General features: G+C 31.8%; 18 protein-coding genes across 32 annotated transcripts in view; 9 read left to right on the top strand and 9 right to left on the bottom strand.

Moving 5' to 3' along the window:
• Positions 1 to 3,071, bottom strand: part of LOC137814971 (ARM repeat superfamily protein) — a 4,059-nt gene extending 988 nt beyond the window's left edge. The window contains exons 1-2 of the mRNA XM_068617950.2: positions 2,581 to 3,071; positions 1 to 163 (exon numbers count right to left, since the gene is read on the bottom strand). The exon at positions 1 to 163 is cut by the window's left edge and continues 988 nt beyond it. Of these exons, the coding sequence (XP_068474051.2) occupies positions 1 to 163; positions 2,581 to 2,891 (474 nt within the window). The 5' untranslated portion in view covers positions 2,892 to 3,071. The remainder of the gene's footprint in view (positions 164 to 2,580) is intronic.
• Positions 3,072 to 12,220: 9,149 nt separating this feature from the next.
• Positions 12,221 to 14,399, bottom strand: RSL1 (RHD SIX-LIKE 1). Its single transcript, XM_068619331.2, has 5 exons — positions 13,717 to 14,399; positions 13,178 to 13,279; positions 13,000 to 13,065; positions 12,854 to 12,919; positions 12,221 to 12,721 (listed from the first exon to the last, which is right to left on the bottom strand). Exons 1-5 carry the CDS (start codon positions 14,353 to 14,355, stop codon positions 12,605 to 12,607), a joined length of 990 nt encoding a protein of 329 aa, XP_068475432.1. The 5' UTR covers positions 14,356 to 14,399; the 3' UTR covers positions 12,221 to 12,604.
• A 4,120-nt stretch (positions 14,400 to 18,519) lies between these two features.
• On the bottom strand, positions 18,520 to 21,106 carry LOC137816252 (uncharacterized). The gene is given in 8 exon segments (XM_090296953.1): positions 18,520 to 18,672; positions 19,059 to 19,258; positions 19,337 to 19,531; positions 19,626 to 19,839; positions 19,962 to 20,018; positions 20,170 to 20,304; positions 20,307 to 20,441; positions 21,044 to 21,106. Coding segments are annotated over 7 exon segments (897 nt in total). The 5' UTR covers positions 20,346 to 20,441; positions 21,044 to 21,106; the 3' UTR covers positions 18,520 to 18,615.
• Positions 21,107 to 23,436: 2,330 nt separating this feature from the next.
• On the top strand, positions 23,437 to 25,249 carry LOC137814970 (pentatricopeptide repeat-containing protein At3g61360). The gene has a single exon (XM_068617949.2). It carries the CDS (start codon positions 23,505 to 23,507, stop codon positions 24,972 to 24,974), a length of 1,470 nt encoding a protein of 489 aa, XP_068474050.1. The 5' UTR covers positions 23,437 to 23,504; the 3' UTR covers positions 24,975 to 25,249.
• Positions 25,250 to 37,328: 12,079 nt separating this feature from the next.
• Positions 37,329 to 40,503, top strand: LOC137814969 (putative serine/threonine-protein kinase PBL7). The gene is made up of 6 exons (XM_068617948.2): positions 37,329 to 38,145; positions 38,499 to 38,756; positions 38,837 to 39,000; positions 39,108 to 39,187; positions 39,303 to 39,450; positions 39,915 to 40,503. Exons 1-6 carry the CDS (start codon positions 37,605 to 37,607, stop codon positions 40,266 to 40,268), a joined length of 1,545 nt encoding a protein of 514 aa, XP_068474049.1. The 5' UTR covers positions 37,329 to 37,604; the 3' UTR covers positions 40,269 to 40,503.
• Positions 40,504 to 40,956: 453 nt separating this feature from the next.
• LOC137816251 (Calcium-binding EF-hand family protein) lies at positions 40,957 to 41,541 on the bottom strand. Its single transcript, XM_068619329.2, has one exon. The coding sequence runs from the start codon at positions 41,539 to 41,541 to the stop codon at positions 41,284 to 41,286; it is 258 nt and encodes an 85-aa protein (XP_068475430.1). The 3' UTR covers positions 40,957 to 41,283.
• A 4,441-nt stretch (positions 41,542 to 45,982) lies between these two features.
• On the top strand, positions 45,983 to 48,264 carry LOC137814968 (putative calcium-binding protein CML18). Its single transcript, XM_068617947.1, has 2 exons — positions 45,983 to 46,576; positions 48,050 to 48,264. Exon 1 carries the CDS (start codon positions 46,153 to 46,155, stop codon positions 46,570 to 46,572), a length of 420 nt encoding a protein of 139 aa, XP_068474048.1. The 5' UTR covers positions 45,983 to 46,152; the 3' UTR covers positions 46,573 to 46,576; positions 48,050 to 48,264.
• On the bottom strand, positions 47,863 to 51,758 carry LOC137814967 (uncharacterized). Of its 2 annotated transcripts, none has more exons than XM_068617945.2 (5): positions 51,630 to 51,758; positions 50,139 to 50,207; positions 49,915 to 50,032; positions 49,685 to 49,840; positions 47,863 to 48,184 (listed from the first exon to the last, which is right to left on the bottom strand). In XM_068617945.2, exons 2-5 carry the CDS (start codon positions 50,144 to 50,146, stop codon positions 47,999 to 48,001), a joined length of 468 nt encoding a protein of 155 aa, XP_068474046.1. In that variant the 5' UTR covers positions 50,147 to 50,207; positions 51,630 to 51,758; the 3' UTR covers positions 47,863 to 47,998. The 2 variants fall into 2 exon arrangements, with proteins under 2 accessions (XP_068474046.1, XP_068474047.1); XM_068617946.2 differs by having other exon boundaries at positions 49,685 to 49,837.
• A 4,495-nt stretch (positions 51,759 to 56,253) lies between these two features.
• LOC137814966 (protein C2-DOMAIN ABA-RELATED 1) lies at positions 56,254 to 58,641 on the top strand. Its single transcript, XM_068617944.2, has 3 exons — positions 56,254 to 56,559; positions 57,608 to 57,703; positions 58,029 to 58,641. The coding sequence occupies exons 1-3, from the start codon at positions 56,377 to 56,379 to the stop codon at positions 58,317 to 58,319; spliced, it is 570 nt and encodes a 189-aa protein (XP_068474045.2). The 5' UTR covers positions 56,254 to 56,376; the 3' UTR covers positions 58,320 to 58,641.
• Positions 58,642 to 59,256: 615 nt separating this feature from the next.
• LOC137814965 (PROTEIN TARGETING TO STARCH (PTST)) lies at positions 59,257 to 65,429 on the top strand. Of its 4 annotated transcripts, none has more exons than XM_068617943.2 (9): positions 59,257 to 59,595; positions 60,982 to 61,023; positions 61,264 to 61,567; positions 62,637 to 62,726; positions 63,454 to 63,522; positions 64,267 to 64,372; positions 64,549 to 64,637; positions 64,993 to 65,105; positions 65,198 to 65,429. In XM_068617943.2, the coding sequence occupies exons 2-9, from the start codon at positions 61,004 to 61,006 to the stop codon at positions 65,298 to 65,300; spliced, it is 894 nt and encodes a 297-aa protein (XP_068474044.1). In that variant the 5' UTR covers positions 59,257 to 59,595; positions 60,982 to 61,003; the 3' UTR covers positions 65,301 to 65,429. The 4 variants fall into 4 exon arrangements, 1 of the variants encoding a protein (XP_068474044.1); XR_016514927.1 differs by having other exon boundaries at positions 59,268 to 59,595; positions 64,855 to 65,105; XR_016514928.1 differs by having other exon boundaries at positions 59,268 to 59,595; positions 64,198 to 64,372.
• Positions 65,430 to 69,850: 4,421 nt separating this feature from the next.
• On the top strand, positions 69,851 to 71,705 carry LOC137814964 (uncharacterized protein At4g22758). Its single transcript, XM_068617942.2, has 2 exons — positions 69,851 to 70,474; positions 71,413 to 71,705. The coding sequence occupies exons 1-2, from the start codon at positions 70,207 to 70,209 to the stop codon at positions 71,586 to 71,588; spliced, it is 444 nt and encodes a 147-aa protein (XP_068474043.1). The 5' UTR covers positions 69,851 to 70,206; the 3' UTR covers positions 71,589 to 71,705.
• Positions 71,706 to 86,257: 14,552 nt separating this feature from the next.
• On the bottom strand, positions 86,258 to 89,122 carry LOC137814963 (DELLA protein 1). The gene has a single exon (XM_068617940.2). The coding sequence runs from the start codon at positions 88,382 to 88,384 to the stop codon at positions 86,594 to 86,596; it is 1,791 nt and encodes a 596-aa protein (XP_068474041.1). The 5' UTR covers positions 88,385 to 89,122; the 3' UTR covers positions 86,258 to 86,593.
• Positions 89,123 to 93,934: 4,812 nt separating this feature from the next.
• On the bottom strand, positions 93,935 to 99,364 carry LOC150029692 (uncharacterized). Its single transcript, XM_090296951.1, has one exon. It carries the CDS (start codon positions 99,362 to 99,364, stop codon positions 93,935 to 93,937), a length of 5,430 nt encoding a protein of 1,809 aa, XP_090153077.1.
• An 11,332-nt stretch (positions 99,365 to 110,696) lies between these two features.
• Positions 110,697 to 116,238, top strand: LOC137814961 (glutathione S-transferase DHAR3, chloroplastic). Its single transcript, XM_068617938.1, has 6 exons — positions 110,697 to 111,054; positions 111,909 to 111,999; positions 112,145 to 112,288; positions 112,533 to 112,650; positions 115,249 to 115,389; positions 115,987 to 116,238. The coding sequence occupies exons 1-6, from the start codon at positions 110,847 to 110,849 to the stop codon at positions 116,071 to 116,073; spliced, it is 789 nt and encodes a 262-aa protein (XP_068474039.1). The 5' UTR covers positions 110,697 to 110,846; the 3' UTR covers positions 116,074 to 116,238.
• Positions 116,239 to 117,848: 1,610 nt separating this feature from the next.
• LOC137814962 (HMG-Y-related protein A) lies at positions 117,849 to 118,798 on the top strand. The gene is made up of 2 exons (XM_068617939.2): positions 117,849 to 118,024; positions 118,142 to 118,798. The coding sequence occupies exons 1-2, from the start codon at positions 117,971 to 117,973 to the stop codon at positions 118,625 to 118,627; spliced, it is 540 nt and encodes a 179-aa protein (XP_068474040.1). The 5' UTR covers positions 117,849 to 117,970; the 3' UTR covers positions 118,628 to 118,798.
• Positions 118,799 to 121,524: 2,726 nt separating this feature from the next.
• Positions 121,525 to 128,186, top strand: ALY4 (ALWAYS EARLY 4). Of its 2 annotated transcripts, none has more exons than XM_068617937.2 (7): positions 121,525 to 121,872; positions 122,486 to 122,792; positions 123,621 to 123,764; positions 123,861 to 123,929; positions 124,131 to 124,318; positions 126,723 to 126,773; positions 127,762 to 128,186. In XM_068617937.2, exons 2-7 carry the CDS (start codon positions 122,538 to 122,540, stop codon positions 127,952 to 127,954), a joined length of 900 nt encoding a protein of 299 aa, XP_068474038.2. In that variant the 5' UTR covers positions 121,525 to 121,872; positions 122,486 to 122,537; the 3' UTR covers positions 127,955 to 128,186. The 2 variants fall into 2 exon arrangements, with proteins under 2 accessions (XP_068474038.2, XP_090150195.1); XM_090294069.1 differs by having other exon boundaries at positions 121,644 to 121,872; positions 122,486 to 123,477.
• A 324-nt stretch (positions 128,187 to 128,510) lies between these two features.
• Positions 128,511 to 132,662, bottom strand: LOC137814958 (alpha/beta-Hydrolases superfamily protein). Of its 10 annotated transcripts, none has more exons than XR_016514923.1 (5): positions 131,626 to 132,659; positions 130,535 to 130,593; positions 130,232 to 130,407; positions 129,210 to 129,345; positions 128,511 to 128,974 (listed from the first exon to the last, which is right to left on the bottom strand). XR_016514923.1 is itself a non-coding variant. In XM_068617936.1 (5 exons), exons 1-5 carry the CDS (start codon positions 132,328 to 132,330, stop codon positions 128,687 to 128,689), a joined length of 1,317 nt encoding a protein of 438 aa, XP_068474037.1. In that variant the 5' UTR covers positions 132,331 to 132,659; the 3' UTR covers positions 128,511 to 128,686. The 10 variants fall into 10 exon arrangements, 4 of the variants coding, with proteins under 4 accessions (XP_068474037.1, XP_090150186.1, XP_090150189.1 ...); XR_016514922.1 differs by having other exon boundaries at positions 129,210 to 129,349; positions 130,260 to 130,407; XR_016514920.1 differs by having other exon boundaries at positions 129,210 to 129,349; positions 130,232 to 130,388.
• A 2,944-nt stretch (positions 132,663 to 135,606) lies between these two features.
• On the bottom strand, positions 135,607 to 138,844 carry LOC137814957 (glucan endo-1,3-beta-glucosidase 2). The gene is made up of 4 exons (XM_068617935.2): positions 138,447 to 138,844; positions 136,224 to 137,477; positions 136,108 to 136,135; positions 135,607 to 136,021 (listed from the first exon to the last, which is right to left on the bottom strand). The coding sequence occupies exons 1-4, from the start codon at positions 138,502 to 138,504 to the stop codon at positions 135,865 to 135,867; spliced, it is 1,497 nt and encodes a 498-aa protein (XP_068474036.2). The 5' UTR covers positions 138,505 to 138,844; the 3' UTR covers positions 135,607 to 135,864.
• Positions 138,845 to 143,084: the final 4,240 nt, after the last annotated feature.

Raw genomic sequence — 143,084 nt, 5'->3', positions numbered from 1 at the left:
AAGAGGAATGGCACCACAAGAACTGATAATTGGTTTGTTGGTAGAAGAGGCAGATAGTGTGAGCAATGATGCAGTTGCAGACTCCTGCAGATTTAGATTTTGAGACTTGAGGAAACTAACTATCGGTTCTAATGCACCAGCCTCCACAATACTGATTTTGTTCCTGCAATTCCAATTGAAGTAATGAATACGATTGAATTATGACTAAAAAAATTATCTAGCAACAAGTTTAAGCATCTAATACTTGTATAATGGTAACGCAACAAAATAAAATGCACAGGGTACAGAAAACAAGCCAATGTTTAGTTCACGATGAACTGCTATAACTTCATCCAGCTATATAATGTAACATCAGATCTGCCAGACAAAAGAAATTGAAATCCTGATATATTTTAGTAATTGGAGTTCACTCTTAAGTTAATGCATTATATTCAATCACAGCCTGGAACATACCCAATCTTGTCTTAGATGCAGAAGACTAATGAATGATGTCATGGTACAATGTGGAAACAATAAAACTACTAATGTAAGCAAGAGTAGAATAAGATCTGATTCCCTTTGTTGAACCCTCTTGTGGTGGTTAGATATTAGGTCATTTACTTCTTGCTATGCACATACTTGTTCATGATGCTGGCTCAAAACACCTACCTAAATGTCCCAGAAAAGAGAAAGAAACAAGAGAGAAAGGGAGGGAGGGAATGGATAAAGATAAACACAAAAGAAGTACCGGTTTCTCTTCTCAAAAGGATCTAGATTGACAATAATCGTGTAATAAAACATGAGCCAAAACAAGAAATTTTAGGTGTGCTTGTTTTGTATAGGTGGAAGATGCGAAAGTAGGAATTTGGAATGAAAATCACTTCACAATTGTTTGGTATAGCAAAAATAGAGGTAGGTTGAAAAAGGAGTGCAACTCGATTACGCTCCACCCCACAAATTTTGGTCACTCCTGGAGCATGAAAGTGATTTTTTACCCTCTATCCAAGCAACAATGGGTAAAAATAAAAACCTTCTACCCCATCCTTTGGTCCCTCTTTTACCTTCCCATTTTCAACCTCACTAGACAAAAGCAATGAGGAGAGGAGTAGGCAAAAAGTCATTTGAACATCACGTTCAATGCAGAGATCTGAACCATCTCTATGAAAATTAAGCACACAGTTGTTAAATCACTAATTTAAAAGCATTGAAGAAAAATAAGATAACAAAGAAAATAGAATTCTCCCATTTCTATATTCTAAAAGTGATTAATGCATGTTGAATAGCTTTCCCTTTTAACCCGTTTGGTAATTTAATCATTTTCCGTATATGATAAACAAATATGGCATAATTATTCATGTAGATGACCATAATCGGAGTAAGCACACCGTTCTCTAATATTTTAACCCTTTATGCAAATATTTAGTTTCCAACTAGAAGCGAAAGCAAAATAAAGGAATTAAAACTGTTCCTTTAGCTAGAAGGTGAAATTTGACTCTAAGCAACGAGCACTAAATGATATAAAGACCACTTCCGCAATAAGACATGATCGAAAAAGGAAAAGAAACAAAAGTAAAAAAGAAAGAGCACCATGTGAAACAAAGGAAATCCACCTCGCAATCGGATAAGTTTCAACAACAAAAAGCATCCAATTCTTTCTTGTGTGATATAGCATTAGCATGCATGCATTTCAGCCATCAAAAGCAATTATCATTCACAAAGCAACGTACTCGATATTCTAGAATTCGCAAGATAACACACCTCTCACCACAACACGCAAAATAAATACTAACAACATTATTATAATTAATTAATTAATAATTATATAATTATTATAATAATAATAATAATCAATAAGAATAATAATAAAAGGTAAATACCAATTTGATGGTTTATTTTCTAATTTCAAGAAACAAAATATTGTGTAGAGTCCAATCAACCAAAAAGAAATATGTAACTCTTGCATTTCAAGGCATGATAAAGTGGTTTTTGCTTATTTTCTATCAAAGATGGAAACTAACTACCCCTCCCTCCTCCCAAGAGAAAAGTGAGGTATACCATGAATCACCCATCATCATCATCTTTTCTAACAAACATCTAGGTACTATAAAAACGAAAACTCAACTATCCCGCTCAAAAAAATATAAATAAAGAAAAGGAAACTAGTACACAGAATAAAGAGCAGGCAGAATCAGAATCACCGTATATGCTATACAATACTATACTATTGTTATGATTATGAAATACATCAAATCCCAATTGACAATATTTAATTCCAAATTTTATATGGAATCCCAACTCGATGGCTTCAAGGTATCGCATATGTTTCATAAAGCGCAAATTTCCAGAATAAAAAAAAAGTGCGTCAAACAACAACCAACATAGAATTGATCATAAAACCGTATAAATTAAAGAAAAAAATTAAACCCACTACAAATAAATTAATCACACCAGAGAAAAAAAAAAGCTAATTAGTCAAGTATTTAAGGGTTTCCTTAATTTTTCATAAAAAAAAAACACAATTAGTCAGAATTTTGCACTGTTTTTAATTGTGGGGAGATTAGAAAGGGGGGAAAGGGAAATAAAGGAAGGGTAGTACGGTACTTTTCGTCTTTGACGGCGAGGTTGAGCAAGGCGAGAAGAGCGGATTCGTGTGACTCGGGCGAGTCGACTCGGAGCATAGAAACGAGTGGACCGACAGCCTGAGACAGTTGGCGTCGACAGCGCTGGGACGTCTTGGTGAGTCGGCGGATGTCACGAGCGGCCTGGAGGCAGAGATGGGGCTCGCCGGAGTTGATGAGGTGCAACGCGCGGCGTACGGCGAGCGGCGTCCGTGGCTCCTCCGTGTCGAAAGTGACACCGTCGGAGGAATAAGAGGAGGATGATGAGGGAGAGAGGGAATGGGGACTCTCCATTAAGGTGGTAGCGAGAAAAAGTAGAGAGAGAAAGAGAGAAAATATCTGTTTGGTTTGAAGGGAAGAGAGTGAGAAACGCAAAGTGTGTGGTTTTGGTGTGGAGGCTCCTGGGAGAGGCGTTAAGCAACAGTTATTTGTAACATACAGAGAGAGAGAGGTGTTGGTTTGGTAGTTTGGTAAAACATTAGAAAAACTTCCGTATATTTATTATTTGTTTTTTATTTATATTATATTATATAATTACACCATTAACTATTATTTCATGGGTTTATTTTAACAACAGGATTATATCCTTTGAAAATAGATTGAAGTTTCAATGTTATTAACTAATTTGAACAAGAAACCTTAACCGATCAACTTATTCACCTACATTAATAAAGTGATATAATAAATCACAATTTAGTTAAAAATACCGTATTATATCAACAAGTATAATAAATAAGAACATGTATATATAGAAATATTTTTATTATTATTATTATATTACTTATTATTCTTATATTGTTGTTTAGGCTCTGTTCTTATGTTGGTCTAGTCTTCAATGGACGTGTTAGACTATTTTTTGTGGGCCTTGGTTAGGGTACATTATTATTTTTTAGATTTGTGCATACTTGAAAATGGCAAAAATATCCCTTCCACATGTTTTAAATTGGTTTTTAATATTTTGAAGGGAAAATTGATTTGGGTGTGATTGAAAATTGGAAAAGGATAGGATAGGATTATTTATGAGGAGCAGAATATGTGTAATAACATAAAAGGACATAGAATATATTCTTTTATACCGTTCTCCACAGTGGTAGCTTTGTTCAATTTCAAACAAATGAATATTCAGTACATAACAAAAATGAATATTCAAGTGGGGAAATTATAAATCATACCGTTGTCCAATTTCTTTTTTTCTTCATTCTAAAACAAATAAAACTTTATTTGTTAAACCATATCGCTTTAAAAACAATTAATTTTCTTCTTCTTTTATTGATGTTTTCTTTGACTTTCAGAAGTTGGATCTTCTATATAAACTTTAGTGTATATGGGTCTAGGCTGATTCTTGATTATTGGATATGGATTATTATTAAGGTACTTGATCAAGTTACACTTTTAGATCTTACGTTTAAAATTGTTCTATAAATATAAATATGTGTATCTGTTAGATATTCCGATAATATATACACTAAAAATTTATATTTAGGGAGCATTGTTACTAGTGTGGGTGAATAGAGAACATTAGTGTGAAACATGAAAATCATGAATGTCACCTTAAAAATATGCTTAAGGTACGGAAAGAGACACCTAATTGGAGGATGGAAACTCTGTATTTCTATGCACTTTTTCCACATGCAATGGGTGAGTGAGAGTGTTCTTAGAATACAAGTTTTGTATTTACAAAAGCAAGAACATTTCAATATTAATGTTCCTTCCTTCACCTTCAAGTCATTTTTCCACAAGGTAACCATTTCTTTTTTATTTTTTTCTCCCTTTTCTTGGGTTTTTAATTAAACAATTGAAGTCTTTTTAAGGGGCTGATTAAGAGTGATTTGTTTTTGACAAAAAAATTCAGTACTATTTCTTCAAAATTCGTGTACTTGAACTAAAAGCAGAACAAAAGAGAAAGAAGAAAATAGTAGCAATCGCCATAGTTTTTGAGTAATTATTTTCCAGATCATGTCATGATGTACCTAAGTTGCAGGTTTCCGAAAATTGCGATTCTCTGCTCTAGATTATTATTCCATTATTTGTGAGGCTTTTATTGTGTCGGTGACTTTCTTTTTCTCTTTCTTTATATTGTTATGTACTTCTTTAATGGTCTTTTTCACCTATGCACCCCTGCGTATTCTTAGAGAGCTGTTAAATATTTATTTTAATTAATTCAAATTTTGAAAGTGATATTTTTATTGTAATTAGTTTATATTGAATTTAATGATATTTGTATTTATTTTCTATAATTTTTCTTTCCTTTTTTAAACTCTTCATTTTTTTATTTACTTTCTTTACAATAATTTTCTTTTCTTTTTATCCTACTACTCCCATCTCATATATATATATATATATATATATATTAAAATTCATATGAAAATTAATATCTTTTTATAATGCTCTGTGAATAATCTATATAACTATGGATGTGATAATATTAAAAACTGTAGTTATATCTTGAAAACATAAACCATAACTTTAATGGTTTAGATATTCATTTACAAAAAGTATTATTTTTATAAAAAAAATCTCTTAACTTTCTTCATATTTACTCTAGTCTTTTTAAATTTATTTTGGTCATTTTTTTCAACTAGATTCCAACGAGACGATGAAGTTACGATCATTTATAGCCAATCAAAAATTAGTTGGAAAAAAGTTTATATTTTCAAACTTTGTGTCTATTTTTCTTTTTTATTATACAAGTGAGTGTTTTGGGGTTTTGTCTCTTTTTTCTTTAATTATTATTGCTTCGCAGATAAGTAACATGAAAGAAAAATTAAGAATTTCTAAAATTTGAGTTTTTTAACCGTGGTTTACTAAATTTGAACAATTTACCCATTGAATTTTGACTATGAATGGTTGGATTTCAATTGAGTATTTTTATATATTTTTTATAGTTTGAGTGTTGATAGGACAAATTCAAAATAAGTGGCACAAAAAGCTTGTTTCCATATTGTAGTTGTGTATCAAACTATTTAAATTTGTTTTTCTTTTTATGTTTTGGATATATTGTTTAAATGTTATTTTCGTGATTCTTGCACGGTTAAGTATAAAACATAATCAGTTAAGTGTTCAATTGATTGGTTAAATAATAAGTTACTCACTCAATTTGCGAATTGAAGTTTTAATTATTTATTATTGAACTTTTATTACTAAAGTGACAAGTGTTTGGTCATGGGACGAAAAATCAATAATTTGAGATAGTTTATTTGGTATAGCAAGAAAGAGAGACTCAATGTTGATTCTTTTAATTAAAAATATATTCTTCAAACAATAGTAGTGTCTTTGAAATAATGTAAGATGTTATTGAAGTAATATAGTGATTAATTATATTTTTATTTAAATTAATTATTTAATAATTTTGTATAGTGTGATATATATATATATTAATATTATTTTTGTTTTGTTTTATTTTATATATATTTTTAACATATAAAATATGAGTTTGGAGAAATAGTATGAAGTTGTATCTTTATATTTTAGTTAAAATTATATATTTGGAAATGTTGCATGTTACCTTTAAACACTTAAAAATGCAACGGTAATACTTTTATTTTGATGTTAATTTATTTATTTGATCTCCATAATTGAATAAATATTACTTTTTAGTCATTATTTAAAAATTATTATTTTTAATCTAGACATAATATTTTAATCTGCTGTGAGTTTAAACAATAAAGGTTAAAAGAATTTTTAAATTATATTTAAATACATTTAAAATTATTTAAATAATATATATATATCTTAAAAATGACGATTTTTAAATATAGAAATAATTTACGAATTTAACGTGTTTAAATAAGTTTTTAATTTCTGCCAGAGTTGCTTATGAATGATTTAAAATTGAAGGTAATTTATTATATAAATAATTCTTTTAAATATACATTAAGCAAATTGAATATTGTATTTAGATTTGTGATGATGATAATGATTAGTAGAAGGTTTAACGGAAGAATTTGGAGCCTGAAAGTGCTCTCATTTTAAATTTGTCTTTATGTTGGTGCGATGTGAAGTGATGCAAATAAACGATCAGAAAAGAGACACGTCATATTTTGAGGCCAACACATCGAATGCGCATATCACGTCATATGGATTTCTTGTCTTTTTTTTTTCCTTTTTTTAAAACTAATTTTTTTTCCTTTCTCTGAAAGGATGTTTTTTTTTTACAATTTTTTAGTGTTTTTGTTTAATTATTTTAGTTTTTTTATATATTTAAATTATAATTTTGATCAAACACTCAATTTTTTTTAATTAATTAAATTATTAGGGCATCTTAAATGGACATGCTAGAGTTGGGACTTTAAGAAGCAAATAGAAATACTAAAAAATTTAATAAAAAAATAATTTTTTTTAAAAAATATAAAATTATAATTATGTAATAATATATTCAACAAATATCCAAAATTCATTTATATAATTAATCATTTTATGTCATTTTACAATCAACTAGTTTATGAACTATTTTATCAAACTCGTTTAGTCCAATAAACTAGTTTATATCAGTTTGAAAGTTATAAACTAAAAGTTTATATTTTATATTTATAACATAATAACAAATTTAATATGAAAATGAATTAAACATTTGGGTTCAGTGATTACATCGTAATCAGAACTTTCGAAGCTTTTAAAGGCAAAAAGAAAATGGTGAAGCTTTTATAAATGGAAACCAATTATTAGGTGTGAAGCTGGATCAGTGTCCATCATGGTGAAGATAAGACAGGAACAGTAGCCAATGGTGTTTGCATTTGCATCCATAAATGGAGCTATTATCCACTAATTGTTGCGTATGAATGAGGCCAATAACACTTTTCTTAGCCAATTTAGGTTCATAAAAATAAATTAATAACACCTAGAATAGAAAATTGTAACTCTATAGTTTTAACTATTAGATTTAATAATAATAAATCTAGCGGCTATTTGAACTCATTAATCATAAATTACTTAATATCCCAAACTACCTATGTCTTAATACACTTCCATTAAAATACTTCTCAATTAAAAATTTTAGGATAAAAATTTCTATATTTATCAAACTTATATAGACACGTATATAAAACATCATAATCACGTTTATATATGATACCGTTTGACTAAGTGAAGAAATAATATATAAATTATTTTTTATTTCGACTTCTAAATAATGTGGACGGTATTGGTGTACCAAAACAAATTTGAGACATATTTTCGTTTCTACTAAACAATATTACTGTTGAAAACTCAAATCTAAAAAATAATATTGTTCTTATGAATTGATCATCGATATTTATCGGAGTATCATCGTAGGAAAAAGTCTTCACATTCTCTAAAGACTAAATCACTAAAACTCAAAAGAAAAAGACTATAAAAAAACTTATCCGAATTTTAACCTAGTACTAGTCAGAAAAACAAATATTAAAAAGATGAATTACCACATTCAAATAGACAATAATAAGATTAGTATAAGGATTAATTAGTCATAGTTGGTTTTGAAGCTTTTCACTATGTATTGTTGGTCTCTCTATTAGCAATAAAGCAGTGAAGGTGTTCCATGAGAAATTTGTTTTGATTAATCTTTGATGGTTTTGACATTAATTAGTAATATTGAGATAAGATATGAAAGATGACATTCCAAATAAGCTAAAACCCTATTGTCTGAAATTATGACGCTATCTTTTTCCTCATCAATCATTGAAAGGAACGTAAAGCCACACGTGCCACCCAACTCTCAAATTGCTTCCTCCTCGATTATCGTGCCATCCCGGTAAATGGGCCACGTGTATATGTGAGATGTCCCATGAAAATTATATAAAATTATATATAATAAATTATTGTTGCACATTTAACACCAATTGTTATGCTTTTACACTTTATTTATTATCACCCCACGTTGCTGTGAATTTGAATAGTTAATTTTGTTATTTTAAATTTCAAGCTTTAAAATTTGTGACAGAATAATGATGTTTACCAAACTATGAATTTGGAAATCTATTTGTGAACCACCGCATTACATCATAGAAAGAGAGCTATGTCTCTGAAAAATATGACATGCTCATTAATCATAATTCAGTTCTGATTTATCTTTTCACATAACAAATAAATTATAACTTAATTACCACTTTTTCTTTGCCGTTCTTCAAGTCAAGTTCAGATTTGGCACTACACATGCAAATATTATTTAAAATTTGAAGAATACACTTGCCAATTTCTTCATATTCTCCTTACAAAACTTTTGGTGATTGATTAAGTTAATTAATTAATTATTAGTATGTTATTCTAATGTTGGGGTCAACTGTGGTTAATCTACTTGTTTATTTGCTCAATTATTGAACTCTGCAGTCCTTGGCATTCCAAAACTGGAAAATTTTAAAATTATAAAAATTGAAAATAATAATTTTAGGGAAAAAAATGACTGGACAAAACCGTAGTTGTCCAACTTAAGTTGCCCCTTTCCCCCTTTGTCTAGTTTCGTATCTTCGAAGACGTGATATACTTAAACATATTCAGCAAATGACATCTACTTCTTCATTAATCTATTATAACTCAATTTTATAAAATTAATATTCTCATATTAAATTAAAACGTAAATTTTAATTTAATTTTATAAAATCAATTTATAAATTGAAATTTATACTGTCTTAATTTTTTTAGTTGATGTAGAGTCTATAACTTTTTTATATATTTTTTTAATGTTTTATCATTAAAATTAATTCATTTAATTATTTAAAAATATAATTATCAGAAGTTGTTTATTATAATATAATCAATTCTGTATTAAATTATAACTGAACACAGTGTAGAGTTAAATATTGTGATTTCAACGTAATTATTTTATTATTATCTTTGTACAGAATTGATTATATCAAAGCAATTATGTATTATATTTTTTCCAAATTATTGTTACAAAGTGTGGAAAGTTTAACCTTAAATGTCCTTTTTATTTTTTATATATATTTTTTATTTTCAATTTCTTTAAATTTGCGGAAGGTTGGGTTCTTAAAAGCACAGGTTATCGCTAATAATATTAATCAAAAGTGTGAAAGCACTGTAAAATAAAAACTCTACACTGTGTTCAGTTATAATATATAGGTAAGAAACAATTATTGTTTACAAATAAGGTTTTAGAGTTAAATCTAACTCCAAAAATATTCAGATTCAGAAGATATGAAGTTTGGCAAAATAGTTCCAAAAACCAATGCATTGAATCTCTCCTTATCTAATCACGAGGCTCTAATCTTCTTTAGACTAGGTAGATTGAACTCTTCAAACTTAAGCTTCTCTAATTAACATCACTCATTTCATGCTTCTGGAGTTTTTTTTTTTTTCTATGTGGGTAAACTTTTCTTTTAGAAGGATTATCATGATTGTGATTCTTTAATTAGTGATAGAGTTTCATGATCACTTGTGTTCTAAATTATTGAATTTTGAGATTATCTGAAGGAATTAGAACCCTTCATTTTTATCAAGAAATTCATCACCTTTTTATGTTATGACATAATCACATTATTACAATTTACATGTTTAAATTTTTGACATATAAGAACAAAATACTATTATATATTTTAGAAATCTTTCATAACTTAAATATATAATTAAAATGAAGAATATAAGTAATACTTAAACCTAACCATGTGTATATATAATGAATCTTCAAAAGTATATTATTAGCTTAATTATAAGACTATATTTACTCATATTAATTTAATAATATTTTTAAGTAGAGATAAGTGAATTTTATGAATACACTATGATGAATAAATATATTTTTTTGACATTAAAAAATAGACAAAATGGAATGCCAAATGGGAATATATGAAAACACATAACTAACAATTATTTTTGTGGAGAAGAAGATGACATTTGGAAAGTAGTTATGAAGGGTGATGATGTTAGGAAAATTTGTTACAACTTACAAGTGTGTCTGATACACCAATCTCTGTCATGCCCTAACATCACTATATATGTTGATAGACTTACAAGTTTGGGATGGATTCTAAAATAAAATGTGTTTAGTTTGAGGACACTTGATGATTGCATTCGACTTTTTTATAAATAAGTTTGGTTTGCTAGAATATAGGTTTTTTTTTTTTAATTTACATGAGTTTTTGTTCGTCTCTCCATCGCTTTTATTTTTTTAATACAATTTTATTCTGTAAAAAAATTTTATCTGAAAAATATATATATTTGTTGAAATATAAGGTATGGTATTTTCATAATAATACTTTTTAGAGTGATGTTTTTTACCAATCGGATCTGTACGACCGATTTGAAACTAAGTATCCGATCAAGACCGACTGAGACCATTACACCCAACCAGAAGGTTAATAAGACTAATTAAAGATCAAACATTAAGTAGTATATTCTTAATAATGAATTAAATCCTTAATAAGGTCCAATAACAAAGAATCCATAGTAATTATATAAATAAACACAAATTTCAAAAGTTACGTCATCATCCCGTACTAATTGCACTGAGTGTCGAACACGAAGATCTTACTTAAACGTCAGAGTGCATTTTGTAGGTACTATCCAAATCCGGAATTCATGGAGATGAGGAGTAGAGAAGTGAGAGAAATGCAAAGAGTTTTGTACCGGTCGGCCCCGAACGACCGAAGGTTGCACATTAAATAAATAAATAGACACGATACTATGTGACAAATAAGCAGTTATAACTACCGTTGAATGAGTAAAAAACACTTCGTGAAGCACTTCCTTAATATCAGGAAACCACCATACACGATCCAAATACCACTAAGCATGTCTTTAGCAATCAGTTACTTGGCCCACACGAGCCAAGACCCAAGTCAACCTACAAAAGGAACTTCTGAAAGGGGAAATGTACGTTTTTATAATATCAGATAAACTTAACTAAACACTAGCACTGACTTCAGCGTCAGAGTGTAATCGCAGGTACCCTGCCGACCGGACAAACGCGCGTATGAAGAAGAATGACTAGAAGAATCAGAGAGCTGCAGGCACGACAACAATTGTGTATCGACGTGGATCAATATTAGTTAGACCCTGACATCCACACAGGTACAAGTTAATTCGAAGGGAGAGAAGAGCAGACCGACCGACCACCAAAAAGAAAGACAATCGTTTTCTTGGTTCCAACACTTTGGAGAATAATTTTTAATAATAATAAAAAAAAATAAGAAGAATGTAGTTACTACTGCATGTCACTTAATTTTCTTGGCTTTCTCATTGTGACTTTTCCGAGTAATAATGTAATGATTCAATGAAGATGAAATCTAGTTTCTTTATGAAGCATTAAAGGTTTCTGCTTTATATATAGAAAGCCTGAAATTATGGAGAAGATGATAACATGAGGTGGTCCCAATATCAATGGCCGAAGCTGAATGCCACATGTTTGATATCAGACCAAGGAACGCGGCTTCTTATTTTATTTTTACTTTTCATTGCTATATCTACAAACTACACTATTTATCTGTATAAGAGACGATGACAAATCTAACGGAAAACTCAGATGGGTTCAGTAATTAAACAAAAAGTTTTGAAACTGATTAATTTGCAACACCGTGAAAAACTATTATCTAGTCCCAAATCATCATATTAGTTATGGTTCATATTTTTTCACAGATGAACAATTTATGATAATCTTAGGTAGCAGGCTAACAGTTCATTCTGATATTGTCAAATTCAGAGAAAAGTCAAAGTTCAGTTTATGATTTTATTGCATTGTTCTTGGCAGCAATTGGTATTGAGACAAATTCACGTGATTGATGTCCTCTTGAATGCTAATAAATATGCATGCAGAACGTAAGCTAATATAGTATGCATAATCGTTAATAAAGAAGGAAAATACTCTAGATCTAGTTGTACAACACTTCATTGTAACTAATACACTGTAGAGATATAGATATTTTCATTATTTTGCTAATTAAATTCTAGGGAAAGATAGAGGCACTGGCACACACTGCAAGATATTGGTTTAGAAATCTGAATTTGTAGAATGCCAAGCTAAAAACTCTCAGAGCAAGGATTTTCTTGTTCTGAAATTCTGTGCTTGAATTCTTGTGACATTAGTTTAAACTTCTCTCTCTTTGTGATGAACGAATGACATCGATGACTTCCTTTACTTGAGAAATATCAGGAGGTTTTCCACCTTGCGCAGGCCAAAATTCATCAGTTGCCAACACCTGCACCATTAACAATGAGAGAACAAAGATGTTACCATTATGTTTCAATTCAGAGCATTATATAGTTTAGAGCAAAACGAAGTTATTGTTCACATAAAAAAACTATATATCAAAAGTGTTTGAAGTACTCACTTTCACTTGAAGTTGAAGAAACTTTACATAGCTAATTGCTTTCTCCAGCATAGTAACCATATCAACCTGCAAATTTCATCATCAATATCATTCTGTTCTTGTAGTATTGCTACAAATGAAGTGAAAGAGAAAGAAAAGAAAAGCACCTTGGAACCGTTGGGCACTAGTTCTTGTAGTATCTTCAATCGTTCACTTATCCTCTCTCTTCGATTCTGCGAGACAAACATTCTATATGAACATTGAATTCTGGTTTTGCTTAGTTAGCAATCAAAACTTTGTACTTATATCTATAACATAATAAATTGACTTAGGATAGAAGCAAACCTTGGCGGCCACACTTTGAGGATCCTTGGATGGGATTGACTTATGTTTTGGCGTTTTGCTCCCACTTGAGCATTGCTTCTTGGCAGCTTTCATGCTCTCTCCCTGCAAATTCAAACCCAAATATATGACTTCCAACTCTTATATATGACACAACAGAACAATATCCATCATCGAACTCCTTTCAGTATACCTAAATCTTACTATACTAAAAAACAAACTATAAAAAGAAACTTTACAAAAACTCACTTAATTGAAAAAATACAAGTACAATGATCAATGCATTACTCAGAATAAGTAAAGCAGTCAAAAACAGATTTAGAAGTTACCCAGCACCAAATCTTTAACTGGATTAAGGTGAACAATTTTCGAATCATAATCACTCCATTTTTTAAATAGATAGTTAGTTATGAATATGTTTTTTATGTGCGATAATGACAGCAACGTTGAAACTAAAAAGCTGGTGCATGTTAAGGCTTCTATTACTAGACTGATCCTAGTAGGGATGAATATGGTTTTGGTATGATATAACAAAGGAATACCATTGAAGGGCGCTTTTGCAGCACAACCTCTCGTGCTCCTAACTCGTGGAGGCTCCTATGATTAGGGATAGTTGGTGCTGAGTAGAGCCACCCTGATGAACCTTCTCCATGTTGATTCTCTTTTGCATTATCGACTATGGAGCTATAGCCACTAGCAGTTTGAAAGCAATTGAAATCCTGCACTAGGCGCATGTCTTTAGTGCTTCTTGGACTAGTCTGATTCCAATGGTTATGGCTTTGATGCAAATTATTCTCCCAAACAGAGTACTCTTTCTGAATATTATCTTTCAAATAACAGTTGTCAGGGACCAACCTGTTGTGCTGAAAGCTAAGCAAAGATTCACCAGCTTGCATGAGATTACTGTACCCTTTGAAATTTATCAGCGATTCTTCTTCATCAAGCTGGTAATTTGTGTCCTTATGAGTATACCCTTTGTCACAATGCGTTATACCTGAATCATTGCTGAGACCATGCGTAGTTTGGGAGCCATCTTCCTCTTCTAAAGCCGATTTGTGGTACTCATTGACTCTATGAACAGTGACGGAGGTAGTCTCCACAGTCTCACTGAAAACACAGTTTGGAACCTTGGTGCTCATGTTTGAATTATGTGGAATTTTTTGGTGTTTGGCCAGTGCCATTAGAGAGATAAAGGAAGGTTTGTTTGGTCAAGAAGGAATAGTGATGGAGGCTTATTTGTAGATGTCAAACATTAAACTCAAATGTTATTTTATATAATAATGGAGATGGGAATAGTGTGTGTGTGACAGAAATATTAAGTATGGGGAAACAAGAAATCAAAATGTAATAGTATAATACTAAAGGATGCTATGAGTTTCCATGATGTGAGATTAATTGATGTTCATATTGGGATTGTTAGCTGGCAGAAGTTAATGCATTGAAATGAGAGAAGATAAAAACATTGCAAAGTAGCACAAGGGTCGCCGGTTCCTTCGCACAGATCCAACTCTCTCCTTGAACAAGAAGCTGGAGCTTCTTCAGGTTGCTTCTTACATGTTTCCTTTCACTCACCATCACCACGTGGAGTTCTGTTTTATTTTATACTTTATGTTAACATTCTGTGTTGCTGTCTACAAATACTTATTCAATAGGTAACAACACTCATTGGCATCAAGATTTTGCATTTGTTCCATTTATGTACTTTTGATTCTGAACTCTTTTTGGATGTAGTGAAATTACAAATAAAGGAGGGGATATGTATGGGTTTTTTTTAAAGATATGGATTTTTTTTTATCGGCAAAAAGAAAGTAAATGTGACCTACTTAAGGAGGGGTGGTCCATCACTAATACAACACTAACTAGAAATTTCCTTAACACACAAGGCTACCACAACAGCTAATTCTCCTCAAAGAAACTAAAAAATATCTAATCAACCTAAACCCTTCAACCGTTTTTAATCGAATGCATACCAGGAGTTCTAGACACCAATCCGAGAAAGAAAAATCCACATAAGACAACTTTGATGTGATTCAATACCAAACATTTAATTGTGCCAAAGAGAAAAATTTCAGAATGGTTAATTATTTCACCTTTAAAAATAAAATTATTCATATGTCTCCAAATCTCGCTCACCAACGCAATTCACGTAGACAAGTTTAACCATTATATTTCTCTTTCAATTTATTTTTAATGATTTACTTCTCTAATATGCCATCAAGGAGAAATTATCCTTTCACACTCATATTATTCAATTTAAATTTTAACTAAATATCTTAATTTAATACTTAGTTGTTTTTGCTTTTGTCCATTCTAAAAAGGGAGAAAAGTCAACACTGCATGTACAAATATAGAAAGTACATCTAAAGAAGAATAAAGAAAGAAATTGAAATTGAGGTCAGAAGGTTACGAGGAAGCACACATGTGACAACTAAGTAAATTGAAAGCCTGAATTAGAATAATGTTAATATTGGCTAAACAGTACATACAAAATATGCTAACTAGTTATTATGCAAAGCCATTAAAAAAAACATAAACTTCAAAGAAACAAGTCATCATTATATGAAATTTTACATGCACAAAAAATATTATATTTCTTTTAATAAATAAATTAAAAGAATACTTAATAATATTTCAACTCTTATACAAGAATCAAGAAAACCTCATCACTAATCACTAAAATACATTAGATTTAGGCTTCTTTAACATTCAACCTCATCTAAACATAACTATTCTATACCAATTACTACACAACTAAGCTCTTCTAAATTATAAAACTACTTTTTGCCTTATTTTAAAAAAAAAATCTCAAGTCCTTCTACACTTGAAAAAACAAAAAAGAAAAGGGAACCCAAGTATCTATGGTATAAGAGAAGGTGTTTACTGCAGATTTATTTACATACAGACACTCTGTTGAGTCAAACACAGAACAACTAAAACCATCTAATCTTAAAAAAAAAACAATCAATGAAGCGTGAAGGTATTTTTTTATAAATTTTTTTTAAAAAGAACATTTAAAGATGTTCCAATCTTATTAAAAAATGTTATCAAGCGTAAAGTAACATTCATTACATTCTTTTGTCAAACATGCATTCATTTAAATTTTAAGCCTTTGGTCTTGATTTAATGACAGGCTCACTTGCAAATATATAAATGCAAATAGACTGAAACATTATATATTATTAATTAATGCTAAAATGCAAAAATATATATGAAATGGCAATGACTTTTTGAGTCTAGCATGCCACAGTTTCCTACACTAACCTAATGTACTAAGTTAAGAACAATTAGTCTATGATTAACCACTCTAGTTAATTAATGATTAACTACGCGCAATGAACTATTTGGCTATCCCATCCAACTTTAATACCTTATGATAATGCAAGTTTTTCCCATATTTATAAATCATTGGTTAGAAAAGGTTTTAGAGTTTGACTTGTTCATAATTGCATGCACACTTTTAATACATGTGGAGATGTCTATAGCTTTGTCAAGAACAATTATAAGGTTGAGTTACAGCTAAGCATAAATGAAATAAAGCTTCTAAACAGATTATTCTAAGTAGTTATTAGTGTTGTATTACAGTTTTGGAGGAACTTTTGTGATAATGTTAATTGTGATAATGTTAATTTTAGGACACAAAAAGTAGTAGTTCTCTTGGATCTTGTTAGAAAAATGGAAGATCTTCTTAATTATTGAATCTTATTTTTATATAAAGTTGAAAAAAAGCAATTATTTGCAGGCATTTTAATTCTAAATAGATAGAAGTCAAAGAACTACATTAAGTGTATATATAAATTTAGGATGAGAGAGATTATACATAATTGATGAGAAAGAAAACCTTCATACCTAGAATATTTATATAAGAATTTACATTTACTTTAGAATGTTTATATAAGAATTTACATTTACTTTAAAATATTTATATAAGATTTTATATTTACTTTATCACAAGAATAAATGAGAGATAAATGACTTGATTATATAGAGGAGAGTATTTACATAAGAATTTACATTTACTTTATCATAAGAATTAATGAATTTACATTTACTTTATCATAAGAATGATGGGGAGATAAATGACTTGAGTAGATAGAGTATAAATAGAAGTGTCATATTTTTTTTAGATTTACTAATGAGAAAGATCTAATGTGACCCAATCTTTTGAATATAAAAAATTTAAAGGAGAACTCGACCCATTTTATTTGTTGGTATTTTGCAAATGTTTCTCACAAGAATCATGGCCTCAGAGTTATCTAAAGAAATTCATAACTATTCGAAAGGAGAATATGAAATAAATGAGAAAATTCCAAACATAAAATAATATTCACGTTAACGTAAAAATGCTGAGTTTTATGAAACCACATAAAAGAAGTGTAAATATTATGATAATTTTGAAATATGCTTAATATAATAATAGAAAAGTCACCTATAAACTTTATTAAATAGTAAAGTCATACAACTTTTATTTTTAATAACCTTACAGTACCATATTGTACTACTTTCTCAATTGAAGCATCAAAACCCAAATCAAAATATTTATATAATGTGATTGATAAGAAAATTTTATATATTAATTCATTTTTATAAAGAAAACATAAAATGTTTTATTACACAATATATGAACTAAAATATACATTCATTTTCTCCTAAAAATAGAATATTACTTAATAAGATACAAATAGCTGGTAGTTATATGTAAGTATATGTAGCTAATTAAGATATATATTTTACAGATATGAAAATCTTAACTAAATACGATATGATAATTACAATCTATTTTAGCGGCGGAATAAAGAAAAATCCTACACTTCGTTTCGCTTCAAATATTGGTACATATAAATTCCATATATTCAACTTAACAAGGTATTTTAAGAATACTTTATTGAAAAATATCTTTCTTAGAAAATGTACTATATTCATACTTTTTTCATATCTTATCAATTTTTGATTTCATTACTAAATAAGAATAATGTTTTTTCTGAAATTTTTATTTTTTTTATATAACTACTAATTATAATGATTTAAGAATGCTGATAAAAAAATAATAATAATGATTTAAGAATATGAAATCTAAATCAACACGTTAATTTTTAAATATTATATTATTATAATAAATTTGTGAAGTAATTGTAAGATTAATCAATGACCATCATCACACTAACCATAAGGGAAAATTACTTTTGACAACCCAACAAGGATGCCATAACTTAGAAACAACTTGCAAAATGAAAGTTAACAAGAACAAGATTGGCCATATCAAAATAAGTAATAAACAATACCAAAAACAACAATTTGTCGTCCGATGATTCAAATGCATAAGAGAAATTTCAAAATCCAAAGCATCTCAAATTAAACTTAATATAAAAACATGTCCAAAAGCATCTCAAAACAACTAAAAATATGTCCCAAAAGCATTCAATATAAAAGTAAAAGCCTCCCAGCTATATATCATGCTCATGATGCTCAGCCTCTGCTAAAACAAAATGCCTATTCTCAATCTGCAAATTCCAACAACAAAGCATTCATCAGTTAATAAGAATTAATAAGTCTACAACTAAACCTAAAGTTTACATACATATATAGCTTCATATCTTTAGTTACATATATAGCCACTAAAGCAAGCATATCCACCTCACTCCAATATATTTACAAACTTATTTTACACAGAAATACCAACAATGGCTCATCTTAAACATGCATGGTTGAATTAAGGTATATTTAGAATAATGAGAAGCATCCACGAACCAGAACAAAATCAAATGACACCATGACTCCTTCTCTTTTACTATTCATGGGCTCATTTCAAAATTATAGGACACATAAGGAATGCATTGAGAATATAGTATGAAATTTTGTAAAAAAATGAGAAATGAATAAACTTAACTGATTCCAATCGCGTCCTCTTGCTACGCTTGGACCTGATATTTGTCCTCCTTTTTGAACCTGAACTACCATCACCAGTAGACAGTTCCCATGAACCAGAAGTAGCAGTAGACTGTTCTTGACTTGGAAGGAGATTCAGTTGTGGAATCTCAGCGACAGTGGTTTGAACGGGTGACATATTTTCAGGCACCTGAGATGGAACTGCAACAACAAATGGTACATTTTTAGACATCATAGACTGTGGAGAAGTCGCAGGAAGTGAAATTTTTGGTCCATTACCATGAGCAGCTACAACAACTGCAGCCTCCTTATTCTTATGACTCAGTGAAACATAGGTATTTTCCCTACTTGTCATGGCGGCTGAAATGGAATTGGTTGCACCAATTCCAAGGGGTTCAATTGGTTTGATTGCACCAGGAAGTCTGTATTTTGCCTTCATTGTCTCGTAAAGTAATCCTGAGGTACAACCATCTGCTATAAACATTCAATTCAATTAGTCATTCACTAACAAAAGGGAAAAAAAAGCTAAAATGATTTAATAAAGCACTGTTAGTAAAGAATACAGTACCTAGCATTGTCACTATAGCATGATATGCTGCCAACTGCTCAGCAGTTTTTTTGTTTTTGGCAGTAGTGCCAGTGTAGTGTGTACCATTGAACCTCACAGATGATACAAAATGAAGAGGATGTGGTCCTTCTAGTTGAACAATGTTGTATTCAGGCTTTTCCAAATTCAGTTTACCAGCATAATCATGCAAGATAGCTTTGGAAAATGTGATATTCTGGAAAACAAAAATAAAAAAAAGGTAGAATTGTTTCCACATTAGCAACACATTCATTTTTTAATATGGTAATTTGATAAAAAAAATTGTCACTATTCAACATCTTTTGTGTAAAAACAAACAGTTGCTAATACAGAAAACAATATCCATAATGCATGGTACAATTCAATTTCAAATGCCTGAATCAAATAGCACCAAACAAATTACTCAAGGAAAACCATTGTATAACACATGTAGTAAAAGATGAGGTATTATGAACACTTAATCTATCTTTGCTTAAAATTAGTTATCAATTCTGAAACTTGACATAAAAATTAAATTATAGAATACCTCATGAACCACAGGGGGCTCATCATCTTCACGATGTTCTTGCAGGCTTAAGAGTGCAATTCTAGCTGCATCCTGCTCAGCAGGCTTTCGTTGAGAGAAAAGGTTGGGGGAAGTGTAGCTCATTCCGTCCACCGTCACTGTTGACCTAAACCTCGGATCATGCTGAGCCCACTCATTCACAGTCACATACATGGGAAGTTGTTTGTTTGACCTTTGAGTGAATGTTTGCAAACGATTCTTGTAGGTCTCTTCCAATTTCAAAGGCATGTTTGCTGAGATCAAATCACAAGAATACAAATCTTTTGTATCAATTTACATTCAGACCAAAAAGACTACAAAACAACCCTAGTAAGCATGCAATAAAAGTAGACCACAGAAAACCAGTTTACTGAACATAATCTAACTACAGAATGTGCTCAAAGTATAATGAACGTTTCAAGCTCTATTAACTTTTCTAAACAATATTTTTAAGAAACTCCGAAAGGATAAACACCATCAGTTGCTTAGGCCACACTACAGTTTACTCACAGTTCGCAACATTGGCTTTGAAAGGATTTTCTTTAAGATATCAAAATTAAATCTCTCACAATGAAACACGTTCCACTGGCCAAATACATCAACTTCTTCACATTGGACTAATTTTTGACTTTTAAAAGGAACTCATATGATCATACATGAGGTCCATAAAAAAACTACATGTAAACTCATGAAAAGTCCATTTTATTCATACAACAAACACATAGCTGCAAGAAGTTTCATTCACACACAGATCTTAACAAAATTGAAAAGCTAGAATAAAAGACGATCCAATGAAAAAAAAAGGTACAAACTTTGGTGTTGTGTTCTTGAGAATGTAGAGAAATGGTATGCTTACTCTGTGAGAAAAGAGAAGAAGATGATGAGGGAGAAGGAGAATGAGGTTGTGGGGGTAGCAAAGATGGGAAATGATAGTTGGTGAGGTAAAGATGAAGGCAAATGAACGTTAGGAGTTTCCATGAAATGACGGAAAAAATTTAAGTTTGAAGTGAAGACAAAGATTTGAGTCAACTAAAGAAACAGTTTCACATAAACGTTTCACTGGTAAAATGATGATTTTTTTTTCTTCATTATTATTAATCTATACCAATTAATGAAAACTGCCACTTCCTTTTTAATATTTTATTTCAAAATTAATATTTTTCATTAATTACCTTTAGTAAACTTACACCGTTTTAGTTGAACTTTTATTTAAAAATAAAAATTTAATATTTCATTTCTTATTTCCTTCCGTTATAGATTAGCTCTTATTCACAAATAAATGTATTATGTAAAATATTTAATTTTTAATTATAAAGTCTTAATATTCCTATACTATATTTTTTTTATATCATGTTTAGACATTATTATGAAACTTGACATCTCAGCAACTTGACATCTCACTTAGGCTGATCACTCAAATAACAACTACATAAAAAAATTATTATTAAAGAAAAAAGAAAAGAAATACAAGTAAATATGGAGAATTATACCAAAACTCATATACTAACAAAATTGATACATAGGTAGCATATATTTATAAAGAACTTTAAGAAAAGATTTGATGGAAACCTATTATACCGATGAAATTGTTTTCTATAAATAAATCCTAAATTAGTAAACTTATCAGCACAGACATTTCCTTCACGGAAGATATTATAAATCTTAAACCTGGTTTTTCCATCATAATTAAGACAACATATTTCACCTATTACAAAACATCAAAGGAACATTAGTTTTAACAGTAAAAATACAAACCAATGTAGAATGACATTCAAGTCATAAATTAGTAAGACAAATCTTTTAAATTTTTTCAATAATATATATAATTTCATAAAACTCAACCACCAAAGCAATTTGAACATCAAGAAAAATAATATTTTACCAAAAATAAAAGTTTAAAAATGATGATTTTTTTATTTTAAAAATAATTCTTTTAATTTTAGGTGAAACAAATTGATTAACTTACTAATTGGCGGTGAGGCAGAACATATCAATTATGATTAAATTTCCATAGCACACATGACTATAAAGTTTCTTTGAGAATGGAAGTTTCGTGACAATCTAATCACAAATAAAAAGTTAGAGAATATTATGTACTAAGCTTTCAATATGTTGTTTCGTCAAATGAGAAACTGAAGAAGTGCTTAAACAAAATGATGACTTGTTTGTTTATGTTATCACATCTAAAACATAGAAGCCTAAGTGCTTAAACAAGATGTCTAAAGTAAAAATTAAAGACAAATAAATAAATAAAATCTATTAAATTTAAGAAAAAATAAATTAAATAAAACACAAATTTATTAATTTAAACCCTGAAATTATTTTTAATTTTTATATTTTTTTTACAAACGATACAAATTTATCGAAAGTGTTAATACTTTAATTTTCAACTTGTATTTTTCTACAATTTTAAAAGAAAGAAAAGTTTTGTTTACATTATATAAACAATAAAAAAACACACATTTGATACTATGTAAAATAATATAATAATATTTTTAATTAAAATAAAATATTAATTTATTAAGGTGTAAAGTATATGTAACATCATTTCAAATAATTAGTTCATATTTTATTTGAATTTTTTTAATATAAATAAAGAATATATGAATTATTTTTAAAAATTTACGAAACTTTACTATTAAAAAATTAAGTGTTAATGTTTAAGAGAATATAAAATATAAAAATTGAATCCAAAACGTGTAAAATGAAAATGTTGAATTACAAATGTTAGTGTGTAAATAAAACTAAATTAAATTTTTTAGAGGATAAATAATCAAACTGAATAAAATTATAAAAGATAAATAATTTTTTAATTACTTAATTAATAATAATATATAAAGTAATTAATTTGTTTTTTTATATTATTTCTTGATTTTGTTAAATTAATCTTGATGAAAGTTTTAATCAAATTCTTCAGTTTTAAAAAACTACCTAAACAGTTAATCTTATACAAAATCAAATTTTAATTATCATTATTATCATCCATGAAAATACTGAAAAACAAGAAAAATAACATTGTAATTTTCGTGGAACAGAAACTCGTTCTTTTAGGACCATTTCGACATTAATAATTTTTTTAAAGATAAAACATTCATAATCTTAAACTTTGAAAACACTAAATAAATAAAAATCAAAATTCAACACTTCAAAGGAATTTCAAAGGAAAAGAGTATAAAGCAAAAAGAAAACAAAAAATTAATTATAATAATAATACCATAAACAAAACTCAGAAAAATACAATAAAGAAGAAAGAACATTAGAATTTTGTTCTTAACCGTGGAAGTGTGTTGGTTGATTTTTCTTTTTAGGGTTTCGCCATGGAAGAAAGCCCTCGAGCTCGAAGAAAGCGAAGGCACCCTTTTTCTTCTTCTCCCCCTTCTCCTCCACTTTCCAAGCGCCCCAATTTCCCTTCCTTCCAAGACATTCCCAACCTTCCTTCCAACGTCAAATCTCTCTGTCACCTCATCGCCACCACCTCCGCCGCTGCCATCGAGCACGCCCTCCAATGCGCCGATGCCGCCATTACCCCTCAAGACGTCGAGGAAGTCCTCAAACTCTCCTACGGCTTTCCAGGCCAGGCCGTCAAATTCTTCCGGTGGAGCGGCCGCCACCTCCGCGACAACCACACGCCCTATTCCTGGAACCTCGTGGTCGACATCTTGGGCAAGAATCGCTTCTTCGACGCGATGTGGGATGCTATTAAGTCAATGCAGAAAGAAGGGTTACTCTCACTGGCCACTTTCGCCTCTGTCTTCGGGAGCTATGTCATCGCCAACAGAACCCGGGAAGCGATTGTGGCGTTTGAGGTTATGGAGAATTACGGTTGTGTGAGGGACGTGATTGCTTTGAACTCATTGTTCAGTGCAATTTGTAGGGATGGTAGGACAGTTGATGCTTGTGATTACTTGCAGATTGCTAAGAAATTTGTCCGGCCGGATGCCGATTCTTACGCGATTTTGATGGAAGGATGGGAGGGAGAAGGAGACAAGGGTGTGGTTGGTGCGAAGGAGACTTTTGCTGAGATGGTGATTGAGATTGGATGGGATCCTGCCAATGTGCCTGCTTATGAATCATTCCTGTGTGCCCTTGTTAGAGGGCCTGATGGATTGCTTGAAGCTATTAAGTTTGTTGATTCCATGAGGGACAGGAGGTGTTACCCTGGTGTGAGGTTCTTGAAGGTTGCATTAGATGAGTGTATCAAGTATCATGATGTTAGGACTGCTCAGTTTTTCTGGGAGGTGTTGGTGGAGGTGGGGAGGGTGTTGCAGCCCTCCACGGAGATGTACAATTTGATGATTGCTTTGCTTTGTTATTGTGGTGATACTGATGCTGCGAGGAGGATGCTTGATGAGATGGTTTACCGAGGGGCATTTCCTGATGTGGTGACTTATAATTTGCTGTTCAAGTTCTTGATCAAGGGGAGGAAGTTGAGGGAGGCATCTGCAGTGTTTTCTGAGATGGTGAAGAACGAGTTTGTACCGGATCAGGATAACTGTGATGCGGCGGTTAAGGCTTATGTGGATGGTGGGGAGCCTCTTTTGGCGATGAAGGTTTGGAAGTGTTTGGTTGAGAATTATCAGAATGATTTGGAACGGACAGCGAATTTTCTGGTTGTGGGGCTTTGTGATTTGAATAGGGTTCCGGAGGCGGTTAAGTACGCTGAGGATATGATTGGAAGAGGAATCAGGTTGTCCTCTTCAGCCCTGTCAAAACTGAGACAAACCCTTGTCAAGGAAAGAAAGGAATTTGTGTATGAAGAACTTTTGAGAAAGTGCAAATCTCAATAAGTGGTTTGGAATTTGCTAAACTTGTGTAGCTTAATATTAGTATCAAAGTTGACTGTTTAGCTTTATCTGCTAGAGAGGGGGAAATTTTGAAGTAGTTATTGTTTAAGGTGATGCTATGATTATGCTGAGCAAGTTGTAGGCTATGGCATGTATCATCTTTGTATATTGTTACTGCAAAAGATCCTTGTAGAATTGCTTTATAAGGTTAAAGTGGATGAAGTTCATATAGATTTATTGTTTCTGGTAAATATTATAAAAGAAAAAGGATTTATCTATTTTTACCGATCTCAATTTCTTATTTAATTTGTTTCTGATTTGATCTAAATAAAAAAAAAATATTACTTGATATACAGTGGATTAGCATTTTATTCCAAAATTTTATAGACCTTTAGTTTCTATACATGATTCTATCTAGAGGTTTCAACGAGCACTCCTTAAGTCTGAGTTCTGGTCTATGGAGGTATCTGGTGTCTGCACTTGTTTGTAAGCAAGGGTAAGGGTCATCAATTATTCAGTGTATTTAGAATTAGCCGAGTTTGAAAGATCTTTAACTCGCTAAGAAGTAGTTTATTTTTAGATTTAACTCAAGTTTCTTCTTAGCAATCCTGCTTGAAAACTTGAGATCTACCCGTTGTTAATTATTAGACAATTGGTGTAATTTTGTTTACTATTTTATCTCAGATTATAATCACAGCATCTATATGCCAAAGCTGATAGTAGTAAATTGGAAGTGATATGTGGTCTAATGGTACCTTTAGTTCGATCGTTTATATGAAATCAAGCTAGTTGAAGGCTATATACCAAAATTGATGGTAGTAAATTGGAAGTGATATGTGGTCTAATCGCACATTTACTTTGTTAAGAGGTGTTTGGTATCTAAGTACCATTATTTTGAATAGATATGAGTACATGCTTTGGCCTTATTTTGATTAGACATCTCACTACATGACTAGGCCTTAAAGCCTTGAGGTTCTTGTATTTAATAAACTAGTTTGTTTGGTTGAATTCTCTTCTATGCTTAAATTCCAACAATTTAATTTAAGTTTTTCATTGAAAGTTGAGTTACAAGAAAGAGTTGTAGGTTGTATTAAGTTGCAAATAGAATACTGATAGAGGAGTGAAAAAAGTATTATCAGTATATTAGTGTTGATAAAGTAAAGTAGCAGGGGGAAGTCGAGGCTAACAATGTTTGGAATTTCATATTGAGTATGAATTACTTGATATGATATACTTTGAAGCTTTCCTACCTAATAGACTAGTCTTTTGAATTACACTTTTCTCAAGTACTGACAATTGGTGTTTTCTCTGAGATTTGAGTTAAGTAAGGTGCAATTGAATTAAGGAGCAAACCAAATACTGATATATGAGTGAGTTATGTCAATGAACCCTAAACAAAGTGAAATCATTTTGCACGTTTGTGTTTAAAAAGGTTTCAATACTAAGAATATTACATTCAATAAAATGAAGTAGCTGATATAATATTTCAACCATGATATTCTGCTATATAATAGACTAGGTTTTGGGTTGAGGAGTTAAACCCCTTGTATTAATTTTAACAAAAAAATTAGAGTATGATTTTTGCAGTAGCATTATATCTACATATCATTTACCACATTCTCGTCCTCGAGGCATGAATATACCATACATAAGACATTTCTTCTCTAACAATTTGTCCAACATCTCCCTTCATCTTACAAGCTCGTGAATTCTAAATGCAATTGTAGAATGAATGTGTAAAATTACCCCAATAACTCACATTATCATCTCAATACATTCTTAATTAATTGATGGTACTATTTTATCTCAATTTAATAAATTAAAATTTTAATTTCATTGATAAAGGTTTAAAAGTAAACTGTGACATAATCTAGCAACTTACTGGATATTTTTTACTACTAAAATATTTGAATGGTTCTTAAGAATCATTTTAACTATTAGATACAACTTTTTAGACGTAATTGACCATTTTATGGAAGAAACCTGTTAATTAATTAAGAATTTTGGAGCACGTTAGAGCCCAGAATATTACAACAATTAAAACCTTTAACAACATTTTTAAACGAGGGGATTTTCATGGTTGAGAACAGGTTTTAATGAATGGTTGCTGATCTATCTTTTCTGCAGAAATATTATGTTAGGTTGGCTAAAGCTAAAGCCTAACACCAGCTAAAATATGACCTCAAATATAACTATATGTAAGTGTATACAGCTTGGAGTCTCTTAGCAGAGATTAGGGGTTGATTTGACTCTTCACCATATAACTGCAACTCCCTCACAAACAGACTTTCATAAGAAATAACAATTAAGTTTTAGTTAAGATTTGCATTTCAATTTTAGACATCATTTCAAATTCATATCACTGAATCACATAGAAGAATAGACTTCATCTACATTATATTCACTGAATCAAAAGTTGGATACACAATGTAAAATTGGTGAAAAACACAAAGTCTAATCTCACAAATTTTCTAGAGTTCACTTGCAGCATGAACATGAGGTTGAAAATGAATATTCTAAGAAACATTGTTGAGATGGTTTGACATGATAATGTTAATGGAATTCCAGCTAATTCCGGCTCATAAACACTGTATTGGATTGGATATATGGGGTTGTGTATTATTGAAAACCTTCTTTAGGCAACATTATTGCATAACAGCAAAAGCCTGGTTCAACATGACATTTTTTTACTATGACCACCTAATCAATGTCCAAATGTTACACCTAATAAATTTAATTGATGGTTTTGGATGCACTTTTAAAAGCATTTATAAAGGGATTTAAGTTTTATAGGACTGAGTTGGAAATATTGTTACTGTACCTAAAATCGAAAAACAAATTTAAATTTCATTATTTTTTATTATATTTAGATAGACTATTTTGTCTTCTGTTTTCGGTCTTCACGACCTCCAGGCGCGATGGTCTCTGCTTGGTTCTTCCTTTCGCCGAATGAGTGGGGGGAATCTACAAAGACACTCCGACGATCAAGTTAGTCATAGTACAATGTGCAAGTGAGTCTAGAGAAAAAAATTACCTCTATCGCTTGACTTTCTCTGTTATTTATACCTTTTGAATGGACCTCAGCCGTCATGGACCTACTCGTGGGTCCAAAAAAGATTCCAATCGTGTCTTGATCACCATTTACAACTAAACTGGTTTAATTATGGTTAATTGTGAATTTACAAACGGTGTTTGGATTAAGAAAGTCATTCTGCCTTCTCAGTTATCCTGTAGTACAATAGTCATCTTACTCATACCCGGTTTATGTTGGTATAATTTTGTATTTTCATAATTTATTTTTAGGGGAGGGGTTGTTGTAGTAATTATTATTTGTACTAATTAGTTTGTTGAAACATCTAAAATTATGTTTGTATACGGTAGTACACATTGACATTATATTTACAAGATTTTCTTAACCTCAGAAGAGTAAGGAAAATGAAACATTACCAAACCTAAATTGTTTGCTTCGTAAGATATATAATATAAGTGTCCTTCACAAAATAAACCCCGACAATAAGAAAGATAATAACTAACTTACTTTCATTGTAAGAAGACAAAGAGAACCAAAATGACTCGGTCACTGTAGTGCTTGCATATCATTTCATAAACATCTGTTTCCAAATTATTCAAACTTTCATGAATTTGGCTATACTGTGATTAACAATTATTGGTTCTTAAAAACATGTTGAAGGTCAAATGCACATTACATTTTCTTAAAAAAGGGGAAAGAAATATAAAAATAGTTCGCAGAGTTTTTTTCTTTTTCCTTTTTTAAATTTATTTATTTTTATAACTTTATTAGGAATAAAGTGATATTTTTCTTCAGATTGTTTTTTCTTTTATATACTTTTGACTACGAAGATGTATTTTCTAGATAAAATATGCAAGTGTAATCTGTTTTTTATTTCATATTTTATTTCCCTTTCTATTTTTTATTACTATTTAAATGTTATAATATTGATTTAATTTTTTTGAAAATTAAGATTTTTTACTAACTTTTATCAATTAAATATATTATATATATGATATATAATTAAACATTTTAATGCTATAGTTTTTTTAAAAATTATATATTTTGATTTAGTGAATTTTCCACATTCATTTCTTTGGATAGATGTGGTGAATTTTTGGAACATAATTGATATAGGTCTTTCGTAACAAATTATGATTATCATAATATAGTTACGAATATTAGTAACAAATGAAACTAATGTAATCTTATTTTAAAAGAATACTGTTCAATTTATCCCCTATAATATATAATTATGAAAATATTAATTTATTGTATGTATAATAATTAGATAAATTTTATTTTTTTCTGGTTCTGTCCCTGTTCACTTGTACACTACTAATAGAATTAATGCTCTTTTTTAGATGATAAATTATAGTATGCAAAAATTGAGAGAGTATACACAAAAATGTGCTATGATCTTATTTATGTGAAAGCTATGAACTATATGCAATGTGACAAACGCATTAATAACAAAAAAAATGGTGCGTGCCACTAATAAGAGTAAACTAAAATTTAGATTAGTGTTAACAAAACTCTTTATGTATCTACGTCTATCAAACAAACCTGATATAATGTTTTAGGAAAGACATTTTAAGTTGATTGTTTGTGAATTCTACAATGTAGGCATTTTTTTAATGAGTTTATTCATAAATACTTACAAATAAAAAAGTGAAAATAAATAATAATAATTTTGTATTGCTTAAGATTATTTTATGCATAAGTTAGTTTATAGTATTTTTTTTATATAATTTCTTTAAATTTTTATTTTCAAATTATGTATAAGATAGTTTTAGTTTAAAAAAAAATATGACATTTCCTTCTATCTTGTATTTTTTTTATCAATAAAAAATAATAAATAAATATGAATCACTTAAGGGGTGATCCAATCTTTATATATAATAGAAAAAGAAAGAGGTAGGATGGCATACCTTTACCTATCCCAAACATCCAGTATATGCAACCTGCTATGTTCCAAAAAGAGACCAAAAAACCAACACCTACAATCCCTTACCCAAAATCAGAAGAGCCAATGAAGTCCACCCTTAACATAAGTTGAAGGGAATATATACACCAAAAAACATATAAAACCACCTGATTGAGGACAACTTTAAAAACCCCCTTTACATTTATCTCTAGACATGAATTCACCACATACTCAATTATGCATAAGAATCACTTTGTCACTTAGCTCTTACCGTTTGCATTCCCTCTAACAATATGCCTAAGCTTTAGACGCTGCTTCTCCTTAGATCCACTTTATTCTAAAGTATGTACATATGCTCCTGCCTGCTTACATCCCTAACCTGCAAATCACACAACTTCTTCCTTCAGAAAGCAAGGAGTTAGCTATACAAAGCCAATATAAATGAAACACTACTATTTAACATATTTCATACAAACCATTGGTTTCATGCACCATTTAGAATAATTTTTGGGTTCTACATGTTTTTCTTTACAAGTAATCTATGTCCAAAGTTTTCTTTGTGCCATTGCAAAAATCTCTATATAATCAACTATTCCATTCTTAAAAACACACTTATTTCTATGTTTCCAAATTTCACTCACAATTGCAATCCCCCCTCCCCCCAAATTCTGGACAACAAAACATTCACATATCAAGGACAAAACAACATGAAGTGTACCTTAGCATCATAGCGATTCGCTGACAAACAACCCAGTTACCAAGATTACTCCTCGCCTCATCAGATTATCCTTTGTTGTTATACTATTTTGCAATACCCTTCAAGTTGTAACTTGTAGAAATGGGAGGGTCTTTATCTTCTAAAACCTCTAAAAAAGGTCCAATCTCCACCTCGTACATCTTTCTTTAAAGAATTATATGCATATTTCACATTAAAATCAAGTTGTTCGTCATCCCTTCAAAACCATTTATCCACTACGCGTTCCCCCTTCCCAACTAACTTCTTTATCATCCAAAAGAATATTAATTAATTCTACACTAACCTAATTTTATCTTGTATAAGTATTATAAATGATCATATTAATGCATAAAATAAAATTTAAGTTTGATTTAATTGACATAGAAATTTCAATAGTATTTTAATTATGTTTTTGTGTTAGTTTGAAGTTAATGTATAAAATTTACATATCATCTAAAAATTTCTCTTTTACATATCACCAAACACACTTAGAAGAGTTGTAAGTCATCCTAAATATTCATCATAACGAAAATAAATTTGTACTTCAGATGATTTGCGTGCTCATTCGTGGAATAGTTAATGCAAAAGTATTTTCAATTAAAATTATGCGTGTAAGGAGACCAGGCAGCACATTACGTTCAAGAACATGATTTTTTGTTACATTCTCGTATATGTTAGAACACTACATTTGACATTTATCACCAATTCAAAGAAAAATATAGACAGAAAAGGTAACCTAAAAAATGTACACAACATTTCAAAAGTGGGTCATGTGTTCCTCCAAAAATGGCAAGCCCTACCTAATGATTTCCAACCTCAAATTTAGAGAGCATGTCAGGTAAACAACTCTGTATTACTAATTAATATTCTTTTAATTATCCAATTTTTCTCTTAATTAATGCTTACATTATATTGCCTCTTATTCACGTAGAATTTAAAGACATGCATGGTGAATTAATTAATATTGATCTTTTTAAAAGAAAAAAAAAGGGTGCATCTAATATTTTGACGCGTTAATAAAATTTACTCATAGTGTATATATTTTTAAAAACAATAGATAAAACACATAGCTCCATGCCCTTTATTTATTTGTATAAACAACTGTGAGAATCATTTTAAATAATGTCCCATGGGCATGGAAACTTTGGTGAATATATAATATTTGAGAAAGTTGGTATTGCAGATAGTGATAGTGGATTAATTTTTAATATTATTATGATTGTCGTTATTATTGATGGTGTTGGTAGGTTTCTCTCTCATGTATGATGTGTTTGCATTGTTTTGACCATTCTAAAGTCTTGAAAACTCCTTAGTGACCGACCATGCCATACCTGAATCTATTCATTGTGTTAGAGGTTCACCAAACACAGGGCACCCCTTTTGGTTTATAAAATTATTCACCAACACCATTTCTTTTATCAACTCATACTCAGATTCAAACTCATATTTTTACATCATATGACTTTAGTCTTTATCTACAAAAATCAATTTTGATAAATAAATGAGATTGAAAAATGGAAATAAAAAAGTCTTATTTAAATTCATATAAATAAGAAAAAATAGTTAAATTGATAATAAATTCATAAATTTTTGGATTTGGACTAGCTAAATATTCCTTAGTATTTTTTTTATATTTTAATTGGTGTTTAAATCATATCGTATGTATTCAATTGTTAAATTAAAACACCATGCTCTCAAGTCTAGATAAAAACTTTTTTGGAAGCTCCTTAGGATCAACGCATAATGCAGGTAACAGTAGTTAAGGGCGGTCACAAGAATTTTAAGAATGAAGCATAATTTAAATTGGTAAACAAGACTATAGTGTAAAGAATCAAAGTATAAGGTTTGAGTGGTTAATGTAGAACGTCAAATAACAACGGTTATTCAAATCATTGTTCTTTAGTTGTATTTTGCGGATACCAGTTTCATACAAATTTTATATCTTTGTTGAGAACCACCTCTCTTTATGTTAGGAACCTTTAGGTTCACGAGGATCTCATGAGAAATATTTTCCTATATGGTTCCGATTTTGGTTCTTTAGGTATTTTTTTGTATATATGTAATAGGGTTGGGTATCCCTCAAATACTCTCATTTATTATATTTTTTATTATCGATAAAAAAATACAAGATATTTTTCATATTAACTAAATAAAATTAATTTTCATTCCACTGTTTATATGTATGAAAATTAAAACTACAAGTTTCAAAAGTGTAAAGTTTAATATGTGAAAATTGTAAAATACCAAATAAATAATTAAACATAATATATGCATCAGAATAAATACAAATGTTTGGATAACTAATTATAAAGAAGTTAGAATATAGTAGTACATCAAGATAAAAAAAAATGAATTGAAAGAATAAACAATAGGAAGCTTGTGATGCAACAGATGTAAAAATTAAAAAATACAGAAGAAAAAAACAAACATAAAGATTTGTTTTATTTTGGTTGTAAACTACATGTCATCTATATCTATTTTTTTAAAGGGGCTTGAGATTTTCTTCACAGTATCAGAATACTGAATACAGTATTTGCTTTATAACTTGTTGAGATATTATTCAAAAAAGGGTCCAACATTATAGGACAAATGAATAACTAATTAATGTATATATTGAAAGAAAATGGAAAAAGAATAAAGAGAATATAGAGTGTTGATAGGTTAACAAGTATAATAAATTATAACTAGAAAGAAAATTAATATTTTCTTAAAATTTAAAATTATCTCAAAGTTATAAACTGTATTTCAACCGGTAATTGTTAACATTATATATATATATATATATATATATATATATATATATATATATATATATATATATATAAGGTTCATGTATCCATTTCCATTGAGAAAAGCATTGACGAATCTTTGTCAAAATATTAGCATTATATTTTAATGTTTTCTCCCACGTTCTGCCACTTTTTGTCCCTTCCCCAATCAGCAACCAACAATTTAAAAATGATACTATAATATTAAACACTCCTTGCCCCTTGATTTTGCAAATGAGGTTTTTTTTTATATATTTAATAGTTTGACATGATAATGTTCTTATGAATATCAGGATTATTGTGATTGATTTTTTATTTTTTTTAAGTAATAAACTTGTATCTTTTAAAAAATATTATGTATTAAGGGTAGAGGATGCATAAAATATATATTATCTTTATTTATATATGTGTATATATATATATAATATTGATATTGAGACATTTATTATTGCAAAAAAATAATTCATAATAACGATAATTTATACACTAAAAAGTTTTTATTTTGACAAACCTTCTCAGCATTCTTCATTTAGAATGCAATCATCGAAGTTACAATTAAATCTGTTGCTATGTAATTAAATTTATAGCTTATGAAATTTACATATGCGATGTCCACAAATCCAATATGAGAATCTGTTAACCGATTTAAGCATTTTTTTAAAATCTAATGTAAAAGGTTATCTTCTAATAAAATTTATAGAGAAGAAAGAATAAATTACAACTAAGTCTAATAAACAAAAACATGCAACCCCAAAATATTAGTGCACATCTTATTTCAATCATTTTGAAACATAATCTTTTCTTCAAAAGTCCAATTGAGTCAATCAAGTTAATAAGAACTTTATTGTTGTCTTCCACGTATTATGTATTATGTAGAAGGTTTGTGGGCTATACCAAATTATTTTCCTTTTCGTATGATGCCATATAAGAAAAAAAAGTTAAAGAATAATTCATAATCACTAATAATAAAATAAAAATACATATTAAACTGAGATTTTAATTTTTGAATTGGGATGGATGAGTGGTGCAGATCTTGCTGATTCTCTTAGTGAAAGTTCAGATCTTGTCTATTTTGGTCACTATTTCAGTGATTTTTTTAAAACCTAATGCAATGCATACATTTGGGAAAGGCAAAGAAGGAATGAACATTTATAGGAAAAAAAAAAGATAGGAGGAAAAGTATTACAAATAGACTTTAAGTCTAACTCAACTTCATAAAACTAGCTTATAAGGTGAGCTTTGCACCTACCTATATACAATAAAATGTCTTAATCTATAGTCGTGGGATCGACAACACCCCATCACGTTGAGAGTGAGAGCTTCCATAAAACCGATTCATAAGATAAGGTTTGCACCCACTTATATACAATGAAATGTCTTAATCTAGGATCGAAGTAAAATCTCAAAAAAGATAAATTATAGAATCGTCACCTTTGTTACAAAGTGAACTTTAAGCCTAACTCAACCCCATAAAACCAGCTCAATAAGGTGAGACTTGCACCCACTTATATACAATAAAAGGCTCTAATCTCTAGTCGATGTGGGATCTCCAACACACTCCCTCACGCCGAGACTGCCAACTCGTGCGTGAGATTATATATTTTGGGTGGTCCGATAGCGGCCCGATAGCGGGTGGCCTGATAAGCCCAACAAATACTCGCTAGGATAGGCTCAAAATGGCTTTGATACCATATTACGAAGTGGACTTTAAGCCTAACTCAACCCCATAAAACTGGCTCATAGGGTTGACACTACTCCTCCTCGAAACCCTTGAAGAGAACCTCTTTATCCATGGTGAAGAAATTTTAAAACTTTGAGGACTGAAAGAACATGTTTGATGGCTTATCAGATGCCTTTACATGGCTGCACCAAACATTTTCAAATCATTCTCTGCATTTTTTCTAAACCAGATCATATTGTTTTCATGCGAAAAGACAAACCATGGAGGTTGTTTTATTAGGAGACAACATACTCTTCCACACGTGTCACCGTTATGTCATTCTCACCATGTTTTTTAGTTTCTTTCCCCTCCTATATTTCCTCTACACTTGTATTTTAAATTATATCACTATTTCAATGTAAACAAATATTTTTACTTAAACAATACTACCATTTATTATTGTGCTTGGATTGGTAATAATTGAAATAATCATTTAAAATACATAATATGTTAAGTAAATTAAAATATTTAAAGAAACATAGAACGAGTAAAGCAAAATGATTACAAGGAGAGTAAGTGGTCATCTCAATTTGGAAAAGGCAAAATCTCTTTTCATTGGAAAAGGCAAAATCTTAACTATTGCCTAATTAATAGCACTACTCTTTCTTCTCGCATAATAGTCTAAGTCCACGTGCATTAAATTGTTTCAAAATGTGTTGAGAATAACTCTGAAAAATTAAAGGAGAAGTTTATTTTGACACTCAAATTATATATTCACGATTAATTATAATTTAATTATTTTTTGTTTGAACAAATATACTAAAAATGTAATTTCAAGATAATTATTTTATTTGGAAAGAAAAATGTTAAAAAATATAATAAACAAAAAGAATGGATTTGTAAAACCGGTTTATTTTTCAGAATTTTCTTTTAAAAATTTCAACTATTATTCTAAACTATTAATTAAGGAGATAAGAGAATATTGATTTTAATAATGAATTTTCTTATTAAAATTATGGTAAAATAAATTAATAATATTTTTCGGTAAGTGTTAATCAGTATTCTTAACACTCTTATTTAAAAAATTAAAAGTTGAAGGTTTTTTATTAAAATAAATGGTACTATTGTATTTTGCTGTGTTTTTCAATACATTCTGGATTTTTTTTTATAAATTTATGTTTCAATTTATTGATTAAAAAAAGATAAATTAAAAACAACATACCAAAAGTTATATCTTCTCGTGTATGGACTATAGAAAGGTTAATAACATGTTTTATCATGAAGTATAGTTAACAAAAAAATGTCAAATAAAAAGGAAGAATACATATTTATAATTTTTATTCATCGCTAAAAATATTTTAAAATAGAACGGATATAATTGTATTCAATTTGTTCATTAAAAATATTTGAAATACGAGTTTTTTTTCTGAATATTGTCAATGTTATAACAGATACATGGTAACATTAATATATAAAAGTTAATTTCTAATAAATCCAAAACTTGAAATACGGTCATGAATATAGTCTAATAATTATAACTTTTTTTTAAAGTGCGTAAAAAGAAAAATATTTAAACATAAATCAGAGTTATTTACACATTTATGACAAAATAATTTGTTTAAGAAAATTAATTTGTTAAATAAATTAAACCAAACGCTCCGTATTCAGTCTAGTTTTAAAAAATACATCGTAAAAAGTTGAAATAAATGTGTAATTATTATTATTATTATGAGATAAGTTAAAGAACAGGAACATCATGTGAAAGGATTATTCTAACTTCATTAGAGTCTTGTCCCTAACAACTAAAGGATGCTGTCCTCCTGTGGGTTCCCCGTCTTCTTCAGTCCTTCAAACCACACGATTCCCTTTCCAAACCTACCCAATACAATATCTTAATATTTATTATTATTATTTTTATTATCTATTAAATACTTTACATTTTATTATATGACTTACTATTATTATTTATTAAATACAACTCTATGTCTATTTAATTATAGAATAAAACTACCATAAATAATAAGCTCACACATGTTAATTTACCGCTCAAGATGCATCTTTATATTATAAGATGCCTTGAATTAAACCTTAAAAAGAATGAAACTAAAAGAATTATTCTTTATTTATTATAATGTAATCATTCTAAGAAGTAATTTAATTTTAGTTGCTAGATTAAAAAGAAAAAAAGAGAATTAAAATATTTTTTATTTAATTTATAATTGCAGAAACTACTAAAACGAAGAACAAAAGAAGATTGTTGTGTGAGTCACTGGTGTTTAAATATTTTTTTTACCTTCTCCCACTCTGCAGCAGCAGGCTCCAATTATTTATACTCACAGACAGCCATGCCTCCTTTCGATTTCTCCATCTTTTAAAAATTCTGTCCCACCCCACAAGCAAAGCACCCTTAACCTTTTTCAGTCCAATTTTTTATTTTTCATTGCTTCTTCTTTTTTGCTCTCTCTTTTTCTTTCTCTCTACCCCATTTTGCTTTTCTGGGTTTCTGTGCTTATTGTTGGGATCTACTTCATAATGGGTTTCTCCCAAGGCCCCTGCACTGATTCCAGGGACCTTTCCAATGCCCCAACCTCTTCCCCATTAGTTGTAGATCACTACTGTGACTACAATAAGCTCAAATTCAGAACCTTTATCAGAAAAATGATCTGGGAATACGGTCTCGCCTGTGTGGCCAACCCTTCCCGACGCCGGAGGAGCTCCGAGAGGGGCCTGGGCGACGGCAAGAAGACGAATTTGGAACACAACAAGGCGTGGTTGCTCGCGGAGTCCGGTGGGTGTGGAGCAGAATTGTCCAATGCTGACCCTCAATCGGTTCACTCCTCTTTCAGGTTCAGTTTCTGTTCTCAGGTTGAGCTGGAGTCCCTCAACATGAGTTCTTCCAGTGCTGCGACCGTTTTGATGGTGAATTTGGACAATGGGGTGAGTGAATCTCGCGCCAAGGAAATCAAATGGAGGAGAATGGAGTCCTTGGAGAAGAGCATATCCCCTGTGGCTCACTCCTTGATCAGGTTCTGCTATGGTGAAATTCTCTCTGCTACTAGGAATTTCTCCAAGGGTAAGTTTCTTTCTTTCTTTCTCATATTTTGGTTAATGAAGACTTTAGTCCTGGTAAAAAGTACTAAATTTTGGTTTTAATTTCTGATTGTTTTTCAAAATATCTAAATCGTGGTGGAAAGAAAAGGTTAATGTTTTAGAACTAAAGTTTGAGTTTCATAAAAAAATATATAGTGAAGAAACTATTCATCTTAAAAGTCAAGACTAAAGTCGAAATTGGGGAATTTGTTCTTGTATTAAAGACATTATTAACGTTTTTTATATTTGTGCTTTGAGTGTTTGTTATTGTTTTTTGTTGAAAGTTGATTGGTTTGTGTGAGATCATGATTTGTTTCTCTGTTCTGGTGTATGTAGGGAGGGTGTTGGGGAGAGGGGCGTTGAGCTGTGTTTTTAGGGGGAGAGTTGGCCTTTTGAGGACTGCCGTGGCAATCAAACGGTTGGACAAGGAAGACAAGGAATCTGCCAAGGCCTTCTGTAGAGAATTGATGATTGCTAGTTCTCTTCACAGTTCAAATGTTGTGCCCCTTGTGGGGTTTTGTATTGATCCCGAGGAGGGTTTGTTTCTGGTGTACAAGTATGTCTCAGGGGGCAGTCTGGAGCGCCACTTGCATGGTATTCATTTTTCAGAATTTACCTGCTTTTTCTGTTATGAGGTTTTGAATTTCACTGATTCTCGCATGTCTGTTTTGCAGGAAGGAAGAAGGGTAGTTCACCTCTTCCGTGGTCTGTGAGGTACAAAGTTGCAATCGGGATTGCTGAAGCTGTGGCTTATCTTCACAGTGGAACTGAAAGATGTGTTGTGCACAGAGACATTAAGCCCTCAAACATTCTGCTTTCTTCAAGGAAGACTCCCAAGGTGAGACATTTTCTCGTGAATCAATCGTAGACTGTGGTTATGTAATGTAAAATCTGTCTCGTATGGGCTTGATGCAAGTCATTCTGATTGTTTTTGTTAAATTGTAGCTATGTGATTTCGGATTAGCTACATGGACTTCTGCACCTTCAGTTCCTTTCCTTTGCAAAACCGTCAAAGGAACATTTGGGTACAAACTTCAGCCTTTTTATATTGATTCTGCAAAAATATTATTTCTGTGTATAATTTCTTTTCATGTTAAGATTAGCTGAAATAAAACTTCTATGCCTCTGCTTTCCCTGCAGATATTTGGCTCCTGAGTATTTTCAACATGGGAAAGTATCGGATAAGACTGATGTATATGCTTTTGGAGTGGTTTTACTGGAACTCATTACTGGCCGGAAGCCAATTGAGGCAAGAAGACCTTCAGGAGAAGAAAACTTGGTCTTATGGGTGAGTTATTCTATTAATTCTTGCGAAATTGCCTTATTTTTTCATGATATCATGATGGTTGAATTTATTCCTTTTGTGGTTATACAAGGGATTCCTAGTAGCAAAAATCTTCTTTAGCTTAATCTACTGCCTTTTTTTTGTACATCAAAGCGATAAATCAATAGTATCAATTTCACCTTACTTCATTGCTTCTAGGTGACAGAACATTGTGTACCTAATGTGTACTCCTATGCAAAACAAAATTTAATTGAACATTGTTTATTTTATCTGCTTCTGTAATCAAACTTACTTGAGATACATGTAAACTGCAAAACATTATAGCTAGATTTGTAATGCATCTTAATAGTTTAGATATATACTTTAATTAATATCTTCTTCTTGGTGGATAAATGGAAAGTTAAGAACAGTAATATGGAATTGATATGGTCTTGTTAACACACGTCCAATCCAAAATTCATTTGCAGGCCAAACCTTTTCTACAGAAAGGGAAAGGTGCCATTGAAGAGTTGCTTGATCCTCAACTCAAGTGCAGTCTGAGATTCTCAAATCAAATGGGTAGAATGATTGAAGCAGCAGGTGCCTGTGTCACCAATGAAGAATCTCGGAGACCTGGCATACGTGAGATTATTGCAATACTGAAGGGTGAAGAAGAGCCTCTTTTGTCTAAAAGAAAGAAATCCAGTTTTCTTGGAAATGGTTGCGTGATTGATTGTTATTCTCAGTTAGAACAAACAAATAATGAGATGAAAAGTCACTTGGCTTTAGCAATGCTAGGAGTTGCAGAGTTTGAGGATGATGACTATCTCTATGGTCGATAAAACATGTTGACAACCCTTCAATAACCTTTTACTTTTTGCTATGTTTGTGATTAAGAGTGCTAAAGTTTAGATGTGAGCGAGTTGAAAATGTAAATAGAAATAGGAGCTTAGATGATGATTGTGTGTAGATACTTTCCTTTTCCTTTTACCTTTCCCTTTTCACAAAGGGAACCTTATAGATTTTCATTCATGTTTGTGAATCATGTTCAATTCAAGTTGGGAAATTTTAGGATTTTTAATTTCATCTAAACCTTTCTTACAAATATGTTTTTGTATCACTTCGTTGTAGGTGGTTGGTTGTTGAGGTTCTGGAACGTATTTTAGTTATTAGTAAAACTAGTAGATATTCAACTGTCATAGGTTCTCTAACATAGTTATTAGTAAAATTGGTAATTATTCTACACCAATATGATAGTGAAAAGTGTGGGATGGTAAACAGCCTTCATTTTCAATGACATTTTCAATGATGGGCGTAGGCGTCTAGGAGTTTCCATTTTGAGAAGACCCTATTCAGATTCTACTTCTCACCTAATTCATAATGCACCTCAACAAGTAAAAGAAAAAAAACAAGACAGGGAATACATTAAGAATACACGAAGATGAACACGTAATGTATAGTTTGATGTATATAGCTCTGTACATTTATTTTATCTTTTATACAAGTTCTTAAGTTATGTCAAGAAAGAAAGAAAAAGATGTGTCGTGTCTAGCTGCAACCTTAAGAATTAAGATTTTGATTTACATAACTTCTGGTGTTTGGTATTGAAGCAGGTCCCTATTGAGAATAGAGCATCTCAACTGCCTCTAACTTAATGTCAAGGACCTTGCTTTATAATAATGAACATGTGAAAGCAATCAGATTAAGTTTATCGCAAGACATGACACTATACAACAAAGGCATTAGGTCAACCCCAGAGAGGCTAACATCATGAACCTACCATTGTTACATCGTATATATAAATGATGAACACACATTGACAATGATTGTGTGTTGTAAATATTATGTGGGAAGAACTTAAAAAATCTTGGCTACATCCCTCACTAGACCACGGTTGGCTCGTGCAAAATCTGTGAACTCTTGATGTGAAATGAAGCCATCACCATCTGTGTCAATTTCATCCATCATCCGTTGCACTTCATCTGGGGTCACTGATCCAAGTGCTTTAAGGGCTTCACCAAGCTCTTGTGAACTGATTTGGCCATCACCATTGGAATCAAAATGCTTGAAAATGCGTTCCCTATCAGCTACATCTTGTGGATCATCATCAGCCATTATGGAATGTTTGGTTTGTATTACCTAAAAGAATGAGTTTCTTTGTGGTTTTGGTGTTTCACTTAAAACGGAAATTGAGAGGTTAAAGGCCTAAGAGTTTGGGTAAGGTTATGCCATCTTTAGTACATGGGGTTTACTTATTATTGACACTAATGCCTAATTACCAAGATAACATAATTCACAACTTGTTTACCAAACTTGGCCAAATTCATTTTTTTTCTAATGTGAATGGTTGAAAGTGTTTTGCTAAATTTAGTCACTTTGTCAAATGTGCATTGCTCCCTCTTCAGGGATTTGCTTTATTCTTTGTCCCCCAAGTAACAAACCACAAATTCATAATACTTGGAATGGCTAACTCCCATTCTCCTCTTTTATCATTTTTGTGGAATTTAAGTGTCTATATTTTCAAATATATAATATAACACCAGTGACTCTGTCTTTTCAAATATGTTCCCCGATCCTTTACACTCTTTTTTTTTATCTCTTACATTAAATTTTAGAGTATCTATAATTGGGTTGAAAACAAAACCAAAAGAAGGAAAGGAATATTATGCTTAACTTTCACCTTTCAGTTTAACATAAAAGTAAAAGAAAGTATGTGAGACTCATGTCCAAATGTGTTCCCACATATTCTAAGAGAAAAATAAAAAGATAGGCTAGATTATATATTAAAAGATCAAAGTATCTTTATATTACATTACTCTTTTTTTTAAAAAATTTATCAACGATATTTTTCTTATTTTATTCTTCTCCCTTTTCATATAACTTTTTTTTTCTAAATTAGAAAAATAAAATATTAAAATAATTGCACTCTCACTTGTGATACAACTTTCACCCGTTCCAACTCATTAGGTTAGAGATCTTTATCCTTATATGTTTAATCTTTATCCTTATATGTTTGTTAGGAGTTTCTTCTTAAGCAACACGAGATCATGACTAATGAATATTGGTAATTGATCTATTCAGTAAATTCAATTAACATTCTAAAGTCTTGGAATTATATATCTCTTAAAAACTTTGAAATTCAACCTAGAAAATTGACGATAGTATTTTCAAGTTATCTTAAAAATGTGACAAATATTAATTATTCACTATTTCTTTATGAAGAAGTATTCTTCTTTATATAAATGAAACTTGTGATGAAGGAGAGAAACGAATATTGTAATCTTACTCTTATATTGGAAACATTTTCTAAACTAGATAAGATGAATTTTTCTAAATAGCCGAGAAGGTTTTTTTTATGTTAAAATATTATATCCCACTTTCCAACTAAGTCATGTCTACTTATGTTCAAAATGAATTTCAATGTAATATTCCTTTCAAGATTTAATGGTAATGTTTTTTTTTTCTCACTTGAAGGGAGTTGTTGAGTTACCATCTCATTGACATGTTGGTTTGAAAAGGATGGGACTATTCCTTGAAGCAACGAAGAAAAGATAGAATGAAGAGGATGCTGAAAAGAGAGCGTCATATCTGTGCTCGTTTCCATTCAAAGTTATCACGATTGATGGCCAAAAAAAGTGTTTCTATATTAAACATATTTACAGTGATTGATGGAAAATAAAATGTTTATATATTAAATATATTTACAGAAAGTATCCTCAAAGCCTATGTCCAATTAAATCTTGTGCAATTTAATCAAATCACCCCTAATTCATTCAAATCAAATCTAATTATATAATTTGGATATATTATAATTGATCAAATAATAAATATTTAATAATCAATTATATCTTATTATATTATTTGATAATAGTTTTTAATCTAAATTTTAAAAAAAATTATAAATATACTATTTATTCTACATGGAATAATCAATCACTTCTCACACTCATATATTCTTAATTTTTTTTATATGTTATTATGATTTGATTGTCGGACAATCTTCTAAACATAACTTTCTCCTTATCACCTTAATAAGCTTGACCTATAAAACGAATAATTTATTTTAGGAGATCTACCTTCCATTTTTCATTTTGGTAAGAACAAAAATAGAGATAAAAAAAATTAAGAAAAAATAAAGTGAAAGAGAATAAAAATATTGAATTGCAAACAATCTTCTCCTTCCTCTACGTAAATAATTAAAAAAAATAGTGTGTAATTTTTTTCTTTAATTTTTTAATAGATTCCGTTTAAACTGGGTAGATTTGTCAATGGACCATAAAAAAGCTTGTCCAAATATATTTTCAACGAAATTGAAAAAAAATTGTTTTAAATTAATTAATACCATAACTGTATATTTAGAAGCATTTATACACATAATAAAGCTAATGATATATATTTGTTCATTTTAGCAAAATGATTATTTGCAGCAATGGTGAGAAGAGTCCGATAGAAGCTTTTAAAATATTTAAAATTGAAGTTCAAAATGAAGAAAGGTGAAACAAAGATTGAAACTGGAGTTTACTCTTTTGAAGAACCTATGCAATGAGGTTAAAGTTGAGTGAATTATAAGCCATGTTCTACAAATGGAAACAAAGTGCTTAAATACTATTGAGATTTTAATTCAGAAGTGGGATAGCATTGTATCAGGTAAATTAATGAGAACATGTTTGTCTCCAATAATGTCCTGCTATAATAAAGAAGTTGACATGTATAGTTTCTCACAAACAATTGTCGTTTTTAAGTAATCACAATACTCTATAATTATATATGCTCACAAAAAAATAATATATATACATATACTCTTTTAAAATTAAAAATAATAGTATATAAGAAAAGATGCAAAAGAGAGAAGATCTTAGAAAAAAATAAAATAATCAACCATGAATAAAAACCAATAAAAAGACTTCAGTTCCAAGGTGGTGGTGTTGACAAATTTAGAATAAATAGAAAATTATTAGTTTGTTTATAAAGATGAAAATACGATAACTATAAATTATAAGAACCTAAAATACATTTATTCTTATTTAAAATTATAAAATATTTCTTTTATTTTTTAAGATAATACTTCAAAAAGTTATCACCTTCTAACCTCAACAATCATATGCTTTCTAGATGGAGTGATTATTTTTTTAAGTAAAGAATCATAAATTTATATCTACTTTTTAATTTCTAAAATAATTCTTAGACTATTTAATTATTATTTAACTGAATAAAATATATTTTATTCTAAATATAAATATAAGAATAAAAATATATTATCTCACTCAAAATATTAAGATACTTTGTTGAATTTTTTTTTTCAAAAGAAAACTGACTTATTTTCAAATGTAATAGTTTAAAAAAATATAAAAGGTTGTTTATTTTTTTCAAGAGTTTAATTAAATTTCACATCAAATTTGAATGTTTTCAATTCAGTCCTATTAAATTTTCTTGATCCATTAAATATTCAACTTTTTTTATATTTTTAATTGATTTTTTTCTTTTTTTAATAACATATTATCTTGTTACATGTCTCTACACAAATAAATGTGAAATTTTGTGATTAATATAAGATAATATTACGACTAATGTAAAATAAAAAGTAACATTTTCATTAAAAATATGTTGGATAATAATAAGAACAGTCCCACCAATGAGAGGGATTTTTCTTAATCGTTATAAGTAATTATATGGAAATTATCAAGGAATATGATGATCTCCTTATCCAAACATTTTCCATTAGAGTAATATATACAATTTAAAAAATCAATAAAAACTTTAGTAGCACGATTTTAACAACAATCAAGAAAAAAAATTACAAATAGTACACAACCTTATTTTAATCACAAATAATACACGACTAGAAAAAAAAGTTATAACTTAAACTAAAATTATGATTTCAAATACAATTTTTTATTTTAAAATCATTTTTACAAATATAAATTATCAAAATTTGATGTGAAGATTACATGACTTCTGAAAAAAAAAAAAACCGGCAAAAGACAGGTGCATCTGCTAAAGAAAATCCATTGATTAGTTGGCGCGAAATGAATAAACATTTGATGAGTACGGTCACTTTTATCACATATGATGGCATGTGATGTGTGAATATGTGGACCATCACACTATGCATTATCACCGTCAACATGTCCTATCCTTCACTCACAACTTACATCACTCTATCCAATTTTTTTTTTATTTCACCTCCAATTATTTTTAAATTGTTTTTTTTACATACTTTTATATCAAAAGCATGCCAGTGAAAAATTAGTATAACTTTTTTTTTTATTTAAAATTATTCCTGCTTAAAATCAATTAAGAATATAAAAATTTAAAATTTATTTTTCAATCATAATTCAATGTTTTCTGTGTTTAAAAAGGAAAAAGTGCAAGTAATTAATTAAAAAAAATGCGTTTGTAAATTATTAGAAAAATCTATGTAGGGCAGAAGTTGTTATAAAACATGATAAGGACATGATATATTGATTCTCGTGCACTCCACGAGGACATGCCACGCGTTCCAACTTCTTGTGGTTAATAAAACTCTTCCTTCGCTTTCAATTAACTAACTACTTCACCGCTTCTGCCACACTCAACAACACCGCGTTTGGCTAACACCTCACACAATACTTCTCAACTTCTTAACGCGTTTGGGTGACTGATCCAATCGCACAACCGCGCTTTCTATAAAGCGCGAGTGAGTCACCACAACCAAACTCTTCAGTTTTTTCTTCTCTCGGTGTCGCCATGGACGAAGAGGTGCGCAAGATCTTCAACAAGTTCGACAAGAACGGCGACGGGAAGATCTCGTGCTCGGAGCTGAGGGAGCTGATGGCGGCGCTGGGATCGAAAACTACCACGGAGGAGGTGCGGCGTATGATGGCGGAACTCGACCGGAATGGCGACGGCTACATTGATTTGAAGGAGTTCGGGGAGTTTCACTGCGGCGGAGGCGGCGGCGACGGGAAGGAGCTTCGGGAGGCGTTCGAGCTGTACGATCTGGACAAGAACGGGCTGATCTCGGCGAAGGAGCTGCACTCCGTGATGCGGAGGTTGGGGGAGAAGTGCTCCCTCAGTGACTGCCGGAGAATGATCGGAAACGTGGATGCCGACGGCGACGGCAACGTGAATTTCGAAGAGTTCAAGAAGATGATGACGCGCTCGTAGTTTCGTAAGTCGCTGATTTATTTTAAGAGGATGAATGACATGCATTTTACAATTATTCTGTTTATTGCAAATTTAGTGTGTGGTGTTGAAATTAAATTGAGATGTGGAATTAATTGTAGAGAGAAAGAAAAACATTCCTTTTACTGTGTAGCACTAACTATAAACAGATTTTACTCTCACAATCCAATAACAGTTTGAATAATTTTTGTAAAGGATAGATAGTGACTCTGGTCGAAAACGTAATTCATCAAAAGTTTCTGAAAATATAATCTGCGTGTCACTGAATCTTCCAATCAAACTAATCTGTGTCTATTAAAATGAAAATTGTATAACATATCAGTAAATGATTAAGTTGAAGAATAAAAATGACTATTAAAATATTACAAACATTATCTTCAATCGAGATTTTCTAGCATCAAAACTAAATTCACGCCTAAATTATATCTTAAATAACTTTTTAATTTAGCTCTTTTATGAACTCATTTGAGAGGAATACTTCTATAAACTTAGATGACACTCAAATCACCAGTTGTAACTATCCAAAGTTCAAATCCTTATTTGAAATTTGACAATAGTACAACACTCCAATAAGATTGTCTATAGAAGAAAAATACTTGCAGATCTGATTAACTTGAAAAGAGTGAACAATTAATTAGGGTTTTAGACATGTTTTTCATGAGAGTTAATATTATATAGGTAATAGATGATGATTTTGTCAATCCAATTAAAATGAATAGAGATGATAAAATTTTATTTTCTTTTATACCACTGTATAAAGGATATATCATTGCACAATTTTCTTTAATGTTATTTTTAGTTGTATAATTTTATTTTTTAATAAATAAATAAAAATATATTTATTAATAAAATAAGTAATTGAACAGTTTTTCTTTATTTTAAAATAACTAAATAATTTTTTTAAAAATAACTATCTCATAATTATTTTAACATTTTTTAATATCATTCCTGTAAAATTATATATATCTTTGAAACTATATTATTTTAATATTATAAGAATGTGAATACTAATACAGAAAGCACATTTATTTAACTAATATATATATATATATATATATATGTGTATAATACAATTATATGTTCCCAAGTCAAACAGGAGATTATTGTTAAATTAGAGTAATATAAGTTAATTCACTTGTTTGTAGATAATACATGCTAAAAAAATTGATAAACTAAGATTTTTTTAAGCAATTATCATGCTATGCATTATAATTTAGGATTGAACAATCATAAAAATATTTATATTATTAATATATTTGAAGTCAAGTAAAATAAAAAGGAATTGATGACAGTCTAAATTTATATTAAATAATGTGAACGAAATAAACATGGCAATTTCTGGATATGTGATTTTGAAGCTAAAAATGAATAAAATTTTATAGGATCCTTTACACGACAATTTGTTATGTTATCTGGTGTCCATTGGATCTTCACTAATCTCTTCCTTTTCATTTTTCAGTGTAGCAGTTTCTTCGTCATCCTTGGTAATTTCTTCCTGTTTCATTTCGGGAGGTGGCGGCAATGTTTTCGTCACCAGCTCCACTATTTCGGTCACCTCTTCATCTGGAAAACGTCCCTCACAACTTTCTATGATCTGTGTAATCAAAGTAAACAAACTGCTTAATTACAGTTTCGTAGGGGTAGCTATTGAAATAGACTAAAAATTTTAAAGCACATTATCAGTCCCAACCCAGTCCTACCAAAAATGAATGGACAACTCTGAGATTTAGAAATAGAGATAACAATACTCTCTTCGCAGAAAATTATTATCAAACATAACACAACCATTTAAATTTTGGACTTAAAAATTCAAGCAATCCTATCTTTCTATGCAGTCAAAATTGCAGACTAGCAAACCTGATGATTCCAATACTTCTTACACAAACACAACTAATCAGGAGTTTACATATACAAAATCAAATTCGACAAAAAATATGATAATCAGCTACAGGGCTAAAAAAAGTAGTCTTTCAAAACTTTTGGATTTTGATTTCAGTCTTTACAAAAAAAATCGACCATTTCTAGTCTTTCATTTATTTTCAACCATCAATAATAAACCCTCTCCCGGAACTATTTTTTCCTTATGAAGGAGTAATTTTTATACAAAAAAAATAAATTATAAGCAACGAACAAAATTCCAAAATTTTAGACCAGAAACTTCATTAATCCTTAATATCTTAGTTTGAAGTTTTAAACCCCACGTACAGATAATCATATAGTCTACTTTGACTATATTTGATAAATGTAAAAGTATTTTATTCCGTCATCTAATTAGAAATTATCGAGTATAATAAGCTAAAAATGTCTAATAATATATCATCCCCCTTAAATGAGCAAAGCTTCTGGTAAGTAAAAGCACACTAAGGTAGCAAAACAGAGAGATTTGAAAACTTAAAAGATTAAATCTTGTAGATTTGGTCCATCAGGATTAACCCATGACCACTAGCTGGTGTATTCAAACCAAAGGCGACCCAGTGCCTGAAAACTTCCTTATTGATGTATGCATAATAAATGGAGAATGGAGAGTATGTTTCCAATATTTTTCTCACCCTCTAAAATTCAGTAACAGGTCTTTGGATAAGTTGGGACCAAAGAAAGTTAAATATAAGTCTAATGGTCTCAGTGCTTCCAATTCCAACTGATATATCATTACAGGATTCACTGGAAAAGAAATTCTGGAATTCATAAAAAAATACAAATCTATTGGTTATCAAACCTAACATGTGAATTGGGGATCGACTAACTATTCTTTCTTTTTTTATCATTCCAAGTTATTAATAATGGAGGGACTATGTTTCCAAACTGGCTGATCTTACGAATAACAGTTTTCTTATAAATTATATTTTGATAGAGCAAATTAGTTATGAGAAGAAAAATGGGAATTATGCTATAATACCTGTTAATTGTCAGAATTTTGTGTTGCTTATTTGCTAGAGTTTACAAGTTACATCACAGCATAAAAAGTTAAAAGTCAATACCTAATACTTCATACTTCAAAGCTAAAGGCAAATAACAGAAACACATCGCAGAGCTAATAACTTCTAACTAAATGGTTTAGTGTAAAATAAATGGGAAAATTTAAATTGATACTTACAGGGAATATTTCAACTTCAGAAGTTGGCCTAGTGTTTAATATGTTCAGAACCTCAGCTTTTGCTAGGTCATGTCGTTTAATACAAGTCAAAAACTCATTGATGCTCTCTCTTGTTTGATCAGAGGCAGCAGTGTCAACCAAATAATCATAAACCTGCTAGATATCCAGGACATTCATTTACCAACAAAACTAAAAAATTATTGCCATCTATTAGAAAAAGCAAACCTAACCTTGTATTCAGACTGCTCCACTTTGGCAATAACCCTGGTTGGATCCTTTGAAGCTCCTTTAGCTCGTAAGAAATCAAGGACCTCAAAATTTGTGAGTGCACCAGCATTGGCCTCTAAGCTATGACCAAGTTAGTAAACATCAACCATATGCCAATAGATAATAGAAAAGTTCAAATGAAATTAGTGTATTAATTTGAAAACAAACAAAAATGGGGGAAACATACATCTTCATTTGTGCGACACTAGAGAGAGAGAGAAAAGGAAGTAACAAAAAGAGAGTGTTTCCTTTGCTTCTGCAATAAAGCCAACATATAAACACCAAATTAAATAATTGAATTTTCACAAAAATACATCCGAATACAATTTTAACTTAAAGTGCAAAATTTGGGTGGAGTGGACATCAAAAGAAACAAAATTGAGTTGGTATGGTTTCTCCTATCAAAGAAATAGCAATATTCAAATATTGAACCAATGCAGAATATCAAATAATTTCATTGCCACTTTAATTCTTCCGGAACTTGGGTGGCAAAAAACTTTGGTACTGGTTATATAAACAAGGTGTTCAGTTGCAAGGAGTTTTGGGCAAGTATAACTGGATAAGTATTTAGTAAGCAGTGGAAGATCATTACTTTAATCAAACAGAAACAATGGTAAAGTGAACAGAAATGTGAATCAAAATAGTGGTAGTAAAGGAGGGAAACAAAGACAGAAAACCAAATAGAGGCAAAGAAATAAATAGTTATCTATACTGTCACGAACCAACTTACCCTAAAGCTGAAGCCGTTAGATTAGGTGTGGACTCATGGTTTTTATATGTTCTTATATTTAAGACACATTGGCCTTCCCTATCATCCGCTGAAATTCTCTGTAACTACTGCAATTTGAATGAGTATTGCCAAATTTCTTTTCATTTACTCCTCTAGTTGTTTGGTACTCAATCTAACATCAATTTGCCAATGTTGAAATTCTAGACAGTTTATGTTAGAGACTACATTCAAATCTTAAAGCAACAAATGACTTAATCAAACTTAGCTTGAATGATGGAACAGAGAAAATAAATTTCTTTATTTTAACAAAAGGACCCTGACTTTTATTGTGGCTGGCTATCTGAGTACATAATAATAGAATGGGTGGAAGTAGTTTACATTATTTGTTTAACTACATATACAGAATTAGCAATCTTCTTCCCATGCAGAAGGCAAGAAGAGGAGAAAAAAAAAAAGATTAAAAAACAAAACCAAAATAACAGTGGATAAGGAACTGTTGGGTCAGTAATATGTAAGGAACTAATGGGTAACGTATACCAAAATAAATTTAAAAAACCTAATAAACAGTATTGTGGAAGACCAACTACTTCCCACTTAGAACACTCTTATCAAGACAAAGTAAACTATCAAATACAAAGTGTTTTGAAGTTAAGAATTCTGAAAGTACCAAACCCAAATATCAGAGTGCCTAGACAGAATTCTATATTTCAATATCCTTGTCATTCTCGACATGTAGCAAATACTGCGTATAACTACGTTTACTTTGCAATGTTCCTTGAATGATGAATTAATAAGCATGCAGCCATAATTATGGAACCAAAAAAACTCTGTTTGTGAGATACAATTCATCACTAAACAGAGGCCAAGAAAACGCCTTTCTTCAAAATCCAAGAAATAGAAGAACTACAAATCTAAGGACCAAAGAATATAAAACAACAAAAAACTAACCTTCGCGGAGAACCTGGAGATGCTTCGGTGCGACGGCGTGCCTGAGTTCCACGGTTGCCAAAGTGCTGGAGTGAGATAACGGCCTCCTGATGCTAGGGCATGCAATAATTGAGAGGAAAAGGTTTTAACGAGAACCGTGTGTGAAAGAAAACATTTGTAGCAAAAAACAAATTAAAAAATTAATTATTTATTTATTTATTTAATATTTTAAAATAAGAATATTTTGTATGAATGTTAATACTTAAACTTCGTTACATTCTTATTGAGTCTCTCAGCACAGGTTTAGAATGGAAAATTACAGGCTGCTACGAACGTCATTTTCAAATAATTATTGTAAAATTAAAAATTTATATTATATATGATAAATTATAATTAATGGTATAAATATTAATATATAATACACACTATTGGGTTGGATCGCAGGTGTTCAAATTTTACTTAGCACCATTACTGCACCTAATTTAGTATTAGTATGAAAGACAAAAATACCCTTAAATAATAGAGTTTTAAGGATTTTTTTTTCAAAATGAATTTTATGTATTACGGATTTTTTTTATTTAGAATGAGATTTTAAATTTTGAATTCTGGATATACTTTTTCATAATGTATTATTTTCACTTTTAGATTTTTATTTTCGAAAATAAAAAATTATGTTAGGCACAGGTTAAAAATGATTTGGCGTACGAAAAACTTGCCTCAATTTGGACAATTACTTCCTCTAGTATATAACTGCACCCAATTTCACTATAAAAATGGAAAATTCTTTAAATAAAATAGGATATATATAAAAATATATTATAGATTTCTTTATCTCAAATATATTTTTGGATTTTTCTTTTCAAAACAAATTTTTTATATTGTGGATTTTTTATTTAGAATAAAATTTTGATTCTTTTTCAAGATTTTTATTTCCAGAACACAACAACCTTTTCCATACCTACTTTTTCTAGAATGTATTATTTCCAATTCTAAAATTTTATTTTTTAAATAAGGGACATTTTCGAAAATTCAAAACTATGTAGGATGAAAGTTCAAAAAGATTAGAATTTGCCTTTAATTTGAGGGGGTCAGAAAGCAATTGGCCACCATGACAGACTAATGGGCCAACATCAACTTGGTGAAGGACCCACTATCAACTTCAAACCAAGGACCCAGTGAACACAATTTGGCCTGAGATTACAACCATCCAATTCATCCACTGGTGATGCACAATTAATTGCCTCACTTTTCTGGATCACACCAATTTTTCATTTTCACCTTCATCACTAATCTTCAAAATAAAACTTTTAAATTGGGACTAAATCTGTTTAACTTACCTTAAATATTAATTTTACATGTGAGTTTTTATAAATTAGTTAAATAATATATATAAATTATTGCAAACTCCTTAATATTTTGTATACAGTGTCTATGAATACCAAATATCCATATTTGAATTCATAAAAACTAGTTATATATCACCCTAATTCTTTTATTACATAAGGTGTTTTATTTAAAAAACAAAACAGTTCTAAATCACCGATTACAGATTAAGAAGATAACATTTTTCATTGCAATACGAACAAAAAATTGTTCTCTTTAATTACGTAAAGACGGTCAAATATGTGATGCTAGTGAGATGGAGTTGCCTTATATTACCGAAGAAATAAATTGAAGATTGAATTTGAACATTCAAAATCTAATTTAAGGTTCTTTATAAAAATTAACAAATATATTTATTCTATTTTCCTAATTTTTAAATTCTAAACAATTATATAAATTTAATCATTTACTTGTTTTGTGGGAAGATTGAGTCTGTCTAAATCCAACTATATAAGAAATGGTTACTGCAAATTGTATGCATGTTACACCTGCTAAATTGATTTTAACTTTAAAAAAAAAAAATCTTCCTTTTCCAAACTTTTTCCTTACATTTTTTTGCTGTTAACCAAATAAAAGTTAAATGATAACGAAAATATACTTAAATGGTAAGAAAGCAAAGTCAGTGATAGTGAGTTATATCTATCATCAATTAAGAGTATGTGGTCCTTCTCAGTGGCTAGGCAATTTGACAAAACATGTGCATCATTTATGATATCAAATTCCAATACACAACAACAACATCAATGTATTTAGATAGCTTCAATGTTTTATTCCATCAACATTTTTAGCTGTACATTATCCACATCAAATTGATACGTGCTTGGTGAATTCAGTCGTTGATGTCAATGAATAAATTTGCCAAAAGAAAAATCAAAAAATGGAAAGAAAAAGAACACAAAGTAAGAACCTTAATCTTTTAACCTTGTTTCTGTTTTCACTCTTAACTTGTTTTTTTTTAGTTTTTTTTTGTATGTTAGATTACTTGTTTTTTGTTTTGTTTTATATGTTAGATTATTTATAAGGAACCACTACTATGTCTAGTGCCTGGTATCAATTTTTCTTCTTGTATTCAAGTTTAGACTCTTATAAAGAATTTTAGGTCATGTGTCTGATCCGATATATGATCATGAATCTTTTTTCAACCTGTGTATTTAACATTATGAGGGAGCACAAATCAAGGGATCTCAATCAAATAGACTTAATCATCCTTAATGACTCAATTAGGACGGAATCATGACTAAAAGTAGAAAAGTTACAATTCGAACAATATATGCCTGATTATACTCTACAGAAAAGATATAATCTAAACATCTAATAAACAACACAGATATTACTCTCAACTTCTATTTCATATTATACTCATTATATTTATGTTCTTACTGACTTGAGCGTCAGAGTCTCATCGCAGGAGGAACCCTCATTTCCAGAAAGCCTTTAAAAAGAAACCACAAGAAACTCATTCAGATTCTGACCGACCTCAAGTTGACTAGAACAAATACATATCTAAAATTTTACCAATGTAACTATTTATACTGTTTATAATAAACTATATAATTAATAAATCATATTTAACTATGAAATTATCTAATTTATTCGATATCTTTTCATATTGAAGTTTTTACACTAACGAATCCAACTATTTCCACCGTTCTAACCAAAAGCTGTTGTACGCAATTGGAATGATAAACGCTACCAATAATTAAACGTGGAAAATTGTTGACTACAAAATGGAAAAAGTTGAAAAAACGTGTATGCTAGTACAGAGAACCAGTCCACCCTTCCCATTTTATTCCATCTTGCATTCCAGATTTGACTTGTAGTAATTTGGATTCAATTTCCAACTACTCGAAAAAAAATTTAAGTTTTATTTTATAAATTTAAGAATTTTTAATTGAGTATTTATTATAACTAAATTATCAAATGCTTCAAATTATATATTTTTTAATTAAATTATGAACTTTAATTTTACCATTAATTTAGCTGAGGTTGTTACCTTGTATCATTGACATTTACAACTTCATAAGAAATTAAAAATGGCATTATGTTCTTAATTCATATTAAGAAATAAATTTTATTAATTATTCAGAAGTTTTATATTTCTCAATTGAATAATTGTTATCAAATGAATTGAGGTGGCTATCTGATTTTATTGTATCTAACAATACTACTCATTTGGACAATAATAAAAAATTACCTTGTTTTGTTTTTTTAAAATTAAATATTAAAATAAAAATAAATTAACCATGTTAATACACAAAACAATGTCATTTGGTAAAAATAATTAAGGTTCCAGAGATTATTTTTTTTATCATTAAGTTTGTATCGTTGTGTTTGAAACTATAAAATAAAAGGACTAACTTATCTCAATTTAGGTAGAGATTCAATTTTAAAAACATAAATATTTTGAATGTTTTATATATATAAAAAAAAATTAGTAGAAACTCAGATGAAGATATCCAAATTTAGGATTGACTTAAAAGTTTTATTATGTCGTTTTTTTCTCATCCGCAACACGTAAGCAAAATAATAATCGCATCAATTCAATTAAAAATAAAATAAAATAATAGAAATTCAATTGAAAATATAATTTTTTTATAATTAAATGAAACTTTAATAAAAACTTATTTAAAAATATTCAAATTTACTCATTCATTTTAATAAGCAAAAAGATTTATTGTAAGCCAACCCATTTTATAAAATTTTAATTAATTAATTAATGTCTTTAATTAGATAAAATTTTAATTTTTAATTAAATAAAAATTGAATTGTTGGTACTTTGGCCAGTCAGTTTGGCCGTCTAGAGTAGGCTAGTGGTTTGAAATACCAACCGTTGTACGACTCAAGTCTATTTTTAATACTCCTAATTCATATAAAATATTAGGATAAAACTTTCAATTTAAAAACTTAAGAAAATAAAATTGTAGCGTTTTAAAATGAGTATATGATTTTTTTTTGATCTATACTTCACTCAACTTAATATTTTTTACGGCTCAACTAAACACTCAAATTTCTAACCTATATTTGTATTTTATAATTAGATGACAATGAAATCTTTCTATAAGTTATAATTAAAAAAACAATGTACTTTGTTTTATAATTTAATGAAGACTTGTTGGGTCTTGATTTTAATTTGGATGTGGTTGCACCGAATAATATTGATCTAAAAGAGTATAGAAGAAATAATTTAATATTTATTAAATTAAAATGTTGAAAGCGAAACTATTGTTATTTTTATGAGAAAGAAAAAAAAAACACTGTTTCTAAAGATCCTAGGAAAACCACAGAGAAGAATAAGGAAAAAAGACCTTGTCGCAGTAAAGACAATAAAAAAAAAACACGGAGAGAAGTAAACAGTTCATATGTTATAAATGGCTTCACTTTGCTCATGACTTTGGGATACCCATTTGTTCTCTCTTTGAAAAATTCCATTTTTCTTCATTTCCTCACATATTTCGCCATGGAGAACTTGCTGGGTCTGCTGAAAATTCATGTTGAAAAAGGTGTCAATCTTGCTATCAGGGATGTGGTGAGCAGTGATCCTTATGTTGTCATCAAAATGGGCAAGCAGGTAAGCTTTCTCCACTTTTTTTATCATCAATCTTATCACTCTTTCTTCATCTTTTGGTTCTGTGACATTTTTCTGAACCCTGTTGACTTTTCTCTGTTAATTTTTCTCTTGATTTCCTTTCTCTATTCTTAATCCCCTTTTTTGTGTGTTTCTTCTTTCATCTTATTTCTCCAATTCCCACCCCCCCTTTTGTTAATAGCCCTCACTCCTATGCTCATCTTTCTTGACTTAAAGTGGAGTATCTATTTCATTTTTCCTGCCATCTCACTATTCATCATAGACTGTTCTAGAGCTTTGTTGGAGAAGAAGATGAATTTGAAACAATTAAAAGAATATATAGTTTGTCTGTAAGTCTTCTGTGCTAATTTTTGTTAGAGAAAGTGGCTAATTCAAGTTGGAAAGTCGTAGTCTCCCACTCTTACACCCTTTAGTCTATAAACTAAATCTGAAAGTTTGCAACTTGCTTGAAGGTGAGGAAGATAAACCAACCCAACAAGTACCGTATTGATAGATTAAAATAAATAAAGAATTGTGCAAACAAAGATATGAAATCTTGGGAGTATTAAAATATTTCCCAACAAACAAGCTATTTGAGTTAAAAGCTTACACTCATCATGGATATGGCCGGCACATAAATTATAATAAATTTTTGTCTTGGTCAGCTAAATAAAGTTTTGGCCCTCTTCTCTTGTTTTTTTTCTTTTGGTGCTTTCTGATAAAAAAGTGAGGATAAAAATTTTGTTTGCATCCCAGAGTAGCCTTTTCGTTTTCCTTTTTCACTAGAACTAGACTCTGCATTCGGCACTGCAACTCATTTAACTTAATTATGGATATGCTGAAAACTTCACATGTAAGGTAAGGGTAATCAAGTGTATACCCTAAATTTCTAACTACTAGTTAGAATGGTCTGTATAATTAACTATGTGTTTTTCCATGTTTTGGGTTATTATGTTAAATGGCATCAAATAGTAAGAGGAGCAGAATGAAACCTTGTTCTTTTTGTTGTTGTCTATAATCCATCTCACGCTGCATTTTATGTCTCATGCAGAAGCTGAAGACTCGGGTGGTCAAGAAGAATTTAAATCCTGAATGGAATGATGACTTGACCCTGTCTATTTCAGACCCTCATACTCCAATCCATCTAGTGAGTAACTCTTTTTATAGTGTCTGTGTTTCAAATTTCAACACCAGAGAGCAAAACTTGGGTACAAAATGAAAGCTGCATAGACCATCTGAAGCAATCATGTTAAATCCACATAGTACTCTGAACAATAAAGCCATATAAATATTATCATAACATCAAAAGATGTTAAACTGTGGTGTCTATGAACAATAATAACATGCGTGTTTTACTGAAACAATGTTTAGCTTTGTTTGTTGCTTAGTGTGCATATGGAAGATCATGGAAATAAGAAGTAATTTAATTCATCAACAAACTATAGCAATAATGTTACTGTTTTTTGATGCAGCAAGTGTATGACAAGGACACATTCAGCATGGATGACAAAATGGGGGATGCTGACTTTTCTATAGTTCCATTCACCGAAGCAGTGAAGATGCGGTTGGCAGGTCTCCCCAACAACACTATAGTTACAAAAGTGTTACCCAGCAGACAAAACTGCTTAGCTGAAGAGAGTCACATTGTCTGGAAGGATGGCAAAGTTGTGCAAAACATGGTTCTTAGACTAAAAAATGTGGAGTCTGGAGAGGTGGAACTCCAGTTAAATTGGATTGACATTCCTGGTTCAAGGCATCTCTAGATCACAGTCCAAGATTGGTGTTCTTAAGACTTGGCATATTGTAAAGTTTAGACTTGCAGCCTCATAAACCAGCAACACCTTATGTTTCATATCATGCTATCCTTTTACTCTTTCGCAGAACATCAAAATTGTTGATTATTGGTTTGCCATGGATGGTGTTGCAATTAGTGATAGTTAGTGAAGAAGAACGGTAGAGGTTGTTTCCCTATTGTAATGTACAATTATCTCCTAGGTCATGTAATAATGTCCAACAAACTTTTTAGACAAAGATCAGTCTGTGTCAGCATATATAAGAATATGTGACATCGTTTTCAACTTACAACATTATGGAGTTGGGTCTGTGAATTTTTTTCCTTAAATAGTATTCTTCTTTCTCATTTTTCTCCAATGTGATACTTTAAAGTCATACTTAATTTCAAGAATAAGCACTAGCTTTTATCAGGGGAGAGTTGACGATTTTTCATCACATGTTATATGCATAAAAAATCACCATTGATAATGTTGTAAATAAAAAACTTTAACAAATTTTATTTATTCAGAAAACGATATTATGTTAAAATAACTAAATATCAAGAGTCTTTTTCATTTTGGAATTTGTGAAAAGCCATTATCAAAATATTCCAATATTATCTTTAAGTAATGACTACTCATACAAGATAATATCACACAATAATTATAATGCAAAGGTCAGAGTTCAAATATGAATATTTTCAAAATACTTAATAAATTATTCAAATCTTGAACTTAATAAAGTTAATGTAATTATCCACATCTAACATTCTTGATTAATTATCTAATAAATGAATTATAATTTTATAATTGATTAATTTATTATCTTATACATTTAAACAATTATTTATATTGCGTAGAAGATAAATCTCAATAACATAAAATATTATCTTAAATATATTTATTACTTACATAATTTTATCAGGATGAAGAGAGTTCACCAAATTAGCAGTAGTATTGAAAAGTAGAAGAAGATAAAATCTAACTAAAGGTATTTTATCAAACAAGAAGAAGCCAAACAACATGGTGAATCCTCCACCGTTCATTGATGCAAAACCCAACGTGCTGATTATGGTGCACGTTCATCTCCTAAATTTCATCTTGTATAATAACGGTGTCACTTCCAACTCCCTGTCCATAAAAATCACTGTCACTATTGTCCTCGAAAAAAGAGTGAACATGAACCATAGCGGTGTGATCTGAACCAACTTCCCTGCACAACACAAGGGTTTCAACCATCTACTCCTATTCTTCACACTCTCTCTGTGTAAGTGCTTACTTTACTTTGCAATTTCACTCATCAACCAACTGGTGGATTTTTGTTTGCTAATAACCTTTTTTTCTGGATGATACGGTGTAGTTTAGTATTAGCAGGGACATTAGTTGTTACCCAAAGCATCATTAGTCCTCAAGTATGTTATTGGATTCCGTTTAGTTCGCATCTCATCGCAGTATGCAATATGATTCAGGAAAGACGAGAATTTCCCTCTTGTTTGTGCTGTTCTTCTAAATACACCATTCACTCAAGAACAAAAGAAGTTTTGTTTTCAGTAGAATTCCATGGTAAATTTCGTGGAATAGGACTTCGGATTGGAGTTCTATAGTCTGAAAAAGTATTGGCTGGAAGCTGCACAGCGGAAAGGGTGCAGCATCCTGGAGTCGCTAATTGGGCCACACACTCTTTTGTGCTTTCTGATACTGTAAATTGCTTTGGTGATTATTTTGCCAAATAGGAGTTTTAATTGCTGCTTGTGAGATTGTCTGTATCTTAGGGGACTAGTGGCTCCTTCCATGGGGGAAGTTTGTGAATCGGGTTTCCTGTTGGAGATAGCCTTTTGTGCTGGACACTCCCTTTTACAGTTCACTGTTGATTGAGGATGATATGTTTCAACAGAGGGTTGTGTCCTTGGTAATTAGCAGTTAGCAATGAGTGAAATAAAGAAGTAAAGAAGCAGTAAATCAACTTCATGGCTCCCCTTTTTTGAAGTTAGATTTCCTTGTTGTATTTTATTGATGAAGAATCTCTGGATTTTAAGATGTTTCCGGTCACTAGGAAATCTTATCATCATGACTGATCTGTTTCTAGAGTAAGTCATGACAATTTAAGTGTGAACTCTTTATAATCAATGAGGTATACTGTAAAGGAAAAGGAAGTTTGTTATGTTGATGGACTGGGACATTGTTGATACCTGATAGATGTGAAACTGAGCTACTTGATACCGAGGATAAATCTTGTCTCCACAACCCAGTTTTCTCTATTGGATGGAATCACCTTGGTGATTTTCAACAAAAATATCCTTTTAGAAATTAAACAAATTATTTTAATTCACATGATTTGATACCCATAGCAGAACGATCTTGGTCTCTGGTAGTCCATCACCAATGTTACGAAAGGGGAAATAATTATGCAAAGTAGTATCACATTATTTTACACTTTTGAAGCCTTAACCTGTAACACATGAAACTTTTGGTTTATAAGTGTGGAAACTTGACCATTTACTTATTTTGAAACACCTTGCTCAGAATTCTTTTCATATTTTCTCTTTAGGTAATTTATCCTGACATTTCGGCTTTGCAGAGTTAATCTGTTGATTCAACATATCTACTTGAACAGGTCCTGATGCTCTGTTTTTTTTTTCTCTCTTTTTGACAGGGGAACTAACAATCACTTCATAATGGAAATAAGTATTGCAAGGTAAGCCTACACAAAGTATAATAATGAATTAACCTTCAGGATGTGTGAAGCATTAGCATTGTTCTTAATGCCACCTCTGCATGCTCCCTCTCCTTTGGTCCTCCCCTTAACCCCAGAAAACGGAAGGTTTTTTTCTGGGGAGGGGGGGTATTATGAAGTAGTAATATATGCTGTTATACATTATTGTCATGTTTCAAGTTGAGATACTAATCACCATATTTTCTTTCATAATTTGAGTAGGCCTCATCTTGAAACACAGGGAATATTCTTTTCAAATATTTCAAGAACAATGGGATGGGAAAGCTCTAAGAAACTTTCATGTAAAGTGGCTGCCTTAAGTTCTACACGGGACTTTCACAGACTGGCCTCTTCTTTTCAAGCTTTTACTACAGTGTATCCTAAAAGGCATTTTATCTGTAGACCAAATTCTGTGCCGATTAGTTTACAGGAATCTGCATCATATGGAGATAATTCGCTCGAAGGTGAGAAGCCATCTAGAGACTCGGAAGAGGAGACTTTGGCACAACCACTTACCCGTGAACAGGTATTCTTTTTTTATCCAACTTACAAATGTCTTTTTGAAATCCCACGACTACCATTTGATTACAGACATGTTTTAACTTTAAAAACACCTGAAATTGAAGAAATACATCTTAATTGTCTGACCATGTTATTTTCTCGTTTTTTAGAGCAGATGAAGCCATTGTTTTGAGATTATTTTTAGCATGGCCTTTGAAGTATCGATGTACCTTGTGAACTATAAAAAATCCTTCACACTGTTAAAACCACTTCTCTTCTTCTCTCTCTACTTTTGTCTCAGTTTTCTTCTGTGTGAAGTGAAAATAAACCGGGAAGTTGATTAGATGATAGTCTATTACTCTATTTGCATTCTGTTAGAGACCTAGGCTATCTTTAGTAATCTTAAAATAGGGAATTGATTAACTTCTACCATGCTTAGAAAGAGTTAAAAATAAGCAGACTTGGAAATTAGGATCACGTCCTTCACTCGCTGTGGTGTTATTTTCTTTGTGCAACTTTCCTTTACTTGGCTTTGTTTTTCTGGAGGCTTGAGGTTAACCAGTTTTTAACTTTCCTTTACCTTGCATTACTTTATTCTCTAAAAAAATTTGATTATCCGTTAATATACTTCTTTCATGGGAAGGCAGAACAACAAATAGACTTGGGAAAAATCAAATGTAAGGATCAAGGAAAGAGAAACTATTTCAAGTTTTGAAGTGGAGTTTTTTCGGTGAAATATTACTTAAATAGGTCTCACATTTGTTTTTTGTTGGGGTTTTAGTTTCTAAAATAAGAGAAATTAAACCCGAAGGAATGGTTTCACCAAGTTCCAAAAACTAAACAAACACCCTTTATTTTGTGCAGTTATTTTGAAGAGACTGCAATTGTCAAGACTAATTGTATTTTTTTCACTCTGTGCGATTATTTTGGGAGATAATTTGATATGGTGAAGTTACGTGTTTAGTTTGTGTTTAATTTATTGGGCTTAAATTATCTCACATTCTAAGAAAAGGTTAGTATGTTTTTTGTGCATGTATTTGCAACTTGAAATTAATACTTAGATTATATCTTCTGTTTCAAATCTTGCTAATCAGGTAATGACACTGCTTGCTGACACACAGAGAGAAAAACTCACTAAGAAGCTTAGTGAAGCCAACCAGCAAAATCGGTTCCTAAAAAGACAGGTTCTGCATTATATTTGATATTTTTTGCATTGCCCTTACATTGAAACCAAAGTGCAATTTTCTTAATGATAGTGATGTTTCCTGTTTTGGCAATTTATGCTAATTGCCTAAATGGTCAAAGTTGGATGACATTCTTGTATAGAAAGTTGGGAATTTATTTGTGCCAACCTTTAGATGATTCATTGGGAAGAAGATGCATTGATGTCATAATAGGCCCATGGGATGGATTTAGTCAACTCAATCTGGATGAAGTCAATAAAACAAGATAATATTTTTTTTTTGCTGGTCATAGAAATGGATAGAAAGGACAATGTGGTACACGATGGGATGCCATGACATTTAGAAAATATGGCTGATTAGAGAGGATGGTGAATTTTATTAATTCTTTTGGCTTTGACATTTTTCGTAATTATAATAGTCCGTTTACAATGAGTGGTTAATGCTCAAAATCGTTTTTGAATTTCATTACTAAAAGCTATCATTGTTGCATGATACATTGATTGTCATAAAACAGAAGTACGAAAGCTGATGGAGTGTGTTTGGAATAGACTTATCTGACTTTCTTCTGTATTTTTATCCTCATCGCATCAGCATCAGTTGGGCATAGTATAGGTTTATTATTGAACTCATAGGTCATAGACGCCATTGTCAGAAGTTAGAATGAAGATGTATGAATGGCAAAGGTCCTTGAACTAACATCCTGTACCGGCTTCTTTTTTCTCTGCAGTTGAACGTAAAGGAGGATGCATTGGTAAAATTCAAAAGTGAACTTGGTGTCATTGAGCTTGAAATTCAGGTTCAATTATATCTTCCTTCTCACTTTTTATGCTGTTATATATTGCCAACTTTTCTTCGTTTGATATTTGCTGACCTAGAGCTTTCATACTTTTTAACTGAATGAGTATACTGTATACCTTTCATGGCGCTGTGTTGTATCTTAATTACTATTGATTTAAGAATTAACTCATGAAATTTTACAATACTTTCCGTGGAAGTTTATCTCTTCTATTCTCATGTTATACTGAAGTTGCACCTCGGGATAACTTTTCCTTCCCTCGTGTTCTTGCTACGGTGTTATACTCTTCTTTTCATCGTCAAAAGAACTCCCAAGTCATTGATATTGAAAACATAAATCATGTTATCATAGGATAATATTAATTTAACATTTTGTTAAAGCTTCTGTAATGTTGTACTGATAACTTCACGTAATATCAAAGTTGTGTCTGAAAATATAAAGATAAAAAATGCTGATTGTAAATTATTTCAACAATTACATTAATTTGATGGAGCTTTTAATGATTAAAGCTAGATTATATTAATAAGATGATCACGAGTAAAAGAATGTCATCCAACGGACTAATTGCAGTTTAATTTTCTACTCAATCAGTTACTGAGCTCTGCAGGCATGCATTGGTAATTGTAGTATGCCTGATACTTGCCTTCCTCACTGAATTCTTTTGTTGCATTGTAGAATTGTTCAAACGTTAAAAGCTGTTAAGAATCATATTGAGACATAATGTATGGTTTACTTTGGGGTTAGGCTCTAACTAGACTAGCAGCAGAAATAGCTCAATGTGGTATTCCAGAAGGTTCAAGGAGGATCAATGGAAAGTACATTCATTCTCACCTTGTTGCTAGATTAGAAGGTATAATGGCATTTGCTCTGATTACCCCTTATAGGATTCACAAGTGTATTTCATTCCGGATAACTACTTGCTGATATTTGTGTAGTATATACTAATAAAACCTCACAGCAATGTGTTGCCAACTTGGCTTCTTTTATGTCCTTATCGATGAAAATGCGTTGTTTTTGCCTACATAGCTTTACGTGGACAACTGAAGGAACAAATCAAGGACGTTGATGCGGCACAATCAAAGGCGGTTTCTGTGTTTTGGATTGGCATGGCTGAGGTAAACAAATTCAATATTAAACTTCCAAATGTTAAATAAGAATCTGTTCCCTCTCCCTCCCTTACCTCACAAAAAGGTTCAGCTTTGTCAATAAACACTGGAGAAATTTCTTTGCCTACCAAAGCTATTTCAAACGTGAGATTTGATTTCTCTAGAAAATGTATCCCACTTACAAGTGTCAAATAAGTACATTATTTTTTACAAATTTGATTTTCAGCGTCAGGTATTGGGTTTAAATGTTCAGGATACAAAATAGTTGCTCCGTGAAGCCATGCAACATTATGGTATACCCTGGCTTCAAAAGTTTAATATATTTGATAATGCCTTGCCTATTTGAACTTTCATTTTCCATCAGAGCGTGCAAATTATGGGAACCTTTGATGGCTGGAGCCAAGGAGAGCACCTTTCACCGGAATATAATGGTAGTTACACAAGGTTTTCAACAACATTGTTGCTCCGGCCAGGAAGGTACCATTTTTCTAAACTTGTGAAGCGTTTGAACTCACCTTATAACCTGGAGTGAGTATTCTTCAAACTCAAAAACAATAATTGTTGTGTAGGTATGAAATCAAATTCTTGGTAGATGGTGAATGGAAGCTCTCCCCAGAATTCCCCATTATTGGTGGAGGGTTAACGAAAAATAATTTGTTAGTTGTTGAGTAATGATCCATATTTTCATTTCTAGTAATAGAATACGCAGAAACTTGAGTGTCATTTTCTCTTAAGTTATGTACATTTTCTTGTTAATAAAACTTTTTTCATACCCATGGTTAAGAATTAAACCTTGTTCAATATGCTTTAGCTATTTAATTGTTTATTAGTTTGGTTGAATCTTGTTACTACTTGTAATTTTTTTTTGGTATGCAATTCAAACAGGCAGGAAGCTATTTTTTTATTCACACTTGTATATTGTCTTTTGTTCATTACATTTTCTAAAAAATCTTATTTAAGTTCTGTTGTTTTGGGATTATGTTAAAATCTTAAATTGCAATTCTAATTTATGCTTGTAATCGTTAATGAACATGGCATACAATGTGTACATAAGTTCCCAATCGGCTTGTCCAACATCTTTTTCACGAACAGTTGTCGGATACATTTGTTAATTTTCATAAGATTGAGATATGTTGAGACCTTGAACCGTTGAAGACCTTATCAACGTAGAAGATCATATTAATATGAGTTTATATTTTAATGATAATAAGAATAATCTGAATTATTTATTTGTACTTTGAATGTTTTTAACGTTTTGTTCTTCTAAGTATCTATAACTTTTGATTGTATGATAACTATCTATAATTTTTTATTGTATGATAGTCTGATGAACAAAACGAACATGTAACAAATTTTATTTAAAACAGTTCATTGTAAAAAATAAAAATTTCGGTTTGATAAGATAATTAAATTTTAACTGTATAAATTTTTAATATTATAATAAAGAAAAATAACTTTAAATATAACTTAATTTTATAAAATCGGTTTATAAAATAATATTTTTACTCATTTATATCTATTATCAAATATTTTAATTTTTAGTTGTATAGATTCAAAATATAAAGACAAAATCTCTTTGTATTAATATTCCAATAAATACAGAGACAAGATCATTAGCTAAAATAGATCTTATACCACAAAGTAAGTTATTCATTCTAAATTTAAAAATACAATTTATATACTTAAGCAATATTTGTTTATTATAATTTTAAGAAAATTATTATATGTTACAAAGTATTTATTTATGGAAATTTTAATTATATAAAAAAATATTTATTCCATATATTACACGGAAAATACTACTCATTTTGTATAATAACTGCATAATGATTACTGCTGAGTGATTAAAAAAAAGAGCAATAATTCTTGTCAAAAAAATATTTTAGTCTGTATTATTGATGACCTATAATCATCCAACTGTCTAATTATTGACCAATAAAATATAAATGATAGGCATTTCGCAGTTGACAATAGAGCTTACATAAAATATTATTTTAAACTCGGAATATAACTATAGTAGAATGGAACACAATAGATATTTTAAACAAAATCTAAAAATATAAATGAAAAATATAATTAAATTTTTTTGTTAAGATTACATTTAACTTTTATACATAAATGTTTATATACAACTTCAAATAAATTTTATAATAAATAATTTTTTCGTGAGTTTTTAAGATCTCATATCTTTCTTTTCATATAAGAATCTTGTAGGTTTATTTAATGGTATGTTATTTATATATTTTAATATAAATGATTTATTATTATGAAATATTTTTATGAAACAAGCGAATTTGAATGTAAAGATTTTTTTTATGATCCAAGGTGCTATTTAAATTTATTATTATGATCAAGGAGTCTTATAAAACTAAAGTAGTAACTTTATGACTCTGGTTATGATCATTCCAATAAGAATGTCCTTATATAAACTAAAAACATTTTATCAATTTGGTTATTTGTAAACAACCTAAATGGCATACCAATAAATTAAGTAGAAAAGGACAAGAATCAAAAGGTAAAATAGGAAATTTTAGAAACCAACCATTCGAAAAAAGTTGGAAAGTTTAAGAGAAATATGAGCGATAAAACTGATATGAGAGAGACACGTGATAAATTAAGAAGATAAAATGGGGAATATATGGAGGTAGAAGATGCTTGAATAATTAGTTTATGAATGGAAAAAAAAAAGAATAAAGAAAGATTGAAGGAAGAGCTTACCTGCTCCATCCAAACTACCCATTTCTTCAATGCTCCATGCAAACCCTCAAAAAGAGATATTCCATCTTCATTGCTTTATTCCAACCCAATATAGAGACTCGTAAATCAACTAAACCACTTCATTCACTACTCCAATTCCCTCTCTTATAGACCTCCACTTTTATGAATATTCACATCTTTCAAGATTAAGTTTTAGAGGTGGTGGATCATGCAAAAACATAAAGCAAAATTCTCTCACGTTTCTTACCAAATACACTTACATAGTATAATACATCCCTCATCGCAACATGGTTATACTTGCACACACCTAACCTAATTAGCACTTCTCATTAGTGTTGAAATTCAGAATAACCTAATTTGAAAGTAGAATAAAGAATTAGAAACCACAAAATGGTTAATTTTTGTCATGTTCTTATAGGAAAGGAAAGGAAAGCAACTCTCCCAAGGTAGAAAAAAAATGGTATTATTAAAAAGTTGAGTTTATGACTCTAAGGATTGATCCTCAAGGATTGATGAAGTCCGAGGGAAGATCTATTTACAAAAGGTTTTTCAATGCTTACATCAGTAAGAACTAGAAAAATTATAGAATATATAAGTATAAAAGTAAATTAGAGATTATAGAATATATAAGTATAAAAGTAAATTAGAGGATAGGTTGAAATATTTCAAAAGATATTTGAAATAAATAAAATATATAATTGATTAGGGGATATTTGTCACTCAATCAATTGTAACTATATATACATACATATTTGAGTTATACGGGCTATCTGATTTGATTAGATTTATATTATTATGTTGTGATATATCTTTGCATATCTCAAATATGGGTAGGTACATAAGCCTCAAGTTCAAAATCTATAAATGAGGTGCAACTGGACTAATTCGATGGATAAACGAGTTTTAGTGTTTTGTTCAAGTAATTAGTTTTAAGGTTGTATTATCACAACCATCTTTTGTGGTTGGTGCTTTGTGACCTTTCGTAAAATTGAGTTTGTTTAGTTTTTGATTTAGCTAAGGATGTCGTCAGCGAGGAGTTAGTCAACAACTAAAAACTTGTGGTATTATATTATGAAATCATATATTTATTAGTCACTACATTTGATTCAATTTAAAGCCTCTAAGGATTGAATTTACTTGATTGAGTTTTATACATCAAATGATTTCGATTCAACTTAACATGTTCATTAAGTGTTAATCAAATTATTTTGATATAATGATATTTTATTTGTTCTGAGTTGGATTACTTTGAGGTTGCTTATTTTCAAACAACTTGTAGGATTGTATTGATCTAATGTGATGGTAGTTTATTTTCAAACGATTTCAAATTATTATGATGATCATTTATTTTCAAACAACTTTTATTGTTGTGATGATCGTTTATTTTCAAACGATTTCATACAACTTTGATTCGATGTGATTGTTGTTTATTTTCAAATGACTTTGGATTAATGTGATGATAATTTATTTTCAAATGACTTCATACTACTTTGATGTGATGTGATGATGATAATGACGCAACAGTTCTACTTCTAATAAGAACCATAAGACTTGTGGTATGTGAATAATTTTACCTAGGTTCCATGATAAGCGTTAAATATTATTGTCGAAAAGAGTATGACTCTGATGTCGAAAAGTGATTTTACCAAGAAGTCGTATTTATATCTTTGAGGATTAATCATCAAGTTGTTGATGAGATTTGATAGGAGGTCCACCAGCCAAATTTTTTTCAATGATCAAGTCAATAAGAGCTGGTAAAGTTATAGAATACAGTATAAAAGTGAACCAGAAAATTAAGTAAATATTCCCTAACGACTTAATATATATTTATAGACTCTAAGACCTATATAGAGATATTCTAGAAATATTTAAAATAAAAAGTATGATTAATTGTTCAATTATAAAAAAAATGTAAAAATACTAAATCATTGATAAATCACTTAGATATTATAATGACATTTAGATGCAAGAACCATATTCTTTTTAACATATTTATATGAAAAATTTATTTAAGTTAATTTTTCAATATTTCATAGACGAAATAAAGTATTTCTTCAATTTATATGTATATATTATATTGTAAAAAAAGACTAATATATATATATATATATATATATATATATTGAAATTAAAACAATTTATTACTTTCGCCATATATGGTTCAAGAAATGACCTCTTAAAGAACAATTCGACCTCTTCAAGAAATGAAGGGAGCAGTATAATGCTAATAAACTTTTAGAGACAAATAAATAATACATTTACCAAAGAAACATAAATAAAACATTTAATACAACATATTGAATGCACATTGAGTAACAGTATAATAATTTAAAGATGGTCCAAGGATGGAATAAATCGAATAAAGTCAAAAGTGCACGTTTCTATGTATTTACAATAACGAACGATCTAAAACACGACAGAATATCATTTTTTATGAAACTAAAAGAAATGAATTATTATTAATATATATTCATATATATATATATATATATATATATATATGCAGAGACACAGATATAACTGCCAAAAGCATTGAGTTCGGGCAGAAGCATGCTCACACCTTAATGTTCTGTGTTTTTCTTCTGACTCGTTGGTTAATGCATTCATTCTTCTTCAAACCTCTTTAAAATTTGCCTTGGATGTTGGGTTTGAGTTTATTATCTCTTTCTTTCATGCTCTTCTCCACCGCTCCATCGCGTGGCACCACTCTTCACGCGTCTTCTTCTTCTTCTTCCTTTGGATCCTCCAAAACTGTGTGGTACTATCGCTGCCTGGGCCTCGACCCTTGAAAAGCTGCTATTTTCGGGCCACTTTTCATCTGGGTGGGTGCAAATTTGAAGGAAGAAGGGCGTGGTGTACGATGAAGAGTGGTTTTGAGAAGATGGTGTTGCAGAAGAACAAGAAGGGAAGGTACGAGGATGAGAAAAGGAAGAAGAGTACTAGGTTTCTTGTGACGATTAACATAATGGGGAGTGCGGGGCCCATAAGGTTTGTGGTGAATGAGAAAGAGGTTGTTTCTGAGGTCATTGAAACTGCTCTCAAATCCTATGCACGTGAAGGGAGGCTTCCTGTTCTGGGATTTGATGCCACCAATTTCTTTCTTTACTCTGCAAATGCTGGCTTTGATGGTAACTTCCTTCTCTTCTTCTCTAATCCTTTTTCCTGTTCTTGCTGTTGTTTTTTCAATCACTTTCACTTCTTTAGTTTTGGATCTTCTTTTCAGTTTTTGCACTTAACAACATTCACTTTTAATTCTTATATATTTTCAATTACATATATGATTTTAATTCATTTTAGTTACTATGATGAGGATTAAAACAATTAAATTGAAAGATAAGCCTTTAATTCATGGTTGTTCTTTAATGCAAAACTTCTAATTCTCATTGAAAGAAAAATAACATGAAACAGTTGTATCTAAATATTATTTTAAAAAAAGGCAATTTTATAAGTTTTTTTTGGCGTTATTCTACCAGAGGTGAAGTCAAATTCGTTTCTGATATTTATAAATAAGAGGCGTAAACTCTCATTCTAATTGAAAAATAATATTGAAAACAACTATTGAGTTTTGTCGTTTTTGAAAACTATTATTCCCTTTTTCGTTTGGTGCATGAATTTGTAGGAGTATTTGTCTTTTTGTTAGCTTGGTCTCTCTGCAATTAATATGCGAGTTAGATCCCAAAGACCATTTCTAATGAAGTATGTGAATGTCATTTGCTTGGCTATTCGATAATCTATTCCCTCCTATGATGTTTTCATGCCCCTCAACTTGTCGTTTGTTCTTTTGCCCTCAGGATCATGATGTTTCATAATTTAATAATTAAAACCAATATGAAACCATTCAATCACTTGTCATATTCTTAATTGAAATATAAATCTATCATTATTGTACCAGGTATTAAACTATGTTTCATGTTTTTAATTAGTAAGTAAATGACGTCGATCACATAACACTGTATTGATAGAACAGTACAACGTATTATTATAAAGTTTGGTTCAGTTTGATTATTACAATGATTTATAAGCTAAAAGGGTTGTTGTTGTTTGGTGTAACTTGTTTAATACGTAGCTCTGAGTCCATTGGAACCGATAGGATCTTTTGGGGTGAGGAATTTTGTGCTGTGCAAGAAGCAGGTTTACTCATCAAACACAGCTCCACAATCTGAGCTTGTATCTCAAAAGAGCAGTGGTGGATGGAAGGCATGGTTGAATAAATCATTGGGTTTAAAAATCCTAACCCATTAAGATATGTAATAATAACGTTTGCATGTCAAAACGTTATAAGTTTTAGTTACTACGTTAGTAGAGTTCATAATAATCTTCATGTTTTCTTCTCCAATCTATCCCAAACAACTTAATATTATTCAATAATGTATGTTTTTGTTCGCTTCTTCGTCATATTTTAAGTGCTTTTGAGGTCTAGGGTTTAAGCAAATGTGGTTTGATTTTTTTTGAAAATTTTACACTTGATTAATTAGCTACAGAAAATTGCGCATAAAGTTAAAGATTGAAATTAAAAATTGAAGAGAATTACTTATTGATGGGAGAGACTTGTATCTTCTATTTATAAGGGTTTTTTTTTTCAATTTACGTGTGTGAGATTAACATCAAATAATACTTTTATTTATAAAATATCATTAAACAATATTTTTAGAAATAAATAACTCTTGTAAGCCATTTATATTGAAAATGTTTCAAAAATTCATTCCCTTCATTTTTACAAACTTCAAGCTATTCCTTCTTCACAGAGGTTAATGACACTTCTATGCTTATTATTATTATTATATTATTATTATTATGTCACGTATATTTTCTTTTGCTTTTTAATATTATCAATTATTATTCACATATTTCAACATTAGTTTGAGCACTCTAACTAACTTTTAATGTTCATATTAATATGTTTTATATCTTTAATTCAGAATTAGTAACAAGTAAAATTCACCTTAAATTTTAATTGAATTAAAAATTATAATATTTTTTCTGGTTTAACTTAACTTAATTTCTAATTTAAATCCAAAAGGACATTATATATAAATTTCAAAGAATTCATTTAAAATTCAGAACAATACGCTACATAGAAAAGGCGAAAAATGTCAATTTTTAGATATAGTTAAACATAATAATAATTATATCATATTTTAAATATCTACATTAAGAGGTAAATAAAAAGGTGGCTCACTAATGAAGTGTGAGGTGAAATAAGATCTCAAAAGAATTCATTGAATTATTGTTTCTCATTGTGAAAATAATGGGCCAATTGCTCAATGTAATAGTTTTTACAAGAGAAATAAAAAGTCATTTCATGATTACTGCTGAAACAGAAATTCAATTAAAAATTAAAATGTTAATGATTCTGAAAACAATGTTATATTAAACATTTACACATATCAATCAACTTTGGGCTTTGCTACAACGTTCATTTTTTACACTTTAATTTTAATAGTGTTTGCGGATCCTGCACCTCCATATGTTCTTTTACACCTCCAAACAAAATATGAAAATATTTTTTTATTTTTCTTGTGACATTTCCATATTTCAGATTATATAATCCATAATGGTATTCGGAATTATACAATCCAGAAGTCTGAATTTGATAGTAATTTCCAGAGATTATGTAATCCGAACACGCATTTGAAAAAAATGTTTTGGATTACATAATTCGGAAGCTAGAATAGACTTTCGGATTATGTAATCCAGAAGCTGATCATGCAAATGAAAAAAGACTTTCAGATTATATAATCCCAAAGTTAATTACGAATGTAAAAAATGACTTCTGGATTATGTAATCTGAAATATTACATAGGGAGAGTTTTGGAAATACGAAAATTTATGGAGGTGAGAGAAGAACATATGGAGGTGCAAGAAGAAAGAGTCGGGTTTGCGTAATAGTTTCTTCCTTTTTCCTTTTGGGCCGCAGGGATGGGATGTGAATTTTTTTGTCAATTTCAGCATGCACCCAATCACTCTAGAAAATGACAAAAATATCCCTCCTAAATGACGAAAATAACCTTACACAAAAATAGAAAAAAAAATTTTAAAACTTTTATTTGAAATATTTTGGATTTCAATTTTCGGAACATATTTTTGAATTCTGAAATTTTTTATCCAGAATGTATTCTTAGTTTTGTGTTCATAATTTTTTGTCCAGCATGTATTTTTCTATTTCTCAATTATAATTATTATTTTGGATTTTTTAATTTGGAATAAGGGTAGTTTTGGAAATTTAAAAAATTGATATGGTGAAGGTTAAAATTTATATGATGCAGGAGGGTAGTTTTGGAAATTTAAAAAATTGATGTGGTGGAAATTAAAATTGATATGGTGCAGGAGGGTAGTTTTGGAAATTTAAAAAATTGATATGGTGGAGGTTAAAATTGATATGGTGCAGGAAGAATTTGCCAATTTTTAGCCCAATTCAGATTTGATGTATCCGTCTTGGGCCACGTACAGTTAATTTAGGCCCATAATTGTAACAGTCCCTCAGCCCATCCGTCTCCTTCTTCCTCTTTGCACGCATTCGTCTATACTCATCTAATTATGAAATAGACGAAACAACATTTATACTTACACAAAATACATGGAATGTAAAGTCAAGTGTATTTGTAATTATAAATAAAATTTTGAAATAAAATAATAATATTATTAATTGTCAAATAAGTGTAGAAGAATTAGAGTATAAAGTACCATTGTTTATTATAAAATAATAAACAAAATAATAAAGAAGTCACACATCAAAAGAATATTATAATATTGCAACTTTAAGAAGCAGCAAGAGTAAAAGTATTTGGAGATAAAATTTGAAAATAGCATACCATATATTCATAGAGTTTTTTATATTCAACTTACAACTCTGAAAATTATTATTTTATTACAATATTTAATTTAGATTTATTATTATTATTTTAATATAATATTTTATTATATAAAATAATTATTAAGTGAATGTAGGTAAAATAGTGAGTTTCAAAATATATTTTCCAATTTCTAATTGAGTATTTGGAATCCATATTGCAATCATAGTGAAAAGCAACGTAGTAACACACATGATACAATGTGGGTGGCTGAAATCAAGAAAAGATATTAAGTATTATTTGTTACCTCAAGTACTTACCAAATTCAATAAGAAGTGTTATTCTCTGAACATAAAAGAAAAAACAAGATATCGAATTATTAAATGTGAGAAGACATTAGTGTGATACTTATTAAAAAAAATATGACAAAAATAGGTAAAGGTGATTTGATTAGATGCTCACAAAGAGCATTCAATGTACTTGCAAGCAAAATGCATTGAATCAAATTTAGTCCCAACCAAAAACTTTAACATAATGAGTGTGTAGATTATTTAACTTTTTTTTGTCTCAACTTCAAACTCAATTTTATATTTAGATTTTTAACATTAAATCCATTAGAACAATTTTTTTTATTGCATTCCACAAGTGTTATGTGCTATATGTATAACTAACTTCTTGGAACACAAAAGTAAAAAGTAAGTCTGTGTTATAAAACTTAGAAAATTATTATTTTAAGGTTTGATTTTGTTATTAATCATCATTATAAGTTGAGAAAGTGAGTATTTTTGTTTTTTTTTTCGAGGTGAAAAGTGAATTAGTATATTTGTTTTAAGTTATTTATAAATTTGTGTATTTTTTATTTTCTATTGAATACTTATATTTTGTCATTGAATATCTAATTTTTTTAATTTATTTTGCTAATTCAGTGGTGTAATTATTATCTTGTAGTGTCATCTTGTTTATTTATCTCCAAATATTAAAAAATATTAAATTTTATAATCAATATAAAATAATATTGTGATTAATATAAAATGTTAAATGATTTTTATTATTTTTTGTGAAAATATGTAATTGTGATTATCACCTACATTATTAATAATTATGATCCTTTTGTTGTCATTATAAGTGATGACTTAGAAGTTATCAAAGAGTATAGTGATCTAATTATCAAGTACGTTTTCAATTAAAGCATTAAAGTTACTTAATATTATATATTAATCACAAAAACTCATTTCTCCTAACATGTGAAGATAATAAGCAAAATGAGAGGATAAGATCAAATTCACCTCATCCATATAATGAACAAATTAATACAGAAAGACTCAATTTTTTTAAAAAAAAACTAACAAAGATTTAATTAAAAATATTCAAATTTATTGCATACTTAAAACTTAATCAAACATTTGTTTTATTTATATAATCAATGCTTTTAGTTTTTTGATATTATTGTATATATTACAAATTTTAAATCTTTTATGTTGATTGTTGAACTAAAATAAATCTAGATGTCTGAGGAAATTTTATGTGAATTCTAAAATAATTAACTTATCTTCCAAAAGGTGGGAATGGCTTTCAGAACGGTAGGGTTTTGAAGGTATGTGTGAAATCAAGGATTGGAAAAGGGTGAAGATTGTTCACTCATAATTTAAGTAATAAATCATATATACATCTTTATAAAAAAATGTTATTATAGCAATTATTATGAGCAGTGAAAAATAATGGTCATAAGTATTTTTTTTTTCAATGAGACAAAATTTTAAGATTTCTTCTATAAACTTAGCCTCCGTTTTTTGAATCGACAGAAAAAATAAATTTTCATCTAATTTTTTCTTGTCATACACTGTAGAAAATTCGACTTTTGGGTTTGAATAATTTTGTGATAGTGAAGCCAGAATTGACTGCAAACGTGATTTTGAAGTAATAATGCACAGTGGTTAAGTTATATGATGAAATTGAAAAGAAAAAAAAAAGTTTAGAATTGAGGTACGCGTGTAGGTGGTCCATACTCCTAAGTGACTGTTCTTTAGACCTCAACACAGTGCTTTTATTATGAAAACAACTATTCTGGGAGTGTATAAAAGAAGAGAACATCAACGTAGTGTCCACAATAACTTATTACCAAACAACTTTTATGCTGGATATTGTTTCAATCTCAAACATGCAAGTTACATCACCAGAAAAAAAAAAAAAAAAACCAAAATTTTCCCATCTTTTCATTTTTTCCCCGTCCAAAATAGACTATTCAAAATAATTGGTAATACATTAACTGAGCTTGGTTCAACATAGTACATAATTTTGTTGATAAAAAGCAAAGTGTATGAATGGGAAGAATAAAAGGAAAGGTTAATATTAAATTAATGATGATGAGTTGGGCAGAATATGGAAACAGCAAAGGTTGTGAGAATATAGAATACAAAAATAAAGTACAAAATGGGCATCCAAAGGATAGAAGGTCAAATCAAGAATTTGAAACCGAAGGGTGAGCTTTTGACACTTATATAACAATATCTTTTAAACTATTCTTAATTCATGGGATTCATCGACGCAGATATCCTAACCCATACCCAACGCTAATTCATATTCTCTTCACTCATCACCTCAAATGCAACCATCACCAGATATTTGTTTATATATAACTTTTCTTTTCATTCCTCTATTCATACCAAACATATCAATACAAATCTACAAATTAAAAAACAAAACTACACAACTTTATTATTAAATCAGAGCTATGTTGCATGTTATCATTATTATAAAATCATGTTGCATATATGAGATCATGCATATGAATGATAATAAATTCATATTTACTCCCACATCGTATGATAATTAAATGTGATATATTATTTAGAATATTCTAAAACTATAATAAAGAATTTGTACTAAAGATTACAACTTGATGTACCTTAAACTCATTAAACCTTAATTTGTACTAAAGATTACAACTTGATGTACTCATTAAACAATTTGTACTAAAGATTACAACTTTCAATTTCTAATTCAAATTGCATCTAATTTCTTCTCAAGTTCAAATACATCCACCACATTTTGGAACTTGACGAACCTGGATCTTTGTTTATTAGCATTCAACCTTCTTGAGATAAAGACATCCACCACCCTACCCCATCTATTGAACACCTTCCACATATCTTCTTCATTAAAATGATTAGGAAAATTAGAGAAAAAGAATGCAATTCTCTCATCCCATTCACCTCTCGCACCTTGTTCTGTAGTGTGTCTCGTGATTCAGCACGGCTAGGGCAACCAATATGGTGATATTGTCAAATTAACTTACATAAAAGTTAGAGTGAACACAAATAATATACCTAAACAAAAAGTGTTTGGAATTCAGATGGTTGGGGCTGAGAGTTTGACGATAAAGTCGAGTGAGCAATTGGGAATGAGAAGAAAATCCAATTTTGGGAAGATAAGTGGGTACATAATGAAGCGTTAATGTATAAATTCCCAAGATTATATTTGGTTGTTGCAAATTGTGGTAGTACTTTGCTACAAGCAGGTAGGTGGAACAATTGTAGTTGAGAGTGGAAGTTGGTGTGGAGGAGAAATTTGTTTATGTGGGAAGAGAATCAGGTCGTTCAGCTGTTGTTTCTAATAGAAAATAAAAAGGTTGTTGAGGAGGGGGAGAGCGTTGTGGATAGTTGGATTTAGAAGGATGATAAGGAGCTAGAATTTTCAATAAAATTTGCCTATAATTTTCTAAAGATAGAGGTGGGAGCTGCAAATATGGCTTTGTTTGAGAAGTTCTAAAAGGTAAAGGCTCTTCCTTGTGCACAAATCACAACTTGTGAGTAACTGCATAACAACTAAGGTTAATCTGCTGAGACAAGAAATTTTATTGGTGAGTTGCTTGTATGGGTTGTGTGGTGAGAAAGAAGAGATTGCTTGTCATTTATTTTTTTAAGTGTAAGGTTGTGTGGAAAATTTTATGTACTTGGCATTAGGCTCTCACCTATCTAAGTCCATTACAATAAACACTTAAGAACTTCTAGAACAGAAACATGAGTTGAATTCAGGCATAAGAAATTTTGTACTTCTTACACCATTGTTCTCTTCTATGCTCAATCAGAGGCAAATAACATATTCCTTTAAGATAAATTCCTATAACTTATTAGATGCATTTCTTTTTTGCATTGCCGGCTAAATCCTACTAATATCCATCGCCTATCACCACTTCATACATTTTTCCTACGTAAGTCCAATAAATACAAATATCTCCAAGTCTAACATTCACCATTACACAACATCTAGTCTTAGGTCCTTGATATACATTGCATCCATATTCACATGAATTTACACTTCAAAACTCATCATTTACGACTACATTTTCTATACCACATAATTCATCTAATAAAATCAAACATCTTATTAAACATTTTTTATACAAAACATATAACCAAATTTATTTTATTAAAGAAACACCTTTTTAAACTCTTTCAATATTTTTAGGATTTTTAACTTTATTTTAAAACACGATTTCTTTTATTAAAGAAACACCTTTTTAAAGCATTCAATATTTTTACGATTTCAACTTTATTTTTAAAACACGAATTCTTTATTTTTAAAAAGTGGTGATCTTCTCAACTCTGTAAATTTTTTAAAATCTATTGTTTTTTTTTTAATTTTGAGGACAAATTACAAAGAAAAAATCATGAAAAAGTTTTGTGGGTATAGTGGAGGAGTTGTATGAGCTTGACAATTGGCCTCGAAAGCAAAACCCTTCCCTTCTACTTTTTAATTTTCCTTTCCTCTTTGCTTTTTCATATATTATTCATTCAAAAGAGGGCCTTTTGAGTTGAACAGTGGAGAATATGTGATGAGTGATTTACTGGTATACTCATAGGAAAAGGGAAAACTAAGAAGTGGTTGGTTGGAAAAGGGGGTTGTGCACTTCAAAGTGGGGGATGCAAAAAACCTTTTTCATGGTTGGAGGGTCCCAATGTTTTTTCCAGGGTAGAAAAAAGTGGTGCTGGATGATGGTGGCTGTCACACTGACCTCTACCCCTAGTCCATTTCAAGAACCCTACACCATAAAATTTGTTTCCTCACACTTATTTTCATTGATTCTCACCCTAATCTCAATTTTTCTTTGCTTAAGACTCATCCATCCATGTACCATCACCTTTCATCTCTTCTACCTTCTATTATGCTGAAAGCCACTGCTTTTCACTTAACAACACTCTTAATTATATCATTAATCATCATTCTAACCATAGCTTTGGTGCAATGTTTATCCACCACCACCAGTCTTGTTAATATAGACCTGTGCTACCTACACATCTAGATTTGGACCACACCCACTCATAATTATCTTCAAAACTTTTTACAAATTAACATCAATTCACCAACAAAATCTCACTATGCATATATAATATCGACACCACGTGACTATTTTTTTAATTTTTTATTTTAACAGGAGCACGTAAATTGAATTATTTTACTTGTATTTTAAACTAATCTGGCTTTTTTAGGATTTTAAGTAATTAATATGTGTTTATATTAAATATTAAAAACATGAAAGTTACTGTTGATATGGAGATGGTGTGAACAAACGAAACTCTGCATTGATTGAATGTGATGCATAAATGAATAGAATGAAATAAGAAAGATGATTCCTTTTTAAGGTTTTAGATGTGTGGTCAAAGTGTAATGAGAGGAGAAACATAAATTGAGTTTGGTACAAGTACTTTGAACTGAAGACTTTGAGATTGGTAAATGTTGGGTTGCTTGGTTGGTTCTTGGAGTAAGCAATAATTTTGAGTTGGAAATGTTTTGTTGACATGATTATTAAGGGTATCTATCCACTAATGCTTTATTTATTTATTTGGCTTAGCTTAGAATAGGAAAGGGAGTTGAAACCAACCTCGAACGTAGCTGACTGACAAAGATTGCATTGTATCATTAATGTTGATTGGGATGCATGCTCTTTTAATATGCTTTTTTCACTTTACCAGGTAGTTAGTTTCTATATATCCCCATAAACACAAGTACATTTATCGCAATGAACCAAAAAGGGTACTCATTATAACCCACCCCTCCTCAGTATACAACCATACAGAGGAACAAAACAAATCATAGAAAAGGAACAATCAATTTTTTATGCAACCCTAGTAAACAGACACTACATCATGCTTCTCTTTCTAGTTTTAACACATTCCTCAAATCTTACGTACTAACCCTCACTGCAAATTCTTTAGCCTAGGCACAACTTTCAATTCTTCCAACACACCAAACCCTTATAATTTGCAACAAAAGAAATGAGGCTAGGTTTTAAACTTTAAAGCTTTGTTAGGTTAGGGTTTCCTCTACCTACATGCAAGTTATGTGTGATTAAATAATAGGATAAACATCGACCAACCTTCCCTCTTTTTAATGTCAATCACAATCAATGCCCTTTGCTTCGTAGCATCAACCCTTCACCTCTCTTACACCCAAATTAAATGATGATGACAGTGCCAAACAAAAATAGCTAAAGAAGACGAGCCATATTCAAATTATGAGAGTGTAGGTGGCATGTTCTTTCAATCTTTCATAAACCAACATTTTCATTTTTACTTTTACAAAAGCTACAACAACCACATTATGGAGTGGTTTCAAATCTCTCATTTCATTCAACCACCATCACCTTAGTTCTTAGTTCTGCAAAACACTAATAATTATCTTGCAAAAAAATAATAACGTCCTAAACCCACGCCCGTCAACTTTCAAAAATTTCTATATCAAAATCCCATTAATAACTAAAATATAAATTTTAAGTTTAATTTAACTTTAAAAACCGATTTATAATGTTTAAGATTTATATATTTATGAGTAATCAATCATTTAAAACTAATATATCTATGAATAATTCGATAAAAGACCAATTTAATAAATTTTTATATCGATCATGATATCTACATCAATTTATATATTGTAAAATATCTTTTATTTTTAATTGTTATAGAGCTCAAATATTAACTATAACAAAAAATTAGTTATATACCACCTCAACTAACTATCCATTACTTTTTCCTCTTGTTATTTTGATCATGCCAAAACTTTGAAGTTTTTCACTCCAAAATACACTACAAGAAAATCATGAAATAGAAACAAGTTTTAGAAAAAAAAAATAATTAGTTGTTATAGTGACTAAATTAGAGACCATTTTAGAGACTAAAAAAATTTTTAGTTTCTATTATTGTTATATGGTTTATAAATTGATATCTAATTTAAACCATAATTTTTGCTACCAAATTTAGAAACTAAATAATTGGTAGTGAAAACATTGGTAACTAATTAGATACCAATTTAGAAACCATTTAACAATAATATAAACTAATTTAGAAACCAATTTTTTTTTTTAGTTTCTAAAATGGTCTCTAATTTAATTATTATAAGAACTACTTATTTTTTTTTTATCTAAAATTGGTTTCTTTTTCATTTTTTTTTTTTAGTGATGGATGTGGGAGAAATTACACAATTAAAATTGTAAATTTTAAAAAGCAAAAGTTTTTATTAGTGTAACAAATTGCGATTAGTTGTTACATAAAATTTGTAGCACCAATGTTTAACTTTTTAAGGTGCAACTAGGATAAGAGACTCCTTGTACTTTTGTCTTCGACTGTACCTTTTTCCAACAAGGTAAATTGAGATGTCAATTTGCAATGAATGGTATATGTTGTTCGCTATGATAGTGCGCCCTGCACTTTGGTAATTTTTCTTTCACTTTCCTTCAATTCTACCAACTCTGTATGAAATGAATTTTTCTTGTGATTCTATCATATTATTATTAATAATAATTTACTTTTAAAATATAAACGAGTCTTTGAATGTTAATCAAATTGTGGTTAGGCTTAGGGGTGAAAAATATTCTGAGTCAAACTATTTTCTGTTTAATTGAGATAGATATAAATTATTTTTAAGAAATTCAAAATATTTTCACTGTTATGTTTTAGCTTGGAGTTAGCCAAAGTGGCATCCATCCTAGTTCATGAATCTGGTCCTTGAAGGAATCCAGCAGAAGAAGACTTCATCTTGAACCCAATTCAATCCTAGCATATTAAGCTGATTGTGACTTACAGTGGAAGTACATACACCAATTTTTTGCTGTCCTTATGCATGGAAAATGCATAATGTAATAATTTAGCACGAGGAAATGAATTGAAATGTTGTATATTGATGAAGCAACAATGCTGTAAGAATAATCCTTAAAATATATATTTTTTCGAAATATCCTTTAATTATGCAACCATGGCATGGATGTGGTTTAACATGTGATTCTGGGCCACCTACCGTTGACACATTTTTGCAAGATGGGGGTGGTAGGAAATATGAGAACGGATAAGCAATAGAAAACCGAATCTTGAGAAAATATTAGGATGGTTTCTATACATAAATGTATATATTGATAAATGAATGTTTAGTGTAATACCTCATATACGTTCACATAAAAAGCTTTTAATTTAATATAAGATTAAAGACACATGAATTATATTATTAGTAATTATTTGTTACTAGTATAACATAAAATTACTGGTTAGGGCCGTATAATTGATATCACGTCTCGGTCTCCATCATTGGATGGACCGAGGTTAGTCAAGACCCATGTCCGTCAGGTCGATCGACAGCTCAATTCCAATTACATCCAACTAAGGTGAATGAAACTAATTCGTTATTAGGTGCTAGGCAATGCAACCTAGAGTTAGGTACATGATCATATATCGTACTCTGACAACCAAGTATCGAAGGTCATTACTGACGTGAGCGTCGGAGTGTCTTCTACAAGTACCCTCCGAGCATGGATTGCGAGAAGACCGAGAGCCGAAGTTGGGAAGGAAGAGTGAGGAGTTTGCAAGGAAGGAAGCTTAAGGACTGTACGATCTACCGATAGAAGAATTCTCTCAATAGTTCTCTAGGTCCTAACCCCATACAAGAACAATTGATATCTTATAATAATTATTTAAAGTATTTTTAATGGTTTGAATTTAAGAAAACTTATAAATAGGTGATAACTTTTCGAAAGTACTCAATTTAACTATTCATACTCTCTTATACACACAAATATCCTATATTTTTACTCACTTGAGTGTCGAATAATCTTTTGCAAGTGAAATTTCTTTCTCTCCTTGTGATCGATCAACGAATTTAGTTCATAGAGAAGTCACATTTTCTCTACTTCAGAACTCTCCTAATCCATTTTGAGTAAGAACATTTGGTACCCACTGTAAGACTCAGATAAAACTTTTTCTGGATCAGGTTTTGATGAGAAGTCAATCCATCAACAAATCAAGAAATAATCTAAGAACGTTGAGAACATTTAGAAAGGAATAAGAAGAGATAAAGTAATAGATTTAATGAAAAAAAAACTCAATATATTATTGCAACTTGAATTATAAGGTGTTAAAAATAGAAAAATGAGGCATTAGATTAATAATCATGTTTTCAAAGATATTCCTTACATGTATTTACAGGAATTTGTTCCCATAGGAGCTCTAAGCTAAACACATTAATTACGTTGTTAAATTTTGAAAAGAAAACAATATCTATTGACTAAATAATACCTTTCGTTTTTCAACCAATTACTTTTACATAAGTTGATCTCAATCTTCAAAAGGTTAATCATGCACCACAGCAATTATTAAAGGAATGTCCATGTACTACATGCTAACCACACTTTTATCGTTTTTTTTTTCTTTTGCTAAAGTCATACACGTTGTCCTAAATAATAAGAAGAAGAAGAAAAAAAAACTAAACATAAAGTGAAGCAATTTTGATTCAAAAGAGCCACATCAAAATAGCCTCTAACAAAAATAAAAAAATAAATCAAATTGATACATTCAAGAAATTATTTATTTACAGGTGCCATATTTTTCGGGGTCATCTTATATTACGTGAAATCCCAATTATTTTCCATCGTTATTTCGAGCATTATTCTATTTGACTGAAATTATTCATTAATAGTATTGATATATAATCGATTTAACTGGAATAGGTTCATCGGTTGTTAGTTAGTTTTTTTTTTTATCTTTTATGACAATCAATTTTATAATAATTTCTTCATAATTAACATTAGTTTCTCCAATTGATTCTGCTCGCAGTTGAACATTATGTTACAGACTACTTTAATATTTTTATTATCTTTTCAATACATAAATTTTGTTATTAGTTTAGGTTTAATCTAATTCAATGCAAACAAAAAATTCAATGAAGAATTAGATATGTATCAACTTTATACTTTCAAATTTATAGTCGGAACTCATAATTTATTAAAGTTTTGGTATCAAAAAAATAGTATTTAGTGTTGATCAAATTTAAAGTAACGAGTGAGATCCTTTTTACTAAAATTATTAATTTTTCAATAGCTTAATACAAAGAAAGCAAAAAAATCCTATAACAATTATGAACCAAAACTCAAATTTTCACAAATTTATATTTAGAGGTTGTATACAAGGAGTTGAACAAGGAAAAAAAAAAGAGTTCAACTAATAATATTAAATGTTCTTATTGAGAATTGGTAGCAAGCGAACACTAATTAATGGTTATGTGTTCTTTTGATATTTTATATTTTTAAGTAATCTATATTTATTTTATGTTTTTTCTCTCTTATGAACAAAAATATTAAAAAACTAAAGAACATAATATTATTTAGATGAAAATAATCTTAAAGTGGGTACGCAAAAAAGTGAAAGACTTGTACAAATATCCAACTATTTCTATGAAATTAAGCAAAATTGATACTCATTGCATTTAAAATTTCTTTTGTGAAGAGGTCGAGAAAAAGTTGCAACCTTTTTACAAACATCATACTCTCAAGAAAGCATAAAGCTTTCTTATGGAAGTGAACATTTTCACAAATGGGTTCTTCAGGTGTACAAAGTTGTATTAAAAAATTTACCTCTACCCGTGTTTTTCTAAACGCTTGCATATTTTTAAAAACATCTCTAACTTTCACGAAATTATAAACAAAAGTTTTCTTAACAAGATCTATTTTTGCTCAATGATACAGTGTCTAAGTTTGTAACAAGAAATGTGGGAAGATAAACAAGAAAAACTTCAACACATCTTTGAAAAACCTAAAACTTAGTATGATTCTTTAGTCCCTTTCACTTACTTGGATCAAATAAACATTTTCAAAGAATAAAATTCAAAACGAATCACACTATCAACAAAATTGTGATAGATCTATATCAAATATAATGGTTGATTTTATCGAGTCATCTCTCAACAAACATAACATAAGATAACAATATTTAGGTTATCTCTAAAACTTGAAATGGGGTTTGAAAGATAAAACTTGGTTCTCGACTAAAATATATTTTCCTATCTTATATATAAGAGCTTTTACTTTTTGTCCACAACCGTGACATAAGTAAAAATAGCCATACATGTTGTAAGAGTTTTTCTGAAAAGAAGCGTGAATGAATCTTGAAACGTGATAGCAGAGAATAACAAGGATGAAATGTGGTAAAAATGAAGAAGTTGATGGAAGAGATATTTGAGAAGGGAAAAGGAAAGTAACCTTGAATAACGTGATAATTTACATTCCCTCTGCTACTTTTAATCAAAGCATTTGATCCAGGTAATCATTGGACTCACCAATGTGGCGTGCAAATATGCTTTTAAGAAGACCCGTTAGGTAAAACTCTTGAATGAAACAGTTTGTTTCCAGGTAAATTGGATGTGAATTCACTTCATTTCTTGTTGGCAGAAAATCTTTGATCATATCATGGGCTCAAAAATGAAAATTAATAAATAAAAAAATCTTCTGTGGAGATTAAATACTGAAGGAACAATAGTCACATCACTTTCATGTTCCGAATGAGAAGAGCTTGATCTGCCCACATTCATAGAACTTATTGCCGAAAAAGAGGAAGAATTAAAATGAGAAAAAAGAGACAGAAAAATGTAAGGATTTTATTGATGAGAAGAAAGAAGTTATTAAAAAAGGTTGACAGGAGTAAAATTACAAGACCTCTTTCATTTATTAAAAACCGAAACAACAAAAAAAAGTAGCACAGTGAATTCTCGAGCAGGACCACTCCCTCCAACAACGTCCGTTAATACTATAATAAGTTAATCCCACACATCAAGATAAAGATTAAAAACCAAGGAAAAGCATCCAACTTGGAAGAATTAAACAAATTATATAATAGTAATAATAATAATAATAATATAGAGAAAGGAAATCAAAACACTAAAAGAGAAACGGTAATTAGGAGTACAATTACAAATTACAGTCTTCTTTTTTTTTTCTTTTCTTTTAGGTTTTTTTTCCTCTCACTTTATTTATCCTCCTTCTGCCTCGCTGCCTGACTCGGTCACTGACTCACTCCACTCCAACAACTTCATCAAACCATTTTTACCGATTTACCATGATCATCATCATCCACGACCACGATCCAATTAATCTACAGTGTACAGTACAGCTGGTTAACTCGGGGAACTCAGCGAGTGAACCCATTAGGACTCGGGCGAGGGAAGCTTCCACGCAGAGGTGGCGATGAGAGGCCTAGTGTGCCACCCAAGCATGAGGCACCCGTTGTTCTCCTCCACTCTGTACCCGTCACCGCCGGCGAATAGCGCCAGCAACATACTAGCTTGCTTGAATGCGTTTGACCCGAGATGAACCGGGTCGAACCCTGCCGAGCCCATTCGCCCCCTCCACTGGCTCAGAGTCTCGTGACGCTCCACGCGCTCCACGCCTTCGTACGCCACCACGTTGCATATCTGTTTCCCAAGGTACACCTCCGACATCAACAGATCCTGACTCGGCGAACCTAACCCGGTGGAGGAGGAAGAACCCTCCAGCGAGTCAAACAGACTCGAGTAGTAATGCAAGGCTTCAGTGAACCGGTCCAAGAAAACCGGCCCGTTGTGGTTCGCCTCTTGCTCCACGATGGTTACGATTTTGGGGTTGAGGTTTTTAACTGTGTCCATGACCTTGTCGACGGATCCGGGTCGAGCGAGCATGCGATGGAGCTCGAAGACGGAGTTGACAGCTACGGCTTCTCCGGGACGGATCTCGAGCATGTTCGGGTCGAGATCTGCGAGGCTGCTGCAGACGAATCCGCGGAATTCGAACTGGACGCCGATGGTTTGGGCTAACTGGGCAAGCTTCCAGCCCACTTGCTGCAGCGCGTCAGTGTTGTCGGGCTGCGGGGGCCCGATTCCGGTTAGGCGGAAGGTTGGAGGACCGCCTGGGCGCAATGCGAGGGCCTGCATGAGGGCTGGCCACTGCATCCCTTGCTTGAGGCCGAAATCGATGACGTGGACTCTCCCAGCGGTGGCGAAGGCCTCCAGAATGGCCTGGTTGGCAGTGAAGTGAGCGAACTTCAGATAGGGGCAGGACTCGTAGAAGTGCATGTGTAGAAGGTCGGAGAGAGAGGAATCAAGAGTTTCCTCCGGGAAGATGCCGTAGATTCGACGCGCAAGGGCCTGGGCGAAGTACGTCGCCACTTTCCTCATGGCGCCGGCTTGCGACGCTGCCAGTATGCCCACGTGCTTTACCAGCGCGTCTGCCAGCTTCAGATTCTCCTGTTGGACGGCCTCAGCGCAAGCCATGAGAGTGTGCACCAGACGCACGCCGGCTTCCTGTGAGTCAACGAGAACTACGGGGCGGGTGGGCTCCGAAGCGGACTCCGAGGATTCAATTGGGGAAGCCTTCAAGCGCTTGTTGGTACCTGGTTCGATTTCTTCCACAGTTTGGGTGTTGGTGGTGGCGACGGTGGTAGTGGGGCTGGTGGCAGTGGTAGTGCTAATGGTGGTGGCGTTGTTTGTGGCGTGTTGAGGAGGATATGCGGCTATTCCAGGAATGGCTCTGAGGTCATATTCGGAGTCGTCGTTGAAAACGCGTGAGGTGGTGGTGAGGATGGGGGAAGAGTGGACGGGGTTGTCGATCAAGAAGGATGAGGGATCGAGGATGGTGGTGGGTTCGGGGTTGAGTTCAGATAACATGCTCTGGACCCAAGAATGGAGATCCGTAGGGTCGTAGTGAACGGTGTAGGAAGAAAGGTGGGAAATTCCCTCTTCCTGGGCACTCCCCATGACCATCTCGAGCTGCTCAAGCTTCTGAGCGACGTCTGCCATGTCGGAAGCACGGACCTTGTAACCCAAGGCCGCGAGCAACTCATCCATGCCTCCTCCCTGCTGGTGGCGGTCTTCCTCCCACATCTTGGCCTTGCCGTTGGGCATTGAGGAAGAGTCACCCTTGACAGGGCCTCCGGCGCAGGCTTGTTGGAAATCCCTCTTCATGGGGAAGAAGTAGGAAGCGTGATGGGAATAATTGAATGGAGGAGGAGGAGGGGATGAATGGAATTGAAATTAGGATTGGTGATTTGGAAATGGAATTGGGTCATAGGAAAAGGGGGGTGAGGAGTTGGAAGTGAGAGAGGTGGAAAGGGAGAGAGAGAAGGGTGGAGGTTGAAAAAGATAAGGGAGAATGGAAGCCATAATAATGGAATGAATTGCTTTTTATTTTGATTTTGATTGATTTAGTGAAAAAGGATGGTGAGTGTGATATTTAGGAGTGGTTTAATTTAGTTGGATAGAGCATTTTGAAGAGCGAGGTTTTGGGGGCAAAGAAATAGGTAAAAGGCATCCAAGAGCCGTGGCAGCACCGCAATGCCAAGAAAGATGCTCATCATAGTGTACAGCTCGTGCATACCCCAGACACCATACACTAGAAAATCAGGTGCCCGTACGCTTCATCGATTGAGAGCCTTCGGGACCCAGAATCCTCCTGGGCTCCACCTACAAACCCTTCTTCCTTCACGCGCCCACTAATAACTCACGGATCAAACTATTTACCCTTACCCTCTTCATTTCTATTTCACTTCCCAAACATATTCATATTTCCTCACCAATAATACTCATCCTAACCAAACCAACTTTATTAAATCAAATCATTATTCTACCATTTATTTACCCTTCCTATTTTAGTATCATACTTCCTTTACTTTTTTTAACTTTTTCTTTTCCCATGCTTCCTGCTCTGCTATTTTGCAAAATGTATGTTACCATATATAAATATCTTGTTAGGATGAAATAATGCGAGAGGAGGTCATTGTTTGATTTCAACCCTCCACTCTGCTATTATAAATTTAAATAATAAACAATGATAATGAAGAAAAAGAAAAAGAAAGAAAAGTAAGGGTGGTATTTGTGTGTGGGGTGGCCTATGGGAAGTATGTGTGGTCGGCTTCTGTATGTTCCAGTGGGGAATAACTTCTCACGACGCACATGAAGGAGAGATCATGGGGACAGGTCAACTTTGGTCTCCACGCGCCTCACCTACACGCCCAACAACACTCACCCAGAGACAACAGCGGCCCACGTGGCCAGATGCTGTAGGCGCGTATCCTCCCACGCGACACGTGAGCGCCGATGAAGGAGATAAGAGACGAGTTGCATCTTGGGCCCACTGAAAGAGGGTCTGTGCTGAGAGAAGATCAACGAGGACGGGGATTCAGACGTCAACATCGATTTTAGGACCATCCAACGTGGGACCCACCGTCCAAAAACAAAGCATTACTACTACTACCGAGAGAAACGGGATGCCAGCTAAGCACGTCCCCTGTAACACCGATATCATCTTTCTTTTTATGTAACCTAAAATCTTAACAAATCCATTAATCATAGGCCATGTTTCGAAATTCACACATCCTTATACTTTCACTTACCAAAAATATGAACCATAGAGTTAACAAACTCGAAGAAAAAAGAGTACACAAGTTGTAAAAAATAATTTATAATATTAATAAGAAGAAGGTCCTTCTAGAGGAAACGGCGTTGCTGCGGTCCCGTTTGACTAAACTGTGAAAAGGGTGCGTCTTCATCATTCCGAACCCAACGTGTTTCTCTTTTTTTCTTTTCTTTTGGTGAATGTTTTCATAACCTCTCAACTTGGTTGGAACAGTTGTTAATAATAAAGCAATAAATTATTAATTAAGGAGAAATGAATTAATTAATTAATAATAAATAGAGTTACTGGATGAAAATGCGATAATTGGGAAGAGAAAGATTGAAAGGGAGGGGCAGTGACAGGTGGTGTGGTCAGTGATATATGAAAGGGGAGAGGCCATGGCCATGTGATTCTGCCACGTTTCACAGATTCTCTTGTCCCCGTGGTCCCTCTTTTCCTGCACCACCACCACCACCACCACCACCATCATCCTCTTTACATTTTTAAACCATCCCTTCCAATTAATCTCTATCATCGTTTTTTCCGGAATTACTCTTAACCCTAAGTACTACCACCTTATCAAATCAATGCTCAATACAATGCACATACATACATCCATAAAGACAGTTATGATCCTCCCATCATTAAACCCTTGTACAAACCGCTTCCAATCACTCTCAAAATCAATTTTAACTTCCCCTATCCCAATTCATAACTAAAATAAAACCCTTTTTTTACTCACCTTCCCTTTCAATTTAACATATACTATTTATTTACCAAATAAATATTTTAATTCTTCATAAAACATTAACCTCATTTTAATTTCTTTTCCTCCAAACTAGGAAAGGTTACTTTAGTAAATAATCCTTCCGCACCAACTAAAGTCAATGTAAAGTTACACTATTCACTGGAATTGAATGAGATATTTGGTTGTGCTATAGTCAACGCTACACTTTTTTTTTCTTCTTGCAACGGGAATTAACCGATTTTAGCAGTTTAAATAAATCGAATTACTCATCAAATTTTGTATTTCGTTGCTATTTATATATTTATTCAGTACTTCAAACTCAAAATACCAACGCCGTTCATGTGTGCCTTTTAAAAATAGATTCGTCGACATAACTCTTTCACACTGACTTACTACAATAAAAATTAGGAATATTCAATATCATATATCTCATGCAAACACACGCATATGAATATATATTTATAATTTTATAATACTTTTAAATAATTAAATTTTACATTTATTTATTAAGTTACATAACTCTTTCTGGTGTAATCTGGTATTAACTGATACTTTATTTTTAAATTGAATCAGCTAAACAAAAAAACAACATATATTCTCAGATATTGCATTATACGCGGAAGGATATCAATCTCGTGAACTATATGGTATTTGCATTACTAATTTTGAACTAATAACTTTCAGATTAAGTCGATCAAATAAAAAGTAAAGTAATCTTAAATATTATGAAATCACACAAAAATCAACCTTGTGATGTTTTTCTATAAAAAAAATACGTATATTTATTCCCCAACTTATATATCTCCTTCTATTTGTTTAAGTATAACTATCACTAAAATGGATTCATCCACATTTTCATCTGCCCAATAAAAATAAAGTATTACCAATATTATGGCATTATATAAACAAAATATCAATATTAGGGTCTTTTATGTAATAAAAAAATATCTACATTTATTATCAAGTTATATAATTTTTTCTCTTTTTTTTTCTTAGGTATAATCGAACAATACCTGTGTCACTTAAACAACGAATACCCGTTCAAACGGATTTGATCCAATCAAGAGTATAATATTTTCAAATATTATGGGATCAAACAAAAAATAATCAATATAAATATTTTATGTAACAAATACTTCCATTTATTTATCAAGCTATATAACTTTTTTATATATACAACTAAATCCACATTACTGAGTTTGACTAATACCGTTCGCTTATATCTTCCAATAAAAAGTAAACTATTCTCAAATATTACGCACGGAGATATTAGTATCATAGTCTTTACCATGAACATTTATTTATCAAATTGTATAATTCTTTTCATTTTTTTTCTAGGTATAACCGGATTATATTTACACTACTAGCTTAAATAATACTACTTGAGATAGTGTGGGTCCAATAATAAGTAAAATGTTCTCAAATATTGCAAGATCATTTCCAAGTTATATATGAGTTGATGATATATTTTTTAGTTAGATAAGAGTTTGTAGTTATTTTTATATATAAGGATGAAGGTAGAAAAAAAGAGAGTAAATTATCCTAAAATACAAATGTACCTGTATGGATATTGGGGACTGAGTAATGTTGATCCACGTCGATACAAGGTGTCTTCTTCACTCTTGGTTGTCCTATTCTTCAAGTCTTCTTTCTCTTCGCGTGTTTCGGTCGGCCGGCGGGGGTACCTGCGATTGCACTCCGACGCTCAAGTCAGCGATGGTGCTCAAGTGTGAATTCTCTGATAGTATGGAAAACGTACCTTTTCCCCCTTTTCAGAAGTCCCTTTAGTAGGTTGACCTGGGCCTTGGCCATGTGGGCCAATCAGTTGATGGTTAGAGACATGCTTAGTGGTCTTTGGGTCGTGCCTGGTGGTTTCCTGAAAACCAGGGGAGTGGTCTAGAGAACGTGTTTTTACTTCGTCAATGGTTGTCATAACTGCTCTTTTCTACACGTGTAACCACGTTCTGGATTAAATTAGATTTAATCGACATAAACCATTCGGTCGTCCGGCTAGAGGTCATGGAAGGACGAAGAGTCGTATAAGACGCAGGGTTTTGTGATGATTTTACCATGAGTATCCTGCGGTCGTCCAGTGCCGACCGGTACACTTGCCCCCCAGGCTCGAGGTCATGGAAGGACGAAGAGTCGTATGAGACGCAGGGGTTTTCTACACGTGTAACCACGTTCTGGATTAAATTAGATTTATTCGACATAAACCACTCGTTCGTCCGGCTAGAGGTCATGGAAGGACGAAGAGTCGTATAAGACGCAGGGTTTTGTGATGATTTTACCATGAATATCCTGCGGTCGTCCGGTGCGGACCGGTACACTTGCCCCCCAGGCTCGAGGTCATGGAAGGACGAAGAGTCGTATGAGACGCAGGGGTTTTTGTGATAATTTTACCATGAGTACCCTGCGGTCGTCCGGTGCACGAAATCTATTCTATAATGCTGCTGGAGGCACAAAATTTCCATTCTATTGGACGGAGAATCCCACCTCTCTTGACCATCGGCTTTGGGAATCTTTGTCTCCCATCGACCAAGAAATTTTGATGGTCGTGAATCAACTACCGTGTAGGCTCCCTACGTGGGAACTGATAGCTCTTTATGGGTCGTCCAAGCAGTAGGCGGAACTAAAAGGTGAGCACCTTCTTCTTGCGGTCGTTCAGCTAATAGCGTATCTGTTTCTTACTTTCGTGTTTATGTTGCAGAGATTGTTGTGAGCATAGATCCGGGTTTTGAAGAAGTATATGATTCGGATAGCCGTAGTTATATAATCTCGACCGAATGAACGGTTAATTAATAAATAATTTCGATTTCTAACCAAGGTTGGTGAATAACGTTGAAGTTATAATTCGTTATATATTCTGGCCGAACGAACGGTTAATGAATTAATAGATAATTCGGATGCCGGACGAGGCATAAATAATTCGGATTACCTGAAAGTAATAAGATAATTCTGATGCCGGACGAGGCATAAATAATTCTGATTACATTAAAGTAATAAGATAATTCTGATGCCGGACGAGGCATAAATAATTCTGAATAATTCTGATGCCGAACGAGGCATAAATAATTTCGATTTCTGACCAAGGTTGGTGAATAACGTTTAAGTTATAGTTCGGATACCTTTCGTTATGTATTCCGACCGAATGAACGGTGAATTAATTGAATTTCTGACCAAGATTGGTGAATAACGTTTAAGTTATAATTCGGATAACTTTCGTTATGTATTCCGACCGAATGAACGGTGAATTAACTGAATTTCTGACCAAGATTGGTGATTTAAAGTGCCTCGTTAAAACCTTCTCGGTAGAAAACCCTCCTTAGGGATAAAACTACCGAGCGAGGAAAGAGTGCACTAAGTTTATTCATCAACTGTAATAGAATTTGAGATGCGTGGCATTCCACGTTCTCGGTGCAGATTTTCCTGACAAATATTCTAAGTAATAAGCTCCTCCTGTTGCTGTGTCGGAGATGCGGAACGGACCTTCCCAATTGCTTGAAAACTTTCCTCCGTCCTTCCGGGCGTCGCTGCGCATGCGCCAAACTAGATCTCCTTTCTGATAGCTTCGTGGCTTCACTTTGGAGTTGTACCTTCGTGCTGCTCGTATCTTGCATGCTTCTTCCCTTATCTTGCATTTGTCCCTTAATTCATTGATGAGGTCGAGGCCGACTAGTAGACTTTCCTTGTTTAAGTCTAGGTCTAACGTCTGTCGGCGTAGTGAAGGCTCGCCGATTTCGACCGGAATCATGGCTTCTGTGCCGTACGTCAGGCTATAAGGTGTTTCTTGAGTTGTTGACTGGGGAGTACAACGATAAGCCCACAGAACCTCTAACAATTCTTCAGTCCAATTTCCCTTGGACGGGCCAAGTCTCTTCTTTAACTCATTGAGAATAACTTTGTTGGCGGCTTCCGCCTGACCGTTGGTTTGAGGGTGTTCGACCGAACTCGTTATATGTTTGATGTGAAGTTTCTCATAGAATTCAGCTAGCCCACGGTCGGTGAACTGTCGACCGTTGTCTGTGATAATGATCTGAGGTAGGCCGAACCTGCAGACAATGTTTTTCCACACAAAGCTTTGTACGTTCCGGGCGGTGATGGCTGTTAGTGGTTCAGCCTCAATCCATTTGGTAAAGTAATCTATACCCACCAGTAGGAACTTGCATTGCCCTTTTCCGGGTGTGAAAGGTCCGATAATATCCATTCCCCATTTCACGAACGGCCAAGGGGATAGGATGTAGTGCAAATGCTCTGGTTTTTGGTGCAATAGGGTGCCGAACTCTTGACATTTCACGCACTTTTGAACGTATTCAGTGCAGTCTCCTTGTAAGGTCGGCCAGTAGTATCCTGCTCTCAGAATTTTGGCGGACATAGTCCGCGCTCCTGAATGGGTTCCGCATATCCCTTCGTGTAACTCGGTCATTACATAAGTGACTTGTTCTGGACCAAGGCATTTTAGGAGGGGACGGGAATACCCTCTCCTGTAAAGATCTTCGCCAATCAGTATGTATCGGGCGGCTTGTAACTTCATCGTTTTCTCCAAATGTGGATCGCATACACCATCGGTAAGATATTGTTTTATGGGAGTCATCCAGTTAGGTTGGGTGTCAGTCGCCATGCATTCTTCGGTACCAACACTTGGTTTAGCCAGGGTCACGTGTATGGCCGACCGGTGGGCGCCTTTCTTTTTTAGGGTAGCCAATCTCGATAGAGCGTCCGCCCTAGTATTATTTTCCCTCCGTACGTGTTGGAAGGAGATTTCTTTGAACCTGTTTAGAAGATTTTTTACGAAATGAAAATACTGTTGGAGTAATGTTTCTCTTACCTCATACTCCCCTGTAAGCTGTCCGACGACTAGACGGGAGTCGCTTTTACAAGTTATATTTGTTACCTCCAATTCAATCGCCAGATGCAAACCTGCGATTATAGCTTCGTATTCGGCTTGATTATTGGAAGTTTTAAATTCAAATTTCATGGCTTGTTCGACAACAATCTCCCCTGGTCCTTCAAGTACAACTCCTGCTCCGGACGAACGATTGTTAGATGACCCATCTACGTATAGTGTCCATCGGGGAGTCCGTTCGGTCAGATAGGGAGTGAGTTCTGCTGTGAAGTCGGCGAGGGCTTGGGACTTGATGGCTCCCCTGGGTTGGTATTCGATGTGGAATTCTGACAGTTCGACTGCCCAACCTATCATTCGTCCGGCGAGGTCAGGTTTGGTGAGAATCTTCATAATGGGATAGTTAGTCCTAACAATGACCTTGTGATTTTGGAAATACATCCGCATCCGTCGTGCGGTGATGACCAAAGCGAAGGCAACTTTTTCGACCATTTGGTACCGGGTTTCTGCGTCATGTAAGACTCGACTTACAAAATATACCGGTCGTTCTTCCGCTTTAATTTCTTGTACCAGAGCGGAACTCACCGCTTCATTGGAGACGACGAGGTAGACCACAATGGGTTCCCGTGCGTTCGGTTTCTGGATGACCGGTGGAGATGCCAGAAATGCTTTTAACTGTTGGAAATTTTGTTCACATTCATCTGTCCATTCAAATTTACTTGTCTTCTTCAGAAGTTTTATGATGGGTCTCGTTCGTTCGGCAAGCTTAGGTACGAATCGAGACAACGAAGTGAGACGGCCGACTAGTCTCTGGATCTCTTTGAGTCCGTTGGGACTTCGCATTTCGGTGATTGCCTTGCATTTTTCTGGATTAGCCTCTATACCCCGATGTGTGAGCATGAAGCCTAAGAACTTCCCCCCTTCTACGCCGAACGCGCACTTCTCCGGGTTTAAACGCATGCGGTATTGACGCAAGGCTTGAAAAACCTCTTTTAAGTCAGAAACATGTTGTTCGCAAGAGTCTGATTTGACGACGATGTCGTCAACGTATACTTCTACATTCCGACCGATCATGTCGTGGAATACGTGATCCATGAGTCGTTGGTATGTGGCTCCTGCATTCTTGAGGCCGAACGGCATGACTTCATAGAAGAAATTATCAGAATCTGTTCTAAACGCGGTTTTTTCTCGATCACGGTGGTACATTTGTATTTGATTGTAACCTGAATAAGCATCAAGGAAACTTAGGATTTGATGACCGGCTGCACCGTCGACCAGCTGGTCGATAGTAGGTAGAGGATACGAGTCCTTTGGGCACGCTTTGTTAAGGTCTGTGTAGTCTACGCACATTCTCCATTTTCCATTCGTCTTTTTTACCATCACTACATTGGCTAGCCATGTCGTATAGTGGGCCTTTTGAATAAAACCAGCTTGAATTAGCTTGTCGGTTTCTTCTCGTGCGGCTTTCCGCCGTTCTTCACCTAGTTTCCTTTTCTTTTGAGCGATCGGCCTGGCCTCTGTATAAACAGACAATCGATGGGTAATCACATCTGATTTTACCCCTGGCATGTCTGCAGCCGTCCAGGCGAAAAGATCAGCGTTCTTTGTTAATGTTTTACCGATCGTCTCTCGGTCGTCTGGTTTGAGGGATGTTCCCATGTATGTTTTCCGGTCTTTGTCCCGAAGGAATATGGGTTGAAGATCTTCTCCTGCTTCCATTCGGGGATCATCCAGTCGAGGATCTAGATCGACTAAAGCGACCAAGTGTCTTCTAGATTCTTTTCCTCTGGAGCGTCTTTCTGTTGACCGACCTCTTCGCTCTGTGGTCCGTTCGGCTGACGTGGTATAAAGCCTTCGGGTCGGCTCCACCTTCAGGCTAGCTACATAACACTCTCGTGCTGTCTTCTGGTCTATATGTACGGTTGCTATGTCTCCATTGACCGAGGGGAACTTCATAGCTAAATGAGGAGTTGAGACAATGGCTTTCAATCTGTTGATAGATGGTCGACCGAGCAAAATATTGTACGATGTATTGGCATTAACGAGTAGATATCGTATGTTGATGGTCTTGCTGAGGTAATCATCCCCGAACGTGGTGTATAGATCGATAAATCCTTTCGTATCCACTCTTTCCCCTGAGAAACCAACTATCTGCTCGTTGTAGGGTTGTATCTCTGCTTCTGGAATCTTCATCTTCTTAAACGTTTCCCAATATAGGATGTCGACCGAGCTACCCTGATCTACCAAAACTTTTGCAATTGCAAATTTATCTATCTCCACAGTTATTACCATGGGGTCATCTTGAGATGGATCGATTGTTGTGAAGTCTTCGTCAGTGAAAGTGATTGGTGGTATATGCGGTCGGCGTTGTGTGGGAGTCGAATGAACGGATTGAATTGCTCTCAAATGTTTTTTCCTTGCCGAATTAGAGCATCCTCCACCCGCAAAGCCGCCTGCAATGTAATTAATTTCTTGAGGGGGCTGACCGAGCGATACCGGTCCAGCGATTGTATTGATGACTGTGCGAACTTTTTGTTTAGTTCGACTTCTACGTTCAGGGCTTTCACTTTTAGGCCTCGTTCGTCTGATCGGACTTTCGCTTCTTTTTCTTCTGCTTGAACGATAGTGGTTGTCACGGGTCCGGTCGTCTCTTCGTCCCGAACGTTCGCGGGGATCATGATCACGCTGGGGTGACCTGGGTGCAGTGATGGTGGTTTTCACGAACTTGCGCAGATGACCGGCCTGGACGAGCTCTTCAATTTTATCTTTCAGTGCTTGGCATCCTTCGGTCGTGTGGCCATAGTTACAATGGTATTGGCAACGTTTACTGGTGTCGGCATTGGGAGGGGTTTGTGATGGCCTCAATGTCGGAATCAATTCAATCTGCAGTGCTTCGTCGAGAACCTTACCCCTTGGTACAATCAAGGGAGTGTAGTTGTGGAAACGGGGTCCCCTATTGGGGCGATGTCGTTCTCGGTCGGTCGGTATTGTGGGGGGACGAATTCCTTTGCTATTGTCCGTGTTCTCAGCATAAGTTTTTCGATGGTAGTCAATATGTTCTTCTATCTGCATGAACTTTGTTGCTCTTGTTCTTAATTCATCCATATTGCACGGAGGTCGTTTGATAAGGCTTTCAGTGAACCTTCCTGGTAGTATGGCCGAGACCAAATGATGCATGGCTATTTCTGGATTAAGATTACGAATGTTCATACACACTTTGCTAAATCTGTTCGTGAACGTTCTCAATGATTCTCCCCTTTCTTGTTTGACATTTAGAAGAGACATGGAGGATGTCCGATGAGGTCTACTTGTGGCGTATTGCGTGGTGAACTTCAATTCCAAAGCGTCGAAGCTTGCAATGGAATTGGGTGGAAGGTCCGAAAACCATCCAAGGGGGCCTTCCCTGAGAGAGGTGGGGAAGACTTTACACCATACCGTTCGGTCGGTTGTGTAAAGGGTCATTTGAGTTCTAAATATATTCAGATGTTCGTCTGGGTCTGTGGAACCGTCATAAAGGTTTATCGTTAGGCCCCTCCACTTGTCAGGGAGAGGAGTGGCTATGATGTCATCAGTGAACGGATGGCCTTTCGGGTTTGCTACCTCGTTTGGGGTTACTGGCTTTGCACTCTGACGGGTGTGTTGAACGAGTGACGTGTGAGGTATAGCCTGGGCTATTGTTCTTGTTCCTGATTGGAACGGTGATGGAGAAGGTGCACGTGAATGCCCTTCGCGTTCAGATTGCTCAAGTCTATCCAACAATCTCTTGTTCTGTTCTTTCAATTGTGCTATCTCCTCTGCGTGTTGTTGACGCTCTTCTTCTCGTCTTTTCCTTTCTTCATCCTGGCGAAGTTGATCGATGACTCCTTTTTGGAGTAACTCCTGCATCTGAATCTGGAGGGTTTGGAGTATGGTCCTATGCTCTTCGGAGATATCATTGTTGTTGTTTGCCGTTGAGTCCATCTTCAAGCGTTGGGATCCTTGGGTCTGGGAATAATGATTACTCGGGCCCCACGGTGGGCGCCAATTGTACCTGTATGGATATTGGGGACTGAGTAATGTTGATCCACGTCGATACAAGGTGTCTTCTTCACTCTTGGTTGTCCTATTCTTCAAGTCTTCTTTCTCTTCGCGTGCTTCGGTCGGCCGGCGGGGGTACCTGCGATTGCACTCCGACGCTCAAGTCAGCGATGGTGCTCAAGTGTGAATTCTCTGATAGTATGGAAAACGTACCTTTTCCCCCTTTTCAGAAGTCCCTTTAGTAGGTTGACCTGGGCCTTGGCCATGTGGGCCAATCAGTTGATGGTTAGAGACATGCTTAGTGGTCTTTGGGTCGTGCCTGGTGGTTTCCTGAAAACCAGGGGAGTGGTCTAGAGAACGTGTTTTTACTTCGTCAATGGTTGTCATAACTGCTCTTTTCTACACGTGTAACCACGTTCTGGATTAAATTAGATTTAATCGACATAAACCATTCGGTCGTCTGGCTAGAGGTCATGGAAGGACGAAGAGTCGTATGAGACGCAGGGTTTTGTGATGATTTTACCATGAGTATCCTGCGGTCGTCCAGTGCCGACCGGTACAACAAATAAATGAAATAATAGAATTTGAGGGAAACCCTCTAAGTTGGTTAAACGCATAGGCGTGATAATAAGGAAAGGTTGTCCCCCACTAAAAAAAAAGGTGAGAAACATTGCATTGTAGTTTGTTTAATGCAGAGCATTGAAAGTTTTTATTTTTTGTTTGGAGAGTTTTTCTTCTCTCTTTTGTTGTCAAAGTTATGAAACACGCACATTGTGTAGTAGCCTTTGTACAAATGAAACTGGACAGCCCCACAAAAGAAAGCCGTAAATGCGAATGCCTTATCCTGTTTGTGTTCGTGTTTATGGCATCGTGGCATGGCAAGTGGACCTTCTTCTTTCCTTCAACACAAAACTCGTGAGAGAGAGAGAAAGGAATTGCCGACAGAGTCAACGCTCAAGTCTTCAAACATTTCTTACTAATTTCATATTTCATGGAAAGGTGTGGCATGGTTAGTTGCTATGCTAAAAAATTATAAAGTATAACTGAAGAACTGGAGAATTGAAAAGTTATAATTTTTTGAACATATAAAATATTTATATTTTTTATAATGTTTTCTTTTTTTTTAGTGATTTTAGTAGTATATATGTGGTAATGTGGTGTGACAGGTGGATGCAGGAGGCATCGTAGGCAATTAAGTCAGAAATTAATGGTGTATTAATATTATTATTAGCGTATTAATTGTTTCTGCTGACCATATCGAAGCAAAACGAATCAAAGTTAATGGCTTTAGGTTTTGCAAGTACGGTTGCCTTTTAAATAGCGCTGCCTGTTATATACTGCTCCGTACATTCCTGGAACAGTGATATTACTTTTATTTTAATACTTTAAACAAAATACTATCATTTTTTTTAAGAGATCATAAAATACTGTTATTCTTATTAAGCCAAAAACTAGCATACTTTATATTTTTTAAAATAACAATTCTATTTCATACCGTTTACTTACAATCAAATTGTTAACAAATCTATTGTGCAATTTTAACACGATTTTTCCCTTAAATTTTCGTTTAATTGTTAAACTTTTTTTTTTCAGAATCTTTTGTTCATCTTTTAATTGGCTATCATTGAGGGTATAAGCATCTGGTGAGTTCTCATATCATTAATTGGTTTGATATAATATTTTTATGTAATTTTTTCAGTAAATTATATTCTTAGTCTATTCATTTTTATAAATTTAATTTGTTTTGTGATTTTGTTGACAGTTTTAATTTCTCCTTTCACGAAATTCAATTTTATTTGTTTTTCACTTTTTTTTAATCAAAGTCTATTACTGAAGCATTATATGAGAGTCATTTGACTTTTTTATTTAGGTTTAGGTTTATGTAACATGTTTCATGTATATTATAATGCTTGGTGGTATCAATTTTGTCATCTTAAAGTAATTAAAAAATCATCTGAAACTGAAAAAAAAATATAAATATATATATATATATATAACAAAATCATAATTAATGGATTACTAATGTATATGTAAATAAATAAATTTTGTTTAGTTATTCTTGGTGTATAATATTTGAAATAACATATTTTTTTATTTATGATTGTTGAGAGAGATTTTTAACAACAAAAAAAGTTAATTTAATTCTAATCATAATATATATATATATATATATAATACAAGTTATATTATATCTTATACTATTCATAAAATTTATTACAAATTATATTGGTACATTATAATATGTTATAGTGTAATTCACAACTTAATATCTTTTAAATCTTATTTATATTAAATATATTATTATACTTGTTTGAGCATAAGTTACCGCTTGAACAATATCTAACTTGAAAATATTCATTCTAAAAAACACGACATAAATTAACAAAAACATCATTCAAATCTCTTTCAAGTTCATCCAAATCAATATTTATATTGAAAATTTACTCAAAAATACACTACTCGCATCTTACATACTCAATTTTATTTTAAGAATCATACTTATAGTTGTACATATAACCCAATCTTAAGTTATATATAACAATCCAACACCATCTATATGTTGCACACATTTAAACAACTAACTTATTGTATAATTGTAAATATTTACTCTCTTTACCTAAATGTAGCGTACTTATAAGTTAAAGTCTTATTTTTTCCATTTTTAGAAATTCATTAATATCTGTTTATAAGTTGTCTAAATTATCAACTCTTGAACAAAAAACATAGCCACCTAACAAACGAACCTAGATAAAAGAAGAAAAATAATATATCGTTAATAAATGGTCAACCACTTATCAAAACTCAATTGTGATAATTTAGTTATACTCTATTTTTTTAGTTGTTTGTAAAATAATTTGCCAAACTTAGTGAGAGTTCGTAGAGAACTTTTTTTAATATAATAAAGAATAAATATTTAATCAGTATTTATATGCTTTTTATTTATTTATTTAAATTTATATTTAAATAAAACTCAAATTTAAAAATTTGGTATTATTTTTGTAGTTGATGATTTCTTAAATATATGTAGTTTTTAAATTTCCGTACTCGTATTCTCCTTTCGTTGTTGCGTAAAACTAATTTGATCTCTATTTTATATTTAATATTAATAATTATCGTGTGGAAATTGTATACGGAAGAAAATCGTCCATAATTAGTATTATGTCGGGTTATTCAACAAAACAATGTTACCTGAAAGTTTCCCTTTTAATATGTAACCTTTATTTCTTTTTTTGTATGAGCATGTCGGAAATCATAATCATTAATTTATTGTTTTTACACAGAATTTTCCTTATGTTATAATAATACATTCAAACACAAAATGATTATTAAAAAATACAAAAACATGAGGAAAAAATTTGGAAATAATAGGATGTTTGAAATTAAACAAATCAAGTAATGAAGACGGAATTAAAAACAACCTCCACTCACAAATATCGATTTTCGATCATCAAAATATAGACCCTGTTTTAAATTGAACTGGAACAGTAACTTTGATGATGAACATGAAAGTGACTGCGTGATTTATATAAGAGAATATCAAATAATTTTACCACCGAATATTGATAAACAAAGAGAGCATTAATCAGAAATTTGAAAAAGAAAATTGTACGAGTCTTTTCAAATGGATGGTGATTTGTTCTTACTTTCTTGAAAGTTGACATATCAAATCCAATGAAATGGGAATCTAGTCATTTCTTGTATTTTTTTTTCCATCATAATCACCTAAATATGTTGCCTCAGGCAGAAAAGGTGCTTTATAATATATAATTTAATTTGTGTTATTTAATATCGTCCTCATCTTTTTATGAGGAAGTTTTTCAATCTCCATCGTTTTTGACAATTATTTCGTTTATATTAAATCAAAAATTAAACTCTGGAAAACACAAAACTAAATAAAAATAAAAAATCATTAATTCTGAAAAAAAAAGTTAACCCGAATTGAAGTTATAAAAATAATTTGACCTGATCTTAAAATGAATTGGGCGGTTGAGGGTGGAATGAGAGTTAGAGGTATATTATAATATTAATGAATGATATCTAGAATTAAAAAAAGAAGAACCATGATAATGAAATATTAAGAAATGAAGGAAAATAATAAAGTAATACAAATCCACCAATGGTTTGTAGCTAAGATGGTAAGTAAGATGGTCACTATCCTCTCATAAATTGGTTGAACACAACTCGTGCATCATGTCAAGGGTCATCTTAAATTCATTTTTCTTGAACCTTTTTGAACTCACTAAAGCGTAAACTCTAAGAATCCACATCTAACAAAAATAGGCACAGGAATAAGAAATGGAATATGGTTTTTTTGGTTGCACTTACACATACATGTGGTGCTTCCTTTATTTATTTATTTGGCCTCGTTGAAATACAACTCCACGAGATTCCTTTGGTTGCTGATAAAGTTGGAAATCCTGGTGATACTGTGTTGTACCTTTACGTTAAACCAAGACTACTAGAGTAGAATGAATTTTGAAATGGAATATTTATATGATTAAGCTCCAATCTCAGTGCATGAAGTGCATATTAAATGGTTAAATGAGATGGAGATAATTGGCAAGGCTTAGGTTGGTGTCGCTTAATAGTTTGCGCCGGCACCAAAAATTATAGAAACAAGATACATTCTAGCAAGTGATCAAGAGTTAAATAATGGCATGTCCTAATCCAAGCTCCACTCATAATCACCCTCTGCATTATTGGGATTATTATTTTAGAATAATTATTGAATGCTTAAACAACCCACATTGCCCCATTCGATGAGATCACTTTGAAAATAATTTAAGACCTAAACAAACATATGGCACACACACATATATGGTTGGGGAATGGACGTGTAACATTTTTTTAATCACAAACCTCAACCATTGACCCTTTCGCTCCTCGTCCTCTAAGCTACCTCAACCCCAACTACAATTTTATGCTCAATAGATCAAAGATTAATCTCATTTCATGAATTTGATTGCATGAATAAGTAGTGTAGAGAGAGAGAGCAAGGGTGGGGAAATAATTTAAGAAGAGGGGTATGACAGCAGAACCTGATGAGAGAGAAGTCACATGGTGATGATTTGGAAGATCACAGAAGTGGGGTCTAATTGGGGAGTGAAAGAGTTAGGTGCAATTCCCTTTCTGGCATAGTGGTGTTGTGTGTAATATGAGTGTGTCAATTTAAGTTTCCTATCTGCACAGAAACATCATACATTATTGGAAAACAAGGGTGAGAGCTTCAACATCTATGAAACCAATTCAACAACACATCCCCAATACCTCTCCATCCAAACTTTGCTGACACAAAAACATCTATGCCCATCCATGGCTATCCTTGCCCCTCACTGCCCCCAAAATTCTTACCTTAATTACTTTTCCTCTTTTCTTTCCCTAAAATGCCCAACATCACCCTGCCTACTCTAATACAAAATACTACATCACATTTTCACAATTAACTTCAAAAGGACAACATTTTAGGACAGTCATCATAATCATGGCAACAAAGATTAAATATTTTTTTTTAATTTGATTTGTACTAGAGATCAATCAGAGATAAAAAAATGTATAAAATTTACCTTATAAGTCGGTTTTATAAAATTAATTAAGTTTAAAATTAACTTTTTATGTTATTAGAATTATTTATAGTCTATCATAACAAAAGTTTTGAACTTATCATCCTATTAAATAATTCATAAATAAATAATTTTATGTATGAGTTGACAAATTCAATATCTATTTTATAAGTCGATTTTATGAGATTAAATTAAATTTAAAGTATATTTCTTAATAATTTAGAATTCAACTTTATTTCACTGTTATTTTAAGAGGTATTATTGGGTTAAAAAATAAAAATATATTTAAATTCTCGTTTTTATATCTAATATGAAACTATTGAAGATAGAACCAGAATCCATTTACCTTTATTTTGTAAACAAGTGGGGTTAGAATAAAGGAAAAATCCAATTAATTATCGGAGTTTAGTTCACTGTGGATTTTGTTTGTTTTGTTTTAAGATTAGAGGTTAAAGCATCTTAGAGTTTTACTCTAAACAAACTAGAGGAGTCTATATTATATTTATTTTTTGGCAAATTACCCTTAGATAAATAACTTATTGCATCTTAGAATGGGTATACTTCCTCCTTTGACTGGGAGCATTTCAAAAACGTAAAAAAAAAATTGAATAATCAACGACAAAAATAATCACTGATTAAGAAATAGTAATTTAAGTATATATTGTCTGATACTGTAACAATTAGGCTGAATTACTAATTTTTATATTCAATTTTGATTTTTCTCTTTTAAAAAATGATTTGTCTTTAATCTTTCAAGCTTGTGTCAATTTAATTCTCTTAAATTAGCTATCATTTCCCTTAGGATAGTATTTATACATCTACATGAAAAATATATAAAAAAAAAAGTATATTAATTACTTACATCTTTCATAAAATTAGAGTGCAATTTACTCCTTAAAAATAATTGTGGCATATTTTAGTGTTTGAGTATGAGTTGAGATGAATAATTAATGAATGAGGTGTGAATGGCAAAGAAGAGTTTTGAGTAAGAAGTAAGAAGTGATGATGAATGTTTAAGGTTGATTGAAAGTGAAAGAAGGATATATAATTTGGGATTTTTTGGTCCCAAAAGAAGTAAGAGGTTATGCATATTGAAGCAACTTTACACTGTAAACAAAGGCAAAAATGAATGATGAATGTCCACTTTTTTAGGGCAAGTCATTGCCTATCCCAAACAATCCCCACATGCATGTATTTCCATGTCATTTTCGACATCATGTCCATATAAAGTTTTTGTGTAGGGTTTCAACCCCAATTACATTCACATAATCATTTTACTTTTTTCTTTCTCTACCTACAAAATCTACTATACCACTTATATATTCTATTATATCTCAATATTATCTTCAAATAAAATTATTTTAAACCATAATGTTTCTAAAAACCATACATATATAACTCAAAAAGTTAAAGACAATAAAAGTGAGAAATAAAGATCGATAGGATTGCATTAACAAGTTGATATCGAGATGTTCGTTTTCAAAGCATGACTTTCTTAGAAAACCTTTTTCTAAATAGATTTATTTTCAATTATTGTTAAATAGTATTTTTTTTTTTCTGTCCACCAATCAGAATCAGACTTCAAATGTTAGAATCAGCAAAATAAATCTTTTAAATTATAATTTATGGGATATGTTAAACGCATATAAACTTTATTGGTTTAAAGAAGGTATGGGGAATTTTAATGAAAGAGATAAGAGGAAAAAGTGACTTGGTTTAGTTCAAATTTTAGGAATATTTTATCATTAATCTAAAAGTTTTAGATAATCTTTTATCTCACTCAAATATCTATTGGAGAATAAATAAAGTCAGGATGAGAGGAATTTTAAGTATTTTAAGAAATCTACACGCAGATTATATGATGGATTACATAAACTAAGAAAATTATTAAATTGAATTTATTTTATAAATTAAAATAATTAATTATTATTGAAAAGACAATTTTATATACAAAAGATGACTGATGTGTAAAGTAATTTCTATTATTAAAAAAAATTTATAAAATAATTTTTAAATTGATATCTAATCATTACTTACCAATATTTTATCTATTAACACTACAAGAAAATTATGAAATAGAAGTCAATTTTAGAAACAAAAAATAATTAGTTGCTATAGTAACTAGATTAGAAACCATTTTAGTGACTAAATAAATTTTTGGTTTCTCAATTAGTTTCTATTATTATTAAATGATTTCTAAATTGGTATCTAATTAGCAACCAATGGTTTTTTTGTTACCAAATTTATAATCTAAATAATTGGTAATTAAAACCTTGGTTGCTAATTAGATACCAATTTAGAAACTATTTAATAATAATATAAACTAATTTAAAAATTATTTTTTTTAGTTTCTAAAATAGACTCTAATTTAGTTACTATTGCAACTAATTATTTTGGTTTCTAAAAATTAGTTTCTATTTCATGATTTTCTTATAATGTAATATTTTAGATTTTAAATTAATCTCTAAAAGTCTAATTGAGATCAATTTAGAATATACAATATTAATAGTTAAAACCTTGGTAGCTAATTTAGATATCAATTTAGAAACTATTTTATAAATTTTTATTAACAATAGAAACCACTTTTAATACAAATGTTTTAATTTTTACAATAGTATCTAATTTAGTTAATCTAATAACTAATTATTTTTTGTCTTTAATTTTAGTTGCTATTTAGCAAATTTCTTGTAATCAGTCCAACAAACTCTCATCAAAATAATAGATTATAAATAATTATGATATTATTTTAAAGACTAAAATTTGAATTTAATTTAATTTTATAAAATAAAATTTACTTTACTTATATATTATAAAACTTATTTATATATTATAAAAATGTCACTATCTAATAAGATCTCCAACATCTCCTTCATCTACTTACGCTGTATTTTGAAATTTTGGCTCATTTTATTTATCAAAGTCTAGTATACAATATGAACGTGAGAAATAAATCTGAATGACAAGGGTTTGGTGAAGTTATAACAAACCCATTTTTATTCCTCTGAAATATAACTATGCTCCATCAAATTTAATCATGAGCCCTTTGTGTCTGCATGTTGGGTCCACTCAATTAAATCTATTTTTAGTGCACCAATTCAAACAATCAACAAAACCCCACACACTAACCAAACACCACATAACATATCTTTCTTAGTATCCCACAAAAATATTTAAGATTTTTTATTTTTAAGAAAAAATATACAAGAGAATTGATAACTTGTTGCTTTATTTTTCGAGTAGGGAAGTCAATAATTTTTTATGTTTGGTTACATGTTCTAGACGTTGTTTTCCCCCAGATTTGTATAACAAGAAAACTACGCCAGCTACAAATTAAAGGAAAAAATAAGCAAATTAATAAATATACAACGAATATTCCAAGAGAAAGTTAAATTAAAAGTGGAAATGTGTAAGTGGTTATTATTAATGGTTGCAAACATTTTATAATACCGTCCAATTAATTATTAATAGACTTGATGATAAGTTTGTCTAACTTTTATAATAATAATAATAGTATTAAAAGTTCTGTGAAAGATGTTTTTTTTATTAATTAATAGCCTAATTTCTAGCATGGAGAATGTATATTGATGTTCTTTTATATGTAAAAGTTAATAACTATCAATTTATCAAAGGGTAACAATGAAATGATGTTCACTATTGATGGAAAAGTAATTTAATAATTCTTTTTAATCTTTCCCTACTTTCAAGTTCACAAAAGTGAAAAAAGGAAGAATATAAAAAGAAAGGTGAATTAAAAATGAGACTCTTCCAATCTGTAAAAGATTATGGAAGATGATAGTTTCCCAACTCCCCCTAACCATATATTTATTAATTATTTTATTTTGAGATTTTATTTATATTTATAATTTATTATCTATATATAATATTTTATTGTTAAAAAGGACTGTAAGGTAGGTGTGAATGATAAAGGTGGGTCTGAAATTATAACTTGCAAAAGTTTATGCATCCAAAGTGAGAAAAGTGTCTTGATTGAAGCTCAATTAGCCACTCTCAAGGTAGATCAAACTTCAAAATCAAAATACAAAACTAAGAACACTAATCTCAATGAACATGGTAAAGTAAAATTAGTTTCAATTTAAAGATAAATTGAATTGAATTGGAATGTCTTATGTATTGAATGTTTTAAATCATTGTATATCAAAATATTTTAAACTTAGGAAATGATATTTATATAATATTACATTACATTTGTATTTGATCATGTTTATTCTAATATATATTATATTTTAATTTTAAAATTTAATCATGCATAACATTAATACTGATATAAAAATTAGGAGTATATTGATTAGATCTATTTGAGAAGAGAATAGTGATATTCCATAGTTCATTGGTTCTTCCTTCTCTGTAATGGGATTTGTTTGGCTGGTATATAATAAGATGATAAGTATAATATTCTTCATGATAGCCTAGCACGTGCTGGGTTTGTAACGTGTAAGCGTGTTCAAGCTGATTCGTTTTGTATCCAAAATTCATAATCATGTTGGGGCATTACTTATCAACCCAACTCGATTCTACTATATCTAATAAGTTATAATGTATACCACGTGACTTAAAAGATTATCATAATCATCATAAATACTTTTTTTCTTCAGGCAGATAATTTATTTAAGGACTTCTTGCCCACATAAGTTTTTGGGCTCTCTTCTCCCGCTTCAGGCAGATATTTCTTCTTGCACCTCCATATCTTCTTCCTGCACCTCCACAGAAAACATTAAATGATAACTTTGTCCTTTTTTTCATCTTTTTTGTTATACTCTTCTTCTCTTTTTTCTGGATTTTAAAATTTCAAATTCTAGAATTTGAAATATACTTTTTGAATTTAAAAATATATTTTATATTTTAGAATTTGGAATTTGGAATACATTTTTTTTTCAAATTCTAGAGTTTGAAATATATTTTCTAGATTCGAATTCTAAACTTTAGAATTTTTAAAAAAAAATATTTTGAATTCTAGAATTTAGAAGGTCTACCGATTATAAATTTGAAAAACCTCTACACCTTTTGCGGAAGGGTAGTTTGGAACTAAAATATTTAAGGAGGTGCAGAAACAAACTATGGTGTTGGAGGAAGAAATTCTCTTTCCGGCGTTTTTCTTTTGAATAGACTCATGGGCCCATTGTTTTGATATACTAACCCAAATAAAAAAAAAAACCTTGATACATTTCTAATTAATTACAATTAAATTAGTAAGTAAATACTGTATTAAATGTTTTGATTTTTATAATGGATTTTGAATTTAGATTAATATAGAAATATAAATATAAATATAAATTAAAAACATTTCAAATGAAACTACTTAACATGACACTATTTTATTCAAGGGAAAGTAAATTCGATTTCATATGGATGTTAGGAGAAGGAAAACTGTAATATACATAAATAAACAAAAAAAAAATCTTACGATAATATATTTTGCGATTTAATGAGATTATTTTTAAAGCATCATTCAATTATTTAAAATTTTCTTTTCAACATCAATTTTTCAAAAACTATTTAATTAAAAATAATTAAGTAAAGTTAATTAGTTTTCTTAATTAACATAAATTAACTTTTCTTATATCGGAGATAAAAATAAATTAAATATTAAAACTTCCATTCACTAAATCCTTATAAATAATTAATGAATTAAAAACTAACTTAAAATATATTATTTAGAATAATTATTATAAAACACAAAATTATCATTTAAAATAATTCATAATTCCATTTTTAACTCTGATTCAACCTTAGAACCATGTTGCTGTAAACGTAGGATAGTGCCACGTAAACATCACCGGAACCAAAACCACAACGCAACATCATCGTCAGCATCACCATTCAGAGGTTCGGAGTAGACGCTGGCAATGTCCACTGCGAGAGTTCAAGTTTCGGCGTGCGCGCTTTCCACTGCCGTCAACCACCTCCGTCTCCGCCCAAACGCCGTTGTTTCCTTCACCAACCATTTCAGGAGGAAGTCTCTGAGGGTGGTGTCAATGTCTTCCGTTCCCCCTTCCCAACCCTTCGAAATCGCCGTTAAAGCTTCCCTCACCACACCCAATAGGCTCGGCGACTGTAATATAATATTTTCACCTTTTTATGCATTTCTTTGTTTCCTTTTGTTTAGTTTTGAACATCTCAGTGGTTTCTTCGATGGAAATTGAAATTACTGTCTCCTTAAGGGAATGGTGATGTGCATGATAGGATTAGAGAAGGAGAAACGTGGGAATGGTGAAGATGAAGGGAAGAAAATTAGGATGTATCTGGACTCAAATTATGTCCACATGCATTCTCAATTTTCACTCATTTTTCTCTTTCTTTTCCACTAACAATAAGGGCTGTTTTGTTGTGGAAATGCTTTCTGTTGTCATGTTTCTACCAAAATTTGCAAAAAAAAATGTAATCTTTAAGGCATTGTTTGGATAAACGTCTCAATAAGTATATGAAAAAGAAGAAAATAAAAATGTAAAGGTAAGTTTTTCATAAAGTTAGTTAATGTACAGTTAAAATCATCTGTTTAGATGCTAAACAAGACAACTTTATGCCTAAGTTAATTTTGATTTATGTTATAGGAGAAAGTTAAATAATTTTACCTTCTTATTTTCTTCTCTTACAACTGCATATTGAGAAATTGACCGAACAGCCTTTCCTGTTCTCATAGTATATGTATGTGTAACTATAGGAGAAGCGATTCGGTGATTTATCGTGTTTTGAGATGTAGGGTGCTAGGGAATGGTTTTTCGAGTATTTGTTTCAATTCCATGATGTAGGTAATGCCAAAAAGAGCCTTCATCCTGGAATTAGAGATAGCTAATTATGCATATATTTTGTACTTAAGAAAGCAAATAATGATTTATTGTTGGTATTTGAGCCTTAAACTTGGCTGGACTAGCGTAGTTCCTATAATCAATTTTGAATTGCCTTTTCAGGTCCTTTTTGCCAAAGGGTATTACTAACACTGGAAGAAAAACACCTGCCTTATGAACCCAAGTTGGTGGATTTCACCAACATACCAGAATGGTATCTTCTAGCGCGCTTCTTGGGCTAAATTTTTTATTCTATTACAGTTGCTATCTTCATAAAACTGAATCACCTGCAGACCACATGTCTGGTTCTCATACTACTTTAGTTGTTTTCTTTCTTACATTTTGTTTTGTTGGTTTAGGTTCCGTACAGTCAATCCTGATGGTAAAGTTCCTGTCATAAAGTTTGATGAGAAGTGGGTTCCGGATTCAGATGTTATTACTCAAACATTGGAAGAGAAGTATCCTAGCCCACCATTGGTGACCCCACCCGAAAAGGCCACAGTGTATGCATTTTGCTTATAGATGTAGTTATTCTTAATTGTACATTTCTTTGAATTGTTAGAAAATGCATTATGAACTCATACATTCGTAAACACAATTTTCTTTGATACTCCATTTTTTATTTACTTGTATTTTTGTTTTCCTTCTACTCCGTGTCAACCTATTATGTTTTTTATGTTTACATGAGTATATTAAAGTTAAATGTACTCCAATTGCCTAATGCATGGATGTGTTTTTTTTCTGTAGGGGGTCAAAGATCTTTTCTACATTTATTGGATTTCTCAAGAGCAAGGATCCCAATGATGGAACAGAACAAGCATTACTAAGTGAACTGAGCTCTTTCAATGATTACATAAAGGAAAATGTATGACATTTTTTCTGCTTTTGTCTCTCTGTTGTTTGTTTGCAATCTTGATCAGGTTTTACGCATAGAAGAAGTAGTATGCATTTTTTCAAACAAACCATTATCCTCTCTTTCATGCTTCCCCTTTGTGAACTAATTTCTTCACTTCAACCCTGATAAGGTTTAAGCTAAATGATGGTAAAGTGTGAAAATTGAATTACCTGCAGTTGGTATACCTATATTTTGAAAGGATATTTCATTTAATTTTTTCTTCTGTGTCTGCATTTAATATGGTAAGAATACGCTTTAGCTTGGGATACATGGTAACCTATGTATGGCAACTTCCCCACTTTCTCTTCTGTCTTTACCTTTTCCTTGTATAACTTGGGTTTAAAAGGGGAACTTGCATAACAAACCCATTCATCCAACTTCAATTTATATTTTATGTTTATTCATGTAAACATTCATCACTGCACTAATGCCTTTTATACTCCAATTATATAAGAGGTTAATACATGTTACAACAAATAAATGGGGATCATGACTTAATTGAGCTGATTATACAAAGCGGGTCAACTAATAAATGCATGCTATATTGTTGATTACTTGGTATAATTGAAAGCTATTCTGTAAACAATTACTTTATGCAAGCAACTTAAATTCCATATTTTTGTCTTCAGCAGGATGAAATTTTATTGTATTTTTGGTTAAAATGGCTGTTTTATAAAAACTATATTAGGCTTACAATTTCTTGACATCAGCTATTCATGAACTGTAATAAGTAACTTTTTAAAATTAATTGCATCGAATAATTGTAAAGCGCCTATATACCGATTAAATGGGTTTGCTTTATTATGTGGAACCTTTGTAGTTCATCTCAAATATTAATTTGGGGTGCTGCTTCATAGTTGCAAATAGAAACTAGATGTTACAAGGATAGCTATATCATTCCTTATGCTATGCAGTTATACTTTTTTCTGCATTATACTGATTAGATGGGTTTGCTTTATTAAGTGGAACTTTTGTAGTTCATCTCAAATATTTACTTGGTGTGCTGCTTCAGAATTAGATATTACAAGGATAGTCATATTATTCTTATGCTATACAGTGTATAGCTTTTTTCTGCATTTTGTCATTGTATTTTTTTTTGGATTAAGATTAGTTGGTTCAGTTATTTTCTCTTCCATTTTAGTTATGCTACCTACATGTATTTAAAACTTACACCCATATGAATATGACATTAAATAAATTTTCCCTCATTTTTTACTTTACTTCCTGTCGCTACATCCCAAAGGAAGGACCATGACTTTAGAAGTGAAAGACCATCTCATTAGAAGTAAAAGTGATTTGGATATGCCGTTGAAATCCTTTGCACAAACTGAGAATGTAACTTACTTCCATTCCATCTGCCCAGATAATGTATATAAGTGAGGGCAACCTTCATTCTGTGAGCTAGCTTTTGGGGTTAAGTCCGAAGCCATATGCTCAGATGGTATTAGAGTGTAAGATACATTTGTTATTGGACCAATTACTATATTATCCATGCACAAAACTCAACAGTGTTTGGTGGGAGAGGGTGAACTAGAAAAAAACCCAAGTCATTAACCAGAGATAGTGTCAATATGATGTATATAAGTGGGAAACATTCCTTACTCTGTGAGGTAGATTTTGCCATTTTGGGGTTGAGTTAACTCCAAATTCTTGTTTTAAGAACATTTGCCTCTGCAGGTGATAAAGTAGAGACTGGCAACAATTTGCAGGCCAAATTTGTGCAAGCTGTAAATCAAGGAAGCCATGTGTGCTACCAATATCAGTCAAAATGGGAAGCAAATTTTTGTTATACATGTCACTAATCCTCGCTGTCTGATAATTAGAAACTCCAGATAACATGTTCATGGAGAGCAATGGGCAAATTGATTTCACATTATTGTGTTCATTCACGTGACGATTATCATTGACCATCTCAGTATTTTTTTCCTCATCTAATTCCAAGAATAGTGGTTTTGACAATGACAGCTGACCCTGAAACACTACTTTGGAATGTATAGTTTCTATCTAATAAAAATTCAATCCATGAGTTGGATGAACTTTTAATGCTTCATTCCAATAATAGTGGAGTGGGCAAATTTAAAAATAAGAGAAAGAGAATGTATTTCGCATAGGGATGTCAATTCAACCCAATGGATATCCATGAAGATTACCAGTCAAATGGATCTAGTTATGAAGTTACTAAAAAAAAATTGTCAGTATGGGTATTATACTACCCAGTTCCTACCCTTATACATGTAATATATTTTACAACTATAAGATGGAAATTTTTAAATGCCTGCAATTTCCATGACTTGGACGGGCTTAAGGGAACTAGCCCTTTGATTAAATTAAGGTGCCCGATAACTCCAGTAAATATGTGTCTATTAATGATCCGAGATGGTTATATGTTTACAAGTTGTAGCCAGAAGGATGTGGTGTTTTCTATCCTTCTAGACTCTATGTTGATTTTTTTAAAGGCTTTGAGGAAGGGTTTTTTTGTTATTATCTATAGTTTATTTACACTATTGAAACAAATTGCAGGAAACTTTCTACTTTATTTAATTGACTGTGTCATTTTCCTTTCTGTAGGGCCCTTTCATCAACGGTAATGAGATATCTGCAGCTGACCTATCACTTGGACCAAAGCTATATCATTTGGAGATTGCTCTGGGGCATTATAAGAAATGGACAGTACCTGATTCGCTTACCTCTTTGAAGTCTTATACGAAGGTAAGTTCTAGACAAGCCTATCTACTCAACATCTCCAATACATTTTTTATACTTCAAGGCACTTTTCAAAACTAAAACTGTGTGCATGAAGCTACTTCCCTAGATCCATATGCATGTTGATGATGATTCTCAAGCGTTTATGGTTTTAAATCTGTGGTAATCATGTCCAAAAGATATTCAGCATTATCGATGTCGAAAAGGTCTGGAAATGCTTATTAACAAGAAGAAAGACCTGTGCTCTGAAATTCTTCAGAACATAAAACTTGAATCATTTCATTAAAGAAGCAGAAGAATCATCTGCTTCTGAATACCTTGAATGTTTACTAATGACTGTTCCAGTTTCATTCACCAATTGTCACCCAACTTGGAGTATTATATTAATGCGAAAACCCCTTTGGCTAATTTTGCTGATGTATATATGTTACATCCTAGAGTTAGTTTCTGAATGAAGTTAACTAACTGATTGCCTGTCAGATAGTTGAGCCATGGTGAATTAGAATTCTTTGTTTGAGTTTGTCATGCGTGTAGCTAATAATGCTTTGAAAACTCTTTTGTGGAAGTTGGTGTTTGCTATAGCTAATAATGGTGAAAATGCAGGCCATTTTCTTGAGGGAATCGTTCATTAAAACAAGTGCACAACCACAGGATGTCATTGAAGGTTGGCGTCCTAAAGTAGAAGGCTAATAATATCCACTGCTCACACTATCATTTTCATTACACTCTCCCGACTATACCTCCGAGGAATAGCAATGTATCAAGAATTCAAAGACCTATATCGTTTTGTATTATAAATCTTACTCATTCACTATGGATTATGGAATAAATATTTATTAATAATTGTTGTCCTCAGATTGTAACATGTTTGATGATGAAAATAGTTGCATTCCCTAAAATAAATTATAATTACAGGGCTTCTTAATTAAAATATGCATCTCATGTCTCATTTGCAACAATAAGAGTGTCTTTAAGAAGTTTTTAATCTTTATATCTTCTTTCACTGCATCATTTTTCATTTTTTAAATTCAATATTGATATATTTTGGACTTGTCTACAAATGTTCATAATTTATTACAAATTTTAAATATAACGGATATCTTTAAATAAATATAAATTTAGATATAATATAATTTATACATTTTAACATATTTATATATTGAGGAGTTAGTTATATAAAATAAATATTTATCCTCTGTACTGTATAAGCTAAAATACCAGTTAATTAAAACTTCTGCTCCTTAAGATCCTGTAAAATATAATGTAGGTTTTCTTGATATATTCAGTGAGATTTAGGTTGGATGAGGTGAATATAAGGAATCATTAAAATATTGAATTGCATTATTTATATATTCTTCTATAGTAATAATGTTAAACATATTGAGTATTGCATTATTTATATATTCTTCTAGTAATAATGTTAAACTTATTGAGTGTATTGCATTATTTATTATTTATATATTCTTCTATAGTAATAATGTTAAACATATTGAGTGTGAAAAAAAAATGAAAGCAGTCTCAAAAAAAAAGCGAAAGATGAAAGCAAACTTCAGACTTCTCATGAGTAATTTGTCTCTTATGCATTGCTTTCAATTTTGGTAACCTTTTAATTTTATGCTTTCAAAAAAAATTGTCTTTATTTGATTATTTTAGGGATTTTAAAATTTATTGGTTATTAGTTCATATTTTATTATTATTAAATTATTTATCGTTATAGCTTCTAGTAATTTTTTTTATGCAATTACATTCAATCAATTTCTATAATTTTTTGTCATATATTTTATTTTCTTCCATTAGTTTCTATGAAATTTGTGTTGTAATGCTAATATTGACAGGGTTTAGTTCTTACTTTCCTTTCTTTGTTGTTGTAGTTTATGACTTCCCACTTAAGAACTCAATATTTTTGTGTTTCTTTTTAACGCTTATTCGTTTGGGTAACTCTGATTTTTGTTGATATAGAATAATGAAATTTAACTGTTTTAGTTTTAGTTTTATTGAAACCAAGTTTATAAATCAACTTACAATTTAAAGAGAGAGAGAATGTGTTATAATAAAAGGTTAAAATCATAAATTTGGTATTTTAGAAATTGTATATTATAAAAAATAGTAAAAAGATAGTGTAAAAAAAGTTTGTTGAAAAAGAGGAGGTAATTATTTGTTTGCGAACGTGGTTAATGTTGAAAGTGATTGGACAATGAAAGAAGAAACAGCGTATCTGATGGAGAGGAGAAAGCCTTTGCGGGGCCCACCTCGCTGCAATCAACGTCATCCCCAACCACATCTTCTACATTAATCCATTCAAAAATAAAAACCAGGGCCACGTCATCGATCCGTCCTCTCCTCAGATCAAGATCCAACCATCCGATTGCCTCTGCTTCCGCTATTCTCAGCCGTCCCTTTTTGGTTTTTGGTTTTTTATTATTTATTATATTTATTATCTCCCTTCAAATCAGATCCTTGTTCAGGAACAAGACAGTGGTGTGTGAAAACTGTGAAAGCTTAAACTTGAGTTGGACAAGGTAGTGTTGGAATCCGAGGTTCCAAACCCTCAACTCAATCAAACAAACAAACTCAGCAACTAACTTTAATGGCAACTGGAGACTTCATTAATAAATCCCTTTCACTTCCTCCATACCCCGAGGTAACTGCATTCTAACCTATCATTAATCCCTTTCTCTTTCTGCTCATAATTTCATGCAAATTTCACATATTTTCTATACAAAACATGTTTTAGGATGTTCCAATTTTATTATTTCAGATGATTTTGGAGGCGATTGAGGCACTGAATGAAGGGAATGGCTCCAATAAAACGTCAATTTCCAAGTACATAGAATCTAAGTACGGTGTACTGCCTCCGGGCCACAAGGTACTGCTCAATGTGCACCTTGCAAAATTGAGGGACACTGGGTTGCTGGACTTTTGGAAGAATAACTACACCAAGCGTAACCCAAACGCGCCGCCGCGGCGTGGCCGTGGCAGGCCGCCCAAGCCCAAGGAGTTTCTGCCTCCGGGCACTGTCTTGTCACCGCCCAGGCCCAGGGGCCGTCCCCCAAAAGGCCCAAGGGACACGCCAAGGCCACCCAAAGCCTCGGCTGGGAGTGGCAGACCCAGAGGCCGGCCTAGGAAGATGGCCCGGCCCGCTGGAGGTTTTGGCGAAGCATCGGCTTCCCCGTTGAAGCCCAGCGGAAAGCCCAGGGGAAGGCCTCCGAAAGTGAAGCCCGAATTGGTAGAAAATATTGCTTAGTAGTAATATTAAAGCCCGCAAGGCTTGCATGGATAGGAATGTGATGTTTCTGCAAAAGTGAAACTAAATAACTGTTGTGTGTTGACTAGAGTGTTTTGTGTGTATAATTGTGTAGTTGGTGAGACTTTGTTGTAAGTACATTTGCTTTTATTACATTTCTATCTTACCACACCTCCTACTTTTTTTCCTCCCATTTTCCTTGCTGCTTTATTTGATTCATGAGCACAATAGATAAAATAAATAGAGTGAGAAGAAGGGGAAAAATAAAAACATGAGATGATTGTTGAGTAATTCGATAAAAAATAGGTGAGGTAAGTATTTTTTCTATCTCTTAATTATTAAAATGTGTAAATAAAATAAAAATTATCAACTGCTTAATTATTTTGGGTACTAGGTTCACAGTCATAAAGATACATATATTACAATAGTTTTTCTCGCAATTTACCCACTTTTATATATCTCATATTCTATCAATCTTATACATAATTTTGTAGTTATTAAAAATATTAATTTTTTTTACAAGTAAACATTTTAGAAGGATTCTCATGTGTGTAATTAATGCAATACTCATAAGTCGTTGTTGTGAAACTAGTTACTTTTAAATTTGTTTATAAAAATTTAAACTTGTAAAATTATTTTGAATATTTTCACGTGGTGGATAAAGGATTCAAGAGTAATGTCTGATTTTTTTGACAACGGATATAGTTGAATCTACCTCTGCTAATATTTTCTTAGAAGAAGTCATTTTGGTCTTTAAGTTTTAGACTCAAAATATGAATAAAAAGATAAATAATTAAGTGAAGATGGTGAATTAATTCAAATCTCCAAAAGATCGGAATGTCCTCTTAAAGTTAGAGAAAAATTCAATAAAATGACCTTCAAAACAGGTCAATCCAAGAAAAAATAATGGTAGCATCAATGTCATAGGATTTTACTATCAATTCTTAAAGAACAAGGGTTAATCTAATTACATTTGTGGGATTCAAGGGTGTTGGGAAATAAGTTGGCTACTAAGGCTAACTTGGAAAAACGTGGGATCACGGCGGTAAGTTCTATGTGTAGTCTTTGCGGGGTGGAGGAGGAATCTCACCCTCGTTTGTTCTTTGAGTGTAGTTTTGCGTGGCGAGTGTGGAACCTTTGTTGTACTTGGTTGGGCATGCAAAGTGTGTTTCATAATGTTCCACTGCTAAATTTCTCTCAGTTTAGGTTGAGCAACGTGTCTGTTTCAGTAAATGAGGTTTGGGAAGTGATTTGGATCACGGTCGTCAACGAAATCTGAAAACATAGAAACAGAGTAATATTTAGAGGGGGTGTAATAGATGTATTGGAAGTATTCGCTTTGGTGCAACTAAAGGCATGGACTTGAGTTACTTCCAAGTCGCAGGATGCAATCTTTTCCTTCTCTGATTGGTTGTTGATCCTTTGGCCTGTATGGAGATGATGTTTTGATGGTTTGTTTGGGTATAAGAGTGAGGGTTGTAGGTGGTTCTTTTCGGATTTTTTTAAGTTTTTAGGAGTTGGCGGGGTGTGTGTTGTGGAAAAGGTTAAAGGTCGTGTGTTTTATATAAGGGTTGGGTCACCTCTAAAGTGACTCACATTTATTCATTGTTTATTGCTGATAAAAAAAACATTTGTGAGATTCAATCGTCATCTTAGTTGTTTATATATGGAAGCTACCTATAAAGAATATTATTTTGTTTGTCTTCTTGTCTTTATTTTATTTTTTTCGTTTTTTGGTTTGAACTCCAGGTATTTTGTTTTTGGTTTTTCACAAGGATTTAGTTTAGTCTTCATGTTTTTGTTTTATCTTATTTTTCATGTAATGAGAGTGTTGTCTAATACGAGATTTAAAAAAAATATATTTTTATTTATTCATGAGAGTAATTTAAGTTTAAAACTACTTCCAATGTTAATAAAATTCTAATAAATAAGTATTATAGATTAAAATTTTTAAGAGTTAATTCTTAACATTGATTTCATTTAGGTGTTGTTTATGTTCTCAAACGAGGTTGAGACCTAGATAACTATTAACTGCTCATCTCCTCCCATTTTTTTCACCTCTCATATTTCCAATCAATCATGAAAAATTATTCAAGTTAATCATAGTCACAAAATAAATCAATGAAAAAAACTAATTTTAAAAATAAAAAACAATCAATCATTATATTAATTAAATTAAATATTATTTTTAAAATAACAGATAATCAATTATCAAATTAACTAAATTAAATAATATTTTAAAAATAAAATAAATTATTAATATAAGATAGTTTCTATTATTAATAAATAATTTATAAATCAGTATCTAATTAATTACCAAAATTTTGGCTATCAACTTTAGAAAATAACTTTTGATAACTAAAATTTTCGTATTTAATTAGATATAGTATAAAAATAATTAAAATTATTTTATATACTAATAAATTATTTTATTTTATAACATAATATTTAATTTAGTTAATATAATAATTAATTTTTTATTTTAAAATTAGTCTTTATTTAATATTTTTTAATAAATAAAAGACTTAAAAATCAAATTTGTAATCAATAAAAGCAAAAAAATTACAATATGCTGTTAAAAAAATACCACTATCAAATTAAAAATTTCAATCAATCATAAAATCTTGTTATAAATTTTTTTGTCCTTTTTTATTAACGATACCAATTGACTAATATAAATATCCATAAACTACGATTTTTTATAGTTAAAAAGAAATATAGTATATAATAGATAATATATAATAGATATGGGACAATTATTAGAATCTTCATAATAAATTATATTCCTTATTTAAGAAATATAGGACGAAACACTAGAATGAATTCTTTGGTCATAAATTATTATGATGGTGATAAATATATATTATCACCCTTATATCAATTCCAATATTCGAAGTGGAATTGTTGTGACCGGTGTTTGTTCTGCTTTATCGTAGGACGCGGAACGAAGGAAAGTCAAAAGACTGAAAAGCCCCCGAGAGCATTTTAAAATGACCCAAACGGTACGTTTCCTTCCGAGAAGCTCTAAACCCAAAAGATCTCTTACGCTGAAACCCTAAAACCCCATTTTCTCCCACACATGTTTGGATCTTTCCTAACCTTTTACATCCAAACCCTAATTTTTACCCCCGCTTATATTATTTATCGATCTTTCGTCCCCCCAAAACACTCAATCGCATTCTCTCCCTCTTTCCTCTGATTATCGCTTCACAACTCTTCACCCGCGTTTCTCTTATCATCTGCAGGTAATTCTATTTTTTGTTGTAGTTTTTTTTTTAATTGGGACGTTTTTTGTTTTGTGTGATTGTTTTTCTTTTAGATGGTTTGATAAATTATGATAGACAGTGTTTTCTTTAACTAGATCTTTCCACTTTTTCGTTTTTCGCATATTTTTAAAGGGTAGGCTTCCCGGAAAATCTCGTATTTTAAATTTGGGGTCGGATTCATACTACAAAGATATATTGTTTAAGGAGACAATTGTTGGAGTTTACCCTTGATTGCAACGCGTGTATAAAAATTTCAGGGGATTTGTTTCGGATCTGCTACTGAGAGATTTTGGTTTTGAAATCTTTAGTTATTTTGGTGTGTTTAGCTGGGATTGGTTATTCAGTTCTGGGTTTTGCATGTTTAATTAGTATTAAAGTAATAAAAATACAGTTTTGGGCAATTTATATAGTATTTGGATATCTACGTGGTTCGATTTTGTTTATACGGTTTTGGGAATTTTTTACAGTTTTGTTTTATGGGTTTTAACATCGACTGTCTTTGCTCTGGTGTTCTTTATTGTTTAATATCTGCGTGGTTCGATTTTATTATGTCTGGGTTGTGTAAGTATAACCTATTTCTTTGTTTTTGCAGGCCTATATCATTACTAAAATTTTGTGAAGTGTCTGTGTTAAGTTGTTGTATAATGGCTTCTTCCTTGGATATGTCACTTGATGATAGAATAAAGAACAGGAGTAACAGAGGAGGTAGAGGTAGAGGAGGACGTGGCAGAGCCCAGCCTGGCCGTGGTCCAAGCGGGGCTCTTAATGGTGGAAGAATGGCTGGTGCTGTTAATAGCAGAAGAATGACTGGTGCTGGTAATGGTGGAAGAACATCTGGTGCTGTTCGTAGAGGTCCTCTTATGGTTAACACTCGGCCATCATCATATGCTATTGCCAAGGCAAGCTCAAAATCGTGGATGCTTATACATGTGCTTGAGAATCTGATATGCTAAAAAAATACCCAATTATGAGACGTTCAGCATTATAGAAAGTCAAAAGCAAGTGGAATTCCGCTTCTTTAGTAGTTGTTCCATGGAGAAGCCCATGCTCGATCATTTTGCATCATCAATGCCTTTGTCATAGTTCCATAATGTCTCAATTAATATGAACATAAGAGTTGTTTGCTTTTGTTTTGGGGGGCTTTGCTACAGATCTCTGATGTGTGCAGGAGTTCTTTGGTGATTCCTGACATATTATGTGAAGGAGCTTCATTAGGTGAATTTCAAAATGGAGCTCTTACAAGTAGCACAAAAATCTTATAAGTATAAGTGGGGTTAAATTCTCTAAACCATCATAATCCATTTCATTTACATGAGATGACTTTAAGTGTTTGGCTGGTTTTGTGTGGACTGGTGTTTTATTGGATCCTCTTGCTAAGTTGGGTTCTACAGTGCAAGAATTCAGTACACTTCCCTAATTCATGGTATTGCAAAGGAGCTTTTCGCTTAGAACCAGAACTGGAGCTCCCACTATTAGCATAGCACCGGTTTATATGCAGTGGGTTGAATTCTTACTCCCATTTACCATCTTTCACCTAGAACATTGATGTTTGAGTACAAGTTCTCTTGAATATATATTGCCATGGTCAGATCAACTTCGTTAGTATCGTGTTTTGTTTTTTTATGGGGATTTTCCTGCTCTGACTAATCTTGAAGAATAGTGATTTTTTCTGGTCATAATCTGATGTGTTCTTTTACCACTTGGGAACTGTTCTGTTCTTTGGCCAGTCTATTCGCAGAACGAGGCCCTTTCCATGGCAGCATGATTTGTTTGAAGATAGCTTAAGAGCTGCAGGGATTCAAGGAGTAGAAGTTGGCACCAAATTGTATGTTTCCAACTTGGACCATGGAGTGACCAATGAAGACATAAGGGTACATACTATGCTGTATCATCATATGATTCTTTCTTAGTCGCTGTTTCTACCCAATCTGTGTGGAAGTTCTCTTGAAACTTGATTTGCAACTCAGGAACTTTTCTCTGAGCTTGGAGAGTTGAAGCGTTATGCTGTTCATTACGACAAAAATGGACATCCAAGTGTAAGTATTTGGTTTTGTTTTATAAAATCAGTTGCCATTTTATTTTAGCTTAAAGTTGGTGAATTTTTTTCTGGGGAGGGTGTTACGGGCGACACCCAAAAGTATAATTGAATTTATTCCTCATTTTAACAAGTTCCAGAAAATAGTATATTGCTTATCAGATTTTTTGTTAACTATTTGATATCTTTAACTATGTAACAGGGTTCGGCTGAAGTTGTTTATACTAGAAGAAGTGATGCATTTGCTGCTCTTAAACGATATAATAATGTGCTTTTGGATGGCAAGCCCATGAAGATTGAGATTGTTGGTTCCAATGGGGAATTGCCTATAAGTGCTCGGGTGAATGTCACTGGGGTGAATGGACGTAGGAAGAGGACTGTTGTAATGACGTAAGTTACCTTTGTAGCATTTTGGACTGTATTTTGGTTTTCTTTTATCTCGGCTTCTCTGTATAACTTTTCTTTTATCTTATTATGAAGATATAAAAAAATTGGTCCAAACACTATCTCGATCAATTATTGAAGCTATAGTGTATCATCGATGTCTGTTAATCTCCCTGAAATTGCATGTGTCTTATGTTTATTTCAAATTCTGAAAATATGGTGTCAATTCTGCATGATCAATACATGCAACAACTGACCTTTTTGTTCTTTATTGTTATGGTTAGAAGTGGGTGCAGATTTGATAGACAACCCGGACACTTCCCACTCCCCCTATTTCTGTAGGCAACATGCCTTATTTTTTCTAGTATCTCATCTGCCCAATGAAACTAAGACCCTCATTGACAGACATCTAACTAACCTTTAATGGTAATTATCATCACTCCTCATCAAAGTTATCAAAATTTGTGAGTCAACTTCTACGAGTTTACATTCCCACACCCTTGAACCTAGTTAACTCACGTGTAAACTTGTGCTAGCTCAATTGGACATTAGGAAAAAACCCAAAATCTTGGTTCACTGGTTCTCTGTTGTAGGGTTCTGTCTGTTTTGGGTATCGATGTTGGGTTCTCCTATTGCACCAACAGATCTCCCTTGGTATCTTCTCCGCTCCACTCTCTGCTCTGTTTGTGTATCTGATTCTCCACCACACTTCGGCAACTCTCAACTCCCAATTCTTTTCTCTTTCTAGTTTCAAACATCAGACCGGTGACAAAAGCCAAAAGTAGAGTCAAGTCATATTAGGGTTTTAGCTTTTTTATTTTTACTCCTCTTGCTATGTTGGACAATTGGGTTTTCATTTAACTCCAACAACTTTTTTGTGTAAAGCATAATATATGATATAATCTAGAGTAATGAATGATATTAGAAAAATATAAAAATATTTAAAAATATATATAATATGATAAACTAATAATAATAATATTACAGTAAAGAAATATAAAAAGTTATTTATTGCATCACATAAGAAATTTTTTATTTTATTTTTAGGTATTTTAATATTTTTATGTGAAGAAAACTCTTCTGATTTCATATTTGAGTTTACGAAGGTAAAAAAGTTATTTATTGCATCATAAAAATTATTTTTTATTTATAGGTATTTTAATATCTTTTTGTGTAAAAACTCTTTATGATTTTAGACTTGAGTTTACGAAGGCTCAATGAGTTTGCATAAACTCTCGATAACCTTGCTCCTCATTATAGTTTCATGTAGTTCTCGAGGTGAATTGTTTGTGTCTGTTTAAATAAAATTCCATCTGGCATTCCAATAACAGCTTCCACTCCTTCCAATACAGAGACAGACATGTCAATGCTCCTTCTCTTCTTCTGTGCTCTTTGAGTAGGTATTTTTGGTGATGAAACAACATAAATACTTTGTAAGTATAATACATTATACTGGGATCCTATCGCTCCTTCTTAATCTGCAGTGCTGACATGGTTTCAGCTGTTGATTATCAAGTACCTCCAACTTATGGTACTTGTGTGGTGGTTTGATTAAACTAGCCAAACCCCCTCCATTTCTTTCCATCAATTCAATCCCTGGCACTGCTCTCATGTCATTGGGATTTTCTTAATTTTTGCTTACTCTTCGCAATCCAAATGGACTTGTCTCTTACATCTGCCACTGTGATTCTTATGTCAACAACTTCATTTTTGCCTTTTCTATCTGATTCTTTGTAAAAAAAATTGTGTTACTCGCAATTCCAGTAGCTCTCTTGAATTTGTTTTTTTTTTACCTTTGAACTCTTGTTCTGTTCTCCCCATCTTCGTTCATGTTTTTTTCACATTTCATATATCCACACTGATTGATCAAGATCATGCTTTGGTTGGAATGTTGTGACCTGAATCTCCCCACATAATCACGTGTGGTTTTGTGATTTTCAAATGTGAATCGACAACTAAGATAAACCCATCGTTTCAAAATCAGAGCCACGATACCAGTTGATTAAAAAGGTGTAGTATAAGAGTGTTGAATTTTAATTGAATCCTAAATCTTAACTGCTGTGTGCCAATCTGGTTGCTGCCTTGTTCTGGAGTTGTGACATAAAGATAGAAAATGAATGATTTCCTTTGATTATAGTCCAGGACTGTCCCTACTCTTGATTCGGCTAACCCTTTCTCCAATGATAAGTTGGTTTTTTTCTCAACTTCCCCTCTACGGGTATTTTCTTTACATCTACTATATCACTCAACCATGTAACCTAACTGTATAGCTGATAATGCACCGGACAAACTAGTAATGGATATTTTATCAGTTTTAAGTTTCTGCTAAAATCCCTTGTGTCTTTTTGAATACTGTATGTGCTACTTCACACTGTTGGCTGATGTTGAGGGTTTTGGCTGTGTTGTGCAGGCCTAGAGGTGGACAAGCTGGAGTTCCTGCTATTCGTAATCGTGGTGCTGGGTAAGACTTAGAATTTTTTTGGCGAAATCTCTTAGCAATTATTGTCTTACTGAAATTTATATATTGGACTTTTGTCAAGTGTTTGTATTCCCTAGCGCAAGATAGCATATTAGTATGAAGATTTTGGTCATTTATGTTTTGCTTTAGCTTAAGGTTCTCTTTTGATCTATTATGTACAAGAGGTTTTTTGTTGGTTTCTTTATGTTTAGCTATGATTTGGAGAGTTCCCTCCCTACAATTTTCAGAGTCCAGTTGATGTTTCATACATCTTTTTCCTTGATGTCGTTATACTGTGTCATTTTAGGAGGATTTCATGTCATGTTTTTTACCTTTTTAATCCTTTGACCGAGAATAAGATGGATTTAAACATGTGAACAATCATTTTCGATATAATGCTTTCGGTGGAATGAAAATACAATACTTGCAGGAGGAAAAGAAATTGTAGCTATTGTCCTTTTGAAAAATCACAGGCCATAATCGTTTATGGTTCGAAAAATGCAAAATGACAGATGCAAAATAAATTATTTTAATAGTTAATATATGCATGGTGCGATCGAATTGGGCACATTTTTTCTACTGTCACTGCGTTGAGAAAATTTTCATATGGCATTGGCAGATATAGGCTGTCCTTTCCTCTGTTCAGGCTATTATCAAAACGTCATTAGGTAATGCTGTCGCACTAAATTGGTGTCCAACCTTGTACTCTTTGTAAGGTTTGTAGGTTTGGTTTGAACTCGGGGAAGATGCGTTGGTGTAACCTATTTTCTTGTTATGGTGCGATGTTGGTTAAGTTTTGCTTCCTGTGTACTATTTACTTGCAAGATATCTGTACAGTCATTTCATTTGCTATTGTACTTCTGTTATTATTCAGGTATAAGTATGGTTTTGTATTGTTATTCTGTAGTCCTGAAGTAAGCAAATATATTTTCATTTCATAGGAAGTTATTATATCCATGATTTGCTGTTCATACTTTAATTTTTTATACAGTTGGGGAAGGCGTGGTGGCACAAGGAGTGGCAATGGTCAGGGTCGTGGTGGCGGAGGTCGTGGTCGCGGCAATGCTCGTGGTGGTAACACTGGTAGAGGTGGAGGTCGAGGCCGAGGTAGAAAGGACAAGTCCGCAGAGGAACTTGACAAAGAACTGGATACCTATCATGCTGAGGCCATGAACATCTCTTGATCTCGGAAGCCTCAGCCTATTTTGTATTAAGATCTGTTTCCCTGTACAAAAGCTCATTTCGTTGGTGTCACTTTGAATCTCTTACTGTTCGGTGCTTTTAAAACATGCCATCTTATTTGACCTCATTTAAGTCTTGTTAGAGGCCGAATGATCGACCAAGGGATTTTGAAGTTCAGTTATAGATTATAGTTTTTATTTGCGTATAATTATTTTATATTATTGCAGCTGCAAATTTCAATTGTCTTCACTGTCTTGAAATTTTACTTCTTTCTAGTTGATGCAATAAGTAGTAATGCGTTGAGTCCGTATCGTAAAAATTAGCAATCATGCGCATGAATAAATCGATTTTGCTTTAACAAGTTATAGAATATTATATAGTTTAATTTTTATAAAACTTATCGTAGATGTTATATAAAACTATATTACGCAATTGAAGACAATGTAAATCATAATGAATGTCTTGACATGACAATTTAATAATAAAATATAATTCAGACCATGTCAAGAGAGATATTCTCAATGACAATGGTATTTTTTCCCACTACTTCATAACAGGTGAAAAAATTGATTGATTTCTATTTACTACAAAAGTATACAAAATAAATAGCAGTCCTCAACATATGAAACTGTAATTCATATTTTCACACATAATGAATTAACAAAATGAAGACTGCCTAGAATTACAAAAGAAGCATGTTATGATATATGAATGGATGGAAAGATAGAAATATGTTATGATGACGAGACATTGTTTACTTCTCCCGTGTTACTCTTCTTTAGGAGTTTTTCAACAACCTGATCCCAGTTAGATAATGATTGGGTACCTCCATTACCCGATGCTTCTTCACCTTCATTCTTCTCCGACGCTTCTTCCTCTGCAGTCTCCACTGCATGAGGCACGTTTAAGCTTACAGCCCTTTCCAAAGCATCTCTATGTTCTTTCTCTATGGTCTTCAACCTCTCAAACTTTTGTACCGTTGGAGGAACTGTCACAGTTTCAGACCTCTGCTCCTTCATCAACTAAAAGGGAATACCAATAACAGTCACAATTTCGTTACATGCACAAAACAAGAAAATTTCAACACAACATTCATCTATTTATTACATTATTACTGATAGCGTAAACTTGTAAACTTCAAAGAACACGGACAAAAACCAAACAAGTTTTCTATTCCTATTCCTTTTTCCCATTTCAGATTACGAAACATTGTTCGAAAAAAGCAACTAGAAAATCAATTGGTGGGTATTTCCTTACTTGCAAGGCTTTCTCAGCCTCCCTTTCAATCCAAATAATTCCATGATCTGATGTTGCATTACAGGACAAGACAATATGCTCAAATCTTCCATCAACAGGAATAGCAGTCCTCACTTCAGGAGGAAATCTCCCACATCTGTCTTCCCCAAACAATAATGAATTTCATTATCAGGAACAACATATTACTATGTAGCAGTAATTCAGGACAAGATTTGACTATGAATAAGATTTCTCAGTCACACTTCATGAACTATTCCTTTGTCAGCCAACATCAATTTCGGAAATTATTCATTTATGGGGATCATAAAACATGCTAAAATTTGTGAAATACTGAATCCTTTAGTCAAAGAACTTATTACAAGGAAAAAAATTGGGAAATCCAGACAATGGGAAGGGAACATATGAATGAACTACCAAGGACTCAAGATTACATAAAGTGTGCATGGCTGACGGTTAGTTTTGCAGTTGAAAAACATCAGAGTCTCAGAACCCCAAAAACATGAAAGCTCTCCTACTCCAAAAGACAAAATAATAACTTGCATCAGTCTAATGAAACTGGGGATGACTTTTTCAGTAAAGATACTAGGTTTGACGAGTCCAATTAATCAAACCATATATACAGGAGAGGTGAAGAAGGATATTGATCAAAGGAAAAGAAGAAAATAAAGAAGCAGAACTGCAGAAATGTGTTACTTGTTATGTAACTTAACTCCTTAGGCATAAGAAGAAAAGGGGATTTCCATCAATCATGATTCATGCTACTAGCAAACTATATTAAACAAAGTAATTTCAGTACTTAGGTCTTATTCTAAGTGACCACTTTTCTAGCAATTAAAACAATTACAATAATACAATCAATGGCAATGATTTTTAAGATTGTTTAAGTCAAAATCCCTTGTCTATGGTTCACAAGAATTAACACAACTAGAGAGGACATTATTTTACTTTTGCAACAGACCAAGCAAATTAAACAAGATAACAATGACTATTCCCACAACATTCATGCTGGTATAGGAGCTTACTAAGAACGGAACAATTTGCAGTCAATACCTGCAAAATTTTCTCTCCACAATATGGTACATTCGTCCAGGCGCATAAAGTCTCCTTGTATCTCTAAGCTTTCTACCCTCAGGTATGAAAGTGTCTCTCAGGCAGACAAAGAACAATAAGCAGGGCAAGCTGTTTAAATTATCAAGGCCTGGGGGATCATGATGATATTTTACCATACTCCATAATAAAACAAAAAAAAAAAAACCAAAAACCAAAAGCAAATTGAAAGTTAAAATCCAATGGGCCATATCCATCACAGAAGGAACAGTACCTACCAGAATATAGATTTGAATATATCTTCCAATGGAGTGGGCGTTCTTGGCAAGAAATCATCCTGCACCAGAAAAATAAAAAAACTTCAACTTTTACAATTCGAACCAGAATCATCATCATACAATTGAATAAATGGACATTTTCAAATGACTCTGTATAAGATTATTAGCACCAAGCAGGTTGATGGGGAAAAAGAAATTCTAACTGTTCTATGTAAAAAACGAAGACATTGGAAATAATAATTTCACTTTTGTATATTATTCACATATTATACATTAATTACATCTTGCCTTGCATATTTTTTGCAATTTAATTTTATTTACACATCATTTCAACCAATAAATCACAAGTTTCTAGGCCGTACAGTCTCACTAAAGAGGTATTTGATATCCTGTCTTGGTCTTCTAGGATTTATGTTGAGAGAAAACCACATCAAAATGCCCAAGTGTGTGTATGGATCATTGACAAAATTGATTTTGAACTGAATTAATTTTAAAGTGATATGATTTATGTTTAAATGTTTTTATTATAAAGATCAGTTTATGCCTTCAGAATCAATTACTCAAAGTAGAACTGAACATGTAAAAATTTATACAAAGTCCAGTTATTTCAACCCGATTCTGGAGACACGAAATCAAACTAAAAAAAGATGCAAAATCTATAAATATTTGCTTCAAGGGATGCCAATCTTTGACGCAATGAAAGACCAACTAAGAAAATAAATTAGAGGGAATAAATAACTAACTGCATCCACAAACTACTACTGTCTTTCAAACAGTCCCTAAAGTAATACAATAAATCCATCTGTTTACTCCCTAAGTTGATGTATATCAGTATAATTCAGGGAGTAAGTAATTTGAAGAATTTTTTAGTATTTAAAGTAATATTAAACATGATTTCTACTTATAGGACAACCTATGTAATTTACTTTACTATTAGAATCGTTTAGGGAGAAGGTCAAACATAAACAAACTACAGCGACACCATGGTCAGGCTGAAAAAAAGTCTTAGAGAATACGTTCAAATGAAAATATATGCAAGAAACAGTGAAATGAAGATAGAAAACTGATTGGGTAGGTATGGTAATTCTAACCTGCAAAACAACAGAATGAATGACATTGGCATACTTGACAGCCAAATTGAGGGACATACACCTGGCAGGAGCAAGCGCATAACACCGAATCTTCTCCTTAGGAATCCCACCCAAACGGTCCCTGTGGTTCACAACCAAAATCGTCAACAACGACACCACCCCAGAACCCAAAGAGTGACCCGCGAACACCATCTCATACTCGGAACCGTTCTCCACCCACAACTGCTTCAGCGTCTCCGACTCCCTATTCAGCAGCCACACCGCCGACTTCAGCAGCCCACGGTGCACGTACCCGCCGTCGAACATCTGCTGCCCCAACCGGTTATCAAGGAGGACTTTGTAGTCACTCTCATTGGCCAGGTTGAGGCCACGCACCGCCAGCACGATCTCCTTGTGCTCGTGGTCGAGGTAGATGAGGTAGGGCGGCGCACAGCCGAGCGTGTCCTCATGGGTCACGCGCTTTACGACCCAGTCCGGGTTCAGGCGGTGGCCGGGGGCAGGCTTGTAGTACTGGGGGTTTCGGAGATCGGGGTCGTAGTTGGCGAGGATGAGGCGGCAGACTCGCGGCACCGGGTCAAACTCGTCGGCGGTGGCGGCCGGCCACGTGGCGCTGTCGTAGCTTCCAACGTAGGTGCAGCGCTTCCAGAGCCACCGTGCGCAGCCCAACACGAATACGCACTCCACCACCCCGCATGAAGCCGACATGGATAGGACTTGAGGGGTTTTGATGTAATGGGTGTCTAGGGAGGAGTGAAAGTTGGGAGCTTTTTGAGAGTAGGTGATGAAAGGTGAGAGTTTGCTTGTGAGGGTGGGTCTATCAGAGAGACAGAGAGAGAGAGAGAGAATAAGAGGAAGAAGAAGAAGAAGAAGAAGCTTAATTGGGGTTTACTTCTTCTCCCACTAATACATTGAATAGGAATGTGCTAATCCCATGTATGCAAGAATGGAAGATTCTCGTGTGTGAGGCTCTACAGAATATAGCATGTAGCTTCAGATAGACGAAGAAGAAGAGACTGAGATTACAACATTTTCACATCGTCACTTTCCTCTTTAAAGGCTTTTTAAATTCACCAACTTTCCGTCCAAAGGTTAATATTTTTTAATTTCTATTATTTTGGATATAAAGACTACAAAAATTACTAAAAAATACTCGTACAAGGAATAAATTCTAACTGTGAAATAAAAATAGAATCAATATGCAAGTATACAAATTAAATAAATAAATAATTTGATAATGATAGATATTTTCTTATCAAATATTGAAAACTAATAATAATACATCTAGTCGATGATCATGATTTTTTGTAAATTTAACTATTTTACTTTATTATTTTTTAAAATATTTGATGAAGAATCATAGTTTAGTGCATGGAGTAATAATTGATATTTTCAGGTTTGTTTTCCTATAATATTTGTTAGAAAATAAGTGGATGCACAAGTTTTGACCTTGAATATTAGCATTTTATTTTTATTTTATTTGAAAGAAAAATGTTGATGGTTTTTTGAGATACGAATATTATGGTGTTGTGGTTGAGTATGTGACTAACCCAAGTTTTAAAAAGTGATTTGATGATGTGCTGGTGTTTGAATGTTCTTAGATGTTTCAACTTTATTGCATCATTAAATTATGTGACGAATATGCAGTGACTTTTTTTCAATGCTTCCATGGTTTGACTCACCATCAATGAAAAGCCTCCTCTGTTTACCAATATTTTTTTTTGTTTTTATTTATTTATTTCCTCTTTTTTTATGTATAAAGTTTTTGTGTTTTTATAAATAAAAAATAAGTGTAAAAGAAAAATATAAAATATGTTTGTTTAATTTTGATAAGGGGATAAAATTTTAAAACTAAGCCAGATCGGTTTACGAAACACTTCCTCCTTGTTTATTACAACAAGACAAGAAAGTTGTTGGCATAAGACATTTTATAATTTCAATACATTTTTATATTTTTTATTTTTATTAAAAATTATAAATATTATATTAATAAATAGTAAAGATAAAATTTTTAAATTTATTAATAATGATAATTAATTTAGAAAGTAGAAAGAAATAACAAAAGAAAATAAGGTTAATTGCATTTAAAAATGTTTATGTTTATGAAAAAAAGAAAATTACTATATTTTAGTCAATAATTTTATTTGTAGACAAAATAAAATATAGAAAAACACTATATTTTAGTCAATCAATTTTATTTTAGATATCAAAATAATTAGTTACTATATTGATTAAATTAGAAATAATTTTATAAACTAAAAAAATTATTAATATCTAAAATAATTTCTATTATTAACAAAAAATTATAAAGTAGTTTATAAATTGTTATCTAGTCATCAACTATCAAATTTTTAGTTACAAACAATTTTATATTTTAAATTAATATTTATTAATCTTTTAGAGACAAATTTAGAATTTAAAATATTAGTACATTTGGTAGTTAACCAATTTAGAAATCATTGTGTAAAGTTTTATTAATAATAAAAATTACTTTAGATATCAATAAATTTTAGTTTGTAACATAGTATCTAATTTAATCAATAAATGATTAATTTTTTTTCTAAATTTAATTTTTATTTAATAACTTTTCTTTTAGTGTTTTTAGAAATATTTAAAAAAATGAGTATCATATATTAAAAACTTAAGGAAATGTATGTCTACTTAAAAAATATAAGTGTAACTACAATTTTTATTTTTTTAAAAGGAAGTAAATGTAATTTAAAATTAAAGAAAATACGAGTGTGATTTAAAATAAATGGAAAAGGAATATTTTAATGTTTCAAATTACGAATATATATAACTCATTCTTCATTTATAAAATTATTAGTTTATATCTTTCTAAATTCTAGTTAGACATTGATTAATTTATCTCACTTTACAGTTGTGAAGATTACTAAAAGTGTATCAAGATTAATCGATTAAAATTGTAATTAGACTAAGATTTTTTTCCCAACAATTTGAAAAAATTTATGTTGTTTGCATGTATCGGATCAGATTATTGACGCAGGAGTATATCAAGATTAAGTTATATCAAATTTTTACTTAAGGTAATTTTTTTTTAACAATTTGAAGATATTTATGTTGTTTGCATGCATGATATCACATTGACGCAAGTATATCAAAACTAATCGATCAAACTTTTAACTAGAGTAAAATTTTTTCAGCCAACAATTTGGAAACATCTATGTTGTTTGCATGCCTCACATTAAATTGACCTAAGAGTATTTTAAGATTAACTTATCAAAATTTTAAATTAGAGTAAGATTTTTTTTTAAATTCGAGATATTTATATTGTTTGCATGCATTTGAGTTGACGCACATGTACATTTGATTAGGATAGATTAATCTTGATTAATCAATACTTTTAATCATATATTTGGTTTTTAAATCAATATCCTTTTTAAAAAAAATTATGACTACTTTAACATTTATTTGTATTGGTTAAACAACTTAAAAAAGAAGTGATATTACATTGGAGAAAATTGGCTACATTCATTATTTCAAGTTATTATTATTAGTAAACCTTATATTAGAAATATAGTTAATAGTTAAATTAGTGTGAAATTCATTATATTATATTAAGTATAATTTTATTGGATTAAAAATGGTTTATTTGAATCCTGGAATAACTTTGATATCTTGTAGTTATGCCAATGACATAAATATTTAAGATGATTGTATTGTGGATATTGAATATACAAATTATACAAGATGTTATTCTTGAAAATTTTACATAGAACAAAGATTAGTACATTAAGTCTTAAGTTTTATTGTATATAACTAATTATAAACCTTCCTTTATATTAAGTCGGTACCTTCTTTATACTAAATCGATTTATAAGTTGAGTTAAATTTATTAAAAATATTATTAAAAATGAATGATGATAAAAGTGTATTTTTTTCAAGCACAAGATGCATACCTCCTTGATAAAGGAAGGAACCTTGCGGCCTTTGGCTTGTTAAAGCAAAGCATCACTCCACACATCATAACCATTCTTCATTCGCATAACATGAATGACCAAAGAAGCCAATATTGTTCGGATTAACAACAACTCGGAACTTTGCCATGTGACTGTGATTTTGTGGGTTTGAGACAGCTAATGATAATAACAAAAGGATTGTAATAGATGAAAAATGATGGTGCTACCACTCCTCTAAGAAAATTGCACGGGCGAATAAGTACATGCAAAGGAAGTAGCACTAATTTTTAAACTCAACAATACACATCAGAGGTACATAAATTTATAGCAAAACCACTCCCCAGAGTAGAAGCAGTATCATCTTTAGAAGGCTTCTGATTCCTAACTCACCACCATGCAGATTCCAGGCCGAAGAATCTGAATTTGTGGAATTCATTGATGATAACGTGACGTTAGGGAAGGTGCCATTGTTGCCAAGACTGCACATGTTCACACATATTAATTATTTGTAAGCACAAATAAACATCACAGCTAACCAAATGAACAAAAATGGCTAATGTCTTACCTTCCTGGGAACACACAGGATCCATGACCTGCAGTCATTCAAAATGTCCTTAGTTACAAGAAGCTAAAATTTGACATATGAAATCAACCATAATTTTAAAGGAATTAGTGATTTACTAGGATTGGTGGAGGAGATTGTAGCCATGTCATTGAAATCACAAGACTGAGGAGACTTTCCCATCTGATGATAGTAAGTGTCAAAAGCATAATTTGCATGGGCAACCACACTGTCTGGTTCATAACATGGTTCTCCCTGCAACAAAGGAGAGCAATCCACCTTGCCAGGTCCACATGCCCAATCTATTCCAGCTTGCAGCATCTTGGGATCAGCACCATCCTTTGCAACACAGTAAGTTTGATTGGTGGTGTCATTTGCCAACACTCCTCCTGATTCTGTTAACTGTAAAACATAAATAGGTTTCCCATTTGCATCAAACAAACCCCAGTTCTTCTCAGACAATGAACCTGCCTTTGCATCCTCATTGTAGAGCTCATAGATGTAAGTACTAACACCAATGCCGGGGTGTTTGGGAGTTCCAGTTACGTTAAGCACATGCTTGATCAAATTGCTGTTGTAAGTGTTGGCATTTTCTACTGTTGCATCTGGTTCATTAGAGTCACCTTTTGAGGGCCACCCTGTTTCACTCACCACCACAGGAATGTTAGTGTAGTTGAGAAAAGCCATGGCAAAGTATGCTGCATCAATCACAGAATCAAACACGTTGGAGTAGTGGAGAAGGGTGTTGGAATCAATGACTTCTTTGTTTGGAGGGAGGGGTTTGAAGAGTGCATAGTCCAACGGGAACACACCATTTGACTTCATATAGTCATAGTAAGGGTAGGTGTTGAGCATTAGATAAGAGCCTGTGGTTTGCAAGAATTCAAGCACTGGAACCAAGACTGGATTCAGCGAGCGGTTGAAGAAGGCTTGTGAAGGTGGAAATGAGTCAAAGATCATGGAAGAGGAAAGGGGTGTTGAAATTTTAATTTGGTGATCAAGATTGGACGCCAGAAGGGCTGAATGAATGAACTTAAGGGCACTAACAAGCACTTTTGCCGCATTGGGGAGGGCAGTTAAAACCTCAGAACCAACACAAATAGATGTTATGTTAGTGGCAGGGTAATGTGCCACCACATTACGCGAAACCCACTTTGCAGCTGTGGTATTTGATTGACCAATTGCCAGGATCTCTTCATTAGGAACAGACACAGCAACTTTAATTCCTGTGTTTGCAAGGGCAATGAGCATGGCTTGGTCAGCATCATACAATCTAACATGTCGAATTTGCTGGGCTTTAAGTAGTGCCACCACTTGAGTGGGGTGAGGCATATCTGAGAGATCTCTTCCAATGTTCACCCCTATGAAAGGCTCTGCAAGTAACAAACATAAAGATCCATTAAACTAGTTTCAGACTAAAGTCATCACTGGTTAACTGGTTAAATAATCAAGGCTGGCCTAGGCAGATTCTTTGCACATTTTCCTCTTCAAAACAATCCAGATTTTGGGGGGAAATATGATGTAATCGTTAATTGTGTCATGAAATATGCTCAACTACTTTAGTAAAATGTAAGTATTTGAAATAAATGAAAAATTGGTTGATTTTCTTTGTTTTGAAGATTTAAACTTTGTGACGTGGGGAAATTTTAACAAGATGGTCATATTCAGAAAAAGTAAAATAGGCTTATTCCAAAATAACTTAGACATGTAAAAAGTGGTAGAGTATACACTTATCCAAATGTGGAGGGAAAGCACTACAAATACGTCCTACCCCATTTAATATATTGGAATAGCACTGGTGGACCGCATCACCATTCAAGAAGGTCAATTAATAAAAGCATATCAACCCTCTTCTTTTTTCAATTTTATCTTACACATGTTCATTAATAGCTACCTCAACTTTTTCAGTCAAAATAAGAAACATGTACAGAAGCACTCATGCTTTGAGACTAAGAGGGGGAAAAAGGGGTAAACCAGAACAATGGACTAATTCATTACTGTAAACAACTCCATACCATGCCTCTCAGGGCTCAGAAACCCTTGCCTTTGAAATATAATAGAAAATATTTTCAACAGCCAGGCTTATGATGTTATGCTTGGTATGTGAGGAGTGAAAATGAACAGCAAGTAAGGGTGTGTCTGGGCTAATGTCTTGTTACATGCAGCTCAAATAAATGTAGTTTACCAGTGCAAAATGAACAATGCCAACTCAGGTTTGTACCAAAGGGAAATGGACGTAACATTAAAAGTGGAAAAACCTGGATCCCTTGACAGAGAACTCGTCTGCAAAGAAAGCACAATAACAAATAATATTATGTAGGAAACTAAAACTTCCTACTCACCTTCATCAATTGCAGCAACATATACTGCAAAAAGGAGCAGAAGAAAGTGCTTGGTCATAGTGTAAATCTCCCTAACAAACTTGGTGAGACTAAGTTATGAACTACTCGAGAGAGAAACGGACCAAGCCAGAAAAATGGAAAGTGCAAAAGTGGGGTAAATGCTGCAAGAGAGAGAGAGAGTGAAGTGAAGAAGAGAGAGGAAGATGACAGATAAAAGGGTGTTGGAAAAATAAGATGGTTGAGGAATCATGTATTCATGTGTCTTGGATTTTCACTGCAACAAGCGCAGGCAAAGGTATCAGAAAACAAGACAAGGACCGAAGAATGAGCAAACAAACACTCTGCTACCTTCTTTTTATTTTTATTTTTATAATAATTTATAGAAAAATAAACGAAACTACTAATGTATATATTCTTACGATTTAATAACCATAATCCCCATTCATTAATTTTCTACTCTCTCTTACTATTGGTCAACATTAATCAAAGCTCCCATTTGTTGTTGTATGAAATCTGCATTAGGAAAGCATGTGACATAAAGTATTTATTATTATTAATAATAATTAAATATTTTTATAAAAAAAATTATTTTATCTAAACAAAATACTTAAGATTTGATTATATTTATTTTTTAATTATAAATTCTACGTCCAAACTTATGATTAAACAAGTTTTAGTTATTGAAAAATAATATAATAAAAAGATAAAGGTAAAATTATCTATGGTATTGAACAGTTTGATAATAAATCTGATAAAATAGTTTTTATTTTAAAACTTAATTGGTTTACTGTGTCCTAGTCGTTAAAGTATGAGGCATAGTTTTGTTGTTTTATTAAAGTTAAAGATAGGATTTTTGTTTGTACTTGGTTGGTTTGTATTAATGGGATGAGGACTTCAAACCAATCAAAAGTTGGAGCGTTTTTCAAAATCCTAATATTACTTCAATAATAAATACTTAACATTATGTATTGTATTCTACACAATCACTTTTATTTTACATTATTTATATACTTTATATTAACGCGTATTTCAAAAATAAGATATTTATAATTCAAAAAAAGCTTTTATTATCAATATTTTATATTTTATTTTATAAAAAAACGCTACTTTTGAAACGCAAAAAGGAAGAGAAACTGGAGGGTGGGGCCTATCATCCTCGAAGGCACAAAAAGGGTCAGCATCAGAGCCAACGGTCACTTTTGCATGTCTTGTGGATTTCACGCATATTTATACGGTTAAAAAACTTTGGTACATTTTAAAATATATTTGTTTAAATTTAATATAACTATTTTTTAAATAAACAATTTTAAATAATTATTTATTGAACAAATAAATATGATTTTTGTATTAAAAATAAAATTGTTTATTTTTTTAAAAATAGATAGATTAGACAAACACATAAAGAAGCATAAATCTCTTCACTTAAATGAATAAACACCCATTTTAAAAAAAGAAGCACAAATTTACTTTCTTCTATTATTTTAATTTTGAAGTTATACTTAATTTCACGTCTAGCCCACTCATGCTGGTAGAGTTGGGTCGAGTTCAAATTTTTTTATCCACTTTCTTACAGACTTAAAGGCCCAGAAGACAAAACGGCCTACACTGTGGCGGAAAAATATAACTCATCAATGGATTCCTGCACTCTTACATTTTTCTTCCTGCACCCCTACATTCTATGTAATACCAGAATTATCCTTGATAATTTTGGATAATTCCGAAATAAGGTTCTGCAAGAAAAAGGTATTTTCCGAATAGGGATTCTGTAAGCAAAATATTTTTCCAAAATAGAAAATCCAGAAGACAAAAAATCATTCTGGAATATCCTTTTCGTAACACATTTTTCTAATTTTTAGAATGGTAAATCCAGAATTCATAAAATATGTTCGGAAAGTATGTTCTGGAAATATTTCAGAAAGAAAGAGTAATCCAGAATTAATTTTTAAAATAGGTAAAACCGTCTTTTCCGAGAATGATGGGGTGTAGCAAGTCATTGGATGGGGTGCAGGGAGAAACAGCTCTCATCAATTCCTACAAGCTATTATGGCCCAAAGTAAATTTGGATTTTGTACTATGATCGGACACTGGTTGTGGTATGTGTGAAAAGAAAAAACTGAACTAACACTCAACTATTCTAAACTATATAAAAAATAACTTAACAAACTAATTTGAATTGTTTTATGATTCAGTTTTACTAATTTCTAAATTCTAAATTCTAAATTCTAACTGTACATCATAGCTTTGTACTTGCAATTTAATTTATTAGTTCTAAAATTTATATCCTTTTCCTGATTCATCAATCCTTCAAGGGTTAACAGTATTCACTGCTGTGTCCATAAGAAAATGATTTGAGAAGTATAAATAAAAATTATATATAGTTTTTAGTGTTTAGGTTTTCTAATGTTTGATTTTTTAACGAAATGTGTTTTCATTTTCCCTTTCTCCTTTTCCACATCCACCAGTAACTTCCACTCATTACACGGTATAGTTTTCAAGTTAATGATTATGCTTATTCCTTCATCTTCAACCAGGAACTTCTCGAATTCAACGTTCAATCCATGTCCTCTAGCAATTTCTTCTTCAAAAGTGCTTCTTCGAACAATAGATTTCAACTGTCATATATATGACTGTACCATGATCAAGTTCTCACGTCATGTCAACTTCAATTGATAGAAAATATGAGTAAAATGAAACATAGTACACATATGAATAAAAAGTGAGAGGTTATATTAATAAATTATTTAGTAACTTTGTTTTGCAACATTATGTTTGGTGTGGGAAGTAATCGAAAATGGGAACATGTGTCGAAAGATGATTGAAGCAACAACATAGTAGAAAATAGAATTGATAATGTGAAAGACTAAAATGGGAAGGCAAAAGAAAATGTCTGGCCCCGAACAGCAGCCACAGATGTATTGGTTATATTGGAGCAGGTGGTGGGTTATTGGTGTGTTGGGTACCCTCCAGAACATGATGTCTCTTCTTCATACTCTAATGCTATGGAACACCGTGGCACCTTCACAACATTATGTGGCTGCAGAACATAACCTTTTTTCTTAAATCGATGGATGTAATAATCAAATCTCCACATATCCATTCATCATGCTCATTGGTTCATGTCTGGGATATACTAATATATACATACTTAATATGCTGCAAAATTTGCTCAAATTAAGAATAATATTCTCCTTCTTTTGTTGTCTTTTTTACTTTTCGTGGATGTCTTCTTTTTGTTCCTGCTGCGTTGGCTAGTACCCGTCTCTTCCTCAAGACACTGAACTAGTTATTACCCTACGTACCATTTGGTTCGTTACAACTTCTCTACACAATAAAATCCTGTTGAAGCTGAACAAAATTATTACGGAGAATGAGTCTTTTTTTAATATCTAACAAGTTCCTTTTGAATATGAAGAGTATTGACTCTAATACGAGGTACAAAACAGAATGGTAGCACGTTGATCCAGGTATTTAACAGGTTTTATTCCATTAGACAAGTCAAGAAAAATTCGGATTTTCAGCAGAATAGTAAAGAACATTTATAACAGAACAGGGTCGAAAACAGTGAAGACAGATATAAATACATATCAGAAAAGATAAGAAGAGACAGATAACACATTAAGTTAAGAACATATTTATTATTCTTGATCAATGAATATTCACATATATACTAGGTCACCCACTATAACTTGTCTGGAACACAATCTAAGATGTTTAATTTGATACCAATTAGTTGATCAAGTTTTGAAACCTTCAAATTTATTGTCTAAGTAATAGTCCATGTTCACACATGCATGCGTGTGTAGTGGTATGGTAGTGGATAGGTGGACCTAGTCTAATAATTCCATGGCCATGGCAGTTTTATCTACAATACAAAATAAGGAAGTCTACACCAAGTTTTGATTCATAAATTTCCCTTTCTAGCCACTAACTTGGAATTCTTGAGGCTGGATACTTTTCTCTGATTATTCTTTTTGGACAAACTCTTGGTGAGAAAACTGAAGATACCAAAATGTGATTCCAACCAAACTAATAGGACAAGTATTATTGCGTGAAGGTAGTTCGTTGCTCGAGTGATTCAAGTCTAGAAAGTTGAATTTGCAAGCTATTCTAAACCTAAAAGGGAATGTGTGAGCCTGTGAATGAGCAAAGCATTAGGAAATGATAATTATATTAATATGAAGTATGAGGGTGTTTAGGGTTTATAAAAACAAAAACGTGGTATGCATGAGAGTGATAAAAGTAAAATAAAATTTTGCACAGAGAGGTGAAGGGTGAGTTGTAAACATGCACTCATTGGGGCATTGATTCATTTTAACTAATGATGAAAGGGATGGGAGATACAGAGAAACACTTTGTTTCTTTCTTTTCTTTCACTTTGGAGGCACAAAGAATAGAATAGAATAGAATAGGAGAGAGCACATAGAAGGGAAGGGACCCAACATCCACCAATGGAATTCATGCGCGTTTGGGTCGACTGTCCCATCTATTTTGGTACACCAAGTCGCACCGCCCCATCCAAAGGACACCATTTTACCATATACCTTATTTTATTCATCTCTTCATTTCTTCTCTACTATCACCTTTTCTTTTACTGTAAAACAATAACTTTAACACAACACATATAACAACAACCTTTGT

The sequence above is a fragment of the Phaseolus vulgaris genome, chromosome 1 (genome assembly GCF_051622355.1).
Source record: "Phaseolus vulgaris cultivar YP4 chromosome 1, ASM5162235v1, whole genome shotgun sequence".
Taxonomy (NCBI): Eukaryota; Viridiplantae; Streptophyta; class Magnoliopsida; order Fabales; family Fabaceae; genus Phaseolus; species Phaseolus vulgaris.
Note: the sequence above shows the minus strand (reverse complement) of the source record. Positions and strands in the feature narration are given on the sequence as shown.

Bases quoted from the DNA above. Each gene is read 5' to 3' on its own strand.
- LOC137814957 (XM_068617935.2), bottom strand. From the start codon at position 138,504: ATGACCAAGCACTTTCTTCTGCTCCTTTTTGCAGTATATGTTGCTGCA. The intron at 137,478-138,446 runs GTGAGTAGGAAG...TGTTACTTGCAG, and splicing joins TGTTGCTGCAATTGATGAAG to AGCCTTTCATAGGGGTGAAC. The intron at 136,022-136,107 runs GTAAGACATTAG...GAACATGTGCAG, and splicing joins TCCTGTGTGTTCCCAGGAAG to TCTTGGCAACAATGGCACCT.
- LOC137814965 (XM_068617943.2), top strand. From the start codon at position 61,004: ATGGAAATAAGTATTGCAAG. The intron at 64,638-64,992 runs GTAAACAAATTC...ATTTTCCATCAG, and splicing joins TTTGGATTGGCATGGCTGAG to AGCGTGCAAATTATGGGAAC. The intron at 65,106-65,197 runs GTACCATTTTTC...ATTGTTGTGTAG, and splicing joins TTGTTGCTCCGGCCAGGAAG to GTATGAAATCAAATTCTTGG.
- LOC137814962 (XM_068617939.2), top strand. From the start codon at position 117,971: ATGGCAACTGGAGACTTCATTAATAAATCCCTTTCACTTCCTCCATAC. The intron at 118,025-118,141 runs GTAACTGCATTC...TTATTATTTCAG, and splicing joins CACTTCCTCCATACCCCGAG to ATGATTTTGGAGGCGATTGA.
- LOC137814961 (XM_068617938.1), top strand. From the start codon at position 110,847: ATGTCCACTGCGAGAGTTCAAGTTTCGGCGTGCGCGCTTTCCACTGCC. The intron at 111,055-111,908 runs GTAATATAATAT...TTGCCTTTTCAG, and splicing joins ACCCAATAGGCTCGGCGACT to GTCCTTTTTGCCAAAGGGTA. The intron at 112,289-112,532 runs GTATGCATTTTG...TTTTTTCTGTAG, and splicing joins CCACCCGAAAAGGCCACAGT to GGGGTCAAAGATCTTTTCTA.
- LOC137814966 (XM_068617944.2), top strand. From the start codon at position 56,377: ATGACTTTGGGATACCCATTTGTTCTCTCTTTGAAAAATTCCATTTTT. The intron at 56,560-57,607 runs GTAAGCTTTCTC...TGTCTCATGCAG, and splicing joins TCATCAAAATGGGCAAGCAG to AAGCTGAAGACTCGGGTGGT. The intron at 57,704-58,028 runs GTGAGTAACTCT...TTTTTGATGCAG, and splicing joins CTCATACTCCAATCCATCTA to CAAGTGTATGACAAGGACAC.
- LOC137814970 (XM_068617949.2), top strand. From the start codon at position 23,505: ATGGAAGAAAGCCCTCGAGCTCGAAGAAAGCGAAGGCACCCTTTTTCT.
- LOC137814963 (XM_068617940.2), bottom strand. From the start codon at position 88,384: ATGAAGAGGGATTTCCAACAAGCCTGCGCCGGAGGCCCTGTCAAGGGT.
- LOC137814967 (XM_068617945.2), bottom strand. The intron at 49,841-49,914 runs GTTAGGTTTGCT...CTGGATATCTAG, and splicing joins TGGAGCAGTCTGAATACAAG to CAGGTTTATGATTATTTGGT. The intron at 48,185-49,684 runs GTAAGTATCAAT...TTGATTACACAG, and splicing joins CTGAAGTTGAAATATTCCCT to ATCATAGAAAGTTGTGAGGG.
- LOC137814964 (XM_068617942.2), top strand. From the start codon at position 70,207: ATGAAGAGTGGTTTTGAGAAGATGGTGTTGCAGAAGAACAAGAAGGGA. The intron at 70,475-71,412 runs GTAACTTCCTTC...TTTAATACGTAG, and splicing joins TGCAAATGCTGGCTTTGATG to CTCTGAGTCCATTGGAACCG.
- LOC137814958 (XM_068617936.1), bottom strand. From the start codon at position 132,330: ATGTCGGCTTCATGCGGGGTGGTGGAGTGCGTATTCGTGTTGGGCTGC. The intron at 129,346-130,259 runs GTATTGACTGCA...TGGGGAAGACAG, and splicing joins GTGGAGAGAAAATTTTGCAG to ATGTGGGAGATTTCCTCCTG. The intron at 128,975-129,209 runs GTAAGGAAATAC...ATTCCCTTTTAG, and splicing joins AGGCTGAGAAAGCCTTGCAA to TTGATGAAGGAGCAGAGGTC.
- LOC137814968 (XM_068617947.1), top strand. From the start codon at position 46,153: ATGGACGAAGAGGTGCGCAAGATCTTCAACAAGTTCGACAAGAACGGC.
- LOC137816251 (XM_068619329.2), bottom strand. From the start codon at position 41,541: ATGGCTGATGATGATCCACAAGATGTAGCTGATAGGGAACGCATTTTC.
- LOC137814969 (XM_068617948.2), top strand. From the start codon at position 37,605: ATGGGTTTCTCCCAAGGCCCCTGCACTGATTCCAGGGACCTTTCCAAT. The intron at 38,146-38,498 runs GTAAGTTTCTTT...TGGTGTATGTAG, and splicing joins TACTAGGAATTTCTCCAAGG to GGAGGGTGTTGGGGAGAGGG. The intron at 39,451-39,914 runs GTGAGTTATTCT...ATTCATTTGCAG, and splicing joins AAGAAAACTTGGTCTTATGG to GCCAAACCTTTTCTACAGAA.
- ALY4 (XM_068617937.2), top strand. From the start codon at position 122,538: ATGGCTTCTTCCTTGGATATGTCACTTGATGATAGAATAAAGAACAGG. The intron at 122,793-123,620 runs GCAAGCTCAAAA...TTCTTTGGCCAG, and splicing joins CATCATATGCTATTGCCAAG to TCTATTCGCAGAACGAGGCC. The intron at 123,930-124,130 runs GTAAGTATTTGG...ACTATGTAACAG, and splicing joins ACAAAAATGGACATCCAAGT to GGTTCGGCTGAAGTTGTTTA.
- RSL1 (XM_068619331.2), bottom strand. From the start codon at position 14,355: ATGGCACTGGCCAAACACCAAAAAATTCCACATAATTCAAACATGAGC. The intron at 13,066-13,177 runs GTTTGCTTCTAT...TTTGTCTCGCAG, and splicing joins CTCAAAGTGTGGCCGCCAAG to AATCGAAGAGAGAGGATAAG. The intron at 12,722-12,853 runs GTGAGTACTTCA...TTAATGGTGCAG, and splicing joins TTCTTCAACTTCAAGTGAAA to GTGTTGGCAACTGATGAATT.
- LOC150029692 (XM_090296951.1), bottom strand. From the start codon at position 99,364: ATGGACTCAACGGCAAACAACAACAATGATATCTCCGAAGAGCATAGG.